The 118,466-nt window shown below is 45.1% G+C and overlaps 2 protein-coding genes and 1 long non-coding RNA gene across 7 annotated transcripts; 1 reads left to right on the top strand and 2 right to left on the bottom strand.

Moving 5' to 3' along the window:
- Positions 1 to 5,138: 5,138 nt before the first annotated feature.
- On the bottom strand, positions 5,139 to 83,568 carry EPHA1 (EPH receptor A1). Of its 2 annotated transcripts, none has more exons than XM_083419637.1 (18): positions 83,510 to 83,568; positions 72,133 to 72,200; positions 45,396 to 45,671; positions 39,752 to 40,142; positions 28,801 to 28,956; positions 27,151 to 27,489; positions 24,616 to 24,740; positions 23,040 to 23,199; positions 19,739 to 19,832; positions 19,568 to 19,623; positions 17,062 to 17,184; positions 16,781 to 16,966; positions 15,626 to 15,687; positions 14,385 to 14,594; positions 12,252 to 12,401; positions 10,191 to 10,384; positions 9,138 to 9,293; positions 5,139 to 6,075 (listed from the first exon to the last, which is right to left on the bottom strand). In XM_083419637.1, the coding sequence occupies exons 3-18, from the start codon at positions 45,633 to 45,635 to the stop codon at positions 5,997 to 5,999; spliced, it is 2,721 nt and encodes a 906-aa protein (XP_083275763.1). In that variant the 5' UTR covers positions 45,636 to 45,671; positions 72,133 to 72,200; positions 83,510 to 83,568; the 3' UTR covers positions 5,139 to 5,996. The 2 variants fall into 2 exon arrangements, with proteins under 2 accessions (XP_083275763.1, XP_083275762.1); XM_083419636.1 differs by lacking the exon at positions 83,510 to 83,568 and adding an exon at positions 83,100 to 83,456.
- LOC310667957 lies at positions 75,505 to 81,560 on the top strand. Its single transcript, XR_014506481.1, has 3 exons — positions 75,505 to 76,651; positions 78,596 to 78,669; positions 80,886 to 81,560. It is a non-coding gene; the product is annotated as an uncharacterized lncRNA (long non-coding RNA).
- A 2,910-nt stretch (positions 83,569 to 86,478) lies between the features above and the next one.
- LOC310667691 (olfactory receptor 10AC1-like) lies at positions 86,479 to 113,880 on the bottom strand. Of its 4 annotated transcripts, XR_014506330.1 has the most exons (4): positions 94,812 to 95,148; positions 90,272 to 90,324; positions 86,706 to 87,101; positions 86,479 to 86,605 (listed from the first exon to the last, which is right to left on the bottom strand). XR_014506330.1 is itself a non-coding variant. In XM_083420544.1 (2 exons), exon 2 carries the CDS (start codon positions 98,705 to 98,707, stop codon positions 97,730 to 97,732), a length of 978 nt encoding a protein of 325 aa, XP_083276670.1. In that variant the 5' UTR covers positions 98,708 to 98,725; positions 113,505 to 113,880; the 3' UTR covers positions 96,912 to 97,729. The 4 variants fall into 4 exon arrangements, 1 of the variants encoding a protein (XP_083276670.1); XR_014506328.1 differs by lacking the exon at positions 94,812 to 95,148 and adding an exon at positions 113,505 to 113,726 and having other exon boundaries at positions 86,479 to 87,101; XR_014506329.1 differs by having other exon boundaries at positions 86,479 to 87,101; positions 94,812 to 95,188.
- Positions 113,881 to 118,466: the final 4,586 nt, after the last annotated feature.

The raw sequence follows: 118,466 nt of genomic DNA, 5'->3' as shown, positions 1-118,466 counted from the left end.
GTTTGTTGGCAGTGTTCTCAGTGGTGTTTCCTGTCTATACAGTGGTACCTCGGGTTAAGTACTTAATTCGTTCTGGAGGTCCGTTCTTAACCTGAAACTCTTCTTAACCTGAAGCACCACTTTAGCTAATGGGGCCTCACGCTGCTGCCATGCCGCCGGAGCACAATTTCTGTTCTCATCCTGAAGCAAAGTTCTTAACCCGAGGTAATATTTCTGGGTTAGCGGAGTCTGTATCCTGAAGCGTATGTAACCTGAGGTACCACTGTACATTCTTTTCTTTTTTTGCTCTGACCCACTTGCACTTTCCCCTTCGTCCTCAAAAGAAGACATCATTTTGTGGATCTCAGCTGTATCTCATCCCCTACCCTCATTGAGTAATCCAGTGGTACCTCAGCTTACAGGCGCTTCAGGTTTACAGACGCTTCTGGTTACAGACTCCGCTAACCCAGAAATAATACCTCGGGTTAAGAAGTTTGCTTCAGGATGAGAACAGAAATCGCGTGGTGGCAGCGGGAGGCCCCATTATCTAAAGTGGTCTTCAGGTTAACAACAGTTCCAGCTTAAGAACGGACATCCAGAGCGAATTAAGTTCTTAACCCGAGGTACCACTGTAAAACTGTTCCCCGCCCCCAACTTGTCAGAAGCTTCAATGGTTTTGGATTTGGGAGTCCTGCTCCCTGCTTCCTCTCTTTTGCCACCTATCAGGATTTTCAGCTGCTGTGATTGACGTCCACGTCCAGCCCTCTAAAGCATTGCTGGGCTAGAAAAGCAGGTTAGCTTTGCTGAGTGGCACATGTGGCTAGGACTGCAACCCAGGGCCACTCCCTCTTCTGAGAGAGGGAAGTAAAACACCAAACTACTATTGGTAATAATGTCTGGACACCAGTTGAATGAATACAGACTGAATAGTCCTGGGCTTAAAGATAAGGAAGGCAGAAAATGTCATTACCTTTTAAAAAAAGCAATGCCTTGGGTGATAACTTAAGTCCCAGGATAGCTCAGTTGGTGGAGTTCGAGACTCCTGGTCTTGGGTCATGGATCTGAGCTCTACGTTGGGCAAGATTCCTGCGTTGCAGGGGGGTTGAGCTAGATGGACTTTCATCAATAGAAAAGTGAATTATGCTGATTTTTGTAGATCTACTCAGAATATGACTCTGAGTTTATACTTTTAAATCAATGGACCTGAGTGACTGAGTATGCTATAGTTTGAGATCGCCCATTTACATATTCTTTAAAAATTGGGGGGTTAAGTATCCTTGTTTCGATGAGAGCTATAACATGCATGACCCTACAAAGCAGAACTCCAGCAGTGCAGAGTAGCACACCAGTGGCTCGTTTTTGTTTTTTGCTTTTAAAAAAGCCTGTTTCTGCTGCTGACCTAGGACTACAATTGCTTGCCTGCTCCATAGATGCTTTAAGAATCCTGTAATAGTATATGTTGTTAAACTGTGGACTCTAGTGTAGCACTGATTTTAGTCAGGGCAGTATTTATCCCCGCCCCCCCCCCCAGATTTTTTTTGCCATGTGTGCAGAAAACACACAGCTTGCAGAATTTCGCTTTCTGTGAGGACCCAGTTGATTTTAAAAGAAAAGCAGGTTTCTAAATCTCCTGACGTTGATGCCAGATTAATGTGCAGGCTCAGAAACTCAAAAAATGCCAAACTCTGCACTCTGTAGGCATATTTTGTATGTTTGCAGGCATCTATTGAATTCAAGATATACATCCAAGCACACACAGCCCTCCTTGTAATTTATTCTGTCTTTGGTACTGGATCTGGGTACGAGAAGTTTAAGAGTTAAAAGACTGTGCTCTAGCCCAAAGCCACACACCACCTTCTGCATGTACTTGACATCTAACACAAATAGCAAAAGTCCAAAGTGGAGGAGCCTGGCAAATGTTTGCACAGTGTTTAGCTTGTTTGTTCAGGTGAAGTTCAGTTTCGTTCAGCAGCCCCTTGATCTCTTTGTTTCGTTGCCGCCTGTGTCTTGGGAGCTGGAGAGACCCTTCAGATAACTTGACTTTAATGCACTGAGCCTGTGTCCCGACTGAAGGCTGCTGCGGGAAACAGCTCTCTGCAGGGGTGAGATTACTCTCCCTACCCCACCCAGCTCTTTAAGACTCATTGACTCACACCACCAGGCTCTTCCAACTTTGCTTTGAGATGGAGGTTTCTCCCATTCTTTGGGCAGCTTATTAAACCTCTGCTTAATCTGGAATCCTTCAGCATAGATAACTCTGAAGGTTACAAGAAAAGAAACCATACAGCCAATAAAAAATGGCAGCTTGGAGCAAATGAATGTTCCTATTGAAGGACAAGTTTCTTGTTTTGGAGGCTGGGAAGGAAATTGGTAGCAGAAGCCATCTGCTGAGTGGGAGACCTAATGTTGCTAACACTTAACCTGCTGAACTTTGCTCTCTGACACAATCTTTTGAGCAGGCCTTCCTGGGAAGACCTCTAGGCCTGATCCCTGTAGGCTTTTTCATACTTCTGCTTGGGGTCCTGTTAGTAGATGTAGTTTCGGAAGAGTTATGCAGATGGTAAACATGCATAACAATAGTTTTTGTACTGATGGGTGGCACTTGTTTCAAGTTGACCCCAGTAGTCCAGCAGAAGCTTTTGATAAGAGTCCCTAAGCTTTCCAGTGCCACTGTATTCTGCTCTGGTCAGACCTCACCTGGAGTACTGTGTCCAGTTCTGGGCACCACAGTTCAAGAAGGACACTGACAAACTGGAACGTGTCCAGAGGAGGGCAACCAAAATGGTCAAAGGCCTGGAAACAATGCCTTATGAGGAACGGCTAAGGGAGCTGGGCATGTTTAGCCTGGAGAAGAGGAGGTTAAGGGGGGATATGATAGCCATGTTCAAATATATAAAAGGATGTCACCTAGAGGAGGGAGAAAGGTTGTTTTCTGCTGCTCCGGAGAAGCGGACACGGAGCAATGGATCCAAACTACAAGAAAGAAGATTCCACCTAAACATTAGGAAGAACTTCCTGACAGTAAGAGCTGTTCGACAGTGGAATTTGCTGCCAAGGAGTGTGGTGGAGTCTCCTTCTTTGGAGGTCTTTAAGCAGAGGCTTGACAACCATATGTCAGGAGTGCTCTGATGGTGTTTCCTGCTTGGCAGGGGGTTGGACTCAATGGCCCTTGTGGTCTCTTCCAACTCTATGATTCTATGAGTGGTGGTGGGTAGACACACTGTTTCAATAAGACCTTTCTAGTTCAACTGCCCTGGGTATGTTAAATTGGGCTGATCTGGTTTCTGCAATCTTTCTCAATTGACACCAATATATCAAAAATGTCCCAAACTTGCCTGGCCCAGAGTTGCTCCTAGTGTTCAGAGTTCACAGACTTGTGGAGGAGTTCGATAAGCGGAAAACTCATTTTTCTGTAGGTCCAACAGTGTAGGGCCTAATGTTTGTGGACAAGGTGATGAGAAACCAGTTCTGTGGTATGAAATGGTACCCTTAGGCTGCTGCTTAAGAGCAAAAGTCTTGCAGCTTGATTAGTACCACATCTTAAAAGCAGTGAATGCATTTCAGGATTCAAGCAATGGACATTGGAGTGCCCGTGGGGCATGGGCATTGCAACTCCTTGCCAGATCAGTGCCCAGTCAGTAAGAGTGCCTACTGAAAAGCTACAGTACCATATTGGGATGGCTTGCATTTCTAAAGTGATAGAACTATAGTCCTTTATGTACTACCCTTGCTAAAACTAATTGAGTGGGCATGCAATTCTGATGAACGTGTCATTTTGGACCTGATCAGAAGGCTGGGAGAGGAGGAATGTGACGCAGTTTTTAGTCACATTGTAGGAAGATGCTGCAGGTTATATTGGGTGGTTATATGTTCCTTTCAGCAAGTTCCTGTCTGGTCTACATTCAACCTGAAATCATTTCCTGGTGTGAACTTTCCTGAGATAGTATTACCCCTCCTCAACCCCTTTCTCTTGTTTTTCCTTGGATGAATAGAGAATAGCTATCCTAATGTGCCACCCGGGGACGCGGGTGGCGCGGGGACGCGGGTGGCGCTGTGGGTTAAAGCCTCAGTGCCTAGGGCTTGCCGATCGAAAGGTCGGCGGTTCGAATCCCCGCGGCGGGGTGCGCTCCCGTTGTTCGGTCCCAGCGCCTGCCAACCTAGCAGTTTGAAAGCACTCTCGGGTGCAAGTAGATAAATAGGGACCGCTTACTAGCGGGAAGGTAAACGGCGTTTCCGTGTGTGGCTCTGGCTCGCCAGAACAGCAATGTCACGCTGGCCACGTGACCTGGAAGTGTCTCCGGACAGCGCTGGCCCCCCGGCCTCTTGAGTGAGATGGGCGCACAACCCTAGAGTCTGTCAAGACTGGCCCGTACGGGCAGGGGTAACTTTACCTTACCTTTTATCCTAATGTGACTTAATGGAGTTTGATCCTATAGGTATGGCAATTCCACAGTCTGGTTATTGCTTTGTTAAATTCCCTTATCTTACGTAGCCTACAAGGCTACTGCTTCGACTGTGCTTCAAATTTCTTCTTGGCAGCTGGAGCTGGTCATTGGCTTCTGAACTACATTAAATACTGTCCTCACTAATTTAGGGCTTCAACCTTCAGGACACTGTGTGACTTCTGAGTAAGTACAGAGTAGGCGTCTATGTCAGGTTCTTTATGCTCTTAACATCTCTCTCACATCCTGCACATAACTGGTGCTTTGCATATAAATGGTAACAGTGCCTTTATTTTAAATGTATTTTGACTCCTTTTTACCAGTTCTTCCTTGCCTAGGGGCTGTTGTGTCATGTCTTGGCTGGATGGGGGAAAAGGTACAGGGCTCTGCACTTCGATTTGCATGACAAACGATGCTATTAAATTTTCCTCTTCAACACAACCACTAAAAGGTAAAGGACCCCTGCACTCTTTTTCATCGGATTATCCAAGTTACTCAGATGCTTTTCCTTAACCTTGAATATTTCTTTGAAAAGGAGCAAAGGTAGCTATCATTTTGTTTCGTTTTTAAAAAGCTGTAATCATATAAGGGTAACTTTATGTTAGATGTAGTTCTCCCTCCTTTGAGAAGGCAGAAAGTCCTGCTTTTAAGTTTTGTGGAACCCAATAGACAGCTGACTTAAGAAGGGGCTGATCCGTATATAATAAAAGTCATGGCACAGATTGGATACTTTTATTTACAAAACCATATATACAACACACAACCCCAGGTCCGGGTTTTCTTTCTCACCTCCCCATCCTGCTATTTTAAATATATATAGGCAACATCCTCAACTTGAGGAAGCTAAGCTCTCTGGAGCATGTGGTGCCTAACTGTAAACAAGCCATTTTTGCTCTTAGTACTGGGCTCCAGGAGAGAAAATAAGACACATAAGCAACAAGGAGAGCAGTATAAATTTGATCTAACGCTGTGTGATAAAGGCAAGTCCAGGCCACTGAGCTAAGGTACAAGATAGGCAGTCTTGGCCGCAGGAACTGTGCAAACAATGGCAAGTGCCGTCCCCCAATCCCTGAGTCTTCAAGCACAACTTTTGCATTTGAAGGGACCCCTTATTGCTAGATAATGGCTTTGCCGGCAGAATGGTTTCAGCTCTGCTTATAATTTTAAGTACACCTTGCTTCCTTAGTCACTATGAAATGCGACGGGCAGAGTGGCTGCTGCGGGAGTAGAAACACAAGAATGAAACAAGAGGTGGCGAGACAGACAATGAGAGAGAAGCAAGGAGTTTGCATTTTAAGCGCTGGCCACTTCTCTGGCGTTAGTAGTATCTGCAGGGAGCCTCGTGGAGTGTTGCTTTCTGCACTGGGAAGCTCAAGTCCCAACCTGTGCGCTCTGGGGCACAAGGAATGTTGGTGGTGCACATGCTGCAGACTCTGCCATCAACTCTCAGAGCCCCAGGCCAATGCTTGCTGCGCCACTGCAAGATCGGCTCAGTCCGTTCCCCTTCTCTTCTCCTTGTCCGGCTGGGCTCTGTGGCGTTGGGTCCAGTGACAGCTTGGTGATGCGAGACCCCCATCACTCTTTGAAGCCTTGGATGCTGCACAGAATACGCTTCTGGTGGCCAGGAAGAGTCACACCCATTTGCTTCAAGTCCCTTGGAAAAAACAGGAGGGGAGAAATATTAGCAGGTGCGGGACATGGGTGGCGCTGTGGGTTAAACCACAGAGCCTAGGACTTGCCGATCAGAAGGTCAGCGGTTCGAATCCCCGTGACCGGGTGAGCTCCCGTTGCTCGGTCCCAGCTCCTGCCAACCTAGCAGTTCGAAAGCACGTCAAGTGCAAGTAGATAAATAGGTACCACTCCAGCGGGAAGGTAAACAGTGTTTCCACACGCTGCTCTGGTTCACTAGAAGCGGCTCAGTTATGCTGGCCACATGACCCGGAAGCTCTACGCCGGCTCCCTTGGCCAATAAAGCGAGACGAGCGCCGCAACCCCAGAGTTGGCCACGACTGGACCTAATGGTCAGGGGTCCCTTTACCCTTTACCTTAGCTGGTGAAGAGAGATTGAGACTGCTAGACAAGCAGAGGGTTTCATAAAGCTGTACCACCCTAAGAAACCTCTGTCCCCTTTCCCCCACCACTTCTTGGTTTTTTTATTAATAAATTTTATTAGTATTTTCCACACAACAACACGAAAAATAACTACACAAAACACAAAGACCAACATACAAAACCCCCCACAAATCCATATCTTACAAGTTAATAATATAAACACTAAAAAGAAGAAGAAGAAGAAGAAGAAGAGGAGGAGGAGGAGGAGGAGTTTGGATTTGATATCCCGCTTTATCACTACCCTAAGGAGTCTCAAAGCGGCTAACATTCTCCTTTCCCTTCCTCCCCCACAACAAACACTCTGTGAGGTGAGTGGGGCTGAGAGACTTCAAGAAAAACAAACATGGTTTTTCCCCACCACTTGTTATGTGTCCTACCAAAGTCCATTCCTAGAAATTCAGCTGAGCTCAAGGCATGGACCCAGCTCAGAAATATCACCATTTCCAGTTGCTGTCTCACAAGGTGGATCTGGCAAAACTCTCTGCAAGTTGGGAGTCAGACAACATATTATAGAGCGCTTGGAGGTGTTGTGACAGATCCTAAAAAAGACATGTTAATTCACTGGGAAGGTGATAAAAGAGCTTCAGGAAGCTGAATTTGTAAGACGGCAAGCACAACGCAAAACTATGGGCAGAACCTGCAAAAGTGTCACTCTGCTAAAGCATAGTATATCATCCATAAAATTAAATATACTAAGATGCACAAATACAATCTTACACAGTGCAACAATTCCTTAGCAGTGTGATGGATGCCAGCAGTTATCTTAACTGTCTCATGTGAATTTTGGTATGCTGATGCTAATTCCTTGGTTCCATATGATTATTTTCATATGTGTCCGGTATTTTGGTATGCGTTAGTGATTTTATCTTATGCTCTTAATAGGCTACGCTTATTACTTCTGCAAATATTTCTTACATATCCAGCTTGCCAGTGAATCCTATGCCTGCTCACTAGGAAGGAGGTCCCATTGAAATCAGTTCTTGAGTAAACCTTTACTAGGATCTTTTTTTATCTTGCTGACTTCTCTGGCCAGCTTTTGCAGCCTTACAGAAACCTATACAGTGGTACCTCGGGTTACATATGCTTCAGGTTACAGACACTGCTGACCCGGAAATACTACCTCGGGTTAAGAACTTTGCTTCAGGATGAGAACAGAAATCGTGCAGCAGCGGCGCAGAGGCAGCAGGAGGCCCCATTAGCTAAAGTGGTGCTTCAGGTTAAGCACAGTTTCAGGTTAAGAACAGACCTCCAGAACGAATTAAGTTCTTAACCTGAGGTACCACTGTAAAACCTGTTACACCAGAGTCAACTGTGAGGCAGGAGGGAGTAAATGAATAGGTAAATTGCCCTATTCAAACCACCTCCATTTCTGAAGGGGGGTGGGGGGAAGAACCACCCTGCTTGTTACCAGCCCACATACAAAATGAGATTGTGATGGAGATGGCTCTAGCTCAGGGCTGGGGAACCTTTGCACACCCCCAATGTTGTTGGACTCTCAATTCCCATTATCCATCACCCTTGTTGATGCTATCTGGGGTTGACAGCAGCTGGGAGTCTGACAACATCTGGAAGGCCAAAGGTTAACCAGGCCTCTTAACTCACATATTCTCTGCTCTCCAACAAAGCATCACTGTGACTCTTTCGGATTATGCTCTGACTTAAGCTGTTGGTTCTCTGCCTGCTTTTCAGCCACAGCAACAGACTCGGTTGGGCAATCATGATCTAGATACAAGGATCTATCTCACTCTTGTCTTTACAAGCAGCAGGAGAATGTCTCTCTCTCTCTCAATCTTCTGGCCAGGATTTTGGCCTTTTATTGGCCCTCCTCTCGTCCTTGAATTATAGCTTAACATAGAGAAAGTTAGCACATGGAAACCTTTTCCTGGTCACTCGGCCTCTGTACCAGGAAAAGCTGCGGTGTCTGCTCAATGTCTGCACAGAACCCAGATAGAAGAGAGCAGGGTGAGAAAAGCTGGCAACCCTAAGAACAGCTATAATGAGAAGTGCTTGTAGAGGGGTACAAGCTTGGTAGTTAAGGCATCAGCGGACAGGCAGAGAGATTCTTTTGCTAATCCTGTGCATATGAATTTCTTTGTAAAGGTAAAAGGACCCCTGGATGCTTAAGTCCAGTCAAAGGCAACTATGGGGTTGCGGTGCTCATCTCGCTTTCAGGCCGAGGGAGCCGGCGTTTGTCCACAGACAGCTTTCCAGGTCATGTGGCCAGCAGGACTAAACTGCTTCTGGCACAACGGAACACCGTGACGGAAGCCAGAATGCACAGAAATGCCATTTACTTTCCCGCCACAGCAGTACCAATTTATCTACTTGCACTGGTGTGCTTACGAACTGCTAGGTTGGCAGGAGCTGGGATAGAGCAACGGGAGCTCACCCCATTGCAGGGATTCGAGCCACCGACCTTCTGATGAGGAAGCCCAAAGAGGCTCAGTGGTTTAGACCACAGCACCACCTGCATCCCTGAATGTCTTTGTATGCTGTGGGGAGGTGCAATCAACACGGTGGCACCTAGCTGCATGTCCTCCCTTCCCTCTCCTCTCTTCTGCCCTGGAAGAGCAGAATCCCAAATTCAGGGTGCCCAGTGCTTACTCGGCAGAAAGCTCCAGGACGGATTCCATGGTGTTCAGGCCGGCAGTGCGGAAGTTGATGATGTAGCGCTTCATGCGGATGGATTCCAACCACTCTGGGATAGACCGATAAGGAATCCCATCGGAGCCACTGCAGCTGGGGAGGCGGAGCGTCACCCTGGGGATTGATAGGCATTTTCAGATCTGATGCGACACTTAAAATCAATGCAGTTCATGGGAAGACCAGCACGCCCCCCACCCCCTTCTGATGGAGCTGGAGAGAAATGTCTACCCTTTACCCGGGGGGCGTTTATGGCATCCCATAGACTAGCATGGAGAAGCCACTGTGGCACTTGATGCAACCCAGGCTGGCACTGATGCCACGAACACATTGAAGGCCAGGGTACAACTCGGCAGACGTGCTCCAAAAGCACAGAATGCAAGGGTGTGTACAGAATTCAGCATGCAGGGAATAAGCCAGGCCAAAAGAAAAGAGATTATCCAGCTATGCATAATTGGGCCTGACAACATCTTTATCCAGCTTTAGGTGCCAGGCAAGTCCTTTTCTCCTGAGCTTTGGGCCCTTAATTTGAAGGGTGGCATTGCCTCTTTTAGTGGGGTGGGACCCCTGGTTCTGCCTTTGTGTTTTTAGGTTTTTAATGTTGGTTTTTAATTTGTTTTAATGAAAGCCGCTTTGAATTAACTTGGTAAGAAAAGTGATTAACGAATAATATATATAAATACAGTGGTACCTTGGTTCTCGAACTTAATCTGTTCCAGGAGTCCATTCCACTCCCGAAACTGTTCAAAAACCAAGGCGCGGCTTCCGATTGGCTGCAGGAGCTTCCTGCACTCAAGCAGAAGGAAGCCGCGTCAGACGTTCGGCTTCCAGGTTTGCAGTGTTCAGGAGCCGATTTGTTCGACAACTAAGCCATTCAAGAACCAAGGTAATGCTGTTAAGACTGCATGTAGAATTCAGATTTTTTTTGGATTCTTCCCCTTTGTGTGTGCCTGTGTGCATGCACACAAATTTACACAGCTCTGTCCCCCAAGTATTGCCCTGCATATCACTTACCTGGGGTCAAAGTCGGCCACAGTTCGAAGCAAATGTGGACTGGAGATGAAGTGCTCTAGCTGAGCGAAGATCTCACGGAAGCGGGGCCTCCGGGTCCGGTCATATGACCAACACACCTTCATGATCTCGTAAAGGACGGATGGGCAGTCCACAGGTGGGGGGAGCCGATACCCATCCTCTATGCTCTTCATCACCTGTTCCAGGTAAAACACAAGATCACTGTGAACAGGGCAAACATTCCTCAGCACACAGCTACCCAAGAAACTGGAGTTGAGGGCTACTTTCTCAGGAGCGTAATGTCTATTGGGAAATCCTTTGGAATTGGAACTGCCACATTTAATCCATTTGATTAATTCATTAATAATAATAATAATAATAATAATAATAATAATAAATTTTATTTATACCCCGCCCTCCCCAGCCAAAGCTGGGCTCAGGGCGGCTAACAACAATGAAAACAATCCAACATTCTAAAAACTTTTCACCATAAAATCAATCAAAAACAAATTGATGGCAACCAGCAAGCAAGACCCTGTGCAGATTGCCAGAGGAGGGGGTCAGGCTGCGCCCTGACCAAAGGCCTGGTGGAACAGCTCTGTCTTACAGGCCCTGCGGAAAGATGTCAAGTCCCGCAGGGCCCTAGTCTCTTGTGACAGAGCGTTCCACCAGATTGGTGCCACAGCCGAGAAAGCTCTGGCTCTAGTTGAGGCCAGCCTAACCTCTCTGAGGCCTGGGACCTTCAGGATGTTTTTATTTGCAGACCGTAGGTTTCTCTGTGGGGCATACCAGGAGAGGCGGTCCCGCAGGTACGAGGGTCCTAGGCCGTATAGGGCTTTAAAGGTTAAAACCAGCACCTTAAACCTTAGAAACGTATAAGCTAAGGAGGTCACCACATTCTTCTGTTAAAAGTAATTCCGATACAAGTTGAACAGCAAAAGTTATGGATGAGCGGCATCTTAGAAAATGCATCCATTTCCGCGTGTTTGAGAAGGAGAAATACTTCTTAAAGGAGAGATGCTGCTACTGTATTAGATGCACATCATTTGAAAGCAGTGTGTGAGGTTCCCTTCTAAACTGCTGGGCCATATCCAAAACTTGAGCTTTGCTGGTAACAAGAGTTTCCTCTTCCTCTCAGAGCTTCACACTTTTTCTCTGCTTTTTCCAGGGACTATGTCCAAGTACACAATTTCCCTCTGGAGCTCTTTAAAGCTCAGTCAGAGCAAACAGCAATCCACAGAAAGCCTGAATTGACGTTTGCTCCAATTGAGCGCTAAAGAGCAGGTTTTTGAGGGGAAAGCTTGGGGCAAAACAAAACCACACTCAGACACTGAGCTTTTAAGCATGGACCTGTGCTTGGAAAGAGCAGAGGGAAAGTAGATAAGCCCCCTGTCCTCTCCAGGCCCTAGTAAAGGTAAAGGGACCCCTGAAGGTCCAGTTGTGGCCGACTCTGGGGTTGCAGCGCTCATCCCGCTTTATTGGCCGAGGGAGCTGGCGTACAGCTTCCGGGTCATGTGGCCAGCATGACTAAGCCGCTTCTGGTGAACCAGAGCAGCGCACGGAAACGCCGTTTACCCTCCCGTCGGAGTGATACCTATTTATCTACTTGCACTTTGACGTGCTTTCGAACTGCAAGAGCAGGGACCGAGCAACGGGAGCTCACCCTGTCGCGGGGATTCGAACCAGCCCCTGCATGCCCCCAAAATCATCTTCAGAGGGTTGGGAGATCCTCCAAAGTGGATTCGGGAGAGTGTGGAGAAGAAGAAATGGAAGCCCTACTGCACCCACAGATTTATGCTGGCAGAGCACTGGACGCAACCCATTGTTTTTTCTCCTATGCAGATTTAATCAAATTGGTTAATGTACTGAAACTCAGGACAAATGGATCTCAGTTGGGCTGCCCAACTATGGCTGCTCCCTTCAGGAAAGTAGGAAACGGAATTTTGGGCCATGGGGAAATCTGGAAACGTGTTCTTTATTACGATCTGTTCTAGTTCAGCTCCAGCTCTGCTAATCCAGGAGGTGGTTTCCTTGCTCAATAAGTGTTTCCCTTGACCCTCTTACCTCCTGATTGGTCATATCCCCATATGGCTTGTCGCCATAGGACAGCACCTCCCACATGACAATGCCAAAACTCCAGATATCACTGGCTGAGGTGAAGATTCGATGGGCAATAGCTTCAGGCGCTGTCCATCGGATAGGGATCTTGCCACCCTGTTGAAAAAGAGGTTGCAATTGTGAAGTGGAAACTACGGTTTGGCTATCCAACTGCAATCTAGGAGCCCACAAAGCCACTCCCTTCTTCCTTCCCCGGCGTAGAAAAAAGATGTGAAACACAAACATGTAAGTAAGTAAGCAAGCAAGCAAGCAAGCAAAACGTGGTGTTGTTGCCAGGAGTTCAAGCTGGTGTTCCTTGGAACCTTGGATCATAAAGTTTCCATCTTGTTTGAATGTAGTGGGAAGTAATTTATCAAGATGCAGAGGGCAAAATCCAGGTTTCTTGACAAAATTCTCTAATGACATAGAGAAGAGAGTAGCCCCCAACCCAGCTGGACTTGGACCTCCTGAGAAGGCAAATGCCCAAGCTCCCTTGAGGTCCAATATTATCAATTGCCTACTTAATTAAAGAGTAGGATATTAGTAGTACTGGAAAACATTAAACCTCTTTTAGTTCAAACCTGGAAATCACTCTTCCAACATCATCTTTTCATATCCATCAAGCCCCTTCTCAAGTCTATAATGGTCCTGGCCCTATTTGAGTCTCCACGTCCCAGTACAGTGGTGCCCCGCAAGACGAATGCCTCGCAAGACGGAAAACCCGCTAGACGAAAGGGTTTTCCGTTTTGGAGGTGCTTCGCAGGACGAATTTCTCTATGGGTTTGCTTCACAAGACGAAAATGTCTTGTGATTCCTGGGGGGGGGGGGGTTTTCCGCTCCCCACCCCCTTTTTCTAAGGCACTAAGCTGCTAATAGCCTTTTAGCAGCTAATCCGCTAATCCCTTAAGCCTTTAATAGCCGCTAAACCGCTAATCCGCTAATGTGCTTGCTTCGCAAGACGAAAAAACCGCAATACGAAGAGACTCACGGAATGGATTCTTTTCGTCTTGCGAGGCACCACTGTACTTTAAAGTATGTTAGATTTCTGGCAGACATCCCAGCCAGGGTCCTGTTGGATGCTCATCTTCATACCCTTGGACCCTGGTGCCCATTCTCCGACAAAACTGAAAAGGATTGGTGAAGTTCTCCTCTCTCTGACTACATTTCATACTTTAATCGTCTTCTTCCTTCTGCCTCTTGACACCAAAGTCTTGTTGTACAGCCCCTTCTTCCTCTTTCCCTCTCAGTTCCTGGAAAGTTTCCCACTGTTCAATTACCATTTTATTTGTACTTTTAAAAAATAAAACTTTATTTCTGAGAATGCTCTGACTTGGTCTGTGTTACTCCCTTAAGTACCGTATTTTTCGCTCTGTAAGACGCACCAGACCACAAGACGCACCTAGTTTTTGGAGGAGGAAAACAAGAAAATAAATATTCTGAATCTCAGAAGCCAGAACAGCAAGAGGGATCGCTGAGCAGTGAAAGCAGCAATCCCTCTTGCTCTTCTGGCTTCTGGGATAGCTGTGCAGCCTGCATTCGCTCCATAAGACGCACACACATTTCCCCTTACTTTTTAGGAGGGAAAAAGTGAGTCTTATAGAGCAAAAAATACGGTACTTTATATAGGCATTTCACCATACCCAGTCTAAACAATCAGAAAGTTACCTGCCGTTTGGCTCATTGGAGTTCTGAGTACATGTGCTAGTTTTGGCCCAGCTCTATGAGACAAACAGCAGCCTGTCTTCTGCTGGCACAGAGCCAAGGTCACACTGGAGGAAAAGTTGCCTTAACACAACAACTGAACTAAATGTCCCAGTTATTTGTGCGTCTTGATATATCACCAGCTAAACATCGCCAATACTGATATATCACAATGTCTGAAATAAGGATGGAGCTATGTGGAGAGGCATTGGCTGGCTTCACAGTTTTCCCCATGCGGTGATTATTGCGTAGCGCACACACACACACATCAATATATTGCCAGGTGAAAAACTATGAAACCAATATCACAATATGGACTTCAAACCAGTTTTGGATAATATATTGATACATCGCCCAGCCCTACTCCCTACTTCATTTCTCTTGTTTTCACAATTTTACCTTCGTTTCGTAAGTTCCCTCCACGTCGTTTTCTAATATCCGAGAAAGACCAAAATCTGAAACCTTGCACTGAAGGTTATGAGACACCAGAATGTTGCGGGCCGCCAGGTCCCGGTGCACATAGTTGCGGTCTGACAGGTAGGTCATTCCCGAGGCAATGCCCTGCAGCATCGTCACAAGCTGCACCGAACTGAACTTGTCCATGTTCTCCTGAAACACAAACACAGGCACAAAGAAAAGTCTTCTCACTGTGCTTAGCCGCTTGTTTCACAGTGAAGAATGCAGTTTCGGAATTGTCATGGCAATGAAACGTTATAAAGGTAAAGGGACCCCTGACCATTAGGTCCAGTCGTGGCCGACTCTGGGGTTGCGGCGCTCATCTTGCTTTACTGGCCAAGGGAGCCGGCGTACAGCTTCCGGGTCATGTGGCCAGCATGACTGAGCCGCTTCTGGCGAACCAGAGCAGTGCATGGAAACGCCGTTTACCTTCCCGCCGGAGTGGTACCTATTTATCTACTTGCACTTGACGTGCTTTCGAACTGCTAGTTTGGCAGGAGCAGGGACCGAGCAACGAGAGCTCACCCCGTCGCAGGGATTCGACCTTTGCTGACCTTCTGATCAGCAAGTCCTAGGCTCTGTGGCCACCCCAGCCTGTGTCCCACAAAAACCAAATACAGTGTGCAACAGTCATGGACTGTGGCTTGCCAGCCCTTTGCTTCTTAGTCCCAGATAGACCACAAAATCGGGGGGGGGGGGGGTCCTGGAGTTCCTGATGGGCTGGTGGATATGGCTGATGGATCTACATTCAGCCCAGTCAGTCACAACTTATCCAGGCATGACCCAAGATACTCAGTTCCCAAGAATATCCAGCCGTTCAAGGTAAGAGATTCCAAGGTGGCTAATATAAATTAAATCTTATCAAATCAATCTGAAACAACAACAACAACCCCCAATAATGCTAAAAGAAAACTGGAGAAAAGAACTCAGGCTCCATCACTTTGTAGTGGCATTGGGGAATGACATGGCTAAATACTCCTCCATGCAAAAATAAAAAAGTGTGCATATAGAAAATGATTTGGCATTGGGACAGGTTCCAGCTGACCCTTCTCTCTCCAACGTGCTCATTTTCTTAGGTTGAATTTCCTTTTGCATGGAGTCTCCACCTGCAATCTGAATTAATACAGCTCTGATACAGCTGTACCAACCGGCGATGCCTAAGCGACTGACGAAAAAGGACTCACCCGTAAGAAGGTGTCCAGAGCCCCGTTTTCCATGTATTCTGTGATAATCATCATTGGGTGTCCTGGGAAGAAAAAAGAAAAGAAAAGAAAATTACTTGTGCTGCCCTCACCTTACTTCCCATCGGCTGGTAGTGGCTCTCTGGGCTTCCCCCAAAAATCCAAATGGAAAAGTCATTTTAACCTTTTGAACACATGAAGCTTGCCCAGTTATTGCCTGCTATGTAGTCCTCCAAGCAGCTCACAGGGCAGGGATGATTTCTATTATTTATTATTATTATTATTATTATTATTATTATGGAATAAGTATATAAACTTTAGAAGACATCTGAAGGCAGCCCTGCGTAGGAAAGCTTTTTAATGTTGGTGTTTTATTATGTTTTTATGCATGTTGGAAGCCACTCAGAGTGGCTGGGGCAACCCAGTCAGATGGGCAGGGTACAAAAAAAATATTATTATTATTATTATTCTCATTGGAGATGCCAAGGACTGAATCTGGTAGCTCCCACATGCTGCTCCAGTACCTTCCACAGAAGCCTCACAATCACTGGTGATTCCATGTAGTGAAAACAGTCCCATTCCACCACCAGGCGCTCCTGCCCCATCATGTTACCTTTGAAGGTGACCCGGAAACTACAACTAATCCAGAACGCAGCAGCCAGACTGGTGACTGCAAGCGGCCGCCGAGACCATATAACACCGGTCTTGAAAGACCTACATTGGCTCCCAGTACGTTTCTGAGCACAATTCAAAGTGCAGGTGCTGACCTTTAAAGCCCTAAACGGCCTCGGTCCGGAAGGAGCGTCTCCACCCCCATCGTTCTACCCGGACACTGAGGTCCAGCACCGAGGGCCTTCTGGCGGTTCCCTCACTGCGAGAAGCCAAGTTACAGGGAACCAGGCAGAGGGCCTTCTCGGTGGTGGCACCCTCCCTGTGGAACGCCCTCCCACCAGATGTCAAAGAGAACAACAACTACCAAACTTTAGAAGACATCTGAAGGCAGCCCTGTTTAGGGAAGCTTTTAGTGTTTGGTGTATTGCAGTATTTTAATATTTTTTTGGAAGCCGCCCAGAGTGGCTGGGGAAGCCCAGCCAGATGGGCAGGGTATAAAAAATAAAAAATAAATTATTATTATTATTATTATGGCTGAGCCCTTACGTTTTGTAACGACTCCTTCCAAGCGGACAATGTTGGGGTGATTGAACTGGCCCATGATCGTCGCCTCGCGCAAGAAGTTCCACCATGTTGAGTCTGAGTAAGTTGACTTCAAGGTCTTGATGGCCACCACGACACGTTCCTTCCCTGGGAAACGCAGGGTCCCACAGTAGACCTCCCCAAATTCGCCTGTGAAGCATTCAGAGGAAAGAAAAAGCGGGTATTAGGGATATAGAAAAAGGGGATCTCCTGACCAGAGAGAGCAGAAACCTCATGATACGCACCTTCACCAATAACAGTCTCCATGGTGACAACAGATGGGTCTAGCTCTTTTGTGAATTCTAGGACACCCCTGCTGGGATCGTCATAGGGCTGGAGGTCAACGTATGGCTTCAACCAAATCTCATCTGTAATAAAGAGCCATCTGTTAAGTTGTGGGTGAACATATCACAGCGATTCTTCAAACAGCTCTTGTTTATTCACAGGCCAGAACAGAACTGAACTGAAGGGTTCAGTCAGCCTGCTTATATAGAGCTCCAGTACAACGTAACTGTAACAATTTTCTAAAACTATCCAATCACTGAACGTCACTTTCGATCCCTTATTTGCATAACTATCTACAGTATCCCCTGCTGGCCCAGGGTGAGAACTTCAGTACATAACACCATCACTGTAAATGATTTCTGCACAAAGGTTTTGCGGCTCTTTCGGTACAGTAAGACGCAAAAATTCCCCCAGCCAACATCACAGCCCTAAACGTATTGGCTTGGGAAAGTAAATCTCACTGTGTAAGGTTACAGCCTAAAGCTACTAGAGCAAATGTACTGAAGCTGAAGGAGAACAGGAAAAGTTGCCAAGTTTTAAAAGCACTGAATTTTGCCTGCAAAGGAAGAAACAAAAGCACACTTGGGAGTGTGCTCCTAATTCTTCTTTGAGAGCCAGTGTGGTGTAGTGGTTAAGAGCGGTAGTCTTGTAATCTGGTGAAGTGGGTTCGCTCCTCCAGATGCAGCTGCTGGGTGACCTTGGGCCAGTCACACTTCTTTGAAGTCTCTCAGCCCCACTCACCTCACAGAGTGTTTGTTGTGGGGGAGGAAGGGAAAGGAGAATGTTAGCAGCTTTGAGACTCCTTAAAAGGGAGTGAAAGGCGGGATATCAAATCCAAACTCCTCCTCCTCCTCTTCTTCTTCTTCTTCTTCTTCTTCTTCTTCCTTCGAAGCACCTGCGCCTTGAACTCTCCCATGCCCAATGCCACATGCGACATCAGGTGGTGGAAGGATGAGCATGGATCACCCAATCTCCTAAGATCTGAGGCCCTAACTAGGCCTGAGTGTTGTGGTTTCCCTATGACCGTGCTAGGAAAAATATAGAACAGGACTTCAGATGGACAAATGTGGGGGAAACAGAGCCATGGATGAAAAGTAAGGTGGAAATTCGTTCAAGGTTATAGACACAGGGAGAAGTGGGCTGTGGCGGCGGTGGTGAATGAGCAATAATATCCCAGGCTTCTTGCCTGGATATTCAGCTTTTACAGTGGTGCCTCGCAAGACAAAATTAATTCGTTCCGCGAGTTTTTTGGTTATGCGAGTTTTTTCATCTTGCGAAGCACCACTGCATTTAAACACTGACAACGGCGGGGAGGGGCGGGGAGAAGCAGGACAGCTGCCGCAGCCGGTACCTCAGACTCACCCGCGCGTTGTGGCCACCGTGCGACGCGGCTGCTGGAGGGCGGCGGGCCTCAGGAGCGCGACTCCAGGGAGAGAGAGGCGCTGGCGGCAACGGCTCTCTGAGGGGAGCGCGCGAGGGGGGTGGGCAGCGGCACGAGGCACTAACCGTCAGCGGGAAGGTGGGAGGGAGCCGGAGGAGCGGGGAAGCGAGCGAGCGTGTGTGCGTGCAGTGATCGTCGCCATGACAGGAGAGGCAGGGCCGTTTCGTCTAGCGAAGCAAGCCCTTAGGGAAATCCGTCTTGCGAAGCACCTCAGAAAACGAAAAACTCTTTCGTCTTGCGAGTTTTTCGTCTTCCGAGGCATTCGTCTTGCGGGGTACCACTGTATTTTATTTTAAAGATTTTAGATCAGGGTAGTCCAACAAGCGAGGTCTTATAGTGCGGTCCTCAGCACCATTTGACGCATCCCCAGTCCGTGGCTGGGTTTGGGTAGGAGGTGTGAGGGCTCTGGCAGGATCCTGGAGGGGAGGAGGTAGGTCCTAAGATTCGGAAGACTCTTGTTTGATTCTAAAATTTAATTGTGAGATTTATTTTGCAAAACCAGTAAAAATCATTTTTTAAAAAAGAGGGGGCCTGTCGTGTATCGCGTGTGTGTGATGTCACAGTGTGATGTCATGCTGCCTGGAAGAGACCGAGCACTCTGAAGGAGCCAGCTGCTGAAGCTGCAACACGCAATGTGTGTGGATGGCGCATGCCAGGCCCCCTCAGCCCTGAGCTGTCCCGGCCCTTTCCAACAAATATTGAAGAGGCTGAAGACAAGGCGGCCCCTTACAGTTGGCGGGCCTGAGTGTAAGCTTGTGCTTGGCAATATGTATCTGGACTTCAGATTGAGGGACGTAGCATGGAGGAGGGGAGGAGCAGAAGTACACCTGCTGAGGAAAAGTTAACCATCACTCTCCCTGCACACACATGCCCCCTCAAAAACCCTGCACTACTGACCATCCCCAACAAAGTGGCTTTTGATATTCTCAAATGCTCGTCTGGCTGGTCTGCAGTTACATGTAGTTTGGGGCTCTGAACTCCTAAGCCTTTCACCTCCTCTGCCTTCCCTGACTCCAGGTGCTCACCTCGGTCGTAGCCGGATTGCTTGTGGCATCGCCGGGCTCCGCGTCGATAAGAGTGCCTAAAACAGATAAGGATAAACATCAGAACAGAGATGGTGTAACCATCCAGAGCACAGAACAAACCAAATAACAATGCCCAGGATTCCCTCCACCCTCGCAAACCGCCATCTCTACCTTCGGCAAACAAGGAGACCGACAACCAGACCGATAAACAGCAGAACTCCAAAGATTATGCTGACAATCACTCCTCCAGAGGGCATTCCAGTGTCTGCAAGAGCAAAACGCAGGTTATAGACACCGTTCCAGCGCCAGGCCACCCTAGCCAGGGCTCACCACTCCAGAAATATATCTGGATTTCCATAAGGATTCAGAGTAACTGTATGCATAGGTATGTGAAAGCACGGGATTTGTTTCAACCAGATGTAAGGAAAAGTAATGAAGAAGTGACATATACACTTAGAGCCCAATGTCCAATAAAACACCACCTTTGCCTCCGATTTTTCAGAGTACAGACCACGAATTATTTGGTCTATTTTGTGCATATAAATGCTACTTACATGTTTCCTACAATGTATATAAGTGAGATAACTTCATTCCCCCCAGTAGTGATGTATGGAGGTGAAAGCTGGACTATAAAGAAGGCTGATCGCCGAAGAATTGATGCTTTTGAATTATGGTGCTGGAGGAGACTCTTGAGAGTCCCATGGACTGCAAGAAGATCAAACCTATCCATTCTTAAGGAAATCAGCCCTGAGTGCTCACTGGAAGGACAGATCGTGAAGCTGGGGCTCCAATACTTTGGCCACCTCACGAGAAGAGAAGACTCCCTGGAAAAGACCCTGATGCTGGGAAAGATGGAGGGCACAAGGAGAAGGGGACGACAGAGGACGAGATGGTTGGACAGTGTTCTCAAAGCTACCAGCATGAGTTTGACCAAACTGCGGGAGGCAGTGGAAGACAGGAGTGCCTGGCGTGCTCTGGTCCATGGGGTCATGAAGAGTCGGACACGACTAAACAACAACAACAACAACCACCCCATTCCTCAGCCAGGCACGTCAGCCCCAGGCAAACAAACCCTGATACTTTTCGTGCTTTAATATACACAGAAAGTGAATGCGCATTAAACCCCAAACAGTGAGCACCCTGGGTGTTCTCTTGCTGTCCTATTTATCAAAACTCTTTATCTATAAATACCTGATCTGAGAGGTCATTGGAAGGACTTGAGGAGCTGAACTGTTATGAAGTGTATGCTCATGATGTCAATGCCAAATTTATCCCAAATGCTTTCTTCAGTATTTACCTTGGGTATGGAACCACTAGTAAGTGAGTGGCTTGGCCCAGATCCCAATTACACTTTCAGTACTGAGTGCTGTGTGGATAATTTTTTTAAGTGCATTTTGGTCTTTTTTTGGAAACAATGCTTGGCGTTATCCTTAGTTCTAGTTTCCTAAAATGCCTTTGCTGACCTTATTTATCTCATCCAAGGGCCACAGTGGGGAGTGGATGGGTTTCAGAGAAGTTTCATACAGCCATTGTTCTTAGCAGATTTTGTGGCATGTTTATGCCACAGCAAATGTACAAGGTGTGCCAACAGACCCTCTCAGGTGTTAGGACCAGCAGAGAGGGCCCTCTTGTTAGTTCTACTTCCCTCAGAAGTTTGGGGGTGTGGTGGCCCAGGATAAGGCATTCTCTGTGACAGCCTCTACATTCCCTGGTCCTGAATGGGGTAACTGTGGCCCTGAAGGACCAGGTGCGCAGCCTGGGAGTCATTTTGGATTCACAGCTGTCCATGGAGGCACAGGTCAATTCTGTGTCCAGGGTGGCTGTCTACCAACTCCACCTGGTACGCAGGCTGAGACCCTTCTGCCCGCGGACTGTCTCGCCAGAGTGGTGCATGCTCTGGTTATCTCCCGCTTGGACTACTGCAATGCGCTCTACATGGGGCTATGTTTGAAGGTGACCCGGAAACTGCAATTAATCCAGAATGCGGCAGCAAGACTGGTGACTGGGAGTGGCCGCCGGGACCACATAACACCAGTCCTGAGAGATCTACATTGGCTCCCAGTATGTTTCCGAGCACAATTCAAAGTGTTGGTGCTGACCTTTAAAGCCCTAAACGGCCTTGATCCTGTTTACCTGAAGGAGCATCTCCTGCCCCATCGTTCAGCACGGACACTGAGATCCAGCACCGAGGGCCTTCTGGCGGTTCCCTCATTGCGAGAAGTGAGGTTACAGGGGACTAGACAGAGGGCCTTCTCGGTAGTGGCGCCCACCCTGTGGAACACCCTGCCTTCAGATGTGAAGGAAATAAGCAACTATCCTATCTTTAAAAGACACCTGAAGGCAGCCCTGTTCAGGGAAGTGTTTAATATTTAATGCTGTACTGTTTTTAACACCTGATTGGAAGCCGCCAGGGAAACTCAGCCAGATGGGCGGGGTATAAATAATAAATTATTATTATTATTATTATTACATTGTGGAATTCTCTCCCCACAAGAGGTGTGTCTGGCTTCTTTACAGCTTTGGGTGGATGCTGCCAATGTGCCTCTTTATCCTGGCCTCTGATATCTTATCAGAACCCAACCTATTCTTGTGACTTGTCTTAACTGTTTTTTTCTTATGAATTTTAAGTTGTTGTAACCTGTTCTGGGACCCGTGGATGAAGAGGAAGTAATAAATTTAGCAACAAGAGGCACTAGAAAGCCACAGTAAGAAGGGTTTACAGGTTCATGTCTCCAGGAGTTTAGGCACATAGACTTGCCCCACACAGTTTATGCATTCCTTGCAGGAAGCTGGTGTAACGAAGAGGGGAGCTTCAGGCAGCAAATACAACTTCTGCATGAAACAGCTCTCAGTCTCCAAAGGGAAGTTGTTTGCATTTAGTTTTAGTTTTGCAATGCAGATCTGAAAGCATTTCTAATTACCATGCCGAAAAACCAAACAGTATATTAGTAAAACAATTTAAAAAGGAAGCTGCGACAGTATCTGGATGCCTCCTAGAAACTTATATATTGAGCACCCATCCTGATTTGTTTGTACAGAGACTATAAATAAACTGTTATCCTACACCATATAATGCATTTCCCCATCACTTTCCTAACAGCAAAAAAGTATGACCTCAAGTGTTTTAGAGCCCATTGAGTAAAAAAGATTTTACAGGAATACTACCATATAATGCCTGGAAAAGTTGCGAGCAAGTGTGTGTGTGTGTGTATGTATAAGTTTGTTCCATTTTCCTTATCTTCCTTATGAAAATCCACACACACCAGTGGAGTCATGGTAGGTAATGTCACAAATAGCAACTTCAGGGATGGGGTGATTTCCTTTAGAAAAACAGCTTGGAGTGGGTGGAAAATTAGCTTCCTGCACTTGCAACACAATCCCAATCTGAATTGTTCCTTGCATCTAGTTTAGTCCCAAATCCATTAGCAAGAATCCCTCCTTTACAAACAAAGTGGGGCATCAAGGGGTCTACCTTGTGGAAGGGTGCGGAATTCCTGTTCCTGGGAATATGGCCCAGCTACAGAGTCTGTGATGGAGCGCACGCGCATCAGGTAAGCTGTGTCAGGCTGCAGATTCGCCAAAGTTACTTGGGGTTCCTGGAGGTGTTGGACAGTGTAGTGCTTCTCTTCTCCCTGCAAAACAATTAGGCTGTGCTATAGCAAGGCTTGGGGACGCGGATGGCGCTGTGGGTTAAACCACAGAGCCTAGGACTTGCCGATCAGAAGGTCAGCGGTTCGAATCCCCGCGACGGGGCGAGCTCCCGTTGCTCGTCCCTGCTCCTGCCAATCTAGCAGTTCTAAAGCACGTCAAAGTGCAAGTAGATAAATAGGTATTGCTCTGGCGAAGGTAAACGGCGTTTCCGTGCACTGCTCTGGTTCACCAGAAGCGGCTTAGTCATGCTGGCCACATGACCCGGAAGCTGTACGCCGGCTCCCTCGGCCAATAAAGCGAGATGAGCGCCGCAACCCCAGAGTTGGTCACGACTGGACCTAATGGTCAGGGGTCCCTTTACCTTTATAGCAAGGGTTGGGAACCTTTCTGGCCCAGGAGGCAAGATCTTTAGCACCCACCTGTCCATCACCTGAATTCATAATAATGGCATCAGGTGTCTGACAGGTAGGTTATCCCACCCATCTGTCAAAGTTGGTCCATGGGGATGAGGGGAGAGATAACAGCCAAGCAGGACTGAACTCCTCGTGCTTTAGCTGATGTGCAGGGAAGGGAGTTCAATGGTGCTTTCTGAAGGGACCAGCTGATCCAACCATGTCTCTACCTGCCCCATACCTAACATCGCATATGACATCAGGTGTGGTTTGAGGGAAACAGCCTGGCAGGCAAAACTGAATCCATGGGCCAGAGGTTCCAAACCCATGTGCTATAGGACTTAATAGAATCATAGAGTTGGAAGAGACCACAAGGGCCATGGAGTCCAACCCCCTGCCAAGCAGGAAACACCATCAGAGCACTCCTGACATATGGTTGTCAAGCCTCTGCTTAAAGACCTCCAAAGAAGGAGACTCCACCACACTCCTTGGCAGCAAATTCCACTGTCGAACAGCTCTTACTGTCAGGAAGTTCTTCCTAATGTTTAGGTGGAATCTTCTTTCTTGTAGTTTGGATCCATTGCTCCGTGTCCGCTTCTCTGGAGGAGCAGAAAACAACCTTTCTCCCTCCTCTAGGTGACATCCTTTTCTATATTTGAACATGGCTATCATATCACCCCTTAACCTCCTCTTCTCCAGGCTAAACATGCCCAGCTCCCTTAGCCGTTCTTCATAAGGCATCATTTCCAGGCCTTTGACCATTTTGGTTGCCCTCCTCTGGACACGTTCCAGTTTGTCAGTGTCCTCCTTGAACTGTGGTGCCCAGAACTGGACACAGTACTCCAGGTGAGGTCTGACCAGAGCAGAATACAGTGGCACTATTACTTCCCTTGATCTGGATGCTATACTCCTATTGATGCAGCCCAGGACTTGAACAACTTGTGAAATGGAAGGAGAACATTGATGAAGTTTGCAGGTGTTGAGCAAAGGAAGAGCATCTCTCACCTTCTCAAAGTACATAACCTCGTAGTTCACGGAGCTACGGCTGCGATGTCGTGTCGGTGACCAAGTCACAGAGAGGCTGCTGTCATTTCGCCTCGCCAGGATGAGATCAGTCACCTTGCCAGGGACTGCACATAAAGAAAGGAGAGATGGTCAAAGTGTAACCTGCTCTTTGCAATTCATCCCACACCCCCGTTCCCTTAGTGAAAGCTCTGGATCTCATTGCTTTTCCTGACTCTGCCCAGTTAGCAGCAGATTGGCTAAACCTAACAAATTCTGCGCAGAGCTTGCCCTTCTCTGAGCCAAAGTAGGGCGGCTGTCTCTAGGGCCGCATCTGGGCTGTCATTAGAGCAGCAGACCAGGAGACCCATGGGTCAGAACTTGCTAGCATCCTTCACACATACTTTCACTCCCATTTGACTTCACTTCCTTCTACTTTTTGGATACTGCTTCTTGTACACAGAAGTGCATTTCTAAGAATGACACAACTCATAAAAGCGTCTTGAGGCACAAGGGTGTGAATTTCCAACGTCACTTTTGTTTCTGGGAATCCCACAGACTTCAGAGAAGAAACCACAATGCTGTCTGTACCACAGCCTGCCTTAGATATGTCCTGGATTAACTCTGCGTTCAAAAAGACCACCTCTCTTTATAAGCTGCTTTCTGCAACATAAAAATTTGACTCTTTAAACACACACACACACACAGACACACACACACACACACACACACACACACAACAATGTAGAAGGAGCGGTTCATGTGCTTATGATGGCACCAGGGAACTCAAAACAAATTTTGCCATTTTGTCTGGCAACTCTTAGACTGAAGAATCAACTTTCCTATTTCACTGATGCATCCACAACAAAGGTTTTGCAGATTAAATACAGTGATACCTCTGGTTACGAACTTAATTCGTTCCGGAGGTCCGTTCTTAACCTGAAACTGTTCTTAACCTGAAGCACCACTTTAGCTAATGGGGCCTCCTGCTGCTGCTGTGCCGTCAGCGCACAATTTCTGTTTTCATCCTGAAGCAAAGTTCTTAACCCAAGGTACTACTTCTGGGTTAGTGGAGTCTGTAACCCGAGGTGTTTGTAACCCAAGGTACCACTGTACACGGTTTGTGATAGTGGCCACCAATGGGGATGGAAAGGCCTGACAGGGATATGGGAAATGGTTTTGTTAGCTTGTGTGAACACAAATAAGCTTCTAATTCTGTTGCCTTCATAAAGCAAACAGAACGATAACAGTTCTGCCAAGAGTGACTAGGATGCATAAAGGCTGAAGAGCATCTACATTACAATAATCAGTTTGTTAAATTAGTTTTCAGACCAGCGCTACAGGCTTGCTACATCTGCCAAATTTCTCTAGAGACCAGCATTCCACCCCCTACCCTAGACAATAAACCGCTGAGCTTTAAATACTGGACAAATGTCATATCCGGTACAACAGAGAAATTGTGTTGACAAAATACAGCAGCCGGCTCAGCAATTACGTATCTCTCTCTTGAGGGCTGCAAATGCTTTACAGTCATTACCTCAACATTCCTTTCACCGGAGGTGGGGAACCTGTGATAAGATGTTGATGGACTACAACTCCCATCATTCCTGGCTGTTGGCTATGCTTTCTGGGACTGACTGGAGCCGGAGACCAGCAGCAATTGGAGCCCCCCCCCCCATTCTGCCGTACACCAGCCCTTTATAGCAGGACTATGATCCCCAAACTCTCATGTGGTTAGGGAGCTGAGGCTGATAAAGAGAGTGGGCAGCCTTAGGGCTGCCTAATGCAGACCCTCCAACATTTCTCCAATGAAAATAGGGATGTCCTGTTCCATAATAATAACAATAATAACAAGCCATCTGACTGGGTTCACCCAGGCACTCTGGGCGGCTTCCAACATACACAAAAACATAATAAAACATTAAACATTTAAAAACCTCCCTATACAAGACTGCCTTCAGATGTCTTCTAAAGGTTGTAGATCTCCTTAGGTCAGGGGTTGCATAACTCCAGTACCCTCCAACATTTCTCTGATGAAAATAGAGGTGTCCCCAGGAAAAGCGGGACATTCTGGGATCAAATCAGAAACCAGGACGGCTTCTGCAATCCGGGACCGTCCCTGGAAAATAAGGACACTTGGAGGGTCTGCTAAAGAGTTCATGGCTGGAACATGAAGAGAGTCAAGGACTCCCTTGTACACAGTTCATGCTTTTAGCCCCTACAGTACCTCAGATTTCGTCAGGATCCAAGCATCTAAGACAGTGATGGCCAAACTTGTCCTTCCAGCTGTTTTGGGACTTCAATTCCCATCATCCCTGACCACTGGTCCTGTTAGCTAGGGATGATGGGAGTCGTAGGCCAAAAACAGCTGGAGGGCCAAGTTTGGCCATCACTGATCTAAGAACTGTAAATTTGCCCCCTGCACACACTCATTTGCAATTAACTAATGACTGCAGCGTAAGGGGAAAATGCAGCTCGGCTTTTATTTGCTTTGGTTGTGCTCACTTCCTCTTCCTCACATACGTCACAGCGACTCACCTGCGTGGCCCACCAAAACCCGGACAGGAGAGCTGCTGCTGCTGCTGTGCAAGGCAGGGCTGAGCTCTGACACACCATTATGAGCCCGTACAACGAAGCTGTAATTGGTGAAAGCCTCCAGGCCGCTCACAACCACACTCTGCTGGGTGAGGTCTAGGGCGCCGGGAGAAAAAGTCACGCTGCTCTCGCAGGGTCTGCATTTTGGGGAACTGCAACGCTGGCAGGAGACGCTGTAGGAGAGGTCTTCGCGCCCACCCTGATCCGTGGGTGCCTGCCACGAAAGGGTGACCTCAGTCCCCTCAATAAGTACGGTGACATTGTGAGGAGCCGAAGGAGGGCCTGGAAAGGCAAAAGGAGGCAGCGTGTTAAAAGTACAATCCTGCAAAGAGATTCTAGCCCTATCCGTACCTACCTTAAAGCTTATAAATATAGTGCGCTGTAGGGTTCTATCTAGGGACATGGGTGACGCTGTGGATTAAACCACAGAGCCTAGGACTTGCCGATCAGAAGGTCGGCGGTTCGAATCCCCGTGACAGGGTGAGCTCCCGTTGCTCGGTCCCTGCTCCTGCCAACCTAGCAGTTCGAAAGAACATCAAAGTGCAAGTAGATAAATAGGTACCGCTCTGGCGGGAAGGTAAACGGCGTTTCCGTGCGCTGCTCTGGTTTGCCAGAAGCAGCTTAGTCATGCTGGTCACATGACCCGGAAGCTGTACGCCGGCTCCCTCAGCCAGTAAAGCGAGATGAGCGCCGCAACCCCAGAGTTGGCCACGACTGGACCTAATGGTCAGGGGTCCCTTTACCTTTAGGGTTCTATCTAGATTTCTTTTTCTTTCCCTGCACCTGGGGACAGGTACAGTGGATATAAATATCTCCATTCCAACATATTATTATTGTTTTCATTTCTATACTGCTTTATGTTTTAAATTTTAAAAAATCTCAAAGCGGTTTTAGAGCACATCAAAACTTCAAATGAAACAATCCAGAATAAAACCATTTCAGGCTTCAAGGAAAATGTTTCAGATCCTTCTCGTAAGTGACATTTTGCTTTCCCCATATTTATTTACTTACTAAATGTTTACGGCTGTCCTATGGCAGAAGTACTCTAGGAAGGCAGTGTGGTGTAGTGGTTAGTGTGTTGGACTAGGACCTGGGAGATCAGGGTTCAAAACCCCGCTCAGTCATGCAGGTCACTGGGTGACCTTGGGACAGTCACAGCCTCTTAACCTACCACACAGGGTCATTGTTGGGATTTACAGAGGGATCCATGTACTCTGTGGCCAGAGACACCTGGAAGACATATAAAGGAGCAGCAATTCGGAACCTCCAGATCACTTTGCTCCACAAGGCCGTTTTGGGCAGGCAGCATCTACCCTGCCGTTTGCATGACATCAGGTGCAGGACAGGTAAAGCCACAGATGCAAAAGAACAACCGGAAGCCTTTGCACGCACTCTTAATTGTTCCTTTACAGCTGCAGCTTGCATTCAGCGCCACTTAAATTTAGAACCAAATGCCACTTGCTCTCCTTTTGGCAGGAATCAGAACCACTCTGGAGCTTTCCTATTTGTTGAGTAAGTGCATTTTTCAAGTAGGTGAGAACGGGATTCCACCTGCTCATCTGGGGGACCACAGTACTCCCACCCAGGACTTACGAGTACAAGCAGCAGTTTCGTCCTCAGTGGGAGTCCGAAAGAAGTTTTCGAGGCAGGGGCAGCTTGTGGCAGCAGGAGAACTGGAGAAGCTGTTTGGAGGGCATTTGAGGCACTGGTCGGTCTTCAGCGAGTGACGATAGAACCCTGGCTGACAGGCTGTGGAAAGGAGAAGCAGATTAAGTCCCAAGTAGCTAACTTAAGCGGATGCAAATAACCATACATTTTGGCTATACCCATTTCTTTTAAAATCCAGTTTAGGAATGCAATTATTTAGGAATACAACCACCCAGCAAGAGGTGCAGAAGCTCATCCCTCAAGATGTCTCCATATATGGGACATATCTTGTTTCTAACTTCACAGAGGAGTTGGAGATCTTCATTCCTTGTCAAGGAGCAAGATCATCTCATACTTAAGTCCCCTTTGGATAATTTTCAATATCTATGCACCGCCACTTCTCTGCTCTCCCCATACTCTCTTCTTCATGCCTATATTCTCACCAACACCACCCAAAATGGATGGTCTGTCTCCTGCTACACTTTTACCCACCCAATTCTGGCTAGGTTTACACTTGGCTTTGTGCGCTGAGGTAGAAATGGGCTGCCGCTGGGAATTCTCAGCAGAAAGTGGAGCTCTGATCGGCTGGGTGTTGTGCACCAGGAGCCATGTTGGCTTGAGCCAAGCAGGAAGCTGTGGCTTTTAAGTGTCTGGGGCCTGGGGATGCCATTCCAGCAGTAGGTGAGAAACATGGGGCAAAGCAGTGTTGGTGGCAAAAATTTGGGCTCCGTTTATGCTACAATTCTGCTGGAGTGCCGGAAAAGCATATAATATGGTACTAGAGGCACTTGAGGGCCAAACTAGAAGGGGTTTGGCCTGTAGTTATTGTCAGGAGCTCAGCCTACACTCGAGTAGGACCCTGGCAGAGACACATATCCGACTGGCATGTTCGCTCCCTCCTGGTCGATCATTCAGGAGCTTCAAAAGCTTTCTTCAGCCCGAACATCACAGGGACCGATGCCAACTGACACGGGCACACTTAGGGATCCGCAGAGTTTGCACAGTTGTGTAACAGACCTCAGCAACTCAGCATTTAGGCTAATCTACTTTATTTACATATAAACACACACGGAGCATTGCAACATGGCTCCCTCTCTCTCTAGCATCAGGCAGCAAAGAGAATGAACAAAGGACAATAATCCCACTTCACGGAACACAGTAACACAAACATCCTGTCTCCGTCACTTCCCACTCTGTGGAGTCAAAACATATACAGTCACATGATAGACAACAATCCCATGACTGCAATCACAGAGCAGGAATTCTAACAGTTATACCTGGTGTGCATTTTGAAAATAAAAATAAACACTGTGTGTCTGGTGAGCCACCAAAACAGAACCATCGAGTGTATGCCTGCAACTTTAACAATTTGCCCCTGCCATGGTCTCAGACAGAACTGGGGGTCTCTGTATCTTCCATTTGTAATGGGGATTGGAATTCTTATGGCTGCAAGTACATGCTTGGTATGGAAGTGAGAGCTGGACCATAAAGAAGGCTGATTGCCAAAGAATTGACGCTTTTGAACTATGGTGCTGGAGGAGACTCTTGAGAGTCCCATGGACTGCAAGAAGATCAAACGCATCCATTCTTAAGGAAATCAGCCCTGAGTGCTCACTGGAAGGACAGATCCTGAAGCTGAGGCTCCAATACTTTGACCACCTCATGAGAAGAGAAGACTCACCCTCCAAACATTTTTGGACTACAACTCTGGGCTGCATCAATAGGAGTATAGCATCTAGATCAAGGGAAGTAATAGTGCCACTGTATTCTGCTCTGGTCAGACCTCACCTGGAGTACTGTGTCCCGTTCTGGGCACCACAGTTCAAGAAGGACACTGACAAACTGGAACATGTCCAGAGGAGGGCAACCAAAATGGTCAAAGGCCTGGAAACGATGCCTTATGGGGAACGGCTAAGGGCGCTGGGCATGTTTAGCATGGAGAAGAGGAGGTTAAGGGGTGATATGATAGCCATGTTCAAATATATAAAAGGATGTCACATAGAGGAGGGAGAAAGGTTGTTTTCTGCTGCTCCAGAGAAGTGGACACGGAGCAATGGATCCAAACTACAAGAAAGAATATTCCACCATTAGGAAGAACTTCCTGACAGTAAGAGCTGTTCGACAGTGGAATTTGCTGCCAAGGAGTGTGGTGGAGTCTCCTTCTTTGGAGGTCTTTAAGCAGAGGCTTGACAACCATATGTCAGGAGTGCTCTGATGGTGTTTCCTGCTTGGCAGGGGGTTGGACTCGATGGCCCTTGTGGTCTCTTCCAACTCTATGATTCTATGATTCTAACTCCCATCATCTCTTGACTATTGATCATGGTGGCTGGGGCTAATGGGAGCTGGAGTCTCGCTACATCTGGAAGACAGCACATTGGCGATCACTGCTGTAAGGATCCCTTCAGAGTATAAAAACATTCAGCGAAATGCTGAAAAGCAGCTATTCATTTATACAGAAAAGAGGTTCCCCTTGGGGACACACCTCTGAGATTTGAGGTTAAAAGTTGCTCTTTTCCCTAGAGACCACAGTCCCTGCATCTCAAACCTGTTCCTGCATCTTCACAGTCCCATCCGGCTCTTGGTCACACTAAAGTGTGACAGAACATTCAGAACTGAATTTCATATATCAACACTGATTCCCCCCATTAAACAGCTCTGTGCAGGAAGAATCAGGTTCCCAATCTCTTTAAAGCAATTAAAATCAGCATGTGTGCTCGCATGAACATCGATGCGAGCGGAACAGACACCCCCTCCCGGGAGGTGGTGGTCTCTCGTTCCTTGGAGGTTTTTTAAAGCAGAGGTTGGAGGGCCATCTGTCAAGTATGATCTAGCTGAGATTCCTGCATTGCAGGGGGTTGGACTAGATGACCTGGAGGGGTCCCTTCCGACTCTTAAGAATCATACTTTTGTCTCCACCTCACTTTCCCCAGTGCTTTGCCCAGTCTGTGCCCATAATTAGGAGGTCACCTCTCTGCAGCCTCGTTTTTCTGGGGCACCTTTCCTTACCCTAAATGCTCCAATGTGTTTCTCTCACGTATTAACCGAGAGCCGCCGCTGTGCATGGCAGAGAACTGGTTCTTACTTCCGCAGACATGAAAACAGGGCGGGAAATTGTGTGGGTGTCACAAAGGGAGTGCTGCCGACCTGGGGAAGGAGCAAAGGTGAACCAGGAATGCAGGCAGCAGGCGCCAACAGGATTATGTCACCACAGGGAGGGAATGGAATGGAAATCGGGCAAGAATTGGTTTTAAAAAAACACAAAAACTACAAGGTAAACAGCAGGTGGCAGCACCCACTGTCCTATGAAAGCAGATGCTCCCTTCTGAGCCCTTTGTCTTCTCCAGAGCGACATAAATATACCCATTTTTCCCCCCCAAGCTGCACTCACGAATTTGCCAAGGTATTCTGATATTGGGTTAATTATTCCCCACCCTAATGGCATCCAGATTCACCACATGGTGGCAACCAATTGAAACTAGATCGTCTGGCGCCAAGTGTAAAGCTGTCTCGGGAGGACTATACCACTTCGGAATGCGGTTGGGAGATTCCACAGGGTTGAATACTCCCTCACAAAGAAAGTAGGATTCCTACACATTAAAAAAACACTGCCAGCAAACTCCAACTTCTCCATATTTTTCCTTTGCACCCATATATACCTGCTGACTGAGGATTACATCAGATGAAATGAACTACAGTCCACAAAACCTTATGCCATCATCTTTAAAGTGCCACAGCACCTTTTGTCATTTTTGCTGCAAGGGACTAACACGGTTAGCCCCTCTGAGAAATCTTATCCTCCTCCCTGACCTGCTAGCTTTCCACACAGAAATTTATTTTCTCCTGGACTGTCGAGCATTTGGCTGTGTAAGCCCTCGTTCGCTGTCTGGAGCGGTATAGTTCAGACAAAGGTTTATCGCCTCAGCGAAAACAAGATCTGAGGGATTCCTTTCTCATATGCAATGAATGCAGATGACTATACACTTTGAACCTACAGGGAAAGCGGAAGCATGCGATGTGCTGGAGGCCATCTGTAGTTCAACTCCTCCTCCAATGCCACCCACCTCTCCTCCCCACCCCCCCACCCCAGTTTCTGGGATTGCTCTACCTTGGAATACAGGAGCTAATTACTTCTGATTAAACTGGGATGGATTAATTCAGAGCAGACAGGTTTATTTCCTCGGAGGAACACATAAATTGCTGGGTGTTGTGCCTATGCTCAGTCAGTTTGCCCTGAGGTGAGCATTGCCTCTTACAAATAAGGCGCTCGGGTGTGTTTTGCGCATTATGCAGTGACCAACTCAAGTTTCCCACAGAACGTACACCTGACAACAACAGTGTTGTCTGGGGCTTGTTGTCAGGTGTACAGACAGTCCCAGATTTGCAGAAGCTGTCCTAGTTTCTGATTTGATCCCGGAATGTCCCGCTCTTCCTTAGGACATCTCTATTTTCGTCAGAGAAATGTTGGAGGCTATGGAGTTATCTGACCCCCCAAGCCATCTGAAGGCAGCTTCCCTGTATAGGGAAGCTTTTTAATGTTTAATTTTTTATTATGCTTTTATATATGTTGGAAGCTACCCACAGTGGCTGGGGCAGCCCAGTCAGATGGGCAGGGTAATAATAATAATAATACAGTGGTACCTCAGGTTGCAAACGGGATCCCTTCTAGAGTCCTATTCGCAACATGAGCAGAACGCAACCTGTGTTTGCACGTGCATGGATCGCGATTCGCTGCTTCTGCACATGCGCTTGACGTCATTTTGAGCGTCTGCGCATGTGCGAGTGGCGAAACCCGGAAGTAACCCTTTCCGGTACTTCCGGGTCACGGTGGGACGCAATCTGAAAAGACGTAACCTGAACCGAACGTAACAAGAGGTATGACTGTAAGAAGGAGGAGGAGGAATAGGGTGTTCCTATTTTTATTGGAGAAATGTTGGAGGGTATGCCATTATAAGAGGACAAGGGAGGCCTTCATGGTAAGTTCTGGCACCTGTTTTTCGAGAAAAATAGCACTGCAAAAACCTACACTGAATAGGGAGGGCCACAGGTTCTTTTTGTTCTGCAGTAGCTGCAGGGACAACTGGGCCCGATCCTGTGGCTTGCCAAGGGACTAAGCTCCTTAGGCAGACAGGAAACCGGGTGCAACCTGGGAAGGCTAAACATCAGGCAGAGACACCCCTCCCCGGTGTGGGGGTGGCAGACAGTGGCACCAGCTCAACCACCACCACCCAGCAATTATCTTTAACGAGGCCTGTATGGGCTCATTAAATCGAAGGAAGAGAAGGGAGCTTCCCACCTTAGCTCACTTAGAGCAGCAGAGCTAAGGTTCCCCGTTAGGGAAAGGAAGAACTATTTCTGCCTAACCCCCATGCTGCCTCTGTGTCCCCACAAGCCGGCGGTTCCCACCTCCACTCAGACATGGCTCAATTGGTTAGAGTGTGGTGCTGATAATGCCAAGGTTGCAGGTTCGATCCCCGTAAGAGACAACTGCATATTCCTGCGTTTCAGGGGTTGGACTAGATGATCCTTAGAGTCATTTTTTACTCTACTATTCTATGATTCTATATGCAGGGTGGGAAGAATTGACCCCTCCCCTAGGTAGAGGGTCTGTTATCAAAGCTAAGCAGGTCTCAGCCTTGTCAACGCTCTGAACTGGGGGACTCCCCATCGCAAGCTGCTCTAACCTTCCCTACAGATAAATAAAGACAAAAATGTAATTACAGCGGTACCTCTGGTTGCGAACGGGATCCGTTCTGGAGCCCCGTTCGAATCATGCGCAGAACGCAACCTGCACCTGCGGGTCACGATTCGCCGCTTCTGCGCGTGACGTCATTCTGAGTACCTGCGCATGCGTGAGCGGCGAAACCCGGAAGTAACCCGTTCCGTTACTTCTGGGTCGCCTCGGGATGCAACCTGAAAAGACGTAACCTGAACCAAACGTAACAAGAGGTATGACTGTAAATGCTGTATATAAATTCACCTCTTGCCTCACAGTGCCTGATACTCTTTTAGGGGTCTGCACAATCTGCCATTTGAAAAAAGAAAGAAAAAAGAAATTTACCTCTGCAACCGAGACCGAAAGGCAGTCACCCCAAGGAAGGAGTCAACATTCCCTTTTCAAGATCAACACCACAGAGGCACTGACTCAATCCCTTGCTGTCCTCCCCTGTTCTTTTCTGTACCCACAGAAAGGCCATGGTTGTGGTTGCGTCTATTCTGCATCAAGTACGAAAATGCCACACAATGCACCAGTGGGCTCCAAATTCAGCCCCCTGAGAACCCCAGCTTTCATTTTAAACGAACAAAGGGCACATTTCTAGCGTTTACGTTTGCAAAGACAAACTTGAAAGCAATGCCTAGTGAAACCTCCAGAGTCTAAGGAAGCTTCAATAGAACACCCATCACCGTAACTTTGAGGGGGTCCAATGTGAAACAGCAATAAACCTTAGATAGCAGGAATCTTCAGATATAGTTTTAATAAATTGCTAACCACAATTTTGCCAAGAGTTTGTCAGTTATCCCAGTGCATTAATTGACCAGAGCACCAGAAATCAGGGGGGCAGATTTATTACTTCACAGAAATACTACTTATATATTTTTTTACGCTGAAAGTAAAAAAAGGGTACAGATTTATTTTTAGATTTTTAAATCAAAGCTGAAAATTCAGAGAAGAGGCTCAGAATATCTCTGAGATGATTAAGGATAGACCTTTAGGTCAAGCCTATGATGAAAGCCTGGCTCAGTATGGCTTTCTGCATTCAAAAGCAGGAGAGTTGTTGCTGTTGCGGTTGCAGTTTTAATTTATATACCACCCTATACCCGGAGGTCTCAGGGCGGTTCATAGAACAAAATCCAAATATAAAACCACAAAATATATAATCAAAATCAAAACAACAACCCAATGACACCCGCCAAAAAAAATACATTTAAAAGGGCATAGGATGTCAATCAAATCAACTAAAGACCTGGTTAAAAAGGTATTCTAGCTCTGAAAAGCTCGATATCTGCCTCTTCCCAATGGTCAAGCTAATGCAAAATAAACTATGCAAATTAAGTTTGCATATATATTGCATAATTTGGACAGGTTACACAGAACCCTGTGCCCAACAATTTATTTATTTATTTAACAAGATGTATATCCTGCCTGAATGTCATAAAACCACTAGGCAGTTTACAAAGAAATATTAAAATTATCAGTGAAAACAGTTCAGAACATTTAAAAATAATTAATAATTTAACGTGTGTGTGTGTGTGTGTGTGTGTGTGTACACACACCCTGCAACAATTATGTGTCTGGAATCTCAAGACAGGCTCACTTAAACAAAAATGTTTTAAGTAGGCACTGATAAGAGTACAGCGAAGGTACCTGCCTAATGACAATAGGCAGGGAGTTCTGCCACGCTAAAAGACCCATTTCATACAACTATGGGTATGAGTATTATGTGGCACCAGTGACAATGCCAGTTCTGCAGATCAAGACGGTCAAGTGGACACATATGGCATAAGGCAGGCATGGACAAACTTGGCCTTTCAGCTGTTTTGGGACTACAATTCCCACCATCCCTGACCACTGGTCCTCTTAGCTAGGGATGATGGGAGTTGTAGTCCCAAAACAGCTGGAGGGCAAAGTTTGGCATAAGGCAATCCTGCAAGTACACTGTTCTCAAGCTCTTAAGGGCTTTAAATACCAATAGGTACACACCGGACTCGTCACAAACTGCAGTTTCCGGGTCAAGCACAAGGAAAGTTGCACATAAGAGTACATTCATGCAAACGTTTTTAAATTTTACTTCTTGAAAGTTTAAGCACAGAACACACAGCAGCTATGATCATAGCTAGCTAGCCTTATTAGCTAGATTTGCCACTTCCTTTCATAAGGAGGCAGCCCTGGGCTCACCCTCCATGGCAACCCAAATTAAAGTCCAAGAATACTTCCCTTAGTTTTTCCATCTTCTCCGCCCCCCCCCAAGGCAGAGCAAAGGTCAGAGCTGTACAACCCCCTCGCGTCCCGTCCCACACTTCAGCTCTTTGTGTGCTCCTGTTTGGAAGTGGCCTCACCCTGATCCTGGAACAAAGGCCAAAAGGAGTACCTCTGGCACTGTGCCAACACTGGGTGGGTCCAGCAAAAGGTTTGGATCCAGACCTGATCTTAGAAGGGAACACTCAGGTCTGCTGCCAGCCTGAGACACCTGGGACAGAGAGAGAGAGATACCAGGAGAACAGCCAAATCTGCATGCCTTTTATTGTGAGTCCTTGGGAGCTGGCAAGAACCCTTTCCGAACAAAAGAAACTATTTCCCATCATGGCGTGGCGGATGGTTTGAAAAGGCGAATGTGGACAGCATCATGAAAGCACCATCGCAAAAACTGTGTGCGACTGCTCACACACATGTGCATACACAGAAATGTGCACATGTGTGGGGAAACCCTCTTTTTAGAAAGATGCTAGCTAAATGTCAACCATTGTGATTGACAGCCCATCTGTATAACACAGAGATCCTATGTTGGATTGCCCTGTGCAGAAGCCACATATTGCTTCCCACTATTGGTGGGAGATAAACCACCCACCATTTTGCACTTTTCAGGGGCAAATAAATATGCAACAGATCTAGATTATGTGTGGAATAGATGGGGGGGAGGGGGAGGAAACAAGTACCGTATTTTTCGCTCTATAAGACACACTTTTTCCCTCCTAAAAAGTAAGGGGAAATGTGTGTGCGTCTTACGGAGCGAATGCAGGCTGCGCAGCTATCCCAGAAGCCAGAACAGCAAGAGGGATTGCTGCTTTCGCTGCGCAGCGATCCCTCTTGCTGTTCTGGCTTCTGGGATTCAGAATATCTATTTTCTTGTTTTCCTCCTCCAAAAACTAGGTGCGTCTTATGGTCTGGTGCGTCTTATAGAGCGAAAAATACGGTACTCCATCTCCATTGATTCTAGAATAAAACATTGTGTGTGCACAGCCTGAAACTCGTAATTCTCATGTGTCAATTGCCATTCTTCCATGTGCCTTTTCTCTTCAGGAAGGCCTCCATTTTTATTTTGCCCTCCAAGTCCACTAACTCATCCCCACAGGTTTGAGAAACAGGGATAATTCATTGAACTCGCTGTCTGAAGCCATCTCTGCCTTTGTCTTTGCCTGAACTGGGTAAGGGAGTAGCTTGTGTGTCAGCTACTACCTGGGCGGGTGCAGTGAGGACCTGCCTGGACAGGATGGGTTCCCCGTCCCATTCCAAGGGACGGCTCCCAACCCAGGAGGGTGGAATGAAAGCAGTAATGCCAGCAGCTAAGTGGAAAAACTGGCTGAGCTGTGGAAGCAGAGGGGCAGGGAAGGGTGGATGTCTGGAAGTTTTTCTCAGTTCTTCAGCTAGCAAGACAGAGAAGTGCAAGGACTACCAGGCCTCAAGCAGTTGCCCTGGAACTTCCAAGTGGTGCAAATTCCTTTTACAGGACAGAGCAGCCTAATGAGAAATCCAAAGAGGAACATCCTGAGGAAATTTTGTCAATATATTATTTTCCCTACACCTCATCACAGTGGATATTAGCTCTTAGCTGAAATGTTGGGAGAGAGCAGATTGCAGACTAAAGAATTAGGTTTAGGCGGAAGTCATTTTCTGTCGTAAGAGAGGAAGCTGCCTTATAACCAGATTGGGCTTTTTGTCTGCTTAGCCCAGTAAAGGTAAAGGGACCCCTGACCATTAGGTCCAGTCGTGGCTGACTCTGGGGTTGCGGCGCTCATCTTGCTTTATTGGCCAAGGGAGCCAGCGTACAGCTTCCAGGTCATGTGGCCAGCATGACTAAGCCTCTTCTAGTGAACCAGAGCAGCGCACGGAAACACCGTTTACCTTCCCGCCGGAGCGGTACCTATTTATCTACTTGCACTTTGACGTGCTTTCAAACTGCTAGGTTGGCAGGAGCAGGGACCGAGCAACGGGAGCTCACCCCATTGCGGGGATTCGAACCGCCGACCTTCTGATTGGCAAGTCCTAGTCTCTGTGGTTTAACCCACAGCGCCATCCGCGTCCCTTTTGCTTAGCCCAGTATTGTCTACCAATTGTACTAGCTGGTGGTGGCTCTCTCTCCACAGCTCCCAGGTCTTGCATGATGCCTGATCCCCTTTTTTAAGTGAAGATGCCATGGTTTGAACGAGGAATCCTATGCATACACTCATCTTCCGAGACATATCCCCTTGACTTAGATGCACTAGTTGGTACTTCAAAAGCAATTTGAGGATGGAGTGTATTACCAGCTACATTTTTTACAGCATGCTTGTTGTGTGTGTGTGTGTGTGTGTGTGTATAGTAGACTGTTTTGGGCAAACAAATATTTCATTGGCTGCTTTTAATGGTTTTTGACTGTGTTCCCTTTTGCTGTTTTTCTCACGGCCTCTGGTTAAAACAAGCAGAACATGAGAAAAATACATCCTACTAGTGCTGGGAAGGAGAGTTGGGATTTCCTGCCTGAGCTTCCAAAACGCTTTAGGACGGCCCTGCAGATACAGGTGGCCTATATGGCAATACCATCTTGACCCAACTCCTACACCCCAGAGGGGCCCAGTTTAAAGAACTGGGAGACACTCATCGAGTGAATCAGTCTCAGTCACGCACTTCTACGTCCCAGAAACTGGCTCCAAAACTTGGAAGGAAATAAAAAGCAGGTGGAAGGACAGGTATGTCAAACTAGTCTACTTACTTTATAGTCAGAGGGAGAGTGAAACAGAAAGACAACCTGGGAGTTGCGCTTGACGTATAAACAGCAATGGGAGTCAGATAAGCTGATGCACCCCAGTGAGTTGCGTGCAATGAGTAAACCTTCCACACCTTCCACCCTGTGAACTCTGGTGTGCTTCTATCCCAAGATCTCCTCAGGTACCCGCCTCCTAGCTTGCGCCATTATGTACTTACCAACACACCTTCCTCCATCCTCCTCGAAGCCAGCGATGCATACGCAGCGGCCCACCAGAACCAGCCACTCCCCATCGGGACTGCAGTGCATCTTCGGCGGAAGCCCGCCGTCCTCGACTGCGTTCTTTAAGCAGACACCAGACACTTCTTCCAGTCCCCCCGAAACAGCTAGCTTCTCTGGGAAGTGGGCCAGTCCGCGCACAATATCCGAGCAGGTCTTGTAGTAAACTCTCACGGAAACCAAGGCAACGCAAGCCCCCGAGTTCTGAAAGGCCAGGTAGAAGCCGCGTTGCTGCAGGTTCTCTATGTGGCACACCTCCATGTTCAGCTGCATGTCACGCGTCATGATGTCCTGCGCCGTGAAACTCCGGTCTCCTGCCACAGTGTTGATCTGCAGGAGGAGAAAATGGGCATGAAGTTTGTACATATTCAGCAGAATCAATTTTAAGCGCCAACTTTCCCCTGTAATATACAACTTAAGAAGAAGAGTTTGGATTTGATATCCCGCTATCACTACCCAAAGGAGTCTCAAAGCGGCTAACATTCTCCTTTCCCTTCCTCCCCCACAACAAACACTCTGTGAGGTGAATGAGGCTGAGAGACTTCAAAGAAGTGTGACTGGCCCAAGGTCACCCAGCAGCTGCATGTGGAGGAGCGGAGACGCGAACCCAGTTCCCCAGATTACGAGTCCACCGCTCTTAACCACTACACCACACGGCAGGTGAAGGTTTCACACATCTCAATGTTCACCTATATGCAAAAACTCCCACTATTTGTTTATTATTTATTAAATTAATGTACTGCCCTTCATCTGAGGATCACAGGGTAGTTTGCAGTATGAAAAGACGAAAAATACATAATATGGTAACAAACTAAAAACAACCCTCTCTCCAGTTTTAAAGACCCAGGGTTTCCCAGATCTCCAGCTGCTGTTGGACTACAATTCCCATTGACTACGTAGCAAAACCTGCTGGGAATAAAGAACAATTCATTCAACTGCTATCTCTCTGGTTTGGATGTACTACATTATATTTACATAATGATCATAAACGTTTCAGAGTATGAGTCAAAGAAAAACTGGTTTGAAAACTGTATCGCAGGTCAAATGGAATGCAAATAATAATTCATAAAATTATCAGCAAGTAGATAATAAGCACACATAGGATATCTGAGCCTATATCATCCTTAAAAAAAAATCAAGAAAGAAGATCTGAAGTTTACATAATTGGTTTGTCAGACCTGTGTCCGGCAGGTTCTGACAGGTACCTTTAATTATATAATGGAAATATTTAGAAGAAAGACACCAGCAGGATCACTCCAGACGAGTGAGACTTGCCCATACTTGTTGCACTCTAGATTTTATTGGCTAAAATCCAGAGTCCATCAAGTCCAGCGTCCTGTGGTCAGCCAGATTGCCTCCAGGCAATCCATAAGTAGGGCAGGAAGGCAACGTCCCTGGAGTTTGTCCTCCAGCAACTAATATACAAAGATACAGTGCCTCTGAACATTGAGGTTCCATTTAGCTATCATGTCTAATGGTGTGTTCAGTTCTGCACAATCTTCTAGAACAGGCTGATAAACAGCTAAAGCTGCAATCTTACGTAAGTAATCTCTGCTGAAAACAAAGAGACTTCCTTCTGAGCAGACATGCATAGGATTGCACTAGGAGGCTGTTCTGACAATTTTTCTTTTTAGGAGGAGAGGGTTGAGCTGCCCTGACAATATACCCAATATTCACAAGCCATACAGAGCCCACTGTGCAGCTGTGTGGAATGTGGCCCTTGCACAGGTGTTGTTGTTGTTTAGTCGTTTAGTCGTGTCTGACTCTTCGTGACCCCATGGACCAGAGCACGCCAGGCACTCCTGTCTTCCACTGTCTCCCGCAGTTTGGTCAGACTCATGTTTGTAGCTTCGAGAACACTGTCCAACCATCTCGTCCTCTGTCGTCCCCTTCTCCTTGTGCCCTCCATCTTTCCCAACATCAGGGTCTTTTCCAGGGAGTCTTCTCTTCTCATGAGGTGGCCAAAGTATTGGAGCCTCAGCCTCAGGATCTGTCCTCCCAGTGAGCACTCAGGGCTGATTTCCTTAAGAATGGATAGGTTTGATCTTCTTGCACAGGTACCACAACCCAAATACAGGAAAGCGTAATGCTGCAAAGAGAGAGGCCCAATGCCTAGATCAGTGCCTCCCAAACTTGGGTCTTCAGCTGTTTTTGGACTACAACTCCCATCATCCCTAGCTAGCATGACCAGTGATCAGGGATGATGGGAACTGTAGTCCGAAAACAGCCGAAGACCCAAGTTTGGGAAACACTGGCCTAGATCCATCTCCTTAGTTGTGGGGAAACGACCCCAAAATGCTAAAACATGAAGCACGAGTGTAGGATGCACCCTAACTTGGGATGAGCTTGCATGGAAATTGAGGCAGAATACTTCCCAGGTGAAGGTGTTTCAAATCAAATTATCAAGCTAACACTGGTCAAAAAGGGGCAACTGAGCTTCAACTACTTAACGCAAAAGTTATCAGACCCCAGCTCCAAACAGCCTCAATCACCTTAGCCAATAGTTGGGGTGGCTGGAATTTGGCTGCAACAACATCTGGAGAGCCAAATGCCCCCCCCTTCTAATTTAAAGTATTATTTTCACAGAACTATAATGAAGAGAGACTTGGCTGCACAACCTTCACCAAGACGAAGGGAGATACAGTGGTACCTCGGGTTAAGAACTTAATGCGCTCTGGAGGTCCGTTCTTAACCTGAAACTGTTCTTAACCTGAGGTACCACTTTAGCTAAGGGGGCCTCCCACTGCCACCGCGCAATTTCTGTTCTCATCCTGAAGCAAAGTTCTTAACCTGAGGTACTATTTCTGGGTTAGGGGAGTCTGTAACCTGAAGCGACTGTAACCTGAGGTACCACTGTACACAAGAGGACAGTCTTGCTTTTGTACACATTTCAGTAGGGCTTGTGCAAAAAAGACTTTCCTACTCCTTTTTAAAGCAGGTGTGCCTAACTTCTGGCCTTCCAGATGTTGTTGGACTACAACTCCCATCATCCCTGGCCATTGACCGTGTTATGGCCACTGAACATGTCCTATGCCCTTCTAAAAATGTGGCTCTTTTGGGGGCAGGTTATTGGGTTGCTGTATTTATTTTGATTATATATATTGTGGTTTTTATGTTGATCTTTTCTGTGAACCGCCCTGAGACCTCTGGGTATAAGGCGGTATATAAATTCATCAAAGAAGAAGAAGTATAAGGTAGGGCTTTTTCACACAACTGTAGAGTTGGAAGGGACCACAAGGCTCATCTAGTCCACCCTCTGCAATGCAGGAATCTTTTTGCCCAAGGTGGGGCTCAAACCCATGACCCTGAGGCTAAGAGTCTCCTGCTCTACCGACTGAGCTGATGGTAACTGGGAGTCTAATGAAGTCTGGAAGGCCACAGGTTAGCCACCTCCATTTTAAAGCTTTGCCTGAGCCCCCAGCATAATTTATCTCTTCTCCTTGTTGGCTTCTGCAGGGTAAGTCTTGCATCTTTCCCACCTTTGCTCTTCAGATCAAATGACGCACTTATTTGCTTCACATTGACCACTAATTTCCTTGCCTGACTGGCTTCTCTTTCCACAATTCTTATGGGGCATCCACCTTCCAGCTGTTGTTCTTTCTTTGATTATAGTGCTGCCTGTAGTGTTAGATAAGTGCTATTTGCTCATTTAACCCATCCACAGGGACAGGTTGGTTGGTTTGTTGTCTTGCTTAAAAAACGAAACAAAAAACTAATTATTACGTTTAATCTGAAAAATGCTTCAGGCAGAGAAGGAAAGAACTTTATCATGGTGTCTTGGAATCCAGCAAATCAGCACTCAGCCAGAGGTGAAACCTGCTGAGGTGTGCCGGCGGCGGGGAGTATCCCAGGGGTGTGCGCCAGCAGCAGTGTGCGTCCTAGAGGAGTGCGCTGGCAGCGGGGAGCATCCCAAGGGGCTAGCCGGCGGTGGCGAGCGTCCCAGAGGGGTACCACCCGCGGCAATGTTACCCCCCCTCAAGGATCACATCTGGGGGGCGCTGCCCCCACCTTTCTCTGCCTCTGCGCTCAGCATAGCCTCTTCTGCTTCAGATTGACAGGGCTCGTCGTTCCTTCCAGACTTGATCCTCAAGAGAAGAGGATCTCTTGAGTGAGGAGAAGATTGTACATTTGCAACAGTAGACAACTGCGGCTCCTGTTTGCAGGAGTCTCTTTTGAAGGGCAAGAGTGGCCTCTTTTCGGAGAGGTTTTCCATGCCGCCTTCTATAAAAGGCATCCCTGTCTTTGTGGAATACCTGACAATCTTTAATTGTGGTCAAATAATATGCAGTCAGAACCAGCCAAATGAAGAACAACTGGTATATTTTGTATTTTTTCCCCTGTCTGAAAACTGTCTGCCTCCAAGACACATTTTTTTTCTTAATCTGACTGAAGAGCCCATTGGTGCAAATAGCTCCCCACTTGTCCATCTGTTTGCAAGCAAGCTGTTATGAGCATCTGATTACTGCGGTATTTGCACTTTTGGATGCTCTGATTCCCAAGGATTTGGCTTCGCTCCAAGCTTCACTGGAATTCAGGGGTTTCCACACTGAAAATGCTCCCAAAAACCTTGGCTAAGGGCCCCTTCACATGGCATATTTTAAAATGCAAATCTAAGATCTTTTAAACATACACATAGAATGTGACTGTGACAAATTAAAGCGTACAGAAACAGATTATCAAAAAACATAGCTGTCAACTTTCAGATTTGAAAATAAGGGATCAGCAGCTTCACCTGTCCCAGAGACAGTCTACGGAATATCTAACAATCCGGGATAGCAGCGGGAATAAGGGAATTTCCCGCAAAAAAAGGAAAGGTTGACAGCTATGTCAAAAAAACTGTGACTGGCCATAGCTCCTTGCTGTGTACACTCTGTGTCAAACAAAGGTCGACTCATGTGTAATGTGTAAAAAGATCCTCAGGGTTTGTCCATACTTCTGCTTGTCCCACGCCTAGAAAGGATGGGTCCAAGTGGCTTCCCCCTTTCCCTGCTCCTTTTCGACTGAAAACTCGCTCTTCAGTGATAAAACATGAATTGCTGATTGCTCCAATTGAGTGCTTAAGAGTGGTTCCCCCCGCTCGCAGGGAAAGCAACAGAACAAGAGGAAATGTGGAAAATGTTGTACCAAGTGTACACACACAGCATTCCCCACCCCTTTCATTATAAGGCTCTCCTGCTTGCATCACAGCTGAAAACTGGCGCTTTGGGGGACAGAAATCCAAGGGGCGCTGCTACAAGGGCAGAGGGCTCAGTACTGACTCCAAAGAGTGCTCACTCCTGAGAAAATTTATCTGGGTGAGCCCATATAGTAATGTCTACTTCCACACCCTGTACAAGCTTCATGGCCTTGTTCCACCCTGGGTTTTTGGGGGGCGTTTTGCTTGCTTCCTGCCACATCCATACCCAAAGCCTTTACTCTTGCAACTCAGCCACCCAAAGGACTTCTGTTCTCTCAAACCATTCTGCTCATTCTCATCTCTCCTTCCCCTCTGCTGTTGTTTAGACTGGATGTTCCTTCTGCTCTTGAGTAAGCCAAGTTTTGAAAAAGCCTTTCTGCGGCTGTAGCTCTGCAACCCCTGCTGACCTTGGTGAAGAGAGCGCGGCGGAACTGGATGCCAACATCTTGCTCCGACTCCATGTAGTAGAGGTTGAATGTCTCCTTGCAATTGACCGCCTCTCCTTTGAAGCTCTTGCAGTCCCGGATGGTGAATTTCAGCTCCACGTAGATGCGGGAAAAGGCTTCGGCTCGGAATATCCAGTTGGTCCGCAGCCAATGGTCAGTATCGCCTTCCGAGAGGACGCTGCAGTCTTGATACATGTACATCGGAGTGCCATTTACGATCTCCTGCACCTCACTCCACTATGGGGGAGAGAATGGGGGAAGAGTCATGTTAGCCGAGAGTTTTATCAGGCTGTCAAAGAAGTCATGCTTTTTTGTTAGTCCTATGATGTATGCCAATGGATTAATGCAAATATAAAGAATGAATTAAAAATATAAGGCAAATAATCTTACAATACTATGCAAGAACCAGTCCCCGCCCCACTCTGTTTAGCCTCCCTGCCATCTTCCTCCACCCATACTGTCAAATTTTAGAATGCAAGTTCCTTGGGGGCAGGGACCTACCTCTTTGTTGTCATCCTTCTAAATTGTCATGCAGATTAATGGTACACTATATATGTAAATCAGCAGTTGGCGGATACCAACAGTACAGTGGTACCTCGGGTTACAGACGCTTCAGTTTACAGACTCCACTAATCCAGAAATAGTACTTTGAGTTAAGAACTTTGCTTCAGGATGAGAACAGAAATCGCACGGAGGTGGCGCAACAGCAGCAGTGGGAGGCGCCATTAGCTAAAGTGGTACCTCAGGTACCACTCTTAACCTGAAAGAACAGTTTCAGGTTAAGAACGAACCTCCAGAACAAATTAAGTTCTTAACCAGAGATATCACTGTACTAAAAATATGCCCATATAGCAGCAAGAGACAGTCATCGGATCTCTTGGAGTTGTTACTTGAACATAGCTGGATGAGGTAGAGCGGTGGGGGGGGGCTAACAATTTGAGGAGAGCAGCAGCTGCTGAGCAGACCCAGTGCAAGGAGGACAAATGGCAGGTAGTTTAATTCTTTATTGACAAAGCACACACAGTCGATCCTATGGTGCACAGAACATGCACACGCACACTTCTGACGACTAAGGAGCTGGCCTCGCCTCCCTAGGTTTGTGCTATGAACTGGATGGTTGGAGCAACAGTGTAACCATGGCTCTACGCATGGGCATAGCCAGGATTTTTTTTTGCCGGGTGGGGGGCAGAACCGGCATGATTGGTTAATTACTTAAGTATTTCTATTGTTTTACTTGATCTGGGGGGACAGCTGCACCCCCCCGGCTACGCCTCCACCCAAACTTAAGAAGGCTTGTCTGATAGGGTGCGCGCAAGCAAGCTGCAACTTCTCCTACACAGAAGTTGCCACTGTGCCTGTCTCTTCAGTAAAAAGGTAAAGGACCCCTAGATGCTTAAGTCCAGTCAAAGGCGACTATGGGGTTGTGGTGCTCATCTCGCTTTCAGACCGAGGGAGCCGGCGTTTGTTCACAGACATCTTTCCAGGACATGTGGCCAGCATGACAAAACAGCTTCTGGAGCAATGAAACATCTGACAGAAACCAGAGCGCACGGAAACACCGTTTACCTTCCCGCCGCAGCGTTACCTATTTATTTACTTGCACTGGTGTGCTTTCGAACTGCTAGGTTAGCAGGAGCTGGGACAGAGCAACGGGAGCTCACCCTGTCGCGGGGATTCGAACCGCCAACCTTCTGATCAGCAAACCCAAGAGGCTCAGTGGTTTAGACCACAGCGCCACCCGCATCCCGTCTCTTCAAGTCCCTCCTGGTCCTGTGGGACAGAGGGGATTCTACCACCTCACTCTCTCAGGACCACCTCTTCCTCCACTCCTGGCGCATCCTGCCCTTCCTCCAGTCCTAGCTCCTGCCCCACATCCTACACCCTGTTCCCCATCTCCTTCTGACTCAGACTCTTCCCCTCCCTCTAGCCCTGGCTCCTGCCTTGTGGGAAGCACACAAAAAACCCCATTCCCCTGGGTGAACCTCTGGCCACGCAGCCTCTGCCACATTCTCAGCTGTGGTGGCTACTGCTCAGAAGGAAACCGCAGAGGACTCCTGCTTCTCCCCGTTTCACATTTCCAGACAGGTCATGGCTGCTTCAAGCCGCTTCCTACATCCCCTTTTGGAGGGGCAGGATCCTTTCCCCCCGCAGGCCACAAGCCTATGGCTCACAGCACCTACAACTGGCTCCCTGCCAACAGAAGGGTGTGGATCCAGCGCAACTCTCCAAGCCTTCCAGTTCTGAGGTTGCTGGATTGCTAGTCACCCAGCCTGCCCTGCAGGAATCGACAAGGTCTCTTATCTATGAATCACCAGTGCTTTCCTGAATTAAGAAGTTCAGAAAGAGGAAGTTCTTCACAGGGTGTGGGAAAGAGTGCAAGTTTTATATAGGTGTACGTGGGTGGGTAAGTATATCCTCTTTGAGAATTACTGCATTAAACTAATCACAGAAAGCAAATTTCATTGAAGAAATGACTGTTTGTGTATGTGTGTCATGTATGTGTGTTGCAAGTTGAGATAGACAGGTTTTCGACTATCTGTATACCAAAGGCACATACTGTGTAGCATTGCTGTTTTTAATTAGAGCTATAGATTTATTAGAAAAGACAAGATCAATCCTCCTTCTTCTGGGAGAAAATTTTAGTCTAAGTATTGTGTTTGAAGCCGGCATCCATGTGAGGGGAAAATCCATTTAAAATGCAAACGCAGGCAGAAAAAGATACAACAATAACAGCACAACAGATTTATTTCCTGTGTGCCTTCTCCTTCAAATTGGCTCCCACTGGAGACAAACAAGTTTATTACAAATGTTAGTATTGCCAAGCCACAGTTGTTGTCCTTGCCAGAAGGAAGAAGCTGGATTGCAGGGTTTATTGCCACTACAGATTCATATTTGTTGGTTCTGGCAACCCTGAAAAATCTGGGGGGTTGTAATTCGGGGATTACGAGACTTCTCTATCCGATCTCACTAGCCCCTCTCATGCAAATGAAAGGAATTACTATTTAAATAGTCTCAAGAGTGTAAGGTAAAGGTAGCTGTCTGCATATTACTTTGCCACAGTGATAGAAGCTGCTTCAATATGAGACAACGGGCCAAGTTACAATTTTGTATTCTTCCGAGACCTTTGAGAGAACCCTACTTCAGATTGAAGCAATCAAGCAAAGGCACTCCCTTAAAAATTACTTCTCTGGTTCTATTTCAAAAGAGCTTGTGATTTAAGACCACCACCCGCTATCAGGAATTTTGTAATTTTGGCACAGCCCCTAAAGGGTTATTTTAAAAGGGAGCATTAGGCAAATGAACTCTAAATTGTGCAATTGCTGTCTTTTGATGAACTTCTCCCTGCATGCAGAGACAACATCTGTGGTCTTTGGGGGGCCTGCTAACAGACGGATGAGCCGTGGTGACTCTGTGGAGTCACTTTTGCAGATTACACCCCACTTGTCTTTCTTCCACGATCCCAGTCTAGAGTGAGAGGACGCTGCTTCTCTTAGCTAACACAAAAGCAAGGCAAATGATACCTGATAGGGTTGATAAAGTTATGGATGACACGTCAAGGGAAGCTGGAGAAGAATTTGTTGGCAGGATAAGAAACAGATTAACCAGGTTTGTTATCCCACACAAGTCACTCAATCTGAGCTCATTGGCTTAGCTGCTTCCTGTAGAAAGAATCACCTGCCCTTAATGGCTAAGGCTGAAGCATCGGATTGATTCATATCAGGATGCGCAGCTAGGCAGGGCACATAATCTGGCAGCAGAGCACATCCTGCACATATAGATGGCGCCAGATGAAATCACAGGTATTTCTAAGTATAGCCTTTCAGGTAGGAAGGCTGGGAAAGAAGTGTGCAGCACACCTTGGATTTACAAAGTGCCTTTTCCAGGAATTGGATTTAACAATCATTTCCCGGAAAAGGATTTAATATATTTATCGTTTATTTTTATTTAAAGTATTTTTAATAGCAACCTCCAATAAAATTCCCAGGACAGTTTACAAGAATGAAAGAAAGAACTGAACTGTAGACACAAAGGGATATAGTAGGCTTATAAAACTTATAAAAGCGGCACAAAACAATACTCAGTATTAAAATCCAATGGTAAAATAAAAAGGCATTTGCTAGACACGAAAAAGACAACAAGGAAGATGCCAAGCAAGTCTTTCTGGGCATATCTTTCCATAACTGGGCCACCAAAACTCAGTAGCCCATCTAAGAGCCATCTATCTCTACTCAGATGGCAGGGGCACCCATAGGAGAACCTAGATTAAAGTCCTTTGTGTAGGACAGTGGTTCTCAAACTTTTTATCTGGGCCACACTTTCAGATTAAAAATTTGCTCGTGCCAGAGAGAAATTTTTTACTGATAGGAAGTACATTGAAAAACAAAAAGAAGCAATTCCCAGCAGTGCTTGACTTATAACATAGAACACATCAGGCCTCAACAATTCACCCAACAGCTCAGGACCAGACAGAATTATGGACATTTCCATAGACTGATCTATTTCAATTGTTGCATCTGTAGCATAGCAAGTATGGGTGATTTTTTTTCCTTCAAAGTGTTTTGCAAACATGTCATATCAGAGAGCCTCAGAGGGTTCCTAAACATCAACAGATGGACCAGATTCCAAAAGCTTTGGGAAAAGCTTAGCTGGGGCTTCTGCAATGCAGTGGGATCAGAGTGTGGTTAAGACTCATTAATTTCCCTAGTAGAAATCTCACCCTAGTCATTCTTTTTTGGTCCTGCTTTTTTGGCTTCCCACATGCATCTGTTTGGTCAAATGTGAGAACAGGATGCCCAACCAGATGGGTCTTGTGTTCTAAATCTTAAAAAAAACTGAGTGGCCTTAGACAGCCACTCATCTACAGTAATGCAAGTACAGAACTGCCCGCCTTACAGTGCTAAGAATTTCCTAGGTGATGTTTTTGAATTTGAATACTCTCTCTGCATAAGCATAATGATACTTTCCTGTAAGTGATAGTTATCCTTTCAAGTGCAGTCATAACTAGGACTGCAAGCTGCAATTCATTTAATCAAGAGATTAATCAACCCAAGGCTTAGCGGCTTGATCAGTGGGAGCCAATTTCAATCGACGAGGGAAATTTTAATTGATGGATCTGCAAGTTTTAGACACATATCTCTTGTCACGTCACGCCCTCCACTCCTTTTGAGGCCCCTCTTGTGTTACTGTAAAAGGGAATGAGAATTAAAAATGTAAAAATGACCCTTCTAATAGTGAGATTTTACTAATTAAATTGCTAGTTATTTTACATTTCGTTCAATGTCTCAAAAGGCTCCTAAACTGAAATAGTGGCAATATGCATGCTTAAAAAAAACACACGTAACTGATGAATCATTTATTAATTTTAAATCAACCAAATATTATTTAATTGGTTGACAACATTAGTAATAACTGCCAAGGTGCACAAAAGGGTTAATATGTGTCTTATGGATCATGCATATGAAGACCACATCCTGTTACTATTTATTTACAGTATCTAGAATTCCAACAACTAAAAACAATTACTACTGGGTGTTAATGTAAACACTGCTTACGCTGTATCACTGCCTCCAACAGTGGCCTAGCAGATGTCCTTGGAAAGCACAAAAGCAGAGCATGAAAATGAAATTATTGGAATTATTGATGAATGCCATAAGAAGTGATAGTAAAATAAAAGGTATCTCATTAGGGAGATTTACGAATCATGTCATAAGGAAATCATTATATAAAACAAGGACAAAATATAAGGATCTTCTAGAACCGAAAACACCATGGTGGGCATCACCTCTAGAAGCAATTACAATAAAAAAGAAAAATATGGAATTAGAATGGGCCACATATAAAGATCTGATTAGGGGGAAAGACAATAAATTCGTAATTAAAGATTATGAGAAAATTAAACAACACCTTACGGGTCGGATCCAATACCATCAATTGCATGAAGTGTTCAGGACAGATAAGAAAAAGGGTTTCTGAAACGAACCTTCATTATTAGAAAAAGTGTTATTACAAAAGAAAACCAAGGTAATATAAAAAAATGTATGATACATTATTGGAGTGGGAGGTCAAAGACAAACAGGTCAAGGAGATAATGATCAAGTGGGCTTTAGATATTGGGAAAACCATTAACTTAACAGCATGGGAAGAACTATGGAGAAAGAACTGGAAATTTACAGCCTGTGAAGTATTGAGGGAAAACCTAATCAAGATGTTTTATAGATGGTACTTAACACCTACCAAAGTAGCTAAAAAGTATAAGACAAAAACAAATTTGTGCTGGAGGTGTGGTAAAACAGAGGGGACATTTATACATGTTTGGTGGACCTGTAAAAAAATCAAAAGCTTCTGGAACACAGTGTATGATGAGCTTAAAAAAATGTTTAAGGATAACTTTATGAAAAATACAGAAGCTTTCCTACTAGGGATAACGGACACAGGTATAGCAAGAGAAGATCAGAAAATATTCCTCTATGCCACAGGAGCGGCAAGGATCCTAATTGCTAAAAACTGGAAAAAAGAAACAGTGCCAACAAAAAGGAATGGCAAGATAAACTGTCAGAGTATATTGAACTGGCTAGATTAACAGAGGCAGTTAGTGATCACACTAGACAAGAGTTTCAAAAAGCATGGGGGAAATGCAGAGAATACTTCACAAAACAGTGCCCTAAAATACATACCTGGACTTGTTTCGATTAATGTCTGCAGGAGACTTTGTGGATATTTAAGTTATAATTAGAAAAATCTTAATAATTATTCATAAAGGAAACAGTTTCTAATAAGTAAATAAGGAAGCCAGATACAGGATAAAGGAAGTCTTTTATCTGGTTGTTTGTATTGTTGTATGTTATGCTCACTATGTTATGTTCACGTTTAATGAGGGTGGATTTGTGTATTGGGGGGTGGAGGGTTTGTGTTACGTTGTAAATAAAATTCCAATAATATTTTTTTTAAAAAAAGAAAAGGAAAGCACAAAAGAAGAGCATGAAAAGGAAAAAGGAAACCTATCTCAGGTCGCTTGTCCCTGTTAACTGGTATTCCAAAGTAGAGTGCTTCTGAACACAGCTGACACATGAGATAAGACACTAGCAGAATCCACAACCTATATGGAAGCTAATGATGTAGAATAAAACCACACTAGAGGAGGAATGTAGAACAAGCCCCCTCATCCCCCCCCCCATTTTAATTAGGAATCTGAGATTGCTAAGCAATCATCTCAGGTCCTTAGAGCCTGCCAAATTGCATCGCACTCCTTGTTGATTTGGTGACCTGCCTGGAACACAATGGGTGAGGCTTGGCTTGCTTACTTTGAACTTCCAGCCTTTCCTGCTTCTCAAGTGTACAGCAGAACAACGATGCAAGCCAAACCTGCTGAGCTATTAAAGTCTGGAGTATCTAAATTGAATAATGCATGTCCCGAAAACATACAGGGCCATTAAACTGGCAAGTTACAGTGATGACAAAGTAATAACCCCGGCTAGTCAATCTCTTGATTTATCTACATAGCTGTTATCCTGTCCCTAAAACACCATCTTCTGGCACACACAGCATTGTCTGCGAATGCTGAAGTAGTTACTCCTGACTTGGTGGAGACACGTTTTCTGCTTCTCAGTATTGTGGTTCAAGCCCCCGGGTGGGATCCTCTGCCAGAAGGAAAGAAGCCACATGGGGAGTCCACAGCTGTGTGCCAGAGAGCACACCTTGTACACATAAGAACTGGTGTGGTGGTGAAGCGATTACAGATTCAAACCCAGTTTCAAATCCACACTCAGCTGGGAAGCTTCGGCCAGCCACTGTCTCTTGGCCTAATCTATTTCACAGGATTGTTGAGAAAATAAAACAGGGCTGGAGGAGAGCCATGAAAGTCACTCTGTTCTCCTTGGGGGACAGGGCGGGATTAAAATGTACAAAGATCCCATGTTCAAACCCTGGCAATTCCAGTCAAGAAGGATCTTGACTAGCAGTCCAGAGAATGAGCTCTTTCCCTGAAGACTTAAGAGAGATGCAACTAAAGGCTGCATTGATCCTTGGCCTATACTCTGGGGACTGCCTACTAGAAATGGATGTAGCCAGGGCTTTTTTCCAGCTAGAATTCTCCTAAATTAGGTTCCAGCACCTCTCAGGTGGGCACCATTGCCAATATAAGAGAACAAGGGAGGCATTCATGGTGAGTCCTAGCACCTCTTTTCCTCAAAAAACAGCAATGAGTGTGGCAAAAAGTGCGTGTGAACACCCCACATTCTTGCACACAAGCACGTTCCGGTACACGCCTCCTCCTCAGGTGATCTGTGTTATCATCCCCTTTCCCACTCATCAAAGGATATATGAATAGGGGGTGGGCGATTTGCATCTCTATCAGGGTGCTGGGTTGTTAAACACCTCTGCCTCTTTAATTTGTTGTTGTTTCTCTTAAAGGTAAAGGTAAAAGGACCTCTGACTATTAGGTCCAGTCCTGGCCGACTCTGGGGTTGCGGCGCTCATCTCGCTTTATTGGCCAAGGGAGCCAGAATGACTAAGCTGCTTCTGGCGAACCAGAGCAGCACACGGAAACGCCATTTACCTTCCCGCCAGAGTGGTACCTATTTATCTACTTGCACTTTGAGGTGCTTTCAAACTGTTAGGTTGGCAGGAGAAGGCACTGAGCAACGGGAGCTCACCCCATCGCAGGGATTCGAACCGCCAACCTTCTGATCGGCAAGTTGTAGGCTCTGTGGTTTAACCTACAGCGCCACCCGCGTCCCTCATTGTTTCTCTTAGCATAGGGTAAATTGGTAAGACAGGGGAGGAGGGCAGAAAAATTGCTTTGAGGGGCTGAATCAGGCCCCCAGACTGGGGGTTAGCCACCCCTGCAGTAGGATCAGGATTCTGACCACTCGGGCTGGTGGGGTGGAGGGCAGGGCAGCCAACTGCAGGTAGAGGTAGTGGTAGCTGGAAGTCGCAATCGGCAGAGCAATTACACAGACACAGAGTTTAAGCAGAGAGGGAGCGATTGGGGAAACAGAGGTTATGGAGAAAAAGACTAATGGGTCTGGGGGAGTGCTGTGCTACAGTAAAGGAAGACTTTTTTACCAGCACAGAAACCAAAGCATCTCGCCCTTCTCCTTCTTTAAACTAAAGCGACACAACCTGATTGCTCCTTCTGTTGCTTCCCAACAGAACAGCAATGTGGCTAATTCAGAGCATCCTGAATATATGCTGATTTGGCCCAAGGCCGCCAACAAGAGTAAAATGAGGGAGAATATTCTAAATACCGTATTTTTCGCTCTATAAGACGCACCAGACCACAAGACGCACCTAGTTTTTGGAGGAGGAAAACAAGAAAAATAATATTCTGAATCTCAGAAGCCGGAACAGCAAGAGGGATCACTGCGCAGTGAAACCAGCAATCCTTCTTGCTGTTCTGGCTTCTGTGATAGCTGTGTAGCCTGCATTCGCTCCATAAGACGCACACACATTTCCCCTTACTTTTTAGGAGGGAAAAGGTGAGTCTTATAGAGCAAAAAATACGGTACTTGCCGTGGATTAGTCTTGGGTGTTGATCTAGAACTAACCACTTGCTGGAACTTCAGCAAGTACCTATGTGCTGCTGATTAGCTAGGTGTTTGCAAACTCATTAAATAAGGTTATCTGAAGGACCAGTAAGTCTTGTCATCCTACTTGAACCACTTCTTTTTATATAGGAAATTGCTTCCAAAAAAACCCAAGGATTTTCTTATGCTCAAAGTATCTGGATGGGACAGCCACAACTGTACATTATGGGCAGGCATCTAAGAGTGTTGGGAGTTTAGACTCCACACACGTACACACATCAAACACTCAAATTATTAATACAGTATCTGTGCAGCACAATCACTGTGCATGATGCTGTACTACAGAATAATAGAGCAAACAAACATGAAGAAATATTGAAGCACGCCTATAATTTCAAAGGATGAGTGACTGTATTAAAACAAACAAACAAATGGAATGGTGCCTTTAGAAATTCCACAGAAATTTCCTGTAGGAGAAAACTATTTAAGTCAATTACCAATTGCTAAATATAAAATTTGCAAAAGAGATGATGACTGTGTTATGTTTGGCAGAAGCTAGATTGAGAAAATGCATCTCTTCTACTGTAGGTGAATCATCTTCAGATGAGACTAAATTAAACATTGTCATGTTCTAGCCCAAACCTGTTTACCTGTTTTGGCAGCTGCGAATTTCCCCCATGTCAATCTTGGGCCTCCACAAAGCACCCTAAATGTACCCTTATCCCAAACCTTACAGGCGTACCCTCTGCCTGGAGTCAGAGATCTCACAAATCAAAGCACTTATCCACTTGATGATAAACAGATGTTACTTTAATAGTGTGATTAGTAACCATGGCTGTTGCTTTTTAAAAAATTAAATATTAGGTATTTGCAGGAGTGGGTGGTTTATTGTGACTGCAGCACATGAGGAGAGGCAGTTTAAACTAAAAAAAAAATTTGCCCCATTCCCATGCACCAATTAGACACGGGGTGGGGGTGGGGGTTTGATTCCCATTGGTATAAATGGGATTTCTACGTGTGCGTGTGTGTGCGTGCGTGTATTTGGAAATAAGTGTTTCCTGAGGTCATATGTAGATCTCAATGAACTTTGAATAATTGGCAAGAATTTGACTATTTGTGCAGAAAGCTTTATCTGTGGCCAGGAAGGTGGAGGGAGGAATGCAACGAAAAATAGGTGTGTCCCCCGCCTTTTTGCAAAGAGGAGCTGGAACAGAGTTGTGGAGCGAGAGAAGATTAGGAATAGTCTTCCCCACTTTTGGGGAGGGTGACAAGAGCACATTTTGGTTGCACAGCATAGTGGCAAAGAAGGCAAGTTCTAGGCAATTTGGGCAGAGAATGTGGCTCTGGAATCTATTCTCCCTAACTTGAAGGGTACAGGATGCAGTTTCAGTGATGAGGTAAAAGGCACTTTGCATATCCTCAAAGATAAATTTTAAGTCCCACTGATTTTTGTAGGTCTAAGCGTGACTAAATTATGACTAAACACAACTAAATACTTGTGATGCTTGTTCTCTCTTAGCCGGATTGAACCCAGCAGCCAAGATTGGAATTCCTATATGGTCTGTGCATGTGCAGAGTTCAAATTTCAGCAAATCTTTTATACCATTAAAAGTGTTGCATTTTTTTGGCTAAATTACCATTTGAATAAAGGAAGGGAAGGGTAAGGAGTACCGGTATATTTTAAAATAGGGTTAGGTTTAACACGAAAAGAGAAACTCAGCAATTCAAGTTTTCACTAAAACCAGCAATAGAAGTTGGTCAAATTATTGTATTTTTTGCTCTATAATACTCACTTTTTCCCTCCTAAAAAGTAAGAGGAAATGTGTGTGCGTCTTATGGAGCGAATGCAGGCTGCGCAGCTATCCCAGAAGCCAGAACAGCAAGAGGGATTGCTGCTTTCGCTGTACAGTGATCCCTCTTGTTGTTCTGGCTTCTGGGATTCAGAATATTTTTTTTCTTGTTTGGCTCCTCCAAAAACTAGGTGCGTCTTATGGTCTGGTGCATCTTATAGAGCAAAAAATACGGTAAGTTTCTGTTAACTCAGTTCTAAGGGATCATGTTTCCTGCAGCCCAGCCAGAGGGAGTACTGCTTTCTTTATGTACAGGAAATTGGGATGCAGGTCTCTATAGTGGTACCTCAGGTTACATACGCTTCAGGTTACATATGTTTCAAGTTACAGACTCTGCTAAACCAGAAATATTACCTCGGGTTAAGAACTTTGCTTCAGAATAAGAACAGAAATCGTGCTCCAGCGGAGCAGCAGCAGCAGCAGGCTCCATTAGCTAAAGTGGTGCTTCAGGTTAAGAACAGTTTCAGGTTAAGAACGGACCTCCGGAACGAAGTACTTAACCCAAGATACCACTGTATTAAAAAATGCGGGCTATCATTATTTTGTGTGCTCCCCCTCTGGTCATTCGCGGAACATTTCACAAGGTAAAGGGACCCCTAACCATTAGGTCCAGTCATGACCAACTCTGGGGTTGCGGCACTTATCTCACTTTATTGGCAGAGGGAGCCGGTGTACAGCTTCCGGGTCACGTGGCCAGCATGACTAAGCTGCTTCTGGTGAAACGGGAGCAGCGCATGGAAAAGCCGTTTACCTTCCCGCCGGAGCGGTACCTATTTATCTACTTGCACTTTGACGTGCTTTCGAACTGCTAGGTTGGGCAGGAGCAGGGACCGAGCAACGGGAGCTCACCCTGTCACGGGGATTCGAACTGCCGACCTTCTGATCGGCAAGTCCTAGGCTCTGTGGTTTAACCCACAGTGCCATCTGCATGCTTAATTCCTTAAGCAATTCCTTAATTAATTAATTTTTTTAAATATCTAGTTGTGTCCTACCTAGTGCATCACAGGACCGAAATAACTTCCGTAGAATTCTACACCAGTCCCTTTCTCCCAGGCAGCTGCACAAAGCTGTGCCTTCCTCAAGGACGCCTCCTGGAGCTACTAAGGCCCACTGTTCTTTGCAAAAATGAAGCAAGGGGGCAAACAAACCCACTTAGAGCACTTCCCCCCGTCCCATGCACACATTGCACAGACAACCATTCTAGTCTGCTTGCTCTTTTTGCAGGCGGATTCCTAAGGAGTTATCCAAAGCTTGCCAAAATGACTTTGTGGCACCCACACTGCAGTTGCTCTCCAAAGTAAAGAGGTGAGTAAGGTGAATGAGACAAAAAGAGGTAATGACTGCCCTTACATGCAAAGCAAGCAAAGTTAGTTGAAGCTGTAATTGCGTGAGTCACAGGCTGCATTCGTGTTTGGGGATCACATGTTCCTCTCTGTACAAAGGGAGCTGCGATGGATCACCTGAAACAAGCCTCTGTGGGATTGCCCTCATGATGGTACATGTCGCCCAGATGCGGGTATTCTTGCCGAGTCTGTCACCTATAAACCTCTTTTGTATAGAGCCAAGCCATGCAATCTGCAGCTTGACATGACAAATCCCTTGCTGTTGACTGTACTTCAGATTGCAAGTGAGAGGTTGACTATTTGAGCGCTCCCACACATTAAAACAAAACAAAACAACTCTCCAGACATATAAAACTAGTGTGTCAGGGAGAGCATTCTCGCCCACCTTCTTGCGTAAGCAACAGCTTTTGTTATGAGGGATTAAAAATAAAATAAAACAGAAATGGGGAACTTTTGAAACATTCAGTTCCTCAATGTGGCAGCCTGGAAATTGATGCACCATGGGAGGCAGCTGCACATGTGTCTCTTAGTGTGGTGGCCTCTGTTCACATTGCAATTCCTTCATATGTCCTGGGATAGCCTTACCACCAACTCAGATACCATTGGTGAACATGTGGAGTTAAGATTTTTTGCTCCAACATGCATCAGTATACATTTCTTTACAGTGAACCACAACTTTTAAAGCCCACTCATCCACAAAAAAGATATTTTGAGCTATTCTTCCACAATCCTTTTTTGTTTTGTTTTTACCACTCTAAATAATTAGGTGTCATCAGTAAAGTTAGGCACTTCACTGCACATTATTAAATCCAGATAATTTATGAGCAAATTAGAAAACACAGGTCCCACAGGGCCTCACTTTTTATATCTCTCCATTGTGAGAATGGGCATTTATTCCCACTTTCTGCTTCCTGTTCTTTAATCTGTTACCGATCCACAAGAGGACCTGTCCTCTTATCCCATGGCTGCTAAGTTTACTCAGGAGTCTTTGCTGAGGAATTTTAGCCGAAGCTTTTTGAAAGTCCAAGTAGACAATTTCTACAGGATCACTGTTGTCCATGTGGTTAATGACACTTTCAGAGAATTGTAAAAGGTCAGTCAGGCTTTCCAGAAGCTTTGTTGATTTTTCTATTGCAAGATTCGCCCTTGATAATTTACCTTTAATCATGCTTTCCACCAGTTTACGCAGAACAACTTGTAAACCAGATGAACATTTATTAAGAAACAACATTAGTGATAACTGCTAAGAACTAATGTTGGAAGGAGAGAAGCCAAATCTGTCTCTGTGGATCGCTGACATCAGGGAAAACAATGATATATTAAAGTGCAGCCCTGCTAAAGTACCAGGTGTCCTCATACTTGGTTACATTGGCAAGAGCTGCGTCTCAGTTGTATGTACTTTGCCTATATATGGTCCTGGTACAACTTCTGACACCCCCAGTTGAACCAGTAGGGATTACTATTATTTATGAGATTTCCTACCCACCCTCCCCATTCCAAGGTGGGTTACATCAATGTAAACATACAGTATTAAAATAGTTTAAACAATATACAATCGAAAGAACAGGGTGCGTCCTAAAAACATATATATCAAGTATCAAGAGTCAAGGTAGAGGTGTGTCATCAGCATATGACTAAACCTACACAATGAACGTGCCTGATTTTTCCTCTGTGGGGAGGGATTTCCACAGCTTAGTGGCTGCCATAAATAATGCCCTGTCCTGGCTGCCATCCCTCCAAGCCAACTTCTGAGGGTGGTGAAAGTACCAGGAGGGCCTCCTCTGCCTATACAAGGCTGGGTAATACCACTCTCACTGGCAGGGTGGACAGACTGGGTTACAGAGATCCTGCCTGATTGTTTGAAATGTCCAAAGCAGTGAAAGAGAATGCATTCATTGAGTCTCCAGTCCCTTCACCCTCTTTCACCTTCCCTAATGTAGCAGTCAGGATTCCTGCTTCCCAAAAGCAACAGATCGAGAAGAAGTGACTAGTGGAAGATCAGTCAGGTAAAACGGCTGAATCCACACCTGTTTCCCATGAATTCTTAAAGGAATGGGCACTATCTCTAGGTTGGAATCTGGCAACCCTTGTGTCTTCATGTCCCAGGTACCAAAGGAGGTTTATGTGGGTCCAGCTGAGATAGAGCAGTTGGGTGACTGCAGGAGCCAGGGCCCAGCTGATAGGGAACCAGTAAGCCCTGGCAAAAGCTGAGAAGGCAGGAACAAGAACCTTCCACTGTCAAAGGAATACCAGTTGCTGGAAACGGCAGGAGCAGTTCCCATCTGGTTGGCCACTGTAGGAACAGGATGCTGGACTCAACTGGCCAGAGCCATTAGGCTCTTATTACATTCTCGCAAAAGGTTACCATTGCAATTCAAAGGGAGGACCAGAAGTTTCTGAGGAAGCAAAGGCTTCGGGCAGCCAGGCTAACAAGGACTGAACACGTAGTGCCAGTTGCAAGAGTGTGCTTGCAGGCCTTGCCTAAAAGCCTAAGATTGCAGAACCACCAACCTGACACCCATGTCACTCTGACTTATCTGGACCTGAGCTAGGGCAGGGTGGCAGCAAAGTTGAGGCTGAGAAGTTGCACTGACATCTGCGCCGCTGCTAATCTGGCACTTCCATCAGTACAGCCATGCAACCATGGCCCCACTACTGCTTCGCTTCCCCCCTGGTAGGCAGCAGCTTCAGAGTTTCACCCCCCCATGTGCTTCAACTCAAAACAGGGCCAGCCCCAAAGGAGGGGGCCCATTTACAAGACCCCTCCAGGACCCATTCCCCCCCTTCATCACTGCAGCCTTCTTGTTCACGCACCACTTGCTCAGGGTCAGGCAATGTTGGTGGCAAGAAGTCTTGGAACTTATGCGCAGCTTAACATGTAAGCTTGGAATATGAATTGCGGTGAGATTGTTATGTGCACAAAGATGGAAAGATATAGCCCTACCATGGAGGAATGGCTGATAAAATTATTAGACTTAGCTGAGATGGCAAAGTTAATGTGTTTAATTAGAGAAAAACAATTATTGTCATTTTTTAAAGGATTGGAATCTTCTTATGGACTTTTTGCATGAAAGGGATTTGAAGACGGAAAAAATATTGGCTTATAGAAAATGGAATGGTTGGATGTTAATGAGTGGTATTATATTTAGCTGACAGACAGAGAAATAGAAGTGTTTTTATCTTTTCCCATTTCTTTCTCTTCATTCTTTTCTTTCCCCTTCTCTTTTCTTTTGCTCTTTTTTTAGATTAGATTTTTAAAGTGTAGTATAAAAAAATACTCTGTATTGGCTATAAACTTTTGTATATATTTTGATAAGTATCAATAAAAATAGACCTAAAAAAGGGATTTGAACTGAGTACTGAATGGTTGCTGGATAATCACACCTTGCCCTTGGCCATAACTGAGACTCTGCGTTCAGGAAAATAAAAAAGCTAACTTTATTAAAGGAAAGACATATTTGATAGGAAGGTTCCTAATTCTAACAACGAGCCATGCCTGCCCTTTGCTATCAGCAGGAGACACAAACAGAGATGTATCTTCTCCCAAGGCTAGGAGGAAGAAGGAAATATGCAACTCTGAAAGTATCAGCCTAGCACCTGAAGCAAGGTCAGCACAGGTTAAAGGACAGTCTAGGGAAGTTCCTCTCTCATGCTACTTTATCCAATGCAGACCCACAAGTCTTCAGTACAAGCTGAGTTGCATCCCAACATCTCCAACAACAAGAAGGAGCAGTAGACGCCATTGCCAATGCCAGTTTGCTCACCAGCAAGCAAATGGGTGGCGCTGTGGCTTAAACCACAGAGCCTAGGACTTGCCAATCAGAAGGTCGGCGGTTCAAATCCCCGCGACGGGGTGAGCTCCCGTTGTTCAGTCCCTACTCCTGCCAACCTAGCAGTTTGAAAGCACGTCAAAATGCAAGTAGATAAATAGGTACCACTCCGGCGGGAAGGTAAACGGCGTTTCCGTGCTCTGCTCTGGTTCGCCAGAAGCGGCTTAGTCCTGCTGGCCACCATGACCCGGAAGCTGTACGCCGGCTCCCTCGGCCAATAAAGCGAGATGAGCACCGCAACCCTAGAGTTGGTCACGACTGGACCTAATGGTCAGGGGTCCCTTTACCTTTAAGCAAGTGGGTAGTAGCAATCATGAGGAAAAGGAGCTGCAGTAGTTGGTGACAATGGTGGTGAAGAGGTAGACTCACTGAGGGAGGACTAACTGAAGGAGGGGTGCCCAGGAAATATGTCTTATTACAGCCCAAGGGTCTTCCATGCATGCAGACTGCACCCAACAGGAATAAAACCTGCATTGTACAAAATAGACATTTGCAATACAGATGCCTCGGTTCCGCCTTCTGTTCCACACCAACCATGAGCAGAGGCACAGAAGACCTTTAAGCCTTGTGTACAAAACACTTTTAGATAAGCAATCCAAGGCCGACACTTAAGACTATCTGATAATGAGGGAAGGAGATGTACCCTGTGTCCACAAAAAACATAAACTCCTTGCTAAAATCCTTACACCATAATGTGCTGCTTTGGGCGAGCGCCGCTATTGAGCAATGACTGTGAAAACGGTGTTCAAAGGGTCACAGAGTTCATTGTCACCCAAGGGAAACATCTGCATTAAATTCCTTTCCACAGCATCAGGTGGCCAGTCTGACTACTTGTCAAGAACACCACCAGCCTCAAATCTCAGTGGGACACGAAACTTGATTCTGTTTACGAATTTGAAAATTTCGCAAATTTGAATTCTGTACTAAAGTTTGGCACCGCTCCATTAGAGCAATCTAAGCTAAGATGAAAGAAGCCACTTTTGAGGTCCTAGATCACCGAGGTGATAAAATAGATCCACTATACGTGAGATAGTGTGCCAGGAGGTATTGCAACCCCTTCAGCAGGATACAGAGGTTAATGTATATGCATACATAGAACCATAGAATTGAGGAGTTGAAAGGCCCCCTGCAATGCAACCCAGAAGGAGATTTGCATGTAATACTTTATAATTTGGAATTAGTGTGTGTGTGTGTGTGTGTGTGTACTCTCTATAAGCCTTTGGAGGGGCTGCAACTACACTATTTCACATAAGGGAACATGAGCATAGGTGGGGGGGCAGCTGCCCCCCTAAATCAAGTAAATAAATAAAAATACTTAACTAACTGACCAATCACATTACAGATAGCTCGGTTCTGCCCTCCCCACCCCCACCCCCCGAAATCCTGGCTACGCCCATGTAAGGGAGTTCTGTATTATGGCCTTAGTGTCATCAGATCTTGTCTTTTTCAGTCCCATAACGATGGAACTATTTCTTTGGTTAGTGCAGTAAACTCAGTGCTGGTTTAATACTGGAAAACTGAAAGCACACTGGGAAAATTTGATCTTGTGAACCAACCTGAGATCATAGAATCATAGAGTTGGAAGAGACCACAAGGGCCATCGAGTCCAACCCCCTGCCAAGCAGATCTTCGGATGAAGGCAGTAGAGTTGTACTTTGGTTTTCAAACAGCTTAGTTTTCTATCGCTTTGGCTCCTGAATGCCGCAAACCCGGAAGTGACTGTTCCGGTTTGCGAACTATTTTGGGAAGCCAAACGTCCAATGGGGCTTACGCAGCTTTTGACTGGCTGCAGGAAGCTGCACTTTGGTTTCCAAACGTTTTGGAAGTCAAACGGACTTCCGGAACAGATTCCGACTTCCAAGGTATGACTGAATATAAATTTAATTAGTTAGCAGCAGCAGCCGCAGCAACAACAGAAAGCTATGCAACAATAGCTGCTTGTTACTTGAGGCTGTGGTTTGGAGAGCAGTGAGGAAAAACTCGTCCATAAAATCCTGCTCTCATCTAGGAGGATTGCCATACCTGATAAATCTAACTAAGTGATATCCATTTGTCTCTCATATTGCAAATACATCTTATTCAACCAGCTGTAAAAGATAAGAACATAAGAAGAGCTTGCTGGATCAGACCAGATCTAGTCCAGCATCCTGTTCTCACAGAGGCCAACCAGATTCCTGTGGGAAACCCACAATCAGGACCCAAAAAACAAGGGCCGTCCCCCGCTAGTGGTTTCTTGTTGGTCTACCTGGCTGTTCTTTTTGTGATACTTAACATAACAATTATTCCTATGCCTAGTTCTCCGTTTGTATTCTTCAACGTATAATTAGTTTGTTTTTCAGCGGTAATCATTTCTGTTTCGGGAGCATTTTAATTTTGAAACAGTAAACATGGAAATCTTTGGAAGGAGTATAATAATGCAGATTTTCTGAGCTGTGAATTTGGCACCGAACGCAACACAAAATGCTGGAAACGCGTTGCAGATTTAACATTTCGGATGAATTTAAACCATATTCCGAACTACATTTGAGAAATGGTTGGTGACTGAACATGAGAATTATAAGACCGGTGGACAGATGTAATTAAATCCATCCCATCAAGTAAGGCGGGGCAGAAATTTCCCAGAACATTTTCTGCTGCTATATGTTTCCACAGAAAATGTCCTTCTAAAATATATGTTGCTCCATAAAATTAATTAGCAGCATAATTAATGGATACGTTTATCGGTTAAATGGAGTGGTTCTAAAGTTGTAATTAACTTTTTCAGGTGACTGACCCTAAGAAACATGTAAATATAAATGCATAGTTATTTATGTGCATCAGTAGCATCTGAAGACATTTCTTTCTCCTTCTTTTACACAATTTTTGTTGTTTTATTAAACATTACAAACAACAAATAAAACCACAAAAAATTATTTCAGTTACAAGTTTGTATGTAGCCAAGCATAGTACAAAAGCAAGGAAAGTATTAACCAATGTAATATTATGAGAACTCTGCTCTCATGCATTTAGAGATTCGTTTTGTTGGATCCTCAGTGGAGGATATAGAGTACAGTCATACCTCGGGTTACGAACGCTGCGGGTTGCACATTTTTGGGTAGCGGACCACGCCGAACCCGGAAGTACCGGAACGGGTTACTTCCGGGTTTCGGCGCTCGCGCATGCGCAAGAACACAAAATGACATCACGCGCATAAGCATAACCACCAGGTATCCCCAAATATGGAGCACTCTGTGGAACTGTCCTACCAACAAATATACTAAATACAAATCAAACAAACACACATCCTAAATCAGATCCTAAGCAGCTGAGCTCCCTGGGCTTTTTGAAAGATTTTACCTAACTGAACCAGAAGAAGGAATGAAAAACCTGCTGCACACTCTGAGGTCTACACAACTCAGTTAAACCAGACAAGCCCCACTCTGCAGGAGAAGGCTGAGAAAACTTCAACACAAAGCAGACACACCATAACAAAGCAAAGATCTCTTGAGGAACATTTCCCCCAGCCAGAAATGTCTGGAGTAATAGGTACTGAGCAAGAATAGGGTTTGTCAAGTATCAAGGCCAGCCCAAGAGAGATTTTGCTGCCCAAGGTGGAGCAGCAAATGGGGCATAGAACTCCTAATCATGAACAGAACTTGCCTTAAATAAAAGTTTTCTTTCATTTCAGAAAACAAACCAAACAAAATCTGCACCGCTATTCTGCCTCCCTCCCACGCATGTGGAACCTTACTTTGCAGCACGGTGGGCGGAGCCTGGAGGCACTTTGTGATTTTTTTTAAAAAAATACAGATTTCAAGCATCTTCTCTTATCTCCAGTGCAGTCATTCCCTCTCTATTCCTCATGTGTGCCCAGATACATTGCCTATGCCAGTTTTAGTAGTGTTCTGTTCGCTGTTGCTCTCTTCCACAGAAAAAGAGCAAAAAAAATACCAACACCAAAAAATAAAAATAAAACCTGTTGTAAAAAGGAAGTGGTTCATTTTTTAAGCATTGGAAGAGAAGGCAGAAAACAATTTGCCTTTTTGCACCCACCTTCTTACCCTGAGGGACACGGGTGGCGCTGTGGGTTAAACCACAGAGCCTAGGACTTGCCGATCAGAAGGTCGGCGGTTTGAATCCGCACGATGGGGTGAGCTTCCGTTGCTCGGTCCCTGCTCCTGCCAACCTAGCAGTTCGAAAGCACGTCAAAGTGCAAGTAGATAAATAGGTATCATTCTGGCGGGAAGGTAAACGGCGTTTCCGTGCGCTGCTCTGGTTCGCCAGAAGCGGCTTAGTCATGCTGGCCACATGACCCGGAAGCTGTACCCTGGCTCCCTCGGTCAATAAAGCGAGATGAGTGGCGCAACCCCAGAGTCGGCCACGACTGGACCTAATGGTCAGGGGTCCCTTTACCTTTACCTCTTACCCTGAGATTTATCTACTTTTCCTTGAGAACCCAAAATAAGCAGAAAACAACAACCCTGAAACTTTCGGTCAAACCCCAAATTTTGGCCATTTTGGAGCAAAATCCAGCTACAATATCTCATTAGGGAAACTTTACTGAGTTCACCTTTATCCAGTATCTATTACCATTTCTGAGAAATAGCTAGCTAACAAGAAATGTGTATGTAAATGGGTGGGCCCCTCCCACTTCCCTGATCTCTTTCCCAACCGCTCACTCTTGGTGATTGCTAAATTACGAGAGAGGTGCCAAGAGGTTTACCATCTCAGTGAGAATTGATTACATTCAGATTTTTCTGGCAACATTTCACAGCACGTTCATTTTCATGTTTTAACCGCAAGCATCTTTGAGTCATTTTAAAAACTCTTTCTTTTCCTCGATATATTTATACTCACATCTAGGAAGCCTAACTATACACAGGGGAGAGCCCACAGCTCAGAAGAATATCTCAGGCTTTTAGGGTGGCAATGCACCCTCCTTTACAGAGGTTAGCCCTCGGTTTGAAGGTCTCTGAGGGCTGCCCAGTCCAATGGTCAGTTCCTCCGTCTGACTGTATGGCTTTGCTCCTTTCAGGGTGGCACCAGATGGTCACAGTTGCCCTTCCTCTTTCCCCCCTGAAAGGGCAGCTCCAGGTTACAAGAGCCATAGCCTTTACCCTTTACTCACGCCAAGGCCAGTCGACGACGTGTAAACAGGCACACAAATATCAAAAGGCTAACGTCAGGCCATGGACTCTTCTCTTTGTCTGCAAGGAAATAATTGACAAACTTTGCGATTGGGGCATGCCTGAGGCTTCAGAGCCAGCTAGAGTAACGGGGCAAAGAAGCATATTGCGCAATGTTTGTTGAGATGGTTGCCTGGCTACAATAGCCAGTAATTACATGAATGGCTAGATAGTGACCCTAATGCACCTGGAACCACATTGGCTGTCAGTCGCTCCCTGTTGCAAAATAATGCTTAATGTTGATTCATCATAGCGCTATGAAGCATACATGAGAAAGCCTTGCCACTGTCAAGAGTGGCCTAGCTGAGAGAACTACTCCATTCCCTGCCCATCGCTCTGAAGGCTAAATTCAAGATGTTGCTTGTGTTAAAAAATTCTTACATAATTTGGGGACTAGGACACCTTAGGGAATACTTCCTCTGATATGAACCTGCTGAATTTAAGTCATCTAATAAAGCTCTGTGCCATGTGTGGTTTGTGACTAAAGCAAAACTGACACCTACAAGGAGCAGGGCTTTCACTGTGGTGGCACCACAGGTAGAAAACTTGCTCCGTTGAAACATGCCTTGCTAGCTCCTTTCTGGGCTTCAGAAACCTGATGAAACTTTGTACATTCCACCAGGCCTTTGGGGATTACAACCACCCCATTTTCTGTTCCATAATCATCTTGATGTATAAAATATTATTTTGATGTATAAAATATCACATTGAAGACCCAAAGTTGGTTATAACATGGTAGAGTGAGGCCTATGGTTCTTCTAGCCCTAAACTGCTGCCTGCTCCGTAACTCAATAAACTAGAATACTCTCCAGCTGTTCCTATTTTCCAAAGCCACCCCAGCTTTCTGCTGATCCTTATTTTCAAATCTGAAAGTTGACAGCTATGAATGGGGTCCTGTATATGTCCAGCTGTCCTTTGTCAACAACAAATTGTCGCTGTTTTTTGTGTTGAATATATGCTACATGGTAATTTATGGACCTAATAGGTATCTAAAGCCATTTGCACATAACAAAATATGTATTTTATCAAAGTAATTGTTGAATTGAAATACATTTAAGAAGAAGTATATTAATAGTGCCTGGCGTGCTCTGGTCCATGGGGTCATGAAGAGAGGGACACGACTAAACGACTAAACAACAAATATTAATAGTGAAACACTGTTGCTGTATGTAGGTTTTATTTTATTTGTTTTTTATCTTATATTTTGGAAATGTACCTCCAGTTTTTCCCCCTTTAATTTTTTTTGGGTGCCCCCCAAGAGAGTGGGGCCCTAAGCTATAGTTTGTTTAGTTTATACGTAAATTCGGTACTGTTTGGGTGGCGCACACACACACAAACCCTCCACACTAAACTGGGAGCAAGTGGTAGCAATTTGGAATGCTCAAGGTTAGCACACTGCGTTGCAGGAACATCAAAAGGGAAGCTGAAATGTATGTGACAATCCCCAGGGGCAATGGAGATTTACAGTGCATTCCAAAGAATGTTATAACCAGGTAGTCTTCCACAAACTTTAAAAAAGAAAAGAAAAAAGGCTGTGATCTGCTCAAAAATTTCATTTGGGAAAATCTCTTTAACAGTAACTGTGTAACATCTCCAGGGTGTTACATTATAGGTTTCGGAACTAAAAAGATAAAAACTCAAGGCTTTGAACAATTAACATAATTAATTAACATAAAAGGGGTTGTGTGTTTCCCCCCCATCCCCACCCCCACCCCCCTGAATCCAAAAAGGATAAAGAAATACAAAAAGCAAAGCTTCTTAAAGAAGAAAACCAGAAAACACAAAGCACAAAACAAATACTAATAGCCAGTGGATTTTTTCCTGGAAAAAAAGGATGGGGGAACTCATCAATCAATCAATCAATCAATCAATGTCTATATAGATAGAGAGATTGCGGGCCCAGTTGCCATGCCACCCCCAGGCAGTGGCGAAATGTAAGATATGATTACTAAACCCAAGCAGACAATGATCTAGGTTAGAAATGGCCACAACTTTATCGATTACAGTGGACACGTGTTGCAAACGTGATCTGTGCGGAAAGCACGTTCACAACCTGCAGCGTCCGCAACACGCAGCGCCGTGTCTGTGCACAAACAGATTGCGATTTGGCACTTCTGCGCATGCGCAAAGCGCAATTTGGCGCTTCTGTGCAGGCGTGACCGCCGAAACCCGGACGTAAGCCGTTGCGATACTTCCGGGTTTTGGCTCATCCGTAACCTGAAAAAACGCAACCTGAAGCGTCTGTAACCTGAGGTATGACTGTAGAGATGCAGATGGATTTTTGGTTTGGGCATTGGGTATATGTTTATCTGTTCCAGCCCCTCCCCCAAAATATTAATTTTTAAAAAGTAAGGGTTCCTGCTAAAAAACAATTACTAGGTATCCTAGTAAACATGGCCAGACTTGCACTGTGGCTTCAGATTCCTAGTACACACGCTTCGTTAGGTATCTGGTCCCCTGCTTCTTCCACCTTTGCTCAAGGTGGCAATTTCACTTGTTGTGAATCCACAAGAGCTCCCCCCCTCCCTCCCCCTGGCCACTTCAGTCTTACTCTCTCCCCCTTTTTCTTTGCTTTCCCTACTTCCTCTCCTCAAAACCTACAATCCTAGATTGACTCTGACTTAGGTCCCACTGGAGTGTGTGGGATTTACTTTTGAGAAGACATGGAGAGGATTGCAGACAGTGTTCTGACATAAGCTCCCCACCCCCCTTCTCATCCATCCTATCCCTTGTTTTGCCTCAAGCTTGGACCAATCTACTCAGAACAGTGGGCCAAAATAATTATTAATGGCAATATCTCGGAGGAGTGTAACATTAGTAAGGGAACCAGGCAAGGATGCCCCTTATCCCCCCCTTATTTTCATTATGGTAATGGAGGTAAAGAACAATCAAATTCGGGAAGACCAATCTGTCAAAGGCATCATCCAGGGCAACAAAACATACAAGCTCAAAGCCTTTGCCAAAGACCTGATTATTATGAGTGAAAACCTAAAGAAAGCTTGATAAGAGTGCTAGAGGTGATTAAATACTTTTGGAGAGGTGGCAGGTTTCAAGCTGAATACTAGCAAAACACAATTATTAGTTAAAAACTTATCGAAACAAGAAAAAATAGAATTAGAAGAAACATCGGGATTGCGGATCTGCCAGAAAGCAAAATGTTTGGGTATTTGGGTCACCCCTAAAAATATTAATTTATTCCAGGACAACTATACAAAAACTTGGCTAGAAATTAAATGAATCTTGAAACCTGGAGCAGATTGAGACTAACATTCCTGGGAAGGATTTCAATCATTAAGATGAACGTACTCCCGAAACCAGTTTTTTTATTTCAAATGATTCCAGTATTAGGAGACGCAGACTTTACAGTTTATGGATTATGAAATTTATATTAATTCTTTATGTAAGGCGTGGCTGACGGTATTCTTATTATGGTGTAATTTGTCTTTTTTGTCATGTGTTGAGCAAATAAAATAAAAAATTATTTAAATAAATAAATAGCAAGCCTTGACAGAGCTCTCTCCCATTTTTGAGGCAATCCTAACTTTTGAATGTGTTTAGTTTTCTGCCCAGAGAGTTGCTTTAAAAGGGAAGTGAAGGAATTTGGAAGTGTCCTTGAAGTGCAGAAAAGCTGTCTTGCTGTCTTGAGAAGTCCAGAGGAGGAGGAGAGAGAGAAAGCTGGGAGTGGAGTTGGAAGTGGAGCTGCCTGAGAATGGGAGATGATCAGGAACTGTGACAGATGAGCTGTAAAAGCCAAGTAAGAGCCATGTCTGTGGGTTAAACCACAGAACCTAGGACTTGCTGATCAGAAGCTCGGCGGTTCAAATCCCCACGACGGGGTGAGCTCCCGTTGATCGGTCCCTGCTCCTGCCCACCTAGCAGTTCAAAAGCACGTCAAAGTGCAAGTAGACAAATAGGTACCTCTGCGGCGGGAAGGTAAACGGCGTTTCCATGCGCTGCTCTGGTTCGCCAGAAGCGGCTGAGTCATGCTGGCTACATGACCCATCACCCAGAAGCTGTACGCCGGCTTCCTCGGCCAGTAAAGCGACTTGAGAGCCACGACTGGACCTACCTTTACCTTTAAGAGCCATGTGTAGAAAACTCAGGCCTGGAATATAAGGCTGGGCTGATGTCTGGTTACAAAGTGAAGCTACCATTCTGCATCAAAAGCATGCAGCCCTAGATTTGACGGGTTATTTCAGGTCCAAATGTCACCTTCAGCTTTCCTCACATCTGTAGCTCTTGTCCATTTCCTCCCAGCTTTCATTTCTTTGTCAACCTCCACCCTTTTCTCTTCATCACCTCCCCAGTAGACCTTCAAATCCTCCTGTCCCAGCCACATATCATTGCTTCCTTTGATTTGTTTTCTTTCTCAACCCACCCCTACGTAGGGTAGCCACACAACCTATTTTACAGAGGACAGTCCTTGATCCCAAATGACTGTCAGTAGTCAGTCCTATATTTGAAGGTGCCCTCTGTTTGAGGGCTGTCCATTCCAGTCTGAGTCTGGTTTAAAGCTCAGGAACGGGGGGAAAATGAGAAGTTGCCCATCAATAGTCAGCAGACTGAACAGGCATCCAAGTCACCTGGCATCTTCCCCACTGCTGTGAGATGTTTTGCATTTCTATTTAAATTCTACCAGTTATTTCTACATTTGTGCGTACATATGAATACATATACACATAAATTATCATGCACAGAGTTTATGCAAATTTATGTCTTTTTTTTTGTCTGCCAATTTTTGGGGGGGCAAAGCATAACGGGCCATCTTACCTCATCTGATCTTTTCTAAGGCCTCTCTCTCTTCTGCCTCTCATTCTCTATAGACCTTTACCTGCATTGCCCCTCTCTGACATCAGAGAACCTCAGCCAATGGCAACCTATCACCGCCAGAGGTGTCACTACCACCGCCACAAAACCCCTCCATGCATTTCAATATACAAGTAGATTGCTTCCAGTTCTATTTCTGAACATGTACTGTCTACTCACCCCGTTTTCTTGAGGATGTGGCAACCAACCCAGCTCATTCTGAGCAATGCTTGTGTCAAGAAGGTTCACTGAAAATCATGAAACAAACAAAAATTAGAAGGACAGGCAACAAAATATTGGATTTCAAGTCACCATATAATGAGGCCTCTCTGGCTCACGGCAGGACTCATCCCTATACTTCACACTGTCCTCTGGTTCCTTTACATGGTTGAAAGGTCTCCCTTCCTCTTTCCACACAATTTCATTTTTTAAAAATGGGGGGGGGGGGGAGCACAGAAGAGGAGTCCTTGTCCTTTCTGTATTCCATCCATTTTGCAAGCAATAAAATGTCTGAGCCAGCAGTTAATGGATCTCGGCCACACCAACCTGATTTCTGAAACGTACATCTTAAATCACAGAACTTGCAGCAGCTGAGCTGAGAGAGTTACTGACTCATACTTCAAGTTCCTCTCATGAACAAATGACTCCCAGAAGAAGTCACCATGATTTGTCTACTGCCGTGGCAAGTAAAGTGGCGAAAAACAGCCGTAACATTATTTGGGGTTTATTAGAATGGGAAAGGGGTGCCTTGACACTAGCAGTCATCTCTTCAGCACAGAGGAGCCTGACCTAACAAAAGAATGAAAAGTGACAGGGACAAATTACCAGAACAAAAGATCAATTAGTGTTGCCTCAGGGAACTAACTAGAGACAGGAATGACAGGCCAGGGGATCATGGGAGTCAAAGATGCACATGCAGTCACTTTTTTGAATAAAACTATTCAACAGTTATGGGATCCCCACTCTGGGCTACTGTATGTACAGTGATACCTTGGGTTAAGTACTTAATTCGTTCTGGAGGTCCATACTTAACCTGAAACTGTTCTTAACCTGAAGCACCACTTTAGCTAATGGGGCCTCCTACTGCTGCTGTGCCGCTGGAGCACAATTTCTGTTCTCATCCTGAAGCAAAGTTCAGGACTATTTCTGGGTTAGCAGAGTTTGTAACCTGAAGCGTATGTAACCCGAGGTACCACTGTACTGATATGACACATATGACATATGACACATAAGAAAGACTGAATGTCTGTTAAACAAAAATCCCAACCTCCAGTTGGCAATCTTATTTTGGGTCTGATGCGAATGTAAGGCTGGTTAGGGGATTAGAGCACCTTATGGGCCCCACACTCTCCTTCCACACCCACCTCGCCTCTCGTATGGGCATGCTTTCCGTTTCGGGGCTATAATTAGAGTCAAGGGCTGCACCTGTGCTTTCCCTAATCTTAGCCAGCATCAGACCACAGTTTGGAACCATGATTAGAAGTGGATTTGCAAGCTGTGGTTTGGGCTGACTACGGCACACGTTAGACATTACAGCCTCCCGGTGGAAGCTGCTTTCCCACAGGTTCATGCCAACAGCACGGCTGCAGCTTCTAAAGCCCCACAATTATGTGGGTGAGGCCAACTGTGCAGGTCTTTCCTATTCTGTAAACCTCATCCCTCGTTCCCTACAGCTCATCTTCTTTCTCCTCTCTCCCTGCCCTGGTTGTGAGAGGTTTTTTGTTGTTGTTGTCGCTTCCTAGTTCTTGCTTCTCTTTCCCAACTCCTCCTTCAAATTTCATTCTGTTGATTCTCTAACTCCTTTTAAGCCCTTTTGTGTGCATCAGCCCATTATTTACTCCTGATCTTTTAATATCTTGAATTGTGCTTTCACTCCTTTCTCCTTCTCCTTTAATCTCTCTCCTTTTTCCTGTGTGTATCTACCAATTAGTAACATTTCGTGAATCTGATTACATCTCCTCTAGTGACTAGTCCATGAAAGCTTATTCCATAATAAGTTTGTTTGTCTTTAAGGGGCTACAATACTTTTGTTATTTATGCCACAATCACATTCACTTTTTTTATCTTACATATTTCTATACTGCTTTTCAGCCAAAAGGCCCTCAGGGCAGTTCACAGAGATAAAAAGAATACAGGCAACTCCCAATTTACATGGGGGCTATGTTCCAAGGTCCATTCTGAAGGAAATCAGCCCTGAGTTTTCGCTGGAAGGACAGACCCTGAAGCTGAGGCTCCAAGACTTTGGCCACCTCATGAGAAGAGAATACTCCCTGGAAAAGACCCTGGTGTTGGGAAAGATGGAGGGCACAAGGAGAAGGGGACGACAGAGGATGAGATGGTTGGATAGTGTTCTCGAAGCTACCAGCATGAGTTTGACCAAACTGCGGGAGGCAGTGGAAGACAGGAGTGCTTGGCGTGCTCTGGTCCATGGGGTCATGAAGAGTCGGACACGACTAAACGACTAAACAACATGTTCCAAGGCACTGCATGTTTAAGTGAAATCGCCTATATTTGAAACACCATTGAAAAAGCCTGTTCAACCACTGTTATTTTCTGTGACGTTTTTGGGTCACTTCTGGGTTTGGTGTGATGCACACATGCGCAATCATGCCTAAAATGGTCACTGCCTGTATATAAATGTTGTTATTAATTTAAAAAGCATTACATGCACACATCTGTGTCACTGTGATGACATTGTGCTTTTTCTTATTACCACCCAAGCCCTGCTTTCACTATCTCCACAAATCAGTAAAGTCTGTAAATCAGAGCATGTAGTAAGCGCATGAGAGAAAATCCCCAATGAAGTAACCTCCTGCAGTCTCTTCTTCTGTGGTGTCTGAAGAATCCTTATCTACTCCTCTAATGAAGACCTAAGGTGATAATAAAGTGTTCTTTTAAGTTTGGAGCATCACTGACCCACACAGTAGTAACATCTAACAGATAAGAAGTGGAACACTCTTGTGCACTTTTAGCACCAGTGCTATCACAGCAAGGATCACTACCGGAGGCCTCCAAGTGTTAAACATCACTTAAAGGCTCTTCTCAGCTGCTTTGCAATAGCCCACCCATCACTGATTTACAACACCATTGTCCTATAATAGGATACTAGTATAGTTAAAGCTATGGTTTTCCCAGGAGTGATGTATGGAAGTGAGAGCTGGACCATAAAGAAGGCTGCTCGCCGAAGAACTGATGCTTTTGAATTATGGTGCTGGAGGAGACTCTTGAGAGTCCCATGGACTGCAAGAAGATCAAACCTATCCATTCTTAAGGAAATTGGCCCTGAGTGCTCACTGGAAGGACAGATCCTGAAGCTGAGACTCCAGTACTTTGGCCACCTCATGAGAAGAGAAGACTCCCTGGAAAAGACCATGATGTTGGGAAAGATGGAGGGCACAAGGAGAAGGGGACGATAGAGGACAAGATGGTTGGACAGTGTTCTCGAAGCTACCAGCATGAGATTGACCAAACTGTGGGAGGCAGTGGAAGACAGGAGTGCCTGGCGTGCTCTGGTCCATGGGGTCACGAAGAGTCCGACACAACTAAACAACTAAACAACAACAACAAACAGTTTAATCTGAATGTCGCCGCCTGAAGTGTGTGAAAAGAGCTTCTGCCTATGAGGTGCTTCAATGTTAATGCGCTTGCATTCAGTGTGCATGTGCACAACGGTGAAGATGCATCCACCCTGCACTCTCAGATTTAACTTCTACAGCCGGCTTCCCCAAGCTGGTGCCCTCCAGATACTTTTGCTTGGAGTAGAGCAACAATGCTTGCAACTAGTTACATGAACGGGGCAGAGGGCAGTGTTTATAGGCCAAAAAGGCAATCTGTTCTTGCCTCACACACTCTTTTCTAGGAAGTACTTTTTAGTAAAGCAGATTACTTCTGTTCAGGCTTCTACTTCCTTCCTCCTTCGCCAAGTTAGTCCAGGTTAGTGACAGAATGAGTTAGCATGTGGTTGTAATGCTAACGTATTGGCTCCATCTTGGCCATGTGCAGAACAGGTGCTTAGCATGGCCTTGTTTGCTGTGAGTAATAAACCTTAAGTCTTCTTTATCCTTTCCACTTGAAGTCTTACCAGACTGTTTCTCTGTGCAGACCACTGCAAAATATTTACCAGACTCCCAACAACGTCGGATTAGAACTACCACTGACTTCAGTCAGCCAACCGAGAGGTGGTGCCGGAAACCAGAAGACAGGGAAAAGGAGCAACTCACAACTCGGTTTTAAAGCTGTGCTTCCGAAGGGCAACACAATGGAGTGTTTTTCTATGGCCAGGAACAAAAAGTGAAGGAAAGTAGGGACAGCGGGAATAGATTTTTGCTCATATAAAACATTTAGACTCTGCTTCTTAACTACAGGAAGTCTCCTTAACAACTCTTACTGACGGTGGTTCTCCATGTTTGCAGACTACAAGATAATAGCATCATGGGCACCATCAGGGTCATCCAGTCTAACCCCCCCATAATGCAGGAATATTTTGCTCAACATGGGACTCGAACCACACCCCTGAGATTAAGAGGCTCAGGCTCCACCAAATGAGCTGTCTCAGGCCCAGCCCTGCTGCTGGAGATCCTTGTAACTGGAGATACCAGGACCTGAAAATTGAACCTTCCAATATATGCCCAATATTGCCTATTGCCCTGATACGGATGCTCAGCAGGGCCTACAGGCCTCTGAGTAGGCTATGACTAGGGTGAGTGGATCTCCCTGGATGACTGCTTGCATTTTGGCATGTGCTGAGGATCTGATCTGTACTGCCCATAATGTTTATTTATCCATGTTGGGTAGAGGGGAGGTCTATGTCTAAAGGATCCTTGTCTTTCATAAGTTTGCATGGAGTAGGGGAATGCTTCTGCAGGTACGGAAGAAGAACGCACAAGAAACCTGCTTTGAAATGCCCAAGATGAGCAAGTTGTTTTTCTTGCTACATTACCCACAGTTTGTTCCACTTTCTTCATTCTGACACAAATGGATTTCTGTATTGTGCTGCAGACTAATAGGAGGCTAGAATGACCATTAAGGCCACAGTGACTCATTTTCAACTCGGTGCTTAATAATTTAAGCTGCCGTGCTGAAAATTTCTTCTGCGGGTTAAAACAAACAAACATTCTCCATCAATTAATGAGATGGAAAAAGGCATTAGAAACTTTTCAAAGGGGAGAGAATAATTTGAAGGGGTGAAACTCTCAGGGTAGGGTTTTTGTTGCGCTTATCTTACTTCTGAGGTGGCCAGAGTGTGTTTTGGTTTCTCAGTGTCCTTTCTTTCATTCTAGAAATCCTCTCAGCTGGCACTCTGCAGCCTTCCCAGGTGCCCACGTGTCAGTTAAAGCCCAGGGGAAAACATCATGAGGTAACTTCTTCCATGGGCCTTTTTAATATCATGGTCAGCTGGGGAGGCTGCGAATTCCTGGGTAGATGTTTACAGGAACGCGTAGCACATGTACCACCCTTGGCCATCTCATGATGATAAAATAAGCTCAAAACCCCACAACCACTCATATTTTAAAGAAATTCTAAAACACCCTGAGAATGTGAGAGAAAAATGGGAACCCTTTTGCTGAGGAGGAAAAGGTTTGAGAAACTGGGGGGAGAGCTATTGGCACTAATTAAAACAGTGGGAATTGATAGCTTCCCCAACCATCTCCTATGACATCCACTAATACAACAAAAATCTGGATTGTCCAGATCTGGTCTCGAACGTTGTCCTGCTGGCCCAGGTGTCACTTTAGATTGCTTTAAAATGGCTGCTGTTGTTTTTTAACTGATACGTGTGATTGGAATTTGTGGTTGTTTTAGGTAAGCTGCCCTGTGAAAGCTCTGCTCCAAAATGTGACCTATTTCACATTTTCAAGAAATATTTCAAGAAGAAATGAAATAAAATCTTCCCACACTAATGCTGCAGGCTATGCACAGCTCACAAGAGGGGTTCATAATATATTTGCTGGAATTGAAAGGGTAGGCGACATTCCCCCCCCCCCATCTGCACTATGCATTCAAAGCAGTATCATACCACTTTAAACAGGGATGGTTTCCTGACAAGAATTCTGGGAAATGCATTTTTAAGGGTGCTGAGAGTTGTTAGGAGAACCAACACCCCCCCATTCCCCACACAGAGCTGCAATTCATATATTGATTTAACCGTCACTCCCTCTTCCCAGGGAACTCTGAAAATGGTTTCTCTGTGAAGGGAATAAGGGTCTCAGCACTCTTAACAAACTGCGGCTCCTGGGATTTTTGGGGGGAGAAAGCTGTGATTGTTTAAAATGGCACGACACTGCTTTGAATGCATTGCCAGAAGTAGGCAGAATACAACTCAATAAATCACCCACTCAAAAAATGCTTCAGCGAGTCCGACTCAAGCAAACCCTCATGTCTGACATAGAGTTCCTTTTCTGGGTGCTATTCACTGGTACCCTCAATCTAAATCAATCCAGAGGGGTGGGCGTTGGAGAGAGAGAGAGAGAGAGAAGTAAAATGTATTTGGCATAAACTTATACGGAAACGAAGGGTTACAAAGCATAGCAACGCTTGTCATCTGCAGCCAGCACAGTAACAATAGGATATGTAGTGAAGGGACGTCCTTCTTGCCAGACCTGCGAGCTATTCACTAATTAGACCTATCACTTCATTCCCACAGGAGATTAAATTCAATTTAAAAAACTTCTTTCACACTTCTCCTTCTCCAAGAAAATTCTGGGCAGCATCTTCAGAGTAAGTTTTCTTGAAGAAGAGGGGACCAGAGGCATAGGGTGATGTAATAATGTGCTCATTTATGGCCGTTCCTTCTTTTCTCCCTTCATGTGTGTAACATGTAAAGTGGGATCAAGTAAGGGGGTTAAAGTAATCAGGTTCTGGACAGCTACAAACCTTGACAGCTTGGTTTGATGCAACTTGCCCATGGAAATGCAGAACATCGGCTACGAATACATTTTGATACTAGTTAAAAGCAGATTTTTGGGACGCGGGTGGCGCTGTGGGTTAAACCACTGAGCCTAGGGCTTGCCGATCAGAAGGTCGGCGGTTTGAATCCCCGCCACGGGGTGAGCTCCCATTGCTCGGTCCCTGCTCCTGCCAACCTAGCAGTTCGAAAGCACGTCAAAGTGCAAGTAGATAAATAGGTACCACTCCAGTGGGAAGGTAAACGGCATTTCCGTGCGCAGCTCTGGTTCACCAGAAGCGCCTTAGTCATGCTGGCCACATGACCCGGAAGCTGTACGCCGGCTCCCTTGGCCAATAAAGCGAGATGAGTGCTGCAACCCCAGAGTCGGTCACGACTGGACCTAACAGTCAGGGGTACCTTTACCTTAAAAGCAGTTTCGGATAAGGGCACCCATCTTATAATAAAAAAACCTACTATAAGCAATTCATACAAGGAGCCCGTTATTCGAAAACTTCTTCAGTATCACTGAGTTAGATAAGGAGAAGATGCCAGCCAAACAGAGCTAGAGGCCAAAGAGGAAGGGCGTAAAGGCCGTCAGGGTTTTCATGAGATGTTGAAATACTGAAATCAATATTTGAAGAGCACTTATATACGTTCAGCTTCGAAGTTCTCACGAGTTTTGTGAACTCTGCACCTGCAGTGTGCAGAGCAAATATATTTATCACTTTATAAATTCCCCATTTGCTAATGTCATTCTAACCCAGTAATTTCACCGATTAGTTATGCCATATTTCCGTATTTCAGGTTTAGAGATCGTTCCGATATAATATGTTGTCAGCCACAGACACAATGATGTAAACTTGCTTGGTCTGCTGACAAACTGGTGAAACTAAAGTATTCTGATTGAGTAATTTTAATCGCAGTCATTTTGACTAACAATGTCAATTATTACCAAGACTTCCCTTCACACTAATCACCTGTGAAGTCTCTGGGCAATATTTACATCACACCATTAAGTCTCCTGCCAACCTAGCAGTTCGAAAGCACGTCAAAGTGCAAGTAGATAAATAGGAACCGCTCTGGCAGGAAGGTAAACGGCGTTTCCGTGCGCTGCTCTGGTTCACCAGAAGCGGCTTAGTCATGCTGGCCACATGACCCAGAAGCTGTACGCCGGCTCCCTTGGCCAATAAAGATAGATGAGCGCCGCAACCCCAGAGTCGGTCACGACTGGACCTAATGGTCAGGGGTCCCTTCACCTTTATAGTCTTAAGTTGGTTTAAATGTCCTGGGAACTATAGCTGTGACAAGTGAAGTAGAGTGGTTTGGCAGGGATGGATCCCTAGCAAAGAATTCACAGTACCATCATCAAACCTGCTATGGTCTCAGTCAGGATAGGTGTACAGCAAGCATCAGAGCATTGATGCGGCATAATGCTTTTCCTCTGGTATCATCTCCTCCTGTATTTCTCATTTTCCCTATGCCAAATTTTCCTTTTCTTACAACTTCAACACTTCAATAGAAATTATATGGGGGAATGTGTGGATAAAAAGCATCAAAGGTCATGTGATTTTTGTATGCTGAAAGAAAACTACAGTGGTACCTCGGGTTAAGTACTTAATTCGTTCCGGAGGTCTGTTCTTAACCTGAAACTGTTCTTAACCTGAAGCACCACTTTAGCTAATGGGGGCCTCCTGCTGCCGCCGCTGCGCCAAAAGAGCATGATTTCTGTTCTCATCCTGAAGCAAAGTTCTTAACCTGAAGCACTATTTCTGGGTTAGAGGAGTCTGTAACCTGAAGCGTATGTAACCCAAGGTATCACTGTATACGAAAATGATGTACTGGTGGTATTTGACTCCTACTAAATTATCTAAAATTTACAAGTTCAAATGTCTTCTGGAAGTGTAAAGAAAAGGAGGGTACCTTTTATCATGTGTGGTGGACATGTAAGATAACAAAATCATTCTGGGAAATGGTATATAATGAACTTAAAAAAACATTTAAAATAACTTTGTCAAAAAACCAGAAGCGTTTTTACTAGGAATTACAGGTACCGAAATTCCAAAAGATCAGAGAAGACTTTTTATGTATGCGACAACAGCTGCACAGATGTTATTAGCCCAAAGATGGAAAGAAGCGTCAATCCTAACAAGGGAAGAATGGCAAGCCAAAATGCTAGACTATGCCGAAACGGCAAAACTAACAGGGAGACTCAGGAATCCAGAAGACAAGGACATTAAAAAAATGGGGGAAATTTATAACTTACCTAGGAGACCATTGTAATCAAATTAAAACCCTAGCTGGACTCTAAGATACACTTGTAAAGTAACGAAGATTACAGATAATTAGGAAAAATGAAAATTATGGACAATGTACTGATATGTAGTTTTAAACTCCGTTTTAAGGACCCATGTATGTGATGGGGGAAAGTCACAAGATTCAGAGAATATCACAAAATGATTACCCAAAATGTTTGAATGTAAATATTTAATGATAAAGATAAATTTTAACAAATTCCAAAAAGGCCCAAAAAGGGAAGCAAGAAGAATTACCGATGATAGAAGAATGGAGGATGAAATTAATGCATTATGCGGAACTCGACAAACTAACGGGAAGGATCCGAAACCGGTGCGACCAGAAATTTAGCGAAGACTGGAGTAAATTTGCGGATTATTTGAAAAGTATATCTGATGATCAGACGACGTTTGTAGGTTTGCAAGACATTCTGTGAGGGATAACATTAGAAATATTGTAAAAATGGAGAAGGAGAGATGATATGTTATGAGATCTAAAGGCAATATTAAGTTAGGAAATGCAGAAAAAGCGTTTAAGATGGAGGATTATCAGAGATGCTGATGGAAGTCCAATGATGAATGTATTTGTGATAAATTGTGTGGTATGTTTTATAATTTTGTATTTCAAAAACCAATAAAAATCTTTTAAATAAATAAATAATCCAAAAAATGTCATGTGATTTATATAGTGCTAGCTATTCAAACATTATTATGTATTTCCCCCTTTTCATGTTGGAATAATCAGGAAAGCTTGGTGGAATGCCAGATGGTAGCTTGCTAGGAGGCTTAGCAAGGGCAGCTGGTTAGACAGGGAGGGGGAAATCATTGAAGCTTCTCAGTGACTCCATGCCACAGAAGCTCATTCAGCTGGCTGAGGGCTAGGGTTGGGAATCAATAGATATACACCCTTTGGACAGCAATAGACAGAAATTTTATTTATTTTTAATGTCTATTTCATTAAGCATTCTGTCTTGCTTAATGAGAACTTTGAATTTCAGCAGAGTTATCCTTAAAGGTCCATAAACATTCTCGACCTTCCTCATTGTTTATTATTTACTGCTTACAGGGATGAGTTCAGAGTAAACTACTGCTTTGTTTGCTTTTTACGTCTTGCATGTAATCTGCCTGATTATAATTTTTATTTTTTTGTGGTACTGTGCCGGGGTGGGTGGGAGAGGCATAGTACTGAGAACCATCTCCAGGCACAGAAATGACAAGCTACAGACTGTCTGCTCCGTGTAAGCGGAATATATGTGTGATTCAGGTTAGTGCTAAGGTTCTAAAGTTCTTGGAGTCGTATCATTTGCCTACAGCTCGCTTATCAGGGCATTTCACTGTTCCTAATATATTTTTATTTTTCAAAAAAGAAAGGGTTTTTTTAAAAAACAAAACACCAAGACCTGGAAACCTAAGTAAAAACAGACCCTCTTTTTCAAGCAAAAAAACAGAGCTTAAGACTAAGCACGTGTTATTTTAAGAGATTTTTCACTTCAATGCTACTTTCCAGGTAAGTAAAGTCAGCCTCACGACGGGCAGAGATGGTTCAGTGAGCTTGCCGATCAAGGCCTTTTTAAGCATCTCTTTACCACCTAGGGCTGTTTCACACACAACACAGCAGTAATTCCAAGTTTGCCACTTGGTGCCACAGCCAACCCAGCACTAAGCACACCTGTACGAACACACTACCACCAAATTCATGCTTTACATTCTTAGGTGCACACTTAAAAATCACAAATGCGTTAGGAGGCTCTTTCCTAATTTCTCATCCGCCAGAACTCAACACACATTGCAACTTTTTTTTTTAATAAGCTGTTCCTAACCCAAGACTCCCTATAAAATGCTCCAGCAGTTTTCTTTTTGCAGTTTTTGCCTGGAAAACGAAGCTTTCCCTCCTTGGTGCTTTCCAAGGAGTTTGTCCAGTTTAACCGAAAACTCCACGCCCATCCTTCCCTATGGAAAAGTGCTCTTACCTTCTTTACTGGATACCTCAGGAGGAAGAGAAGCCCAGTTCAGTAAAAGGAGCTCAAGGGAGAGAAGTGCCTTTGACACAGTAAGTCTCAGATCCATATTCCCTGTGGAGGCACTTCTGATCCTTTGCAGCACTCCTCAGCTCTGGCAGCCTGCAGCTCTCTCAGTTCCTTTTCAAGAGGCCTTACACATCTGGGCAACAGCGTGGTGCCCTTTGCACGAGGCTCTCTCTAGAGCCAGTTGACGGACTGGGGCTCGTGCATTGCAAAATCCGCCTGCCTGGCCCTGAGTTATGATGAAAGACTCAGGCAGAGGAGTGGTGAAACCAGTTCTCTCCCAATCAACTCCCTTGCTTTACTAGCTTGAAAGGGGCTGTCCCAGGACTTCCCATCTGGCAGACAAATAAACTCACCTTAAAGGTAGCTACCTTTTCCTGGGATCCTCCCTCTGTCTTTTCCGTCAGTTACACCCTGTGTATAGCTTCAGGGTGCCACCTGGTGGGTCAGTGATGACATTTTTGGTCTTCTTCCAGTGACTTCCACAGAAGTTAGGCTTTCTGTGTTTGTGGACTCCAGAGCTGAAAGAAGCCACTTGGATTAGTTCTTTTGCAAGATTCCTCCTGCTCTGGAGGGTAGACCGCAAACCAACGGCTTCAAGTTACACAGAAGGAGATTCCAAATAAATATCAGGAAGAACTTTCTGGCAGTAAGAGCTGTTTGACCGTGGAACGCTCTTCCTTGGGAGGTTGTAGACTCTCATTCCTTGGAAGTTTTAAAGCAGATATAATAATAATAATAATAATAATAATAATAATAATAATAATAATAATAATAATAATAATTTATTATTTATACCCCGCCCATCTGGCTGGGTTTCCCCAGCCACTCTGGGCGGCTTCCAATCAAGTGTTAAAAACAATACAGCATTAAATATTAAAAACTTCCCATCTGTCATAGAAGCTTTAGCTGAGATTGAAGTGGGTTGGATTAGATAACCCTTGGGGATCCCTTCCAACTCTATGATTCTAAGGGTGATTCAAAAGACAACAACAATGTGTACCCCGCCCATCTGGCTGGGTTCCCCCAGCCACTCTGGGCAGCTTCCAACAAAGATTAAAAATACATTAAAATGTCACACATTAAAAACTTCCCTGAACTGCCTTCAGGTGTCTTCTAAATGTCAGGTGTCTTTGACATGTGATGGGAGGGCGTTCCACAGGGTGCCACTACCGAGAAGGCCCTCTGCCTGGTTCCCTGTAGCTTTGCTTCTCGCAGTGAGGGAACCGCCAGAAGGCCCTCGGAGGTGGACCTCAGCGTCTGGGCAGAACGATGGGGGTGGAGACGCTCCTTCAGGTATACTGGGCCGAGATGTGCCACCTGTACTGTTTGCACACATTTTCAGAACAGGACCACCTGAAGGCTGTTTCCCCCCACCCTCTGCACTCTGATAATGTCTCTTGCTTGCCTAGATGAAGGATAGAGCATGTGTTGTTGTGTACAGAAATTAGCTTACTGTGCAAAGGTAAGATTCACATTCATTATTTCACCAGGTTTTGCCTCTGGCTTCGCCGACACCACTTAAGATGTGGCTCCCAGGCCATTTCCTTGAAGGGAATGAGGCCTCAGGCTGGAGGTAGGGTGCTGCAGTAGGGAGTCCAGCAAGACATAGTCCACAATGCATTAATAATAATATTTTTTATTTATACCCCGCCCTCCCCAGCCAAGGCCGGGTTCAGGGCGGCTAACAAGCAAAAATAAAAACAAGTTGAATGAATACAACTTAAAAACAAGATTAAAATACAACATTAAAATATTGAAACATTAAAATATTAAAATGCAGCCTCATCACAGGAGGAGAAAGGAAAAAGAAAAAAGAAAGAGGGGGAGGGAATCAAATTGGCTGCAAGCCAAAGGCCAGGCAGAACAACTCTGTCTTACAGGCACTGTGGAAAGAAATCAGATCCCGCAGGGCCCTGGTCTCATGAGAACAGAGCGTTCCACCAGGCCGGAGCCAGAGTTGAAAAGGCCCTGGCTCTGGTTGAGGCTAATCTAACTTCCTTAGGGCCCGGGACCAGTAGGGTGTTGCTATTTATGGACCTTGAGGCTCTCCGTGGGGCATACCGGGAGAGGCGGTCCCATATGAAAATGAGAGCAAGGTTGTATGAAACTGATCTTTAGAAAATGTCACTTGAAAAAAGAGACATTGCAATACTTTTGTAAACCAAGAAATATTTCATTTTTATTTTTTTTAAATGAGAACAAGGTGACATAGTTGAATGCATAGGGATCAGACTCTCCCTCAAAGAAGGGGAATGCATACTAAAGTTATCTTAACCACACAATGGGGTAAATTCTAACTTGCTCAGCGTCTCCCTATGTTATGATTATTAATTTGTTTATTGCCTTCTGCACATATGTCTCTAGGCAATGCCCAAAATGCAATAAAACAGCTAAAGATTTAAAAACAGAAAGTTTTTAAAGTTTAAAAACAGAAAATAACAGCAGGTCAATTTTAAAACAATGCTTAGTAGACATCCATGGAAGAGACCTATTAATCCATTTGAGACAGCTTGGTGTAACCAAAATGTCTTCAATTATTTCCAGAAAGTGGGTGTCTGTCATATCTTGACAGGAATGCTGTTCCACAGAGCAGGGACAACCTCACTAAAAGTCCTACCCCGAGTTATCTTCATTGCTGAGCAGGGATTCAAATTCACCTCTATCTCTTCCCAGTCTCCAATACTCTAGCACAGCACATGTGCTCCTTGACATGCTTCTACGGTTAACAGCACAGTGTGCTCACCCAGCACAGAATTATGAGAGGGGTGATCTCATTGACAAAGTCAGGAATTAATGCAGGATTTGTAAACATTTTTTCCTCTGTGGCTGGGCTGGCTGGGGATGATGAAAACTGCTGTCCAAAACATCTGGATGTGTCCTTTTCCAGAGCCATAAATAAATGCAATAAGATGACTCATGGGGCTGCAAGACTAGTGTATTGGGTAGCGAATACAGCTGGGGGACCAAAGAGCAGAGAGAAAAAAGTTGATGGCAGCTGTCAATATGATGAAGAGGTTATGGTTAAATAATTTGGTACAAACAAATATTGCTATACTCCGAGATTTAAAAACAGAACACAAAGCAAGTAAGACAATCAGTTTTGTTTGATTTATGTTGATGTTTAGTATTTGTTAAGTTTCCTTACTTCGGACACATGGTATGTAAGAGTCTGGTCAATCGCATTAGCAGAAAAATTGACTCATCAAGTTAGAGCTGCTAAAGGCAAGTCAAATCCCTTTCCTTTTACAACACCTGGCTGGCCAAACATTTATTAATTACATGAAAATAGAAGACAGTGAAAGAACACCACCACACTCTCATCTGAATTTATGGAATGATTTATTGAACTGAGCCAATACAGACGTTGGTAACTTTTATTCTTGTAGAAGGTTGTGATACCCAATATGTTGCGATGTTCTTTTTTGGTTATACTATGCTGATCTGTTGACCTAAACGTGAATAAAAACATTTTGTTAAAGCCTTGGCTAAGCTTCCATATTACACAGAATAATTCATCTAGCAGAATGGGGGGAAATAGCTAATCCTCACTGTTGGCAGGTGGTTCAAATTTGCAGTAGTTTCTTTCAGCAGCACCTTCTTGGTGTATTCCCCTTTCTTCAACTATCCAAGTGCAATCCAGAGGAGTTGTACATGTAGCAACATATCCATCCACCTTCCTCCGCACGGTAATGTTATAAAGTCTCCACCCCCAGCTTCCCAACTGGTGAGTGATAATATTCCAGCTGGTCACCGTATTTACTTTCTTTTTAGCTTTCGGGCCAACGTCTGTGGTGGCAATGCTGGACCAAAGCCATTGCAACCAGAAGAAAACCACGTTGCCATCCAGCAGTTTGTATATTGGCCTGGCACTGACTGCAACCGTGACATCGTCGTAACCCTGGTTGTGGACCAGGATAGTCAAGTCATTAGTTTTTGCTTCCAGCTCTGAAAAAAACAGGTAAATACAGATGATATTATTCGTTTCCCTTCCCTGAAATGAAGGCGAAGGGCAATGCTAAGCTGAGGATTTGGTGGTTATTAGCCTGACTTTTCCTTGTGCCTACTGCTACTACGTTGGCTTCCTATTCCCTATCTTTAATTTTTTTGTTTTGTTTAACAGCCAGCCTGTTGTACAGTATAATTATAAGAAATCAATGTACGCTATAGGAAAAGGCCTTTGCATAGAATCATAGAATTATAGAGTTGGAAGAGACCACAAGGGCCATCGAGTCCAACCACCTGCCAAGCAGGAAACACCATCAGAGCACTCCTGACATATGGTTGTTTTCTCTTAATGCCGTCTTCACCTATTTCCTGACCAGCAGTAATTTCTCATCGTGATCTGATGTACAATGGCCTCGTCTCTCTCATGATCCCGTACAACACAAAACACCCTCAGGATGAAATATAATTACCCCCTAGTGCATGCATCAAGTTTTACTCTATGGTTTTTATCATTTGTAAATGTGTTAAAATGTTTCCCCAACAATAAACTTCTTAGGCCATTGCGTAACATGTCCCCCACCCCACCTCACCCTGGAACTATGTCCCAGTTATATAGGACAGGCACATCCAACTACCAAGAGACTGCAATCTAATCCCAGTATAAAAAAAACTGGCAGTGATCTACCCTTTGTGGGGGGGAGGACAGAGTTCTTGAGCTTTTTTTAGGGGGGCCAGGCAAGAGTTGTTGACCTTTCTTTAGCGGGGAGACACCAGAGTTATAGAGCTTTTTAGAGGGGCAGGCCAAAGTTGTTGAACTTTTTTTTAAAGGGGGACAGAGCATAAATTGCTCACCATAGACAGAAGCAAGCAGCAATTACTCCAAATTTTGTTTCCCCAATTGTCCGCAGAAGACGGCAAAAGAACAACCATTTTGCACGACAGAAAAACACAGTGAGGGGGCCAGGGGTGGATACATTCATTCAACAGTCCCCCCCCCCCCCCGATCGCAAATGAACCCAAGATCGACCACGATCGACCGCTATAACCAGGGGATCTACCTGTCGATCACAGTCGACTGGTGGGACATCCCTGATATAGGCTGTTTCAAATCCTATACATATTTGCTTGTGGTTAAGTGCCACTTAAGTGATTAAGTGCCAACAAAGGTCCATATAGTAAAAGCTATGGTTTTCCCAGTAGTGATGTATGGAAGTGAAAGCTGGGCCATAAAGAAGGCTGATCGCCGAAGAATTGATGCTTTTGAATTATGGTGGTGGAGGAGACTCTTGAGAGTCCCATGGACTGCAAGAAGATCAAACCTCTCCATTCTGAAGGAAATCAGCCCTGAGTGCTCACTGGAAGGACAGATCCTGAAGCTGAGGCTCCAATACTTTGGCCACCTCAGGAGAAGAGAAGACTCCCTGGAAAAGACCCTGATGTTGGGAAAGATGGAGGGCACAAGGAGAAGGGGACGACAGAGGACGAGATGGTTGGATAGCGTTCTCGAAGCTACCAGCATGAGTTTGACCAAACTGCGGGAGGCAGTAGAAGACAGGAGTGCCTGGTGTGCTCTGGTCCATGGGGTCACAAAGAGCCGGGCACGACTAAACAACAACAAAAGTGCCACTGAACTTGCATAGAATCAGAATCAGATCTCCAATGCACCAGAGTGATTTGTACTGAATGCTAAAATTTTGATTTCCCACGCCAAAGATTCTGATAAATGTGTTCCTAATATACAACCTGAGGACACTTCTAGGCAGAACGGAACTTTTCTCTGAAGAGGAATTTGTGATAGTGCAGGGAGAATATGCTTAGCTCTTTTGAGGACCTCACTTCCTCCTGTTTAATAGCATTCCCACCTAACCATTTCGGTGGTCACGTGCACATTCCTTCATTTCGCAACAGCTGGGCTGAGGAATTTAGTACTGAGTTAACTAGTATTTGAGTGGGCAGACTGACAATGAAACACAGGTTCATTCATTTGAAATATTTATATGTTTGAAATATCAAATGTGAACTTAGCTGGAAGAAGTCCCGGCATGTTCCAACATGTTCATCACAGTTTAACTCTCTTGCAGGGCTTTTCCTTGAAAAGGGTTGTAGAAGATTATGTGGCTTCACAACATCCCTGATATTTCCAACTCTACAAATTCTATGATTCATTGAAACTGTCTTCTTCCTTATACAGGGGTACCTAATCTGTGGGTCTCCACATGTTTTTGGAATACAACCCCAACTTCCCTTGCTGTTCGCCACACAGTGGTACCTCGGGTTAAGAGCATAAATCGTTCTGGAGGTCTGTTCTTAACCTGAAACTGTTCTTAACCTGAAGCACCACTTTAGCTAATGGGGCCTCCCGCTGCTGCCGCGCCGCTGGAGCACGATTTCTGTTCTCATCCTGAAGCAAAGTTCTTAACCCGAAGTACTATTTCTGGGCTAGCGGAGTCTGTAACCTGAAGCGTCTGTAACCTGAGGTACCACTGTAGTTCAACAATATCTGGAAGGCTTCAGGTTACCTACCCCTTTTTTTTACAGATAGTACGTCTCTAATTCTTAGCAAGTTAGAACAGCCCATTTTTTTAAATGTCAGAACAGAAAGTCTGGTGTTTGAAACATGTTGAGAATTAAGAAGCCTTTGGGGAATAAAAATATGTAAATATATGTAAAAGGACTGGGTAAATTAAAGATGGTTGCAGAACCTGCAGCCCTTCAGCTGTTGCTTGGCTACAACTTTCACCATCCTTGACCATTAGCCATGCTGTCTGAGGCTGATGAGAGTCTAGCAACATCATAGAGGACCACACAGCTTCCCAAATCTTGTTTTAGAACATACAGCGGTACCTCGGGTTACATACACTTCAGGTTACATACACTTCAGTTACAGACTCCCCCAACCCAGAAATATTACTTCGGGTTAATAACTTTGCTTCAGGATGAGAACAGAAATTGCACAGCAGCAGCACGGCAGCAGCAGGAGGCCCCATTAGCTAAAGTGGTGCTTCAGGTTAAGTACAGTTTCAGGTTAAGAACGGACCTCCGGAACGAATTAAGTTCTTAAACCTGAGGTACCACTGTACTCCAAAGTCCTTTGCAGCACCCATGAGTTCCCCAGAGGCAGAATGTTTTAAAATCAAGGCATTTAGAAAGTGCAACATGAGATCATATACCCATTTTCTGAGGGATATTTCTTCTCAAACACCGGCAAGTCGCTGGCAAAAATCTGCAAAAGAGAGAAACGTATCTTTTTAAGAACATAAAGGATCTTTCTACTGCACCACATCTCAGTGTCCAAATAATGCTCCAAAGATTTGCACATTGATAATGGCCTCTCCGGGTATTCCTCCTCTCTAAAGAATATGCCTCCTTTGTGCTCTTAACGGGGATGCAATCTACATCCCATCTGCACAATAACTTTAAAGAAGTTAAAGCCACTACACTACAGTGGTGCCTCGCAAGACGAAATTAATTCGTTCCGCGAGTCTCTTCGTCTGGCGGTTTTTTCGTCTTGCGAAGCAAGTCCATTAGCGGCTTAGCGGATTAGCGCTATTAGCAGTTATTAGCGGCTATTAAAGGCTTAAGGGATTAGCGGATTAGCTGTTAAAAAAAGGGATTAGCGGCTTAGAAAAAGGGGGTGGGGAGCGAAAAAAAATCTCAAGACTCGCAAGACATTTTCGTCTTGCGAAGCAAGCCCATAGGGAAATTCGTCCTGCGAAGCGCATCGAAAAACGGAAAACCCTTTCTTCTAGCAGGTTTTCCGTCTTGCGAGGCATTCGTCTTGCGGGGCACCACTGTACTTTAAGCGGCAAGGACTTCTCTCAAAGAATCTTGGGAACTGCAAGTTGTTAAGGCCGCTGAGAGTTGTTAGGAGACCGTCTATTCCCAGAGTGGTTTAACAACCAATCCCTCTTCCCAGGGAGCTCTGGGAATTGTAGCTGTGAAGAGAACCGTATTCTCCTAACAACTCTCAGCATCCTTAAACTGTGGTTCCTGGGATTCCTTGGGGAAAGCCGTAACCACTTAAAGTGGTACGATACTGCTTCAAATGTACAGTGGTACCTCGGGTTACATACGCTTCAGGTTACAGGCTCCGCTAACCCAGAAATATTACCTTGGGTTAAGAACTTTGCTTCAGGATGAGAACAGAAATCGTGCAGCTGCGGCGCAGCAGCAGCAGGAGGCCCTATTAGCTAAAGTGGTGCTTCAGGTTAAGAACAGTATCACTGTATAGTGCAGATGGGACCTAAGCCAAGAATAAGGGCACGTTTTCTGAAATGTGGTATGATTACCATTTATCAGCATGTGTTGGCACTGTTCTCTCTCTGTGTCCTATCTTACAGTGCTGAATACCACCAGCCACAATGAAAGGATTCCAAAGGCATACAAAGTCTTTGTGTACTTTGTTTCCCTCCAGTTTTTTTGTCTGAACAAAAGTCATGGAGAACAATTTATTAGTGAAAAAAGGCCTTGATTAAAAATCCTTCAAGATGGCGAAGTATGGGAAGATGTGGTAGCGGGGAGAAGGGGAAAGTTCAGCTCTCTTCCCCTTTGCACCTTTTTCAAGTAAACATTACTCCCCACATGTTCCTGCGCCGCTTTGTGTGTGGATGCAGCAAACACCTGAACAAAGATGGCTGCCACCATCATGATTCGTTCCGTCCAGTGGTGGGTCTTCCCCACATATTTTCTCCTGCTAAAACTAGTCTCCAGCCTTGCTGGAGAAACCGTTTTTCTCTTTTATTCTGAGGGAATTGTGTGTTTCTGTTAACGCTGGCTACAGATTCAAGTCACTAGAATCTGTTTATACTTTCCATTACTGTTTCTTTGTTTCGGCAGCGCTCGACACAACAAGAAATCTGTTTTGCACCTAGTAGAGTCTAATTTAATTAAGTCTGCCTAATGCCTCCAGCACGCGCTGTTCAGGGCCAAATTAAACGTGACACCACCATTCATGCAACCAGCAATTATTATTAACTAAACAACATGTGTGAGGCCCCCAATCCGGATCAGGACCCTGGGGGAAGGCTAAGCAGATGTTAGCCTTTGTTTCTCCACCCTGGTTCCCATCTGGATTGAAAGGAAAACTTCCAAGACACAAGACCTACCCACCAGGGAAGAATGGCAGATGAAGTTGATGGATTATATGGAACTGGCGGAAATGACTGGTAGAATCCGAGACCAGGGAGAAGAGTCAGTGGAAGAAGACTGGAAAAAAATTTAAAGCTTATCTACAAAAACATTGTAAAATTAATGAATGTTAGAAGGATGCTGGAATGAAGCTATATGGTTTTAGCAGAAATGTAATAAAGAATTAAGTAAAAGTGGATTGATAACGGGATAAAATGAAAAATTTAAGGTTAGAACGTTAAGATAAATTATAGAACAAAAATTGAGTAAGATGGAAAGAATTTGCTGAAACAGTTAATCGAAATAGAATACAAAAAAGGGAGGTGTGAGGAGGTCGATGAAACAAGTTAATGAAAGGTAAAGATATGGAATATTGGATGTGTGTGTCAAATGTGTTGTTTCCCCCCCTTTTTTCTCTCCCCCCCCTCTTTTTTTGTATTGTTGTACTGCTTTTTTATTGTAATTGTAATGTATGTTTTGTTAAACCTTTTATTGTTTCTTCTTCTTTCTTTTTCTTTTTTCCGTAATTTCCAAACTTCTAATAAATATTTTTTAAAAAATTTAAATGAAAACTTCCATTGCCACCAATCTGGTGGAATGCAATGAGTGTGTGGGGGGTTTTTTTTGGGGGGGGGGGTAATGGACTAAAGCACCTCCAACCCCCCTGCCAGGGTACTGATCCATAATGCACTCCATGCCTGGTATTCTCTGTAAAAATAATTCACGGAGTTGCCGATTGTGTGAATGGCATTGCACCTAGTTTTGCCCTAATATGTTTACAAACCACAGACTTTGGGGCTTTCCAAGTTTCCTGCCGCCGCCGCCCTCTTCCCCTTTCTCTGTCTTGACTGTTAATGTTTGCGCAGATCGAGTCGGAACGAGTTTAAACTTGTGAGGAGCTACAAAAGGATTCCAAGAAACGGAGCGAATGTGTGGCAAAACAGCAACTATCATTACTATTATTATTACTAAGTTTTATACCCTCCCTTCACCAGCAGGTCCCAGGGCAGGTAATTGGTAATTACTCAGGGCGGGTAGAATAGTATAACTTATCTCTACAGAAATGCAGAAATACCAGCACACTAATGGCATCAGACACAAAAACCATTTCCTTATACCATCCCAGAGCTAATGGCGTAGCTGGGAGAATAAAGAGATGCTTTGAAAGCCCTCAGAGCTTGCAAATAAGCAAAGGGCATTGTGGGAATAAAACTTATTACAAGAGGTATCCTCTGCTAACACTCTTTGTGAGGAATATCACTTTTGGGCAGAGGACACAACGTCACAGACTGGTGACTGGGAGCGGCCGCCGAGACCACATAACACCAGTCTTGAAAGACCTACATTGGGTCCCAGTACGTTTCCGAGCACAATTCAAAGTGTTGGTGCTGACCTTTAAAGCCCTAAACGGCCTCGGTCCAGTATATCTGAAGGAGCGTCTCCTCCCCCGTCGTTTTGCCCGGACACTTAGGTCCAGCGCCAAGGGCCTTCTGGCGGTTCCCTCACTGCAAGAGGCCAAGTTACAGGGAACCAGGCAGAGGGCCTTCTCGGTAGAGGCGCCCGCCCTGTGGAACGCCCTCCCATCAGATGTCAAAGAGATAAACAACTATCTGACATTCAGAAGACATCTGAAGGCAGCCCTGTCCAGGGAAGTTTTTAATATGTGACATTTTAGTGTATTTTTCATCTTTGTTGGAAGCCGCCCAGAGTGGCTGGGGAAACCCAGCCAGATGGGCAGGGTACAAATAAATTATTATTATTATTATTATTATTATTATTATTATTATTATTATTATTAGAACAGTCCATCCATTTAAAGCACATTCAGGGCACTTTTTTCTCCTCAAAGAATTATGGGCACTGTAGTTTATCCCTCAGAGAGTGACAATTCCCAGCAACCCATAATGAACTACAGTGCCCAGAAGTCTTTGAGAGGAATTGTGTGCTTCAAATGTGCTTTAAAGGTAGTGTACACAGCCAGAGATTGTGCCCTTCCATCAACCAACCACTTTTTCCTCTTCCCCGCAGCTGCTGCCACCTCCATTTCTCTGCCTCTCTCTCCCACGCTCCCTCTTTCTTTCGCCTCTGCCTTAGCAGCGATGGCACTGGTAGTTTGTTCCCATTCTCTAAGGAAGTGTCAAAGGGGTCCTGTAAACCAAAATGAGACCAATCACCTGTCCAGCACTCTATGTTTGAGACAAGAGGCATCTTAGGTCTGGTTCTTTCTGGTTTCTGCCTGCCAAATTTTTTTCATGTCGTGTTTCCATTATGATTTTCTGTATTGTGTGATTTAATAAGCTGTGAGCTAGTTTCATTTTAATTAAGGGCAGTTCCACTGATGCAGTTTTAAAAACATTTTTAATTTACATATTTGCCCATTTAGCATCACATAATTATCCCTTCATTGAAGTTTTCTGCCATTCTTAGGGTGTGTGCCTTTTGTAATTAAATAGTGATAATCTAATTTTAGGCAGTTATCTAGAGAAGTTAAGACAGCACATTTGATTGTTTCAGTGTTATTTTAACTATCATACTCCATCTGTTACCATGACAGCTGCACCCCATAAAAACAATGTCACTTACCAATCTTAATCAGTTCTCCTTCTTAACAGCAAAACGAAGTTGAATGAAACTAAAGCTGAAGGAGGGCAGGTCAGATAAAGGGAGGAAAGCTTAAAGAAAAGAATCTGGAGAAATGAAACTGAAACTGTTGCCACTTTTAGTAAATGAAATGCAAATGAACAGAATTTGCATTCAGAAAAGTGGCTTTTGTGTGCCTCCTTGTGGACTTCTGCTGACATTTCCTGTTTTCAATGGATTCCTGCAGATTCTATAACTTCCACATCTGCATGGACAGAATAGGTTGGGCTTCGTGCATGAAAATAGCCAGCTGTGTTGCAATTTCTGTGAGGGTTATTCAAACTCTGTACCTTCTGCCAGCATTGTCACATGCAGAAGAAGTCAACACTCCCTTTTCTGCATTGTATGTGTGAAATTATGATATTTGAAGGTCATATGATAATTATCTTAGGAGTTTATTTCTGAAGATGTTTTCTTTCTGTTTCTGTATGTCAATGCTGGGGTCTACGTTATGTTGGCATACTGCCAGGGAGACAAAGTCCATCATGACTCCACATCGTCTCCGGACGTCCATTGATCTCCTGTAGACACACAGTATCAGCAATTAGCGACACGAGCTCCAGAAATAGTTTGCCACATTCCAGAGCCGTGCACGCTCTATCAGCAGATAAAGCACAGCGAAAGATGCACTCAGGAGAGCATTATTTACAAGTTTATTCAGCGTTGGTCAGAACAAAGAAAAACATGACTGCCTGCTTCAGTGCTCCGGCAGTGAGAGGGAGAAACGAAAGCAAAGACACAACAGAAACATCCTGTGAAACAGGAAATGCGCAGGCTGTGACACAAACATCCTGCTCCCTTTTAAGGTGGAACGGAAATATCCTAACACGTTACTGGGCTAGTAAGCCCAGATAATGTACATTTCCTTTTTTACTTTTCCTAGGTGAGTAGCTGCATCATACTTTGAGAGGTCTGCCAACAACTAAATCATCAATGAGTGAGAACTCCTCCCCACCCCCCCAATGCCTGGTTTTATATAGACTTCCACGTAATTCTGTTACTGGGATTCAGCTGCATTGGCAAAGAAAAAGCACTTTATATGCATTGTTTATGCATTCTAACACTGTGACACCAGATGGCGCTGTGGAGTTCCACTTTTGCTAACCCAATTTCTCATATAGAGTTTGCAACACGTTTAACTGAAACAAGTTTTTGATGCGTCTAGATACACACCTGGTTTCTAGTTAACCCACAGGCATATGAAATCTCTCCTAGGTGGCTAGTTGCCAAATAATTTCTCTTTTTGCTGAAATTCAAATGGTTTTTGCTTTTTTAAAAATGAAAATTCAGGGGGTTCCCATTTTGACTCATAAATAGAGCTTCAGACTCTTATCTTGGAATGTGATTGGTACAGATTGACCACAATGTGCTTCCAGGCAGTTTGGATCATTCCTCACTTAGTTAAGTGTTTCTGTGTCCAGCAATACTGCTGCCATGGGCTCCTTTGGGAGGGTGGGTGAGAAATAAATTTATTTTTTAATAATCATCATCAGTGCTTTTTTTCTGGGGGGACGCAGGGGTACGCATACCCCTAAACATTTTGTGAATCTAAGTTTGGCCTCATTGAGGGGCAGTATTTCAATATGAGTAGGAAAATGAGAGTAAAAAGGTAAAGGTAAAGGGACCCCTGACCATTAGGTCCAGTCGTGGCCAACTCTGGGGTTGCGGCGCTCATATCGCTTTATTGGCCGAGGGAGCCAGTGTACAGCTTCCGGTCATGTGGCCAGCATGACTAAGCTGCTTCTGGCGAACCAGAGCAGCGCACGGAAACGCCGTTTTCCTTCCTGCCGGAGCAGTACCTATTTATCTGCTTGCACTTTGACATGCTTTCGAACTGCTAGGTTGGCAGGAGCAGGGACCAAGCAATGGGAGCTCACCCCGTCGTGGGGATTCGAACCACCGACCTTCTGATCAGCAAGTCCTGTACACCGGCTCCCTCGGCCAATAAAGCGAGATGAGCGCTGCAACCCCAGAGTCAGCCACAACTGGACCTAATGGTCAGGGGTCCCTTTACCTTTACCTTAAGATGAATTCAATCCACCAGTCTTGTATTGTCTGACCAAATATTTGATGCTGCCCTTGTTTTTGCAGTCCCAGGCAGGCAGCAAAGACAGGAGGCTCACCAAGTATTGGCTGGAGGGGGGGAGGGACGAGGGACAGTGGCACCATTTATGTCTACTTTCCTTCCTTCCTTACAATTTATACCATATAGAAAGCATCACTGTTAATGGCTTCTGAGCTGCATATATATATCCTGGACTCACTGGATGCAGAGTAGTGGGAGGCACCTGCTGAGGAACCCCCAATGAAGTTTCCAGGGGATTGGTGGTGGGATGACAATGAGTCATTAGAGGAAGAAGAGGGAGCGGACTGGGAGGATGAGCTGTCAGAAGCTGAAGAAGGAACAGGGTTTAGTGAGCAGGAAGAGTCTGTGGCAGAGAGCAGTCCAGAATGAGAGGCAGAAGCAAAGACTGGTGAGAAGGGGGACCAAGGGGCAGAGATGAGGCAGGCTGCTGAAGAAGCCAGGGAGTCCCCCCTCTCTCCTGCTGTGACCAGCTGCCCTCCCCTCTGGTCTCCCAGAACCTGAAGAGGAATGAAAAGAGTGGAGCAAAGAGAGACAAGACAAAGGAGCCTCAGGTTGCTGGGAAAGGAACCAGGGGTGGAGTTGTAGAAGTGGTAGGAAGGCGAGGACCTTCTGTCCTTGCAACTGCCTCATCCGAGCAAGACCTACTGGGAAGAGCTGCAGCAATCACTAGACCTGAGCTGTTTTGGTTTCCTTGAATAAAGAGTTAACTTCACTGACACAGGCTGCTTCATTGCTGACCTCCAGCTCCTGACAATACAGCTGCATGGCTTACAAATTACGCAAGCCTGCCCTTGAAGGTGTTGCACTGTGCCTGAGCTAACGTTTTCTGCAGCAGCTTCCTCACAGCTCCTTTAATTTCTTTGTTCCTGAGACTGTAAATCAGAGGGTAAAGTAAGGGGGTGATGGTGGTGTAGACAAGAGACACCATCTTGTCCCGGTCTGGCATGTAGCTGGACTTGGGCCGGACGTACATGAAGGTGGCGCAGCCATAGTGTAAGACTGTGACGGCCAGGTGCGAGGCGCAAGTGGAGAAGGCTTTGCCCCGGCCAGCTGAGTCCCGGATGCGCAACACAGCCATTGAGATGCACATGTAGGACGTGAGGATAAGAAGGAAGGGGAACAGGAGGAGAATCACGCAGGCTGCAAGGAGGGGTAGCTCACTGACGTAGCTCTTTGTGCAGGCCAGGTGGAGCATGGCAGGGACATCGCAAAAGAAATGGTCAATGCGGCGGGAGTTGCAGAAAGGCAGGCGGAAGACAGCCACGGTGAGGCCCAGTGAGACCACAAAGCCCCCGAGGCAGCAGACGATAACAAGCTGAAGGCAGACTCCCTGGCTCATCATTGTCACGTAGTGCAGGGGCCGGCAGATGGCCACGTAGCGATCGTACGACATGGCTGCAAGGAGGAAGCATTCAGCGCCGCCCAGAGCCACAAAGAAATGCATTTGGGTCGCGCACCCCACAAAGGAAATGGTGCTCGCCCCTGGGCTGGGCAGGTCAGCCAACGTCTTGGGAACAATGACGAGGGTGTAACAGAGCTCGATGGCAGAGAGCTGGCAAAGGAAAAAGAGCATAGGAGGGCGGGAGGGCTCAGCAGCCACTGCCAGGAGGATGAGGAGATTTCCTGCAAGGGTGACCACATGCACCATGAGGAAGACGTAAAAGAGGAAGGTCCTCAGCAGGAGCAAGTCAGAGAATCCGAGGAGCAGGAATTCCATAGTTCCACCAGATGAAGAATGGTTACTCTTCTCCATGCAGTTTCCACATTATACCTGCAGCAAAAGGAGTGGGAAGCCGGAGCACAAAATGTAAGACGAGAGAAGCCAACAGCTACTGCCTTGTCCTGTTTGTAGTAAACAAACCCCTATGTTGCAAAGAGAACATCAGCAATGTCTAGGCAACATGATGACAATGTACATACGGAATAGACAATCTTTATAGAATTCCTTCAAACCATAACAAGTACAAAATGAGCAGTGACTACATTATTACATGAGCACTGTTCCACAGCATTTGAAATTTTCATTTACATACATTCATTTGAAATACAGTGGTACCTCGGTTACATATGCTTCAGGTTACATGCACTTCAGGTTACAGACTCCGCTAACCCAGAAATAGTGCTTCAGATTAAGAACTTTGCTTCAGAGCCAGTGTGGTTGTAGTGGTTAAGAGCGGTAGTCTCGTAATCTGGGGAACCTGGTTCGATTCCCCGCTCCTCCACATGCAGCTGCTGGGTGACCTTGGGCCAGTCACACTTCTCTGAAGTCTCTCAGCCCCACTCACCTCACAGAGTGTTTGTTGTGGGGGAGGAAGGGAAAGGAGAATGTTAGCCGCTTTGAGACTCCTTAAAGGGAGTGAAAGGCGGGATATCAAATCCAAACTCTTCCTCCTCCTCCTTCAAACTCCTCCTCCAGGATGAGAACAGAAATCGTGCTCCGGCGGCAGCAGGAGGCCCCATTAGCTAAAGGGGTGCTTCAGGTTAAGTACAGTTTCAGGTTAAATACGGACCTCCGGAACGAATTAAGTACTTAACCCAAGGTACCACTGTAAGATGAAGAAGAAGAAGAAGAGTTTGGATTTGATATCCCGCCTTTCACTCCCCTTCAGGAGTCTCAAAGCGGCTAACATTCTCCTTTCCCTTCCTCCCCCACAACAAACACTCTGTGAGGTGAGTGGGGCTGAGAGACTTCAAAGAAGTGTGACTGGCCCAAGGTCACCCAGCAGCTGCATGTGGAGGAGCGGAGACGCGAACCCGGTTCCCCAGATTAGGAGACTACCGCTCTTAACCACTACACCACACTGGCTCCCAGTTTATGAAGATGGGTTTATGAAGCAATTCTATATCCTCCTACCAGGCTGACGAAGAATTCTACAAATCAGTAGTCAATATCCGGAATCACTGTTCAGTGTTGGACATTGTATTTGCTGAATACACAAAGCTTCACAGCTTGTCTTTCATCGTACAAAGTCTGGTACCACGCTTCATTTAAAGATTTTCAGAGACTTTGAGACTAAAGATTTCATTTTGTACTTGTTATGGTTTGAAGGAATTCTATAAAGATTGTCTATTGCGTATGTACATGGTCATTGTGTTGCCTAGACATTGCTGATGTTGTCCTGTTTGCAGCCAATGGACCCTTTCTGTTGCCAACAGTTGTAGGAAGCAGCCCCCCTGTCCATGAAACCCCCTTTTGCGTCGGCTCAGTTGTGTCCTCAGTGAGAGCAGTTGCCATGATTCCCAGGTAAATGTCACATGACATTCAAGGACAGTCTAAATTTCTTTAAACTGGGCAATGCTTTTGACTCTAGAGAAGAGATGGGCATTGAAATTCTACTCAATATTTATCTAGAGCAGATTCCAATGTATAGTAAGCAGAGTAAAAACTTAAACACGTTGCAGGATTCCCCAAAAATAGACCAGAGGCATTTCATCCAGCAGAGCTTTACTGCTACTGAAGGCAAATGGGCATAATGGTCACAAATCCAATGCATTCAGGATTGGCAATGTCCATAAGAAATCCAGTTGCAGCAGACTTAACAAACTCACAGTAACTTATAATAAGTCTAAACCTTAACATTATATACGGAACACTACGCCAGAAAGAAAAGAGAGAGAAAGAAAGAGAGAGATGGAAACTCAGGCTCCTTCTGGCCTGACTATTATAGTCAGTATGACCTTGACACAAAGAGATAACAGAACCAGTTTAAACCAGCTGTGCTCAGCTTCTCTGAAGGAATAACCCAAACATCATGTAACCTTCTTTCACACAGAGAAGCTTCCAGAACCCTCTTGAATTAAGTAGAATAGGAAAGATCTCTACATATCAGATCAATACTTTCTGTACTAAGAAATGCAAACTGACACTACTGGCAACCAATGGCAGCATCTAGCCCCTGAAACAACCTAACATGTTCCTACCAACTGTTAATTTTCATATAGGAAAAGATTTTGCCCACCTCCCTTTGTAAGGAAAGGAAGTACAGTAATGAGAACCCATACTATTTTGAAGAAATGTTTTGTTGTTATTACCTCACAGGTATTACAGAAAGGCAACAGGCCACGGCCATGGGGCCTCTTCAGAAGGTTTTTCAGGAAGACCAGGACTGTCTCAAATTAAAAAATGCCAGTTCATAGATTGGCTGTTTTGCTTTCATTATATTCATATATTATATGTGGAGCGAGGCTAAATTATTTTGCAGGAGGAGACTCTGAATGGCTGCCACTGTGTTCTTCCAAGAAAGTCCTGTTCTGAAGTGCTTTTTGAGCATTGGGGAAATAAAAAATGTCTGTCACTCATCTACACTTGTCTCCTGCCTAGAAATCATGGGTCTGAGAGGTGTTCTGCTAATCCCATGCTTTCTAGGCATGGGTCTGAGTGGTTTTCTGTTTCTCCCATTGCTTTCCCCAAGAAAATCTGCTCTTTACTGCTGAATTGGAGCAAATGTCAGTCCATGGAAAACCCAATGGACATTTGCTTCAACTGAGTGGTAAACAGCAGGTTTTTCCAGGTGAAAGTGGCAGGGCAAGTGGAGGCATGGACAAGCCCTATTATTGAGGTACACTATTATATTGGACAGCAGTTCAATCTACACATAAAATAGGGTAAAACTCCCGAAAACTGCAATCTTAATGCCTATCTACTCATAAGCCTTTGAGATCAGTGGTGAGACTTAACTCCCAATTAAACATGCTGATGAATCAGTGGAATTATTCAGCAAAACAACACTGGGGACAATGTGGGAGGAGATAATTGCATGAAAACATTTCTACCCATTAATTTCTGGGGAGATTTCAAGAATGTTGGCTGAATCGTTGTTTTTCAGAGTTTTTAGAAGCACATTTGTTCCTCAGCCTCCTGTCAATTGATGAAATCATACCATCAAAGCACATATGCTTTGATCTTGTTTCTAGCTTTAGGACTAATATAGTGGCTTCCAAATTTTAAATCCCTGGTCTAGAGGTCGCACGTAGCATATTAAATTTACCTGTGAAGTGCAAAACAACAACAACAACGTACTGTAGTAACAACAACAATTACAATAATACTAATAATACAAGGACAGTGAATGGGAACATACTCAAAAATATTGCACAGCAAAACCATAACAATAACACAGGTAAGGTATTACTGTATTCATTGAACCCAAAATTTAAGAGGATTAAAAACTAGAACCATAGAGTTGGAAGAGACCACAAGGGCCATCGAGTCCAACCCCCTGCCAAGCAGGAAACACCATCAGAGCACTCCTGACATATGGTTGTCAAGGCTCTGCTTAAAGACCTCCAAAGAAGGAGACTCCACCACACTCCTTGGCAGAAAATTCCACTGTTGAACAGCTCTTACTGTCAGGAAGTTCTTCCTAATGTTTAGGTGGAATCTTCTTTCTTGTAGTTTGGATCCATTGCTCCGTGTCCCCTTCTCTGGAGCAGCAGAAAACAACCTTTCTCCCTCCTCTATGTGACATCCTTTTATATATTTGAACATGGCTATCATATCACCCCTTAACCTCCTCTTCTCCAGGCTAAACATGCCCAGCTCCCTTAGCCGTTCCACATAAGGCATCGTTTCCAGGTCTTTGACCATTTTGGTTGCCCTCCTCTGGACACATTCCAGTTTGTCAGTGTCCTTCTTGAACTGTGGTGCCCAGAACTGGACACAGTACTCCAGGTGAGGTCTGACCAGAGCAGAATACAGTGGCACTATTACTTCCCTTGATCTAGATGCTATACTCCTATTGATGCAGCCCAGAATTGCATTGGCTTTTTTAGCTGCCGCGTCACACTGTTGGCTCATGTCAAGTTCATGGTCAACCAAGACTCCTAGATCCTTTTCACACGTACTGCTCTCAAGCCAGGTGTCACCCATCTTGTATTTGTGCCTCTCATTTTTTTTTTTGCCCAAGTGCAATACTTTACATTTCTCCCTGTTAAAATTCATCTTGTTTGTTTTGGCCCAGTTCTCTAATCTGTCAAGGTCGTTTTGAAGTGTGATCCTGTCCTCTGGGGTGTTAGCCACCCCTCCCAGTTTAGTGTCATCTGCAAATTTGATCAGGATGCCCTTGAGTCCATCATCCAAGTCGTTGATAAAGATGTTGAATAAGACCGGGCCCAAGACAGAACCCTGTGGCACCCCACTAGTTACTCTTCTCCAGGATGAAGAGGAACCATTGATGAGCACCCTTTGGTTTCGGTCAGTCAGCCAGTTACAAATCCACTGAGTGGTAGCATAGTCAAGACCGCATTTTACCAGCTTCTTTGCAAGAATATCATGGGGCACCTTGTCAAATGCCTTGCTGAAATCAAAGTAGGCTACATCCACTGCGTTCCCTTCATCTACCAGGCTTGTAATTCTGACAAATAACGAGATCAGGTTAGTCTGACATGACTTATTTTTCAGAAATCCATGCTGACTATTGGTGATCACAGCATTCCTTTCTAGGTGCTCACAGACTGTTTGCTTAATGATCTGCTCCAGAATCTTCCCTAGTATTGATATCAGACTGACTGGGCGGTAATTATTTGGGTCCTCTCTTTCCCCCTTTTTGAAAATAGGGACATTTGCCCTCCTCCAGTCTGCCGGGACTTCGCCTGTTCTCCAGGAATTCTCAAAGATGACTGCCAGTGGTTCTGAGATCACATCTGCCAGTTCTTTTAATACTCTTGGATGCAGTTCATCTGGCCCTGGAGACTTGAATACATCTAGACTAGCCAAGTATTCTTGTACTATCTCCTTAGTTATTCTGGGATGTGTTTCCTCTGCTGAATCATTTGCTCCAGATTCTTCAGGTTGGGCATTGTTTTCTTTATCGGAGAAGACTGAGGCAAAGAAGGCATTGAGGAGTTCAGCCCTTTCTGTGTCCCCTGTTTGCATTTCACCATCTTCTCCTCTGAGTGACCCCACTGATTCTTTGTTCTTCCTTTTGCTACGAACATACCCATAAAAGCCTTTTTTGTTGCTTTTAACCTCTCTAGCAAGCCTGAGTTCATTCTGTGCTTTAGCTTTTCTGACTTTGTGTCTACACGTGCTGGCTATTTGTTTGAATTCCTCTTTGGTGGTTTCCCCCCTTTTCCATTTTTTGTACACATCCTTTTTTAATCTTAACTCAGTTAAAAGTTCTTTAGATAGCCACCCTGGCTTCTTTAGGCACCTTCCATGTTTCCGTCTCATTGGTATTGCCTGAAGTTGTGCTTTTACTATCTCCCTCTTAACAAACTCCCAGCCATCATGAACTCCCTTTCCTTTTAGTATTACTGTCCATGGGATCTCACCCAGCACTTCCCTAGGTTTTATGAAGTCGGCATCTTAAAGTCAAGAAATTGAGTCCTAGTATGCTTGGCTGCTCCTTTCCGCTGTATAGTAAACTTCAGAAGAGCATGGTCACTTGCGCCTAATGATCCTTCCACTTCTACCCCACTAACCAGGTCATCAACATTTGTTAGGACCAGATCTAAAATGGCTGTTCCTCTTGTTGCTTCTCCCACTTTCTGGACAATGAAGTTGTCTGCAAGGCCAGTGAGGAATCTGTTTGACCTTATGCTCTTGGCTGAGTTTGACATCCAACAAATATCCGGGTAATTGAAGTCCCCCATTACTACTATCCCCCTTCCTTTTGCATGCTTGGCCATCTGTTCCAGGAAGGCATCATCTATGTCCTCTGTTTGGCTTGGGGATGTATAGTAAACTCCCACAATGAGGTCACTGTTATTCTTCTCTCCCTTAATTTTGACCCAAATGCTCTCACTTTGGCTGTGAGGTTCTAAATCTTGGATCTCTTCACAGGTATACAAATCCCTGACATATAACACCACTCCTCCTCCTTTCTTGTCTGGTCTGTTTCTCTGAAATAGATTGTATCCCTCCATTATTACATTCCAATCGTGGGACTTATCCCAGCAGGTTTCAGTGATGCCTATTATGCCATATTTAGTTTGCTGTATCAAGAGCTCAAGCTCATCTTGTTCATTTCCCATGCTTTGCGTATTAGTGTACAGACATTGAAGTCCATTAATCATTCCCCCGTTTCTCTTATTTAAGGATTTTTTTCCTCCCACCACTAGGTCTGCGTGCTGTTTGCTCCATTTGGTCTATGACATTTGGATGATCATCTTCATCAATTGATAGACTCCTACCTTCAGGAGCACTGTCTCCCTCCCCCACATTAGTCAGTTTAAAGCCCTCCTGATGAGGTTTCTGAGATTTTTGGCAAAAACATTCCTCCCATTGCTTGCCAGAAGTCCATCTTCAAGAAACTGCAGTCCGTGATCGAAGAATCCAAACCGTTCCTGTTTACACCATTTGCAAAGCCAGCTGTTCACTTCCACTATTTTCCCCTCTCTCCCTGGGCCATGTCGTTCAACTGGGAGGACAGATGAGATGACAATTTGTGCATTTAATTGCTTCAATTTCCTGCCCAGAGCCTCGTAGTCTCTTTTGATCTTCTGGGGGCTATTGCTTGCAGTGTCATTGGTTCCCACATGAACCAAGAGGAAGGGGTATTTGTCAGTGGGCTTTATGATTCCTTGCAGTCGTTCAGTTACATCTTGGATCTTAGCCCCGGGGAGACAGCACACTTCCCGAGACATCTTGTCAGGCCCACAGATCACTGCTCCTGTTCCCCTCAGTAGGGAATCCCCTATCACCACTACACGCCTCTTCCGTGAGCTGTCCATTCCAAGGTCGCCTGCACATTCTCTGAGGACTGACTTTGCTGCTCGTCTTCATATACCTGATCGACTGTAAGGAGGGAGAGATCCTCAAATGAAGTCTGCTCTTCGTCTTCCATGCTAGGGGAGAGGACCTCAAAGCGATTGTGTATTTCTAAACAATCAGAGCGAACCCTGGGCCTCCTACTTCTTTGAGACTAGCTCCCCTAAATCTAAAAGATGGATCAAACTGCGCGCGCTGCTGCCCTGCAAGCTCTGATAAGCTCCTCCCACAGCTAATCACCTGCTTCAACAGAAACCCTGCCCCCTCTGACCTTTGCACAGGGAGAGCAGCTAATCAGCCACAAAGAAACACACACACAAGAAAACCCTTTTTGCTCCTTCTTCAGCTGCTGCCCTGCAGATTGAACTGCAGAGTTTCACTTTTTAAATGGAAAGCAGAACTAACTAAACAAAAATTGCCCCCTCCCAAATTCTCCACACTACTTATGGGTGTTGAAATGGTGAAGGGGATTTCACGGAATATTCTCTAGAAAAGGGCTGACATTCTCTTTGTTTATTATTATCATTTATTAATTTTTATTAAGCACAAATTAGAAAACATACATATTTACAACAAAAGAAAATACAAAAGAAAAAGAAAATATATATAACCAAGGAAAAAAATTAGAAAATACTTTGTCTCTTTTCATATTTACAGTTATTTATACCTCTATAAAATGCTATTCACAATAAAGGAGTGAAATGAAAGATATCAGAAAAAAAGAACAAAGAAAAAATAAAGAAGTAAAAGAAAAGGATCATAGGTTAATTATATATTTTTTTAAATTAACCTATGGACTGACATTCTCAAGCAGTTCAAGTGTAAGTGTGTGTGTGTAATATATAGAATGATGTTCTAATGATATCTCAATCTGGAGATATCCAGCACCAAATCTACATCTGGACCTTTGCCTAATGTTCCAAAAACTTATCAGAATGATCAGCCTTCTCTACTGTACTCCTGGCGAGACAGGATGGACAGATCTTTCAAATTCGAATCTGGCTCTTTGTTGGCCAGTGATCCACATTTTATAACACATACCTCATTAATACTTCCACAGCCACAGATAGAACCAACAATCCTCCAATTAACCCAGGAGGGAGAGGGGGATTGACAGTTAATGAAATACCATGGGACTGCCCCCCCCCCCGCTTGGGGTGCGGTTGGTTGGGTTTTATCTTCTAGGGATACTTACCCTATCAGACCTCCACCTCTTTCCCATACCATTTTGACCCAGGAGTCCTGGCCCAAGGATGACTTGTTATTGAGGGGATGTTACCCATCTATTCGGGAGGCTAGTATGGGATCTGGGATTTCCACAATTGAAGGGCTAGGGAGGAATGACGGTGGGGCTAGATATCTCTATCGGCGAAGGGTTTCGAGATGCAGTGATCCTCGAACCCCTTCCAATCTATGCCCCATCCCAAGGGATGAGGGTAGGGAGAGCAAGGATTACACACCTCTGTCATTGGTGCTGTGCAATGCCAGGTCTATAGGCAACAAAACCGCCACCATGCATGACTTTTTTGTCTCGCAGGGGATTGACCTGGCTTGCGTGACGGAGACCTGGGTACGGGAAGGCGAAGTAGTCTCCCTACATGAGATAACACCCCCAGGTTTCTCTGTCCTCCATCAATCGCGGACTGGGGTCGGGGGGAAGGGGTAGCGTTGTTATTCCAGGAGGATTGCTCTTTCAGAGCTCTGCCATCACCGGCGATCTCCGGCATTGAATGTGTTGGTCTCGTGTGGGGCACCAAGGAGAGCTTGGCTGTCTGGCTGGTGTACCGACCACCCAGCACACCTGCAGCCACCCTGTCAGACCTGCTGGAGGTGGTGGCGGGCTGGGCCTTGGAGTTCCCAAACCTACTGGTTTTGGGAGACTTCAACGTCCATGCCGATGCCGCTCCCTCCTCACAGGCTTTGGACCTAGTGACTTCCATGGCAACACTAGGGCTCTCCCAGTTTGTTTTGGGCCCCACTCATCAAGCAGGCCACACGCTGGATCTGATCTTTGGGGCTGGCTTAGATGTGATCATGCTCCCCTCTGTGGAAGTGCCATGGTCTGATCACTACGCTCTGAAAGCCAAGATTCTTCCCGCTCCTCCCCGGCTCAGGTGGTGAACCTATTTGGGCTCGTCCGCGAAAACTGATGGATCCTGATAGATTCCAACAAGCCTTGCGGAACCCTGCTCCTCCTGGCGACTCATTAGATGACCTTGTTGAGGACTGGAATAACCGGCTCTTGGCAGCTATTGATGAGATCACGCCTAAGCGCCCTCTGCGACCCCGTCGAAACCGGGCACCTTGGTTTACTGAGGAGCTCCGGAAAATGAAGCAGGATCTCAGACGGCTAGAACGAGTATGGCGACGGACTCGTGACGGAGCCTCAAGAACATCTTATAGGACGCTTATGAAAGCCTATGAGATGGCTATGAAAGCTGCTAAGAAATCTTACTTTGCAGCTTCCATTGCATCCGCTAGCTCTTGCCCGGCACAACTTTTAGAATAATTAGGTCAATAACGTCCTTAGGAGGACAACCAAATTTAAGCACAAATTCGACCCACAGCTGTGAGGCATTCGCAAGCTTTTTTGCGCAGAAAGTCCTGTTGCTCCGCCGTGACCTCCCTGCCAATTTAGATACAGTGACTGAACTGGAGGCCCCTCGACTGACTTCAGGTCCAGTGTTGGACCATTTCGATCGGATACTCCCTAATGATGTGGATAGATTCCTCCAAGTTGGTAGGCCCACCACCTGCCTCCTTGATCCGTGCCCGTCTTGGCTGATTAGGGAGTGTCCAGATGTTGCGCGGACCGCCCTGGTTGAAATTATCAATTTGTCCCTTGACACGGGGACATTCCCAGGGGAACTGAAGGAAGCAGTGGTGTGTCCACTCTTAAAGAAAACTTCATTAGATCCCTTAGACCTATCCAATTACTGCCCAGTTTCAAATCTTCCATACCTGGGTAAGGTAATTGAGAGAGCGGTTGCTGAACAGCTTGGTAGGTTTCTGGAGGAAACATTGGCATTAGATCCATTTCAGTCCGGTTTCTGTCCTGGTTTTGGGACGGAGACGGCTCTGGTTGCCCTAACAGATGATCTCCGTAGACAACTGGATCAAGGCGGGTCAGGACTGCTGATCCTTTTGTATTGGTCAGCAGCCTTTGACATGGTCAGTCATGATCTTCTGGACCACCGCCTCGCAGACGTGGGGATACAGGGCATAGCCCATAACTGGTTGTGCTCTTTTATCTCTAGTCGGGGACAGAGGGTGGCACTAGGGAGGGAAATGTCATCGCACCACTCCTTGGTGTGTGGAGTGCCGCAGGGCGCAATTCTCTCCCCGATGCTTTTTAACATCTTTATGCGCCCCCTTGCCCAGATTATCCGGAGGTTTGGGCTGGGCTGTCACCAATATGCTGATGACACTCAGCTCTACCTGTTGATGGATGGCCACACCGACTCAGCCCCGAAGACACTGACCAGATGTTTGGAAGCTGTGGCTGGATGGTTTCGTGGGAGCCGATTGAAACTAAATCCTTCGAAGACAGAGGTCTTATGGCTAGGTTGGGATGGCATGGGGGTGAGGGACCAACTCCCTTCTCTTGCGGGGGCCCAATTAGTGCCATTGCCTTCCGTTAAGAGTTTGGGTGTAATCCTTGACGCCTCCCTTTCCATGGAGGCGCAAGTTACAGCAACAGCCAAGGCGACATTCTTCCACCTTCGCCACATCAAGCAGTTGGTCCCTTACCTTTCCCGCCCCGACCTGGCCACAGTGATCCATGCGACGGTCATCTCCAGTCTGGACTACTGTAATTCGCTCTACGTGGGGCTGCCCTGGAAGCTGTCCCAGAAACTCCAGTGGGTACAGAATGCTGCAGCGAGGCTCCTCACGGGGTCTCTGCCATGGGAGCATATCCACCCAGTGCTTTTCAAGCTGCACTGGCTCCCGGTGGAGTACAGGGTCAGATTTAAGGTGCTGCTTTTGACCTTTAAAGCCCTTCATGGCCTTGGACCCTCGTACCTACGGGACCGCCTCTCCTGGTATGCCCCACGGAGAGCCTCAAGGTCCATAAATAACAACACCCTAGTGGCCCCAGGCCCTAAGGAAGTTAGATTGGCTTCAACCAGAGCCAGGGCCTTTTCAACTCTGGCTCCGGCCTGGTGGAACGCTCTGCCTCATGAGACCAGGGCCCTGCAGGACCTGATTTCTTTCCGCAGGGCCTGTAAGACAGAGTTTTTCCGCCTGGCCTTTGGCTTGGAGCCAATTTGATTCCCTCCCTCCCTCACTCTCTTTCTTTTTTCTTTTCCTTCTCCTCCTGCGATGAGGCTACATTTTAATATTTTAATGTTACATTATTTTCATGTTGTATTTTACTTTTGTTTTTAAGTTGTAATCATTCACCTTGTTTTTATTATTGCTTGTAAGCCGCTCTGAGCCCAGCCTTGGCTGGGGAGGGCGGGGTATAAATAAAAAATTATTATTATCATTATTAACAAATCTCTTCTTAGTAACACAGGAAACCAGCCCAGCAGCCTTCAACATCACAACATCCCCATGTAGAGATGGATGAATCTTCCAATTTTGATTCCTCTTAGGTTCTAATTTTTTAATCTTAAATTTGATTTGTCTCTTATGCACATCAGGTTGCCATTAAAAAAAACTTCTCACAAAAAAAATGCCAGCATTTTAGTGTGCATTTATCCTAATATAAACGTATTAAAGTTTTGGTATGTGCCTATTTTTGTACTGACATGTTCTTGTATGTTATTTTCACTAACCTCCCTCAATGTATGGATTTTTGTACACATTTTTGGGTTGGGGGATCCCATCACAAAATTTGGAGAAGTATGAATTTCGAAGTCTCTCTGTGTTTTGGTGTGTGTGTGTATGTGTGTATGTGTGTATGGGATGTATGAATGAGAAGGGTTTCCATTACAGTGGTGCCTCGCAAGACGAAAAGAATCCATTCCGCGGGTCTTTTCGTCTTGCGGTTTTTTCGTCTTGCGAAGCAAGCCCATTGACGGAGTTGCGCTATTAGTGCTATTGGCGATTTAAGGGCTAAAAATGGCTTTTTAAGGGGTGGGGGATTAGCGGTTTTGCTGCTAAAATGCTTTTAGCAGCTTAGCAATTCAAAATAAGGGGTTTTGGAGCAAAAAAAAAAAAATTCTAATTTTTTCGTCATTTTTCGTCTTGCGAAGCAAGCCCATAGGGAAATTCGTCCTGCGAAGCGCCTCTGCAAACGGGAAACCCTTTCGTCTTGCGGGTTTTCCGTCTTGCGAGGCATTCATCTTGCGGGGCACCACTGTAAATTGTTAACTGAACCAAATTACTTCCCCATCCCTATGTCACAATCTCCCTCTTATTCCCTGACATATAAACTTTAGACATAGTCAAATGTTCATAGAAACAACTTCCATGTTGGGATTCTCAGGGTGCACAATATGGCTATACAACATCGCGTTTGAATTAAGTGCTTTGCCTGTCAAACACTGACAGACATTTAAACAAAAGATACCTGTATCTAATAAAGCTAGTAATTATACAGATATTCAAACCCTCTTCATTGTCTCAGTGTCAGTTTCTCTTCCCATGGGGGAGGCATGGCTTTAATCACTAGTCTCCTTTTAAAAATCATTTTTATAATGATATAAGGCAGATGGGAAGGATACAAGGATACCACAGCAATTAAAGCTCTCCCTGCTTCATAGGAACTGACATAAGGGCAATGTAGGGGTTATTCATAAACAACCTTCCAGGTTCAATCGGTTAGAAAAAAATAAAATGGCCAGTAGGACCTGTAAACTGGAAACTTTTAATGCATATTTGCTTAGGTAAAGGTAAAGGTACTCCTGCCCGTACGGGCCAGTCTTGACAGACTCTAGGGTTGTGCGCTCATCTCACTCTAGAGGCCGGGAGCCAGCACTGTCCGAAGACACTTCTGGGTCACGTGGCCAGCGTGACATCGCTGCTCTGGCGAGCCGGCACCAAAGCAGCACACGGAAATGCCGTTTACCTTCCCGCTATAAAGCGCTACCTATTTATCTACTTGCACTTAAGGGTGCTTTCGAACTGCTAGGTGGGCAGGAGCTGGGACCGAACGATGGGAGCTCACCCCGCCGCGGGGATTCGAACCACCGACCATGCGATCGGCAAGTCCTAGGCACTGAGGTTTTACCCACAGCGCCACCCGCGTCCCTGCATATTTGCTTAGTGGGATGTATTTATGAGTGCAAAGATTATAGAAGAATCCTGGCCATGAGCAAGGATATTGATATAACACTATATTAAGTGCTGTTTGAAATCTTCGGTTTGATTCCACTTTCAGATAGTTAAAGAAAAGCCACACCTTAGCAGAGTTAAAGGGGTTTTGTGTAGCAGCAAGCTAAACTGGTCCTGGTGAAGAGATTAATCTGGCTCTACATGCATTGGGTTTTCTGTAATAAGCTTTGTTTTCTATCTGTCACCCACTTCTGTTTTGAGTCCCATTCTGCTACGTTTGGTAAACGATAACCAACCAGTTCCTAACTGTGGGGTGACAGATTTTTAGATAGGCATAGCAGCATACTATCCTAAACTGGTCCTGATGAAAAATTTACTCTGCATGCGTTATTGGGTTTTCTGTAGAATCGCAGAGTTGGAAGGGATCACAAGGGTTATCTAGTCCAACCCCCTGCAATGCAGGAATCTTTTTGCCCAACATGGGGCTTGAACCTACGACTCTTAAGAGACTCATGTTTTACTGACCGAGCAATAGGCTGTAATAAGCTTTGTTTTCTATCTGCCACCCACATATATTTTGGGCTGTATTTGGTAAACAGAAACCAACCAATTCCTAACTTGCGGGTGTCAGATTTTGAGAGAGGCTTAGTAGCAGACCATTTAAAGGAGAATGGTGGCCAGACCAAATATGGCGGAGCAGCCATGTGCATAGGACATGACGCACTCTCTTTGGTGCCATGGAACCACACTCCTGACACAAGTTTTGATGATGCCTAGATGGGGCTAGAGCAGGTTTTGGGCAAGCTCATAGTCAGTATGACTGCATCACTGCCAACCCCTTGCTCCAGGGGTCAGCAAACTTATTCAGCAGGAGGCCAGACCACTGTCCCTCAGACCTTGTGGGGGGCCGGACTATATTTTGGAAAAAAGAAAGAACGAATTCCTATGCCCCACAAATAACCCAGAGATGCATTTTAAATAAAAGGATGCATTGTACTCATGTAAAAACACACTGATTCCCAGACCAGCTGCGGGCTGGATTTAGAAGGCGATTGGGCCGGATCCGGCCCCCGGGCCTTAGTTTGTCTACCCCTGCCTTGCCCCCATTGGTGCAACATGTGGCCCTGACCTTGCTGTTGCCCCAACCAGGTAAAACAACAGCAAAGAGCAGCGTCGGAAGGGCAGCTCTGCAGCTCTTTACCCTTCACGCATGCCAGTACTGCTCACATCATCTCTGACCATCGGCCATGCTGGAGGGAACTGTTGAGGGGACCACAGGTTCTTAATTTTGATGGGAATGATCCGAATCCCTTGTCTGCGTAACTAATTCTTCAGGTAAGAAAAACAGTGCAGGCAAGAACGCTCAATGGGAAAACAAGGAAGCTAAGTGGCAACTTCTGCCCAGTTCAAAAAGTACGTGTAATACAGAAATCTTGTTATAATATCTCAGCTTCTGTTTTGGCTATGAAGAGCAGCTGCAGAGGGGGGCAGTGATTTGCACTGAGAAGCAGTAACTGTGATTTGTGGAGGGTTGTCTTAATCTTTCCCCACCTACTGCCTTTTTCGCTGAAACTCCCGCTATCCAGATCCCAGATGTATTTTTTGTTTTTGGCCTTACCTTAATCATGTCTCATATGCTTTTCATTCAGTTGTGCTGAGAAGGTTTGGGCCCACAACCTGGACCCCTTTCTCCTCCCGTAGTTTCATCAGCAGAAATATTATTCTTTCCTCAGCAGCAGCCACACCTTTCTTATTACTCTTGTTTTCGCCTTATATCCAGTCTGCAAAAGAGGACCTTCCTTCCCCGTTCCCCAGCTTTTCCTGCCCTCCCCTGAGAACCCCCAGAAGAACTGCAAAGCTACTTCAAAGTATTACAAGTTCCTTGTAATAAGCTATGAGGCCAAAAAGTTATTGAGAGGCCCAGTTTTTCAGCCAGTGGAGATTGTGCTCCGTCTTCATTAAAAAAATAAGTAAATCTGAGCTTAGGTTGTCCTCCTGACTCCTGCTAATTTGGATAAAAACGCCTATTTTTGTGTACTGTGGTGGTTGTTTTTAAGCTTGAAATGAATGAAGTGAAAAACTGTTTTTATTTAACATCCACTCTTTTAAAAATTATTTTTAAAAATGTTTATTAGAAACTGATAATCAGTTCACACAAAGCATGAAATGCACACCAAGATTTTCAATAAAAAATCAGGAGTTAAAAACAGGTTGACGTAAAAAAATAGCTCAAGTATACATAAAATCAGCAGTTCAAAATATACATTATTTTAAGAAGAGAAATTGACTTATTTGTTTACAGGTATTCCTGATTTGCTGGCAGGGTATTTACATGTATTCCTGTTAGTCATTAATTTGTGCCACACTTTTCAATTGCCCATTTTTAACAAGTGGATTTGTTTTGATTTATTCATTTTTAAATTGAGGTGTGCCCAGTGATGTCATGGGAAGAATCAATCTTGGTTGCTGTCTATTACTGTAGTTTCTGAGGAAATAGCAAAACAAAAAAATATTCCAGAGTTTTCATCAATATTGACTTTACTACCGCCTGGAATTTGTATATAAAATCCCCTGATGTATGGTATTTGTTAACTTCATTTATTCATTTCACTGATATCTGTACCAATTTCTACTGATATATAGTGTCCATTTAACCCTTGGGACACATGGAATTTATTTATTGATATACAACCTTTGCATTGTTTATTACTTATGTCACTTACTGTTTAGTGCCTCCATTATATATAGCTTTCATATTGGTTATTGGCACTTAGTCCTGTACTGTTTTGTAACTTCATTGATGCATCGGCTGTTACAAATATTTGCATTACACTATAACACATTGTCTTGGGGGTTTTAGTCATCCATTTTGTAAGTATCACAATATTAATTTTGTATTATAATCTTTAAATTTATTGGCCTGTGATTAATAATAATAATAACAATAATTTATTTCTTCCCCAGCCACTCTGGGCGGCTTTCAACAGAACATTAAAAGCACAATAAAACTTCAAACATTAAAAACTTCCCTAATCAGAGCTGTCTTCAAATGTCTTCTAAAAGTCGGATAGTTGTTTATTTCCTTGACGTCTGGTGGGAGGGCGTTCCATAGGGTGGGCGCCACTACCGAGAAGGCCCTCTGCCTGGTTTGATTACCTTGCTTGTATTACTGATGGAACCCTCACTCTGATTTTGCTATAATTATTTCAAGGCACATAAATTACAAATGCATTCAGAGTTTAAAACTGTCTTCCTAGTCCTATCCAGGCAGTCTAAAGAACATGTGAGGGCACAAACTATGCAGGGATCATGAGACCATGTGCACTTGCACTCACCCCCAGTTTCCCTATTCCTCAGATGAGAATAGGGACATTTCTCACTTCCTCCATCTGACTCTCCTTGACCCCCCATTTTTCCTCCCCCTGCCCACAGAGCATTTCCTATCAGAAGGCTGAGTGCCGCCGCCAGTACATCAATGGGACAAAGCACAAACTGTTATGTACTGAAGTCACCCTGGGCCAGCAGGGGGATACTGTAGATAGTTTTCACTCAGGTCCACATATGCAAATAAGGGATTGAAAGTGACGTTCAGTGATTGGATAGTTACAGAAAGTGTTACAGTTGCATTGTAGTGGAGCTCTATATAAGCAGGCTGGCTGAACCCTTCAGTTCAGTTCTGTTCTGGCCTGTGAATAAACAAGAGCTGTTTGAAGAATTGCTGTGTCGTCTGATATGTTCACCCACAACTTAACACAAACCCTCCAGCATCCTGAGAAAAACCCTTGATCTTGATCTTATTTTATTTTATTCTTTGGCAGATTTACCAAAGAAAAGAAAAACACATGCCAATAAACAAATTTTTAGAAAGGTCGGCAGAATCCGAGACCAGGGAGAAGAGCTGGTGGAGGAAGATTGGAAGAAATTTAAAGACTATTTACAAAAACACTATAAAATTAATGAATGCTAGAATGATGTTGGATTGAGGTTAAAGGGTTATTAGCAATAATGTGGTGAAGAAATATGGAAAAATGGATGGTTAAAAGATGAAAAACTAAAGGTATAAAACATTAAGATAAAAATAAGGATGTGGTAGAGGGAAGGGATTTGCTGACTAAAATAATGGAATTGGAATACAGAGAGGGAGGTGTGGGGAAGTCCGGGAAGCAAGCAAATGTAAGAAATATCATGGAAATTGTATTGTTTTTATATGTTTTTATTTTTGTATTTCCATTTTTGTATTTTGTGTTTTTTTTTTCTTTTCCTTTTTTTTCTATTTGAAAATCTTAATAAAATATTATATAAAAAAACAACAACAATTTTTTAGAAAGGGGCAAGATTAGATGTGGACCCACAAAGGTTTTTTATAATAATAATAATAATAATAATAATAATAATAATAATAATAATAATAATTTATTTGTATCCTGAACTCCCTGGCTGAGGCCGGGCTCAGAGTGGCTAACATCATAAAAACAACACAATAAGCATAAAAACAGGCATCACTTAATTAAAATACACCTTAAAATTAATTCAGACAAGTTAAAATCCGAGCAGGTGGCAATTATCAGGGTGGAATTGAGAGTGGTTAATAGCTGCCAGGACCAACTGTTTCCACTGACTCCTTGTGCTCTGCTCCCCCTTTCTTTCCGCCCAGGGCGGCTCTGCCCTCTGCCTGCCCCTCAGAGCTGGCGCGTCACTTGGGGCTAGGACTCGGTGGTGGCAGTCTCTCCTTCTCCTTGCCCACTCTCCAGCAGCTGCTATAATAAATAATAATAAATTTTATTTATACCTGCCATCCCCGGGTAAAATTACAATAGAAACATAATAGGAGGGGGGACAACAACCCCAATTTAAAATACTAGTTAAAATGCAATTTAAAATGCAGCCTCATTTTAAAAGTAGCCCATAGATCAAAACCGTAAGGGGAGGGAAGACATAAGGGTCAGACTGAGTCCAAACCAAAGGCCAGGCGGAACAGCTCTGTCTTGCAGGCCCTGCGGAAAGATGTCAAGTCCCACAGGGTCCTAGTCTTTTGTGACAAGAGCGTTCCACCAAGTCGGGGCCAGTACTGAAAAGGCCCTGGCCCTAGTTGAGACCAATCTAACCACCTTGCGACTTGGGACCTCCAAGGTGTTGTCATTTGTGGACCTTAAGGTCCTCCACAGGGCATATCAGGAGAGGCGCCCAAGGTGCCCAAGGGAGGAGGCCGACAGCAGTGGCCCTGGGGAGGCATCGAGATGCTCCCTCGCTATCGCCACTGCTCGGGACAAGCGCTGGCTCTTCCTCCTCCGTGGCAGCACTGGCATAGGAAATAGGGACATTCCGGGATCAAATCAGAAACTGGAATGGCTTTTGTGATTCTGGGCATGTCTCTGGAAAATTGGGGGACTTGGGATATATACTCCACCTCCGGACTTTCCTACATCAGATGCAGAGGTCTGAAGCGAGTTTCGGCTGAATGCGCTTAGAATCCTCCCCGTGATAGGGAACCGAGTACAGTCACGAAAAAAACACATGTAAAATAATCCTTTGACCTTCCTACCCAATGCAGGAAGGTTGGATGTGGGTTAGCCAGAGCCAACACACTTGGGAAAATTCTGAGTAGCCACACAGGTCTGGCACAAGGCCCCTGCACCCCCTACACAGTTTGTTCCCCCTTGATAAGATCTATAGATAAATATGAACTAGAGGGGTGACAGTGTCATTGCTCAGAATCATGTGTGGTTTGTGGATACTTACCTGTCAACTGTCCTGCTTAGAGTGGGACATCCTGGAATTACAGATGGCACCCTGGCCTCTGACTGTACTGTTCTGGCTTCTGCAAGAACGTGAGCCCGAAATATATGTGCCTGATTTCCCTCTGCGGCATGTTGGTGGAGCCTGGCGGGTCCAGTGAGAAGCTCAAGAGCAAACAATATTTGACAAGCAGTAGCAGAAGAGAAGACTCCCTGGAAAAGACCCTGATGTTGGGAAAGATGGAGGGCACAAGGAGAAGGGGACAACAGAGGACGAGATGGTTGGACAGTGTTCTCGAAGCTACCAGCATGAGTTTGACCAAACTGCGGGAGGCAGTGGAAGACAGGAGTGCCTGGCGTGCTCTGGTCCAGGGGGCCACAAAGAGTCGGACACGACTAAAGGACTAAAGCGGCATAGGTGGGGCTGCACTTCTGACCTGACCTCCTTCCTAATGCCACGTATCACTGCCAGTTACTGGATGGGGCAAGGCAGCAGGGAGCTTGCCATTGTGCTGGTGTGACAGTGGAGCCAATCTGCTGCTCCTGACTCAGTGCCAGCATCAAATTGAACTCCCACTGCCTTCTCCTCCCCACATCCTCAGCAACCTTCAGTGACATGCACAGACCCTCCAAGTGTACCTATTTTCCAGGATCAGTCCCAGATATACAGAAGCCATCTTGGTTTCTGATTTGATCCTGGAATGTCCCACTTTTCCTTAGGACATCCTGATTTTTGTCAGAGAAGTGTTGGAGGGTGTGACCCCTGAGCCAAGGACATAACTAATAATATAGCTTTTAGAAAACACCTGAAAGTGGCCCTGTATAGTTTCATTATGTTTTTATAT

This window comes from Podarcis tiliguerta (genome assembly GCF_965153285.1).
Source record: "Podarcis tiliguerta genome assembly, chromosome: 17".
NCBI classification, from domain to species: Eukaryota; Metazoa; Chordata; class Lepidosauria; order Squamata; family Lacertidae; genus Podarcis; species Podarcis tiliguerta.
Note: the sequence above shows the minus strand (reverse complement) of the source record. Positions and strands in the feature narration are given on the sequence as shown.

Excerpts from the sequence above, each read along its gene's own strand:
- EPHA1 (XM_083419636.1), bottom strand. The coding sequence starts at position 83,196 with ATGGATCTGAGACTTACTGTGTCAAAGGCACTTCTCTCCCTTGAGCTC. Across the intron at positions 23,200-24,615 it reads AGGTTATGTACTTTGAGAAG|GGAGAAGAGAAGCACTACAC; the intron begins GTGAGAGATGCT and ends ATTGTTTTGCAG. Across the intron at positions 6,076-9,137 it reads GTCCTGGAGCTTTCTGCCGA|GGACTTGAAGCAAATGGGTG; the intron begins GTAAGCACTGGG and ends GTTTTTTCCAAG.
- LOC310667691 (XM_083420544.1), bottom strand. The coding sequence starts at position 98,707 with ATGGAGAAGAGTAACCATTCTTCATCTGGTGGAACTATGGAATTCCTG.